The sequence below is a fragment of the Lactuca sativa genome, chromosome 5, assembly GCF_002870075.4.
Source record: "Lactuca sativa cultivar Salinas chromosome 5, Lsat_Salinas_v11, whole genome shotgun sequence".
NCBI classification, from domain to species: Eukaryota; Viridiplantae; Streptophyta; class Magnoliopsida; order Asterales; family Asteraceae; genus Lactuca; species Lactuca sativa.
In genome coordinates this window covers 289,610,774-289,754,952 of record NC_056627.2, presented here as the reverse complement: position 1 = coordinate 289,754,952, position 144,179 = coordinate 289,610,774, and positions in this window count along the sequence as shown.

Sequence of the window (144,179 nt, the reverse complement as noted above, 5' to 3'; positions counted from 1 at the left end):
TCTTATGGTTTTCTTGATAGTCATAACTAGTAGCTATCAATAGAGAAAAAATAGATCCTTTCTAGGTTGCATGTGAACTTAAGGGATTAAGTGTTTTTCCGCCACATGTATTTTTTTTATCACCTAGAAAACCCATCATTACTAACACTTCATGACAATATTAAATCAATATTTACTTTCAAGAGTATAACCGATAGTGGAGGTTTTAGTAAATTAATACTCGGGAAGTGGGGATCTAAACATGCAAAACAAAACTTGATAATAAATTAAGTGTAAATGGTAATACTATTGAAAATAAATAATTTTCCATTGTTTAATCATACACAAATTAAAAAGTTTATTCTTTTTTATAAATGTTTTAGCTAATCAACTAACTACTCAACTTAATATCATTTCTCATCGTATGCTCCTAGCATGCACATTATTTCTTTCCTTGGTCAGTCCCTTTGTGACTGTATCAACTGGGGTTTCCTCTGGTGATACTCATTTCACAATAAGATCTACATCCTCAACTTTTTCTCGAATGTAATGAAACATCCTCTTTATATTCATTGACCTAACATGATCCCTAGGTTCTTTAGTTAGAGCAAATGTACCATCTTTATCACAAAATGTTTCTATTGGATTTTTATTTTTCAAAACAACTCCAAGATCACCAATGAAGTTCTAGTTCCACGTAGCTTTCTTGAATGACTCACTAGCAATAGTATATTTGAGAACCTATACTTGTGCGCCTCCGCTAACAATGTATGTCGGAATCCACAAGAGTTGGGACCTTAACCCGCCCACACTGGATCATAAGCCCTTGACTATTGATGACTAATCTGCCATTCTGGCCCCTGATCTTTTCCTTTTTCCAATTCTCCCCTTGATTCCCCTGGCCTGATCTTCTCTGACCAGATCTGAAAGCGGTGGAACGATGGTAATCCTTAAACATAATCCTCGAATAAGAGCACTACATGCCTTGCGGCTCAAAGTGTCGACGACCACATTGGCCTTCCTTGGATGGTAAAGAATCTCATAGTCATTATCCTTGACCATGTCAAGACACCTACACTACCTCATGTTCAGATTCGACTAATCCATAAGATATCTTAGGATCGTGTGATCCATGTAAATGGTACACCAGAATCCATAGAGACCGTGTCACAAAATCTTTAGGGAAAATACTATAGCCCCCAACTCCAATTCATGAGTCGAATATCTAACCTCATGAAGCTTCAGTTGCCTAGAAGCATATGCGTTGAACCTACCCTACTACATGAGCACCGCCCCCAAACCCATCTTCGAAGTATCACAAAATACCACAAATCCTCAACACCCTTGGTCTAGGAGTAGACCAGAATATCATCAATGAAAACAATAACTGATCAATTGAGCATCAGTCTGCATACCCGATTCATCAAATCGATAAACGATGCAAGTGTATTGGAGAGCCCAAACATCATCACCACAAACTTATAATCTATGGTGGTATATCAACCTCAAATCAATCTTATAAAACCTAGGTGCACCTTGAAGCTAATCAGAATGACCATCAATCCTAGGGAGTGGGTTACGATTCGTCACCCTCAACTTATACAGATCCCGGTAATCTATGAACATCCTATGAGAACCATGTTTCTTTTTCATAAATAAAATCGGTGCTCCCCAAGTTGAACTGCTCGGTCGGATAAACTACTTTCCCGACAGCTCCTAGAGCTGAGAGGAAAACTCCAAACATCACGAGTGATCTGAGGCAATATGAATCTTTTGCCATCACGGGTGCACCAAGGATTAGATAGATCCCAAATTCCACCTGTCTCAGGGGAGGCACACCTGGTAACTCCACTAGAAAAACATCCAGAAAGTCCCTAACTATTGTCACATCCGAAACCAAATTCTTCCCCTTAACACGAATGTCGATCCCATAAATGAGATAACCCGAACATCCGTACTGGATATACTGCCTAGCCTTAGCATCCGAACAAAAATCCAAACCAACCTTGGGACCCTCTCCATAAATGGTTAACTCTCCCCCACTTGGGGTTTGAACTACCACCAACAACTTCTCGGAATCGATCACGACTCCAAACCTGCTCAACCAGTCCATCCCCACGATCATGCATACATCCCTTGTAGGGATGGGAATCAGGTGAATTGGGTAGGGCACCCTAAATATCTTAAAGTACAATCAAGAAAAAATCTTAGAGCATAAACCTTATGTTCGTTGGTGATGAACACTCGCAACGGACACTCCAACATTCCTAGGGTCATATTGAAATCCCTACTGAAAGACTGTGATACAAAAGACCGACTCACACCCATGTCCAAATAGCACAAGACCAGAAAAGGAGATCACTCAGAAGGTACCTATCAGAATCACAAACATAAGCATGCAGAAATTTAACTTGACATAATAATAAATGAATACATACTATTAATGACGTCAGGCGCCACCATGGCCTCCTATACAGTAAGCTGAAACACTCAACCCTTAGCCCTCGTGGTCTCAACCCTCCCCTGATAGCCATCTATGATCCAAAGGGTAGTCGGAGACGGTACCTGGACTGGCCTAGCAGCAAGTAGTGGACAACTAGCCTTCACATGGACATCCTAATCATAGTGGTAATAAATCATGGTGCTCGGTGGCAGACCCTGCTAACGAAACTTGTTTGTATAATGGCCCTCCCTATCATATTTGTAACACCCAATCGCTGATCAGCATGCTACCTTATACACCTTCCTGTACTTGCCACAATTAAGGGCCCTCTAACCTCTTGATTATGAAATGGAGAGATTGAAACGCTTCGTTGCTGACTGAGTCAAAACTAGGGTCTATCTCTTCTCTCTCACCTGGGTGTCAATCTTAATCTCTCTCCTCCATTTGAATCAATGCAACTCAGTGAGGGAGCGATACTCCTGAGTCAACACAAACTCACGAATCTTTGTCTTGAGCTAGGTTAAGCAGCGGGACATCAGAACCTACTGCGAAGTAGCATATTCGTGACTGAAAAGGGCTCACTCCTGGGACAACCTCCCCCTCTCAACCAAAGGGACATCCTCAGTGTGGAACATCTCTGCAAATTGCTCCCAAGTTAATGCGGCCTTCTCCGCAGGAGTGTAAGAACTAGTCACCAGTTTCCACTAATCCTTCGCCCCCAAGCGTAGAAGGTTGAAGGTGAATTTGACCATCTGGTCCTCCGGGCATGAGCATGTGAAGAAATCACTCTTCACGTCATATACACATGACTCATATGGACTCCTAGAAAGTTGTACGCCTTGACATTTTCATGGAAACACATATTCCAACTTCACGGTGCTTGTTTAAGTACATAGACAAACCTTTTAAGCTTACACACTCTATTTAGATACTTTACATGTTTCAAACCTTTAGGCTCTACCATATACACATCCTCTAAAAGTTTCCGGTTAATGTAAGCAGTTTTACCATCCACTTACCATACCTCATAATCACGAACGGCAACGATGGCAAGTAGTATCCTAATAGACTTTATCTTGGCTACTGGTGAGAACGTTTGCTCATAATGAGTTCCTTGAATTTGAGTGAAACCTTTTTCCACCAACCTAGCTTTGAATGTGTGCATATTCCCATCCATGTTGATCTTCTTCTTGAAGATCCATTTGCACCCATCTGTGTTAATACTAGGTGTCGGATCAACCAAATTTCAAACTTGGTTATCCTTCAGGATTGAATTTTATCGTCTATAGCCCTTTTCTACTGGGAAGCTTCAGGGCCTGCCTTTGATTCCTTGTAGTTAGCTAGCTGACCCACATTGATTAGTGTGTTTTCACTAATCGACATGTTTCCATCCATCGTTATATGAAAAACCATAAAACTTAGGAGGAGCACTAACTCCAGTTGATCTTTGAAGAGATAATGATATGTTATTTGATCAAAAACTTGGGAAGTTTTGGATTTTGAGGCCTACATAGGGCGTACTTAAGGTTACGCATCACGTAGCCTGGTTGAAACCCGTATTCTGGAATAAGGCTCTACGCCATGCATAGAGCTGGAGTATGCAGTGCTTACTCAGTCTGATGTTGACCTTTGAATTTTTGACTGTTCACTGTTGACTTTGACAAAGTTTGAATTTAGGTCATTTGGGGTAATTTGAATAGTAGATTGAGACAGGGTCCATCTTTATTGTATTGGTGACCTGTAGAGACAATGTTTGGAGCAATGATCAGTTCAACTATCTTGCAGATTGTGAGGTGAGTTTTTCTCACTGTACTCATGGGTCGAAGGTACCAATGTCGCGCCACTAAGTTATGTATCCTAATATATAGGATGATGATATGCTAGTTATATGTTAGACTGGTAAACTTGTATGATTACTTGTATTCACCGGTGATATGTTAGACTGGTAGATCTGCATGATTACCTGTACTTGCTAGCTATTGTTTATATTCGTATATGTCGACATGATATTGTATTTTGGGTTTGAGACGGTCCTGCTTTGTGCTGAAGACCAAGATACCTAGGCGGTCTAGTTGATATTGCAAACCCAATGGAGCGGTCCAGCTAGTAGTTGAAGGCTCAGTGGCGGTCCAACCTAGTGTTGCAAACCTAGTTGCATGCATTGTAATTTGTTTGTTGTGTGTGGTACTTTGGGGTACTCATTAAACTTTGTCTTACAGTTTGATTTTATGGTTTCAGATATATCAGAGGATAAGGGCAAGATGAAGGCGTAGTTATGCACATCATCCCAGATATTTATTTGACTTATGTTTTTGAGATACTTTGATTTATACTTATGGTTTTGGAACTATGTTTTGTGTGAATTATGGTTTTTGTGATGGTTTAAAAATAAAAATTTTGTCATGAATTTTAGGATAATTTTTGGGATGTTACAATAAAACTTTGTAATTGAATTATAAAAAATGTAATTTTATTAAAAAATAAAAAAAGTTGTTAAAAAATTGTGGCCTTCAATACATTGAAAAATAAGACCGTAAAACTTAACTCGGTTACCTTGTGAATCTTGAATAGATTAATGGTGGCTAGTTATCCTTTTAGGATTTATAAAGAATAAAGAAATGGTAGTGTCTCTCTCTCTCTCTCTCTCTCTCTCTCTATATATATATATATATATATATATATATATATATATATATATATATATATATATATATATATATATATATATATATATATATATAATTTGTAGAAAATGAATATATAAAAAAATGTTTTACAACTTTAAATGCATAAAAACGAATCAGTAAAAAAGTTTTAAAAGAAATTTGTGGAAACAAATTAAATAAACACGAATATGCGAAAACAGAAAAACTATTAAAAAAATATACATAGGACGATATAAGTGCACAAGTTTACAAAAAGTTAGACAAATTAGGAAAAAAAAAAGTTCTAAAAAAATCATGTGTTAGCTTAATTTTACATTAGTCTAAATTTATAGGTAAAAATGTGTAGACGTTAGTTGTAAAAGTCGAATAGTTTGTCTTGTAATGATTCGCATTTTGTATCTATTTTACTAAGTCTATTTTAAATGCGAAGTATAGCATGCGAAGTTTCACTGTATATGACTTAGTATACTTTTTGTAAGTTCCCTATAAATAGGGACTTAGGCTTGAAGTTGAGAGAACAATATCGAAACACAAAAACTCACTTCAACTTTCTCTGTAATCAGTCTTAATAAAACGAGATCTGATTATTATTTACTTTGTGTGTTCTTTATCATTCATGATTCAATTCTATTGTTTCGCATATTAATTCTCGATAACAATTCTCTACAATTGGTATCAGAGCAGGATTCAAATTGCTTGGATCTGATTTTCGTATAAGAATCATTTGCTTTTTGAGTTACAAATTTTACTCAAAATTTTCCGCGCAATTTTGGTTTTGAAAATCACTTTTGATCTTCAGATTTGAATTGATTCTGCATTTGAATTGTTAAGTCGAGTATTTGATTAGCAATTTTTGATCAATTCACTTGACTGATTTCTGAAATTCATCAAATTCTCAAGTTTTCTGAAATTTTTGTTTGTTCATCAATGGCGAACTTCAACATGAACACGATGACTTCTTTCTCTCATTTGCTTGGTTCTTCAACCAAAATTCCGATGTTGATTCCAGAATACTATGATCAGTGGGCTGATAGAATTGAAGATTACTTAAATGGAATTGATGAAGAACTTTGGAATTGTATCGATGGAACAGTTCAAGCTCCTGCAAATGTTCAACAAATTGGTTCATCCACTGGATCTCCTGATGTTGAAGATCAACGAAAACGTCTGAAGGATAATGAAAAGAGATGCATGAGGGAACTAAGAGGTGCTCTTCCTCCTGTGTTTTACAATTACATTCATAGTTGTAAAACAGCAAAAGACATCTGGAATACTCTAAAGGAGAAGTATCAAGGTAGCGAAAAGACGAAGATCAATTCTGTGAAGCAATGTCTGATTGAACTGAAGGAATTCAGACAGAAGGATGCAGAAACTCTCGAAAGTTATTATGATCGTCTGAATGAGCTTGTGTTTCGCTGCAATAGGTACGGTATCACTAGATCTATCATGGAATTCAATTTAACTTTCATTATGGGACTTCGCAAGGAGTGGCGAAGTGTGAGCATGATGATTAAGAATCAACAAAGTTTTGATACAACCAAATTGAATGATCTCTACAATCAACTCAAAACACATGAATCTGAGGTCTCAGAAATGTATGAAGAATCAAAACTAGTTATTGGTGGTCCTTTGGCTCTAGTTTCAAAGGTATCAGAAAATGATGAAAAAGATGGATCAGGTGATGAAGGATTTTTGATGAATTCCGATGATGAAGCTGTGGCATTCTATTCAAACAACAGAGTTAAAAAGTTTTTCAAAAAGCCTTTTAATCTAATTGGGAAGATGAATGATGCGAAGAATGTTACCACAAGGACTGGAGGGGATGAGAGGAAGAAGATGGAGAAAATTGAGGAAAAACCGAAAAATGCGAATGAAGAGAAAAAGTTGAAAGGTGATTCAGGAATCTATTGTCATTATTGCAATGGTGCGAATCACTTCGCAGCTGACTGCATGTTGCGAAAGAGAGAAGAGAAGAAAGAAAAAGTCAAAGATGAGGCATACTATTCTGAGAAGATTGAAGAGTTACGTGCAAAGACAAAAGGAGTGTCATTGGTTGCGAAGGGAGAAACGAATGAAGAAGAGAGTGGAACTTATCAGATCTGGTCTTCAGGATCTGATGATGAAGAAATGAGGCATCCCACACATGGAGCAATGTTCGCAAGCTTTGAGGATTGCGAAGAGAACATTTCAGGGAGATGTTTCGTGTCAAAATCCACTGACAAATCACCCATGACAACCAAGGTACGTACAATTCCTGAATCTTTTAATATTCCTTTATCTGCTTATGATGCTGAAATTGTTTCATTTGATGATATTGTGGCTTATTTTGATTCTGTTATTGTGTCTGCTAGTAATGAAGCTAAGAAATTAAATGTGCAACTTAGTGAGACACGAAGAGAGTTAGAAATAAAGAAGAGCAGAGTTGAAATATTAGAATTGCAAGTCAAAAATATAGACTGTGATAGGAATCATCTTACTAATGATGTTAGGTTATTACTAGCACAGAGAAACATCTATTGTAATTCTGCAAAACGCTTGTATGCAAAATTAACTGCTTTACATCACTCTTCTGATATTAGCAAAGAACAACATAGAAAACTTTTACCTTTTCTTGAGTATGAACGTGAAAAAGTTGATGTTGTTTCTTATGATTGCAAAAGCACAATTGCTCAATTTGACAAAATACCTGATGATAGATATGCATATGGTATTGTCAAAATTGATGAATTTCTGAATGCTGATGAATTGGTTAACATCGTCAATGAAAGTTTGACAAAGAGTGAACAAGTGAAAATCATAAAGAAAACTGAAAATTCAAAGCTTGCCTCACAATTGAATTATGCTGATATTGATGAAAATTCTGATAATGTGAGTGAAATCAGTGAGATAGAAGAGGAAGAAGAGGTTGATTGTTCTCAATTGTCAATCATTAATATCACATCTAAGATCAAAGGTAAATCAAAGTTGATTCAATAGTAGAGGATGAAATTGATAAATCTTTAACTTCGCAACATTATATGTTTGATAATGTGGAAGTTGAAAGCTGGAAATCTGATGACACAGATGTAAATAAAGAAGAAAAGAAAGTTTCAACTGAAACACCTCAAAGGATTGTTGTTGATCAAGTGTTTGAAAATACAAAAGAATTTGATAAAATTTTAAATGATAAAGGCGCACATTATTTGGAAACCAACACTGTGGTATATCCAAATTTTGTATGTACTGATAAAACAATTTTTCCAAATCAAGTTTTTGTCACTACTGGAAATGCTGAGAAAGTTCATCCTGATTTCAATAAAATGATTGAAAAAGATAATCAAAAGTCCACAACTGAAGGTTTTTTCGCAAATCAAAACACAGAAGAAAACAATTTAACGAAAAATACTTATGTGTTTCAAAAACCAAAATCAACACAAAAATGGGTGGTTAAAGGTGAAAAATCAAACAAAGTTTTTGAAAAAGATGAAAAATCAAAGATTGAAGTGAAACTAAATTCTCATGAATTCAAATTGATGGTTGGAAATTTTTCAACAGAAAATAATGTTTCAAAAAGAAAAGCAAGAAAAGCAATATTTTGGCAAGTAGTGTCTAAGGAAAAATCAAGAGATGAAAAAGAGCAAATTTCAAAAACATCAACAAGTTTTTATAAACAAATCAACTCTGTTGACAAGGTTCCATATGTTCGCAAATATGACAACAATCGAAAATTTGAGAATTCGCAAAAATTTGCAAATAATCAAAAGTTTCAAAATGTTGGCAAATTCACGAATACTTCCTCAAGTTTGAAGAACTCAACTCAAGTCAAAAAGAAATTTTCACCAAAACAACCAAATTTTCCAAATCCTTCAATATCAAAACCAAACAAAGTTTCATATACAAAAGGAAAATCTGATGTTAGAACTTTCAATCATTGGTTTGAAGGAAAAGGAAAGAAATATCAAAATGGAAAATTTTCAGAAGAACAGATCAAAAGTGCATTTGATACATACACACATAATTCTGCAACTGAGAGTACATCATCTAATAATTCGCAAGTTCCAGTTCAAAAATGGAAACCAGTTATCAAAAATGCGAATGTTGTGAAGGATAAGATTACAATTAATGGAAATCCAAAATTATTGAATGAGTATATTTCAAAATCTAGAACTGATGATGTTGATATAATTGATTCGGTCACAAACAAAGTGAAAACATGGTTCTTAAATTCCAAAATTTTGTTTCATTCTACTAATGATGGACCCAAAAAGTCTTGGGTTCCTAAATTTTTTCAATAAATGCAGGTGATATGTGACGAGCAATATGATATGAAATGGTACATTGATAGTGGTTGCTCTCGTCACATGACTGGAAGAAAAGAAAATTTGCGAGATTACAGAAGCTTGCAAAATGCTGGAGTTGTCAAATTTGGAAATAATCACAAGTGTCAAGTGAAAGGATATGGGAAAGTCACAAATGGAAACTTCACAGTAAACAGAGTGGCATATGTTGAAGGAATTCAACATAATTTGATAAGTGTATCACAACTTGTTGTGGGTACAGGAAATCAAGTTGTATTCAATGAAGAAGGTAGTATCATTTCAAATGTCAAAACGAATGAAATACTCCTCAAATCCAAAAGATATGGTGATATGTTTACACTGGACATCAAACCGATTGTGGGAAAACCAACTGTGTGTTTATTATCAAAAGCATCAAATGATCTCAGTTGGCTTTGGCATAGAAGATTGTCACACTTGAACTTTCGAAATATAAATAAACTAGTAACTGAAGATTTAGTTCGTGGATTACCTGTACTGAAATTTGATAATGATACTTTTTGTGCAGCTTGCGAACAAGGAAAACAACATCGAAAGGGTCATCCGATTGTGATAGATTCAAAAATAGTAGAGCCATTGGAACTTCTTCACATTGATCTATGTGGACCATCAACTGTTACAACAATAAACAAAAAGCGGTATATTTTAGTTGTTGTAGATGATTTCTCTAGATTTACGTGGGTGTTTTTTCTCAGGTTGAAATCTGAAGTTGCTCAGACGATGATTGATTTTATCAAAAAGATTGAAGTTAGTCTGAAGAAGAATGTGCGAAAAATTAAAAGTGATAATGGTTCTGAGTTTAAAAATCAAACTCTTGAAAGTTTTCTCACAAGCAAAGGAATTTCGCATAATTTTTCATCACCGTATACACCACAACAGAATGGTGTAGTTGAAAGAAGAAATCGATCTCTATGCGAAGCTGCCAGAACAATGTTGACATATGCGAATCTACCTCAATATCTTTGGGCAGAAGCTGTGTCCACAGCATGTTTTACTCAAAATCGATCATTCATTCATCGAAGATTTAATGTTACTCCATATGAAATAATCAATAATCGGAAACCTAATGTAAAATTCTTTCATGTTTTTGGTTGCAGGTGCTTTATCATGAATCTAAAAGATAATTTGTCCAAGTTTCAAGCTAAAGCTGATGAAGGCATCTTTTTAGGATATTCACAGAATTCAGTTGCATACAGAGAGCTAAACAAACGAACAAGAAAAATTGAAGAAACGTTCAATTTAACATTTGATGATTACTATCTTAAACAGATTGATAGTAAATTTGATAATAAACCAATACTTGTAGATTTACATAATCCAATTGATAATTCTGAAATCAATGATTTTGATTATGACTTGATTTTTGGAATTCCTGACAGGGCTATTGATGCAGAAAGAAATGCTCCTGATAATCAAACATCAGAATCTTCAAAACATACTGATGAATCAATGATAACTTGTGAAAGCACATTAGATATTCACAATGAACAAGAACGTCCAGTTGAGGGGGAGCCTTTGCAAAATCAACTAGAACATCAAGTTGAGGGGGAGCCTTCGCAAAATCAACAAGACCATCAAGTTAAGGAGGAGCATTCGAAAAATCAACAAGAATATCAAGATACAGATCATGTTGAGGGGGAGCATGATGAAACAGAGACAATTAATCTTGATCACAATGACGAATTTCATGAAGTTAATGATAATTTTTCTGTTGCAGGATCTGAAAATGAAGATATGTTTGAAGATGCACCATTAGAATTTGATCCAAATTTTCCACCACTCGAGAAATGGACAAGAAATCATCCACAAGAATAGGTAATTGGAAATCTACAAGAAGGTGTGTTGACTAGAGCTCAACTTCGTGCGAAAAATGAGGTACTGAATGCGAACCAAGAACTTTGCATGTTTAATGTTTTTATTTCGAAAATAGAGCCAAAAACTGTCAAGAATGCTATGGAACACTCAGATTGGGTTGTTGCTATGCAATCTGAATTGGCAGAATTTGAAAGAAACAAGGTTTGGAGATTAGTTTCTAAACCATCTGATGTTTCAATTGTTGGTTTAAAATGGATTTTTAAAAACAAAACCGACAAAGATGGCAATATTATTCGAAATAAAGCAAGACTAGTGGTAAAAGGTTATTCGCAACAAGAAGGCATTGACTATGAAGAAACATTTGCACCTGTTGCAAGACTTGAAGCAGTTCGCATATTTTAGCCTATGCAGCTCACAAAGACTTTGATGTTTATCAAATGGATGTTAAATGTGCATTCTTAAATGGAAAACTCGAAGAAACGGTATATGTTGAACAACCACCAGGGTTTGTAAACAGTGAGTATCCTGATCATGTGTATGTACTTGACAAAGCTGTATATGGGTTAAAACAAGCACCAAGGGCCTGGTACGCAACACTTACAAATTTCTTGAAACAATCTAAATTTAAACAAGGATCAGTTGACCCCACATTATTTCGCAAGAAAGTTGGGTGTCATCTAATGCTTGTTCAAATTTATGTTGATGATATTATCTTTGGTTCAACTGATCCAACATTGTCAATTGAATTTGAAAATTTAATGAAAAGTCAGTTTGAAATGAGCATGATGGGAAAAATTAATAATTTTCTTGGTTTAAATATAAGGCAGAACAGAGAAGGAATCTTAATCAATCAAGAAAAATATACGAACAACTTGCTTGAAAAGTTTGGAATGCTAAATAGCACAAAGCTCAGAGTACCTATGGCAGTAGGAACAAGACTAACTCCTTCGTTAGATGCTCCTGCTGTTGATCTAACACTGTATCGTAGCATGATAGGGTCTTTATTGTATTTAACTGCAAGTAGACCTGATATTATGTTTTCGGTTTGTTGTTGTGCTAGATTTCAAGCTAATCCAAGAGAACCTCATTTGACTGCAGTGAAAAATATTTTTCGATATCTCAAGGGAACTGTTTCTTTAGGATTATGGTATCCTGCGAAAACAGGATTCTTCATTCAAGCTTTTTCAGACTCAGATCTAGGAGGATGTACTTTGGACAGAAAAAGTACGACTGGTGGATGTTAGCTTTTGGATGGAAAGTTAGTGAGCTGGCAATCAAAGAAACAGACTTGTGTGGCTATATCAACCGCTGAGGCAGAATACATATCTGCAGCTGCTTGTACTTCGCAAATTATCTGGATTCAGAGTCAACTTCGTGATTATGCAATAAACATGAAAAATATTCCTTTGTATTGTGATTCACAAAGTGCAATTCGCATTTGTCACAATCCAGTACAACATTCAAAGACAAAACACATTGCTCTTCGATATCATTTTATTAAAGATCATGTGGAAGATGGGAATATTGAAATTCATTTTGTCAAAACAACTGAACAACTTGCTGATATTTTTACAAAACCTCTTGATGAAAAATCATTTGTTCGAATTTTTGCAGGTTTAGGGATGATTAATGCGAATTCAATTTTGTCGATACAAGAGTAAAAGCTTTGTTCAGCAGCTAAGACTCGAAATCATTCAGAGTTTACTGTTCATTCAGAATGCTTCGCATGGCTTCGCAACCACAGTTTTTCGCATCTGGCTCATAATCACTAGGGTAAGGTTTACGCATACTGTTTTAGTTATGAAAAATCGAAAATCCAAAAAGATTTTATTTTTTTGAAAAATTAAAAATCCAAAAACATTTTATTTTTTGTTCTTTAAATTTGAAAAATCAAAAATACAAAAAGATTTTATTTGTTTTGTTCTTTTGTTTTTGAAAAAAAATTCCAAAATCACACAAAATATTTGTTTTCTTTGTTCTTTAAACTGTGTGTTGAGAATTTACTACAGGGCTACAATGCGAAGAGGTCATACATTTGTGTTTCTATGGGAAGGTATTAAATTTTTTTTACAAACTAGTTAGGATGTCCCTAGAAGCATGCTGTTGTATGTAGACCTCAAGCCTCGAATGATTCTATGTGTGAAAAATGAAAGCCTTGATGAAATTATCTCATGAACATTTCTACCCAGCAAGGCTTGTATTCGCATAAATCAACAAGAGCTACCTTACTCTTCTCAAATGAGTTAAGAGTTATCTGTTTTGTCCACATCATAACAGAGGTACAATTTTGATTCTTAACCAATCTTTTTAAACCAAAATGTTCTTCAAATCCAAAAAAATTTTGAAAAAGATTTTTCCTTGAGGTCTTTGGTAAAACCAATCAAAACCTAGACAAATCACAACTCTGTGTTTAAGATCTAACATCATGAGTCCGTGATGAAAGTGAAACCCAAAAATCATACACCTTTAAGGAATTGACGGGGAACTTTGTTCCAGATTTTAACGAAACCTTTGTTTCAGTATCAAAAATTTCGAAACTTCAAATCATATTCAATTCGCATGCGTGGTCTTGATCAAATATTTGCAACCAAGAATATTTGTTACCCAACAAGATCCAAAATAAATTTTCTCTTGAATATGATTTCAGTGTAAGTTTCATTCGCAAATTCTTGTCATGATAAATAATTTCACAAGCCAACTTGTCACTGACTACACTGGTCAAACAAGTAATTTCATTTACAATATCTCACCTTATGTTAAGGTTGATATGTAATGAAATTTCAAACCAACCCAAAATGACTTTTAAAAGACGCCCTTCGAAACTTCTTTACAAGTATTCGATTGTAATTCACGGGAAACTACACAAGCTGTTGATTATCTCTCTTGATAATTAACGAAGCAACCTTTGCCTGGGGTTTTACTGCATTCATGTCATATTAACTTTTTGACATCACTACATTCCAAAAATTTCTTGATTCTTATCTTATTTCATTGGCACAATGCACACACGAAATCCTTGAGGTTCTGAGTAAAACCAACTCAGACTGATGATTTCGCAAGTCTGGCATATGACTTCGCTTTAAATCCCAAAAGTGAAAGAGCCTTGCTTCCATGCGAAGGGTTTTACCGGTTCGCATTCTATAACGGTTACTTGACAGGCTGTCTACTAAAAATGGTTGGTATTCTATCCGGTTTTCAAGGAGATGTGACAATTACTTTTTACTGCATAGTGATCTTTTACAGCAATGATCCGAGATTCAAGGTGCCACATCGGATAACATTAAATGCATCCCGCTTTAATTTCAAATCAAAGTTTGAGTAACCTATAAAAGGGGCATGAAGAACACTGTGTACGGTTACGCAAACAAGAATTCTCACAAATCTTCAAAGCTTTCATCTTGATCCTATACTTCAAATTTCTTTCAAACCCTACAATGGCAGTCACAAACTCAAACACTGATGAGGTCCTTTCTCAATCCCTCATGAAGATTCAAAGCACAAACTATCAGGTTGATCCCAATGTCTCCGCTTACCCAGAAGAATTGAAGATGCTCATTGTGGCTTTGAAACGATCACCGTTGTCAACAGCCATGTTCCGATCCTTCCCAGTTCCGATGATCTGGTTATCACGGGCTGCATCCACGACTTCTTACAATCACACGACGGATGTGATTACCTTCAACCTAGTCAACAACAAAAGGGTGAAACTGTCCAAGAACTTGTTCGTGGAGTTCTTGGAGATTCCCAACAACCCACGTTTTGTGAAACCGGTCAACTCTCAGATTATCCACATGTTTAACGAGATGGGCCATCAGCCGGAGTTGGAAAAGATAAGTGATTTCCGGAAGTCGGGATTGCCCTGTATTTGGAATTTTCCTCAGGTGTCTTACAGGAAGATCCGTTGGCCTAGACAGAGGAAGAGTCGAAGTGTATGCCATGGTAATGGGTATCTACTATGACATCAACGTCGACTATGCGACTCAGCTGTGGAAGGAATTCGTAAAAATTCTGGAAAATACGAATTCAGAGAAGGGCATATCCTGTGCCAGGTACTGGAGTCTGATCTTGGAGAAAGTCTACGAAAAAGAAGCAATTCCGGTCGTAGCAGATGTCGAAGTGGCTGAGTTTTCTCTTTACCAATTTCCTAAAGTGGTAGAAGATGATGAAGCTATATTCACCAGGGTAGCTCGCATTCCGGATGCGATGCTTCACAAAGTGTCTCCCACTCACAAAGTGTTGGTGAGGTATTTGCGAAACATAGACACAGCTGATCAGTCGGGTGTCTTACCTGAAGTTGCTTCTCCATCTAAGAAGAAGAAGGGGAGTAAGAAACCTGCGAAGGGTTCATCTTCTCCGATCGTTCAAGAAGAAGAGGTGAAGAAAGATGTTTTACCCTCCAAGTCTGGAGTGTTAAAACAGATTCGCAAGGCGGAGGTGAGTAGTAAGGGGGTTACTATTCGCAGCATTCCTGCACCCGTTTCTCCTGAGAAGAAAAGACAAAGGGCGGAAGACGTTGCGAAGAATATGCAACGAACACTGGGAAAGAGGAGGAAGATGGTGATTCGCAATGAATCATCAGACGAAGAAGTTGTCCTGGAAACTCCACCTGTCACCACAATGGTAACAGTTTCATTACCCATCTCTCAACCTTTGCATATTTCCACCACTATATCTCAAACCCAACCACTCGAAATAGCTCTTACCAAATCAATTACTGAGGAGGTACCTATTTCGGATATGGTTGTCAACATATCTGATACGGGGGCACCTATCCCGAGTGTTGCATCCACACTACCCATCACCACTACTTCATCCATATTCGACCATGCCCTTCAAAACCCATTCACCACCCTATTTCCATCTCAATCACCTGAGAATCCTCCACCTTTGCAACAAATGTCAGATCCAGAAGTCGAAGGAGGTGCTTTTGGTGGTGTCCTTGATGACATTTCGTTTGATTCTGATGAAGAAGAAATTCCTGATCATATGCTGATGACAGGAAAACAGTTCAAAATTCTTAATCAAAAATTGAAGGCCATTATTCAATCGTAAGCCGATTCAGGGAGAATGTCTTCGATTTCAGCAATGGAGGTGGATATAATGCTTAAAGGGGCTGAGAAACGTATTATGGAGAAAGTCGATCAGTCCGACAAAAATAACGAACTCCGGGTGCAAGCTCAAGGGAATAATTTCACGTCTACCCTTAAAGATCTTAAAGCTGCAACCAAAGAAAGACATCTTCTCTTTATCCAAGATGTAAAGAAAGTTCGTGAAGACGTCAACTTCAAAATTCGGGAGTTGAAGTCTGATATTGCGAAGGATCTTCAAGCAGTGAATACAAGACAGGAAGATCTTCACAAGCAGATTGGGGAAATTTTGTCTCAACTCCACAAATTCAACAACCTTCCTGTTGCTGATGATTAAAACGCTGCTACAATGGAGAAGTTTGATCTCCTGATCAAATTGGTCACGGAGCTCAAATCAGCAGTTTCGCAGTCTTCTACTTCGCAAATCCTTACTCCAGAATTCTTGTCTCTAAAGATTAACACTTTAGAACAAGCCATTCAGAAGGCTCTAGCTCCGATATCGAACTTCAGTTCTTTACTTCCGAAGGGTGCTCCACCTGTTTTCACAGGGGCGCAAGGGGGAGAGAAGAGTCGAAGTAAAGAAGCTGATGCGAAAACAGTGGGGAAGGTCATATCGACTCAACTGGTTGCAACTCTTCCAATCCCTACCAAACCGATTTCTTCAACAACAATAACTACAAAAACAATTTCTAAAGGAATTGTTATTGGAGGAAACGAAGGAGGTTCGAGTTCTCAACCTCAGAAGGATGTATCAGGGAAGGGAAAGGGCATCCTTTATGAAAAGTCGAAAGAAGAAATAAAGGCTGATGCTGAAGCTGAACTGGAAAGGATGAGACAGATCCAGAGCATAATGCGACAACATGCAAGTGATCCTCCCTCAATGAACAAAGGCGATCCTACGAAGCTTTACTCTTACGAAACGATAGAGTCTAAAGTAGTAGGAAGGGAGATGTACGAGTTCGAGAAGAAGCCGAAACAAAGTTACGACATTGCGAACTCAGATCACTGTCAGCTGGACTTCCCTATCAACGAAATGCTGTTCATCACAGCACAATACAAGATCAGTGAGAAATTCGATAATCCGGATGACTACACCCACATGAAAATTAGATTTCATGCTGTTCTTGCGAAGAATCCTGACGAAGTCTGGTCCCTGATGAAGATCAAGAAGGTGCTCACGATAAAGAAAGATGTTCTGTTTGAAGACATGCTTCAGAACTTTCGATATTTTGTCATCAGGGCAGACAACAAACAATATGACTTCACTATTGCTGACTTCCCACTGATGAACTGCAATGATCTTATTCAAGTAGCTTTGATTCTGAAGCACATGGAAGAGAACAAACTTAAAGGCTCAGAGACTGATGTTTTCAAAGTCGGGTTCGCACATGTGAAGACTTACATCGACAACTACTTCGATTGTCTTGCACTGACTGATGAGGAGTTGGCGAATGTGCTTGGAAGAGAAGTGAAGGTTCCATGGGAAGATACTTTGACACAATCAGCATTGTCGAAGTATGTTGTTGGTGAGATTTGCCTTAAACCATTCGGCATGGTGTTTTCGTGAAGAGACACTAAGGGCAAACCGAAGAAGTTCTTGTTCAAAGCTTCAGAGATCGAAAGATACAATTCTTCGCAATATACGCACTTCATTGTACGTATGAACAATTGCAAGAAAAACAACGAAGGCGACAAGAAGGACTTGAAGAAGGTGATCTCCTGGTATGGAGAGGTGCGAAGAACGATTCATTCTGCAATTCAAAAGCTGTTAAGTTGAATTGTATCGACTGTTTACAAAGGGGGAGAATGTAGATGTTAGTTGTAAAAGTCGAATAGTTTGTCTTGTAATGATTCGCAGTTTGTATGTATTTTACTAAGTCTATTTTAAATGTGAAGTATAACATGCGAAGTTTCACTGTATATGACTTAGTATACTTTTTGTAAGTTCCCTATAAATAGGGACTTAGGCTTGAAGTTGAGAGAACAATATCGAAACACAAAAACTCACTTCAGCTTTCTCTGTAATCAGTCTTAATAAAACGAGATCTGATTATTATTTACTTTGTGTGTTCTTTATCATTCATGATTCAATTCTATTGTTTCGCATATTAATTCTCGATAACAATTCTCTACAAAATGATTAAAAATATAAAATAGTAAAATTTCATTAACCTCATAAGTTTACTTTCGTTAAGAAATATAATTTTTAATTAATGGTCATAAAAATACTGTTTAAACATTGTAGATAAATTTTGATAGTCAAATATATATAAAAATAATGATAAAAAAAAGTAATTAAATAACAGTTCTGTCAATCTTTTTTTATTAAAACACGGGTAAAGAAGTAAAATGGTCCATGGCTATCTGTGGCGGTCCTTCATTCTGGCTGATTGGCTGTAGGTGTTATTTTTGTTCTTTTTAACACTCATTATTTCATGTGTTGTGGCCTTGTAGGGTTGCCTTCTTTCATGTACTATTTTGCAGCAATAAAAAAAAGACATTTGCCATATAGAATTTTTGTCCCACATTCAAATTTTGCACTTATTCTAAGCAATTATTATACAAACATTATAACATTTTTTTTCATAGATACAGACAAATACAGTTATAAAAGTTCCTGATTTTTTTCATAGTAATTATTCAAGGAAGAAGCTCTTTTTAACGTGGGAACTACAGGTCGTAAATCATGTTCAATGAACGGAAATGGAAAGGTCAAAATTTGAGAGGGTTCGAATGGAGTTGTGATCTCATATTAGAATGTTATGTTATAGCTCTCTTTTTCTTTGTTGCTTTTAAATGTTATGTTGTAAACTTTTTTTTTCTTTGTCTTGTATCACCTAACCCCTAATTAGTTTTATGATTCAATGATATGTGAGCTTCCCTTAAAAAAAGTTCTTCCGTTAACGCTTCAATACGGCCATTTTTGCTCTTACGAGGTTGCTTTGGAGATTAATTAGGAATGATATGATATTCGCGTCAGTCAAATCATGAAAATATGTTATTGATTATAGCATTAGGTGTGAGACCCGTGTATTACACGGGTTGATTAATATCAAGATATAAACGTTAATTATTTTTTAAATTAAAATTTTGAAATAAATATAAATGAAATGTTGAATAAGTAAGAAATTCAATCTATATTAACAAAAAAAGTATTGTCTTATTTTAAATAATTTTTCAAAATCATAAATTTCAAAAAGTTATTTAAATACAACATTATATGTCCTATTGCTAAGTTTACTGTTATTATCTAAAATTAATATAGTTAATCTATTTTTATTTTTAACTATGAACAATACAATATATAACTATTCATTAGTAAACATTAGTTCTCTTAAAGCAACCTCACACATTCGATAGAGATTGTCACATTCCATTATACAAACCACACTTTGATCAATATTTCTTAGTAACATAACTGAAAATTCGACTTTTAATACCAACTTATCAATTGCTAAACATTGGGCAGTACCAGAAGAAAAAGGAGCAAAAAGTTTTTGTCAAAATACCACCACCTCCAACCATATATGGTCTATTCGACTTAGTTTTGGATACAATTTTCATTCCGATTTATTATGATTTGCCGATTTTTAAGGATGTAAACTTATCCCATAATGGAATCCAATTTGCATAGTAATTCGAATTAGAAAAGTAATACCGAATTTGTTAATATCAACAAGTTTTAGAAAACAATTGGTATAAATTATAAGGAAAATATAACAAAAAGAAATAATAAATGTAAAACTTAAAAACAATATTATATAATCCATAGTTTAAACAATTATTTGGAAGGAAATTTTGAATGTTTAATCTTTATTATTTATATTTTCATTTTTTTACACTTTTTAGGATTTAAAGGGACCTATTGATTTAAAGGGACCTTTTGGGTCAATAAGTTTTAATCAATAGAAAAAATAAAATATTATTATTGTAAAAATAAAAATTGCACAACCATTTACAAAAAAAAAAATCAAATATTATTGATGTAAAAAGAAATACTTTTATTGGTTCCAAAGAAAAATAAATTAAGCGAACATAATGTTTTTATTATTAAAGATATGTATGGGTTACAAAACTTGAAGAGGCATGTTAAAAACGTATACAGAATAAAAAAAAATATATTAAATCTACTGTTTATTAGAATGAACAAAAATTAGATTTTTATATATAAGATAACTCTAATTGTAATTTCCTAAATAAAGAAAACCGCCGATTTGAGGGGTGATAATTTGATTCTCAATTAATGCCTATTAATTTTTTTTTTTAAATAAAAAATTCTAAAAAAATGACAAGTGAAAAAAGCTTATGTGTCATTTTTAGGGAGCAAATGAAACAAAAATACAAATTATAAGAAAATAACAAATGATGATAGAATGTGTTTTCATTATTACACAAGATTGTGATGTTTTATAATTTGGATTACAAGTAGATTGAGAATTTAAATTAGTTAGCTATGAAATCCATCTTTAGCTTTAAGTATGGGTTGATTTTTTTGTATTTGTTTCTTTACATCTCGCGTAGTTTTTTTTTTTTTTTTTTTTAATTGGAATTTGTTATTAAAATAATTATTTAAGAAATAAATGGGTTGGCATTTTCATTTTTTATAACTATTAAGAATTTAAATCTTGACAAAGATATAATTTTAGCGTACTCTAGTGTTATTCAATCTTCATAACTACATAGACCATTGGATTTTTTATGATGTATTTTTTTTTAAAGATGTATTTACGATTATAGAAGTATTTTATAGTTACAAACATCTACTACCATGTCACCTTTGTCATCAACATCTGAAGTAGAACATGTGGAAGTTAGATAATAGAGTATTGTTGAAAGTATTGTGTTGTACTTCATTACTGATTTTAAACATGTATAGATTTATTTAACGAAATTTAGATCCTATTACCCGCCTCAAAAGTCGATGAATGGAACATCCTAAAGCTATAAGTTATACAATGTTTGAATAATTGGTAATACGGTTAGAATTCATATCAAACATGTATTGTTTGATATGAATTTCTAGGAATCACTTACTTGAGCTTCAACTAATTGCACGCATCACATCCTTTGCTTATAAAAACATTTAAGAAAATGTTTTTTTATAAAACGAATCTCGCATTCCTCAGTTTGAGTTCGGAGACACCTCGTGCTAGCTTGAATCCCTCAAACCAAAGTTTTGATATCAATTTGTGACATCCCAAATTTCAAACCAATATTTTCATTTATAATTTAAAAGTAAGCATTCCAAATTCAATCTCAAGATAGACAAATAGCCACTTGTGCAAGTTTGATAAACCATAATTAAGATTAGAGTCATAAACATAGTAAAAAAATCAAATGTGCGGAAGTCACTAGAATATATCAGCAGATGCAATGTAATCAATTAGTACCCTTCCCCTTGCTACCAAAACAACTTGAAACATTTTAAACTTAAACCAATAAGCACAAAGTTTGGTGAATTCTCCAAAATACCACATACTTATATGAGTCCTCTGACACCACCATAGTCTTACGCTCACTTTCGTTCTGCAGTACCTAGGGCCGGCCCAAGGGCAGGGCGAGCTGGGCCCTGGCCCAGGGCAACAACATCTCATGGGCATCAAATTGTACAAAATTATTATGGGTATACCTTCGATAATCAACAAAATAGTCCAACAGGTAAGGGAAAAGGGAAAGGCACGAAGGCTAAAACATGAATGAAGCGGCAATTCTCGATCGACAAGAAAAAATCGCACGCCTGCTAAATAAGAATGTTTTATATTTTTGTTTTTGAATTAAGAATAGTTTTAGTTAATGATATTTTTAGGGTCTAAAAGGATTAGAATTTATTTCACTGCCTTTTACTAATTATCAAATTGCTTTGAAGAATAAATTTTGTTTGTGTTAAAAATTGATGCAAGTGTTATATATTGTTTTTAGAAAAAAAAATTCTTATAGGTTCTATGCAAGTAATGAGGCTTTTTAAACCCATTGAACTATACACATTTTTATAAAAAATGCATGAACATTTTCTGATTAAGTTTTCAAGTTATTGCTTATATAAATTTTGGTATTATGGATATAAAGAATATCTTGTTTATGTTTTTATTCCCCAACATTCCAAACTTGGGATGAATTGCAGTTTGAAAGTTATTATGGAGTTAAAGCATTTTTCACTGAATTGAATTAGTACAATGTCATTGTAAGTCCCCCATTAAAAGTTCATTACTATTTTATAACATGTCTGTCATAGATATCGGTGTGGCAGGGAGATCGATGTTGAATCATTGCAAATACATTTTATGTCTTCACTTTTTGATGGGTTATATCATGAAGTAATACTCCAGTAGGTGTTGTTGTGCCATAGTGTGACAACCGTCAATTTCCGGTCAAGTCAAAGTCAAATAAAGTCAACAAGTCAAACCCGTCAACTCAATTAACCCTTGTGTATTAGGGTTTACATCATGTTTACTATTGTACAACACACTATCATTATGCAAACTGTCACTTTGAGTCTTCACATGTTCAGAAAATCTAAACCCTAATCAGTGTAACTGATTGAACAACTCAATAAAACATTAATGCATACCCTTCGGGGGTGTATAACGCTCATAACAAGGAAAAAAGAGATTTACAAACCTTGCGTAGCGAAGCTAAACATCCAAAAAGGTCATAAACGAAGTCTCTCTCAAACCTCTCACGCTATATCTCTCCCAAACTTAAATCTCTCCCAAATCTCTCTACGTACGTGAAATCTCTCCCAAATCTCTCCAAGTATGTGAAATCTCTCCCAAATCTCTCTAAGCATGTGAAATCTCTCCAAGTATGTGAAATCTCTCACAAATCTCTCTAAGTATGTGAAATCTCTCCAAATAAGTGAAATCTCTCCAAATAAGTGAAATCTCTCTATAAATCTCCCTCAATTTTTTAAAATCATTTGGAGCATCCCGACCTTTAACTTAGTCAAAAACCGCTCGAAACGGGAAGTTTCTGCGAAAAACAGCTCTATAGAAGCGAAACCCTCTGATAGGACGGAACCCTATTAGAGCCGAACCTCCCTTAGGACCGAACCTGCTGGGACCAAATCTTCTGGAGAACCGAACTCGCATAGACCGAACCTGAACTACCCTTCGCTTCTAGCCTACTTCGCCTTCGGTCCCTCTTCCATGTTCGCCTACGAGGCTGCTCGGACCGAGCCCTCCTCTCGGTTCTACTGCATGAAGAGAACCTACCTTCGGTTCTAATGGCTAGTTTTCAAAACTGTATTAGATACAAATAGCTCAGGTTTATACCTTTAAGATGACTACTTGCACATACTCACACGATTTTTCTACTATTTATGGTGATTTTTACAAAACTGCCTATCACTGTAGCTACGAATTCGGACCAGTCTGTGAATATGAACATTTTCACAATGGTTAGATACTTCTAAAAATCATAATAAAATTTATGAAAAATCTAGACTCATTTTCTAAACTCTCAGAGTTTACGGATTTAGTTTTTGACTTCGTATGATAGTTCTGTGATTTTTCCAAAACAGTGCAGAAATGTTAGAAACAAGTTAACAACTTATAACTTTCATCACACTTTGTAACATGTTGAGCAAAGTATTAATCTTTGATGATTTCATATTTTACATGTGTTTCCTATTGTGGTATAATTATATAAGAAAATACTCACTGATTTTTAAGAGTCCTCTATCATTACCAATAGTACAAGACAAGGCATGATAAACATAGTTATATTTTTGCTAGGAAAGGGTTCTTTTACATTACAAATGTTTTGGATATACTATAATAGGTATAGTTGATGTTTCGTATACATTACAAACACTTATGATAAACTATAGTATGTATAGTTTATGTTTCATTTACATTTCAAGCTCATTACCAAAGGTTTTCAGTTCATATAAACGGAGTGCGAATACAAAGTATCGGGTTTATACAAAAATGGGTTTCAGTTCAGTTCACGTAAATCTGTTAATGAATAAATTTGTGAGACATTCGTTTCAGGTTACTTCCAAAGTAACGAAATCAAAAGTCCTGTAAATTGTAACTAGAGTCTCTTGTAGGGAGAGTGTGATAGTTGTGTTTAGATCTATATTGGGTCTGACAAACCCACACCTGAGCTGCATGCAACAGCTAGACCGACAGGTCTGGGGTGACAAGAGTCATTTAACTTTGGGACGCCTGAAGAACGTCGTATTACGAGGCCGTCTAATTCATAGTATGGTTATAATAACTCACATGGGGTATTAACAAAACATAAGATTTACGGGTTTTACTTCCTATTAAACGAGTTTATGTCGATTTAAACTTGCATAAATTATTTAAGTATGATAAAATACTTGTACATTTCGGTCTTGACTTTTAATACTACAATGCATTTTATAAGGGAAATATTGGATTTTTCTGGAACAAGCATTACTTTTACAAGGAAAGAAATTCAAACACCGTGTTCAAAACCTTATGAACTCACCAACTTAATTGTTGACACTTTTTCAAAACTACTTGTATTCTCAGGAAATCAGTGAACCAGATAAACAACAGCTTTTGAGGTTGGGACGCTCAGACGTCAAACATTTCATTTTGTCATCATAATGTAATTGATTTTGAAATATGTGAACACATGCTACATTGTAACTTTTTCAATTATATTCATGATGGTTGTATTTACTTTGAACACTATTATACTCGTTGTTATGATACTACACATGAAGTCCGCCATCCCCAGACGTTTCCGCCATCCTTGGTTTGGGGGTGTGACAGATTCGGAAAAGAGTCGGAAGTGGAGTCATAGGTCGACAACTCTCCTTACGTAGCCAGGACTCTCGTGGACCGTTTCGACTACATCGAACCTGTGCCTCGTTAGGCAGCATTGATCGAGGGGTGGAGTCACCATCAGCAACAGCAATCGCCATTTGGAGACCAACGAAGTTGCAATGACCTCAACCATGGGGAACCATTTGACAATGCCCTCCCGGTGATGACCCAGTAGATCACAAATCTCGAGTTAGGGAACTGTGCACTGCTACAGACGCTATCATCTCACAAACTCGAGACTCGGAAAGAGACTGCTATTTTAGAGACCAACTCGTTAAGGACCTTGTCGCCACTCGGGAAAAGGCAAGAGAGCGTCAGGATAGACACTCAACTCTCGTAGAGAGAGTGATCGAGCATGCGTTAGCAGAACTACCGAACGCATCAGCTTCGTTTCAAGCACTACGAGGGGCGTATTGTCGTGAGCATAGTTCATTTTACTCACAAGACCTTGTAGATTAGGTCTATGAGTATGCGCTGGGGCTACTCCCTTCCATGTGTAGGCCCGACTCTGCGAGTTAGTGATTACACTAGTCGAGATATTTAGTTGCGGTCCAAACTTTTCCTTGCAATGATGCGTTGCAGACCTGTATCAGGCTCAAAACCTTTCACTGAAAGCTAAATATGCTAGAATCATACAAATGAAATGGGCATGCGTATTATCTCATTTGGAGCAATACTACTAAGAATTCATAAGTTTATTATATATAGAATCTCAATATGAATTGTTTTCATAACACCATAAAAAATTGGAACTTGATACATTCAGAACTAAGATAAACTTAGTTAGATAACTCCCGACGTATAAATCCTTGTTCAAGACTCATTATCATCTCACCTTTTTAAATCTCATGGTTGAAAGGTGCCTTTTACGTAGGCATATAGGGTGCGATCATACCAGCACTAATGCACCGGATTCCATCAGAACTCCTCAGCTAGGCATATTTGGACAAACATAATCCTAGGATGGGTAAAACTTAACGCCCGTGCAAAACCTACTTCTACCCACTACCATAACTTCATCTCAGGAACGTTGGCAGAAACATCGAGAATAGTTCGGTAAAGTGTGAAATTTATATATGTGTATATAAATGGTAAGGATATAACTAGAGATAATCATCCCCACTCACAACATCGTTTCTCCCCATGCAACAAGGTTGTGCCTTCACAAGAAGGTAACCAGCCAACAAGGAAGGCAGGAATCCTGCAGATAGACTCTGCTACTTTTCAAGCCGCGGTCACGGCAGCCGTGACAGCCGTCATGGCACAACTCAATGCTAACAACGCCAGTAGAGGTGAAGGCGGTGTCGGCAATACTAACCGCAGTAACACTCAAGAACACCAGTGGGTGTCCACCTACGAAGGCGCCTTAGGCCACAAACCTAAGAACAAGAAACGATAATTTTGGGACAAAATGAAGTGCAACCTATCTCAAAAACGCACTAAAAGACAATAATATGTGGTTGCCCCTATAATTACAACAACAGTCAGAACACATGCCTCAACCGCAACCACAACATCTATCACTCAAGCACCGGACAAACAATATATGGGGACACTTCCAAAGTGTAGCAAGTGTAACTACCATCACACAAGAGTTTGTCGGGTTATACACTGTAAAAACTGCAACAGGAAAGGACATACCATCCGCTTCTACAGGACCCCAACCCGGCATATCGCTTCAATCACCAATACCAGTGTAAGTCCACCATGCCACCTATGCGGTGAATTGGGACCCTTCAAGAGGGACTATCCAACTGAGAGGAATGACGGGGGAGTAGGAGGAGTGTGACAAACAAACCAGCAGGAGCAACCAGGAATCTTATTAGTACTTTTGTAGTATTTCCAACAACAAAAACGTTTAAGTACCATATGCTTGTAATGAAATTGGTATGTTTGCTAACATTACCGTCTTTCAAAAAGTAGTTAAAATATTCTCTCGTTCAATCAAATCAAAGACACTCATATATGACCTTAGGATCATTATCGGTGAGTTGTGATGACTTAATGTATACATCATGGTTATTTATAATTAAAATATTACAGACCTAAAATGAATAATTCCGTCCTAATTCCTGTTCCATGTCTAGTAGTAGGGTTAAGGTAGACCCATTCACTCGTCGGTTTCATTGATATCAAATGATATACGACTTATACATACCGATCGATCATAGAATGATCGGTTGGGGATCATGATATAAAGTCTCATCACTAGCTATCAGATCACCCTTACTACCAGTACTAGCTACTGTGGTATGAATCATTTTCAATAACAATAACATTGATCAAAATGGAACACACTGACAAGAATCATAGGATGCACTATCACTCTAACGAATACCTCTTACGAATACGACTTAATACATGTGTCATCGAGAAAATCCAATGTCGTCATTTGATATGGATTGGTTTGGGTCATCACCCTATCAATTGCATATGTTACGAGAAGACCCTCCACCTAACCAGCTGGATATCGAAACCCTTGTCCCTCATAACCCTGAATCTGACTCTGACCCTCGGGTCATTCTTCATTGCGAAACCCTGAAGCACTCTCTGGAGGTGTGTTATACCTTCTGAAACCTTTTAAGAGTATTCCTAGTAAACCCTTTGAGAATATCACTTGTATAATAGATCAAGATCAAGCCTGGAGACGTGGAACGAATGCGGTTAACCTATCACTACTATGGGTATATGCGAGAACTGTATATAACTAAGATTCCATGAACATCAGATGAGTGTTCCTGCCTTATTTTTTGTTCCTCGTCTGGTTGTGGACTTGGGGCAGAGTCACCCATCCAACTGTCTTACCAACCTTAATTACATACAACCTATATGTGCGAGTTAAGGATAGATGGACCAGGTATGAGTCCTACCAGGAGCTTCGGGACAAGGCTGCCAAGAAGTGCGAGTGGATGTTCTACCATTCGAATTAATCTAGTCGCATAAATTGAACCCATATGCTCCCTACCGATCTAATCGACAAACGAGAAATGCGACAGCAGGCCCTATTCAGCGATCCGAGGAGAAATTATTACTTATGACTTAAGACAGCTAAAGACGTACGAGGTTGGCTAGGTCACGAATGACCTTGAACTAGGAGCAGTAGTATTCACCATAGAGATCTAGATGCACTATCTCCACGACACGAAGTGTATAATCTTCACTAATCATAAGAACCTATAAGGCAAGAGCAGCAGGGCATGTTATCCCATGAACCGGAACTGGACACCGAAGTTGATGGAATCAGAAATGACGTCATGAACAAAGCACATGAAAACTCGCTACTCCATTCATCCAGGCTCAGAAAAGAGGTATTTGGACCTTAAAAAGTAACATCACTGGCCGAATAGGAAAGCTGACATCGCTACACATGTGGGCAAGTATCGGACTTGTGTCATGGTCAAGGTAGAACAACAGAAGCCTTCGAGTTTCCTACAACAACCAATGATAACCGAAAGGAAGTGGAAGCGGATAACCATGAAATTCACAACCAACTTACCCAAGTCGAAGGGTGGTCTCGATACCATTTGGGTAATTGTTGATAGGTTGACCAAATCTGCATACTTCCTACCAATCAAAGAAACCGACAGGATGGAGAAATTGACTAGAACGTACATCAAAGAGATTATACGACCGTAGGGTCTGTCAATATCTATCATCTCCGACAGAGATAGTAGACTCATTTCATGATTCTGGTAACCCTTTCAGGGACTAGGCGAGACGGAGTACGACCTACCACCTACAACTGACGAGCAGAGCAAAAGGAATTGTTCAAACCTTGGAAGACATGCCAAGAGCCTATGCAATTGGTTTCGGTAAAAAAGTGGGATACCCACTTACAGCTCCTTGAATTTTCACACAACGACAGCTATTACCCTAACATCAAAGTCGCATCCCTGTTGTGAAGGTCCGTTGGATCGTAAAATGAGGATTCGATTTCACCTAGGAACGTGAGAATCAAGTGAAACAAAGATACCCGCATCTTTCCCCAACTCTCGAAGTCCCGGTTAAAGTGATAATTTTGAGACGAAATTCATTCTAACGGGGGCATGATGTGACAACCGTCAATTTCCGATCAAGTCAAAGTCAAATAAAGTCAACAAGTCAAACCGGTCAACTCAATTAACCCTTGTGTATTAGGGTTTACATCGTGTTTACTATTGTACAACACACTATCATTATGCAAAGTATCACTTTGAGTCTTCACGTGTTCAGAAAATCTAAACCCTAATCAGTGTAACTGATGGAACAACCTAATAAAACATTAATACATAACCTTCAAGGGCGTATAACGCTCATAACTAGGCAACACGGGATTTACAAACCTTGCGTAACGAAGCTAAACATCCAAAAAGGTCAGAAACGAAGTCTCTCTCAAACCTTTCTCTCTCTATCTCTCTCTATCTCAAATCTCTCCTAAATCTCTCTAAGTATGTGAAATCTCTCCAAGTATGTGAAATCTCCCCTAAATCTCTCTAGGTATGTGAAATCCTCCAACTATGTGAAATCTCTCCCAAATCTCTCCACGTATGTGAAATCTCTTCCAAATCTCTCTAAGTATGTGAAATCTCTCCAAGTATGTGAAATCTCTCCCAAATCCCTCTAAGTATGTGAAATCTCTCCAAGTATGTGAAATCTCTCCCAAATCTCTCAAAATCTCCCTCAACTGTTTAAAATCATTTGGGGCATCCCGACCCTTAACTTTGTCAAAAACCACTCGAAACGGGAAGTTTATGCGAAAAATAGCTCTATAGAAGCGAAACCCTTTGATAGGACGGAACCCTCTTAGAGCCGAACCTCCCTTAGGACCGAACCTGCTTGGACCGAAGCTTCTGGAGAACCGAACTCGCATAGACCGAACCCAAACTACCCTTCGCTTCTATCCTACTTCGCCTTTTGTCCCTCTTCCGTGTTCGCCTGCGAGACTGCTCGGACCGAGCCCTCCTCTCGGTTCTAATGCATCAAGCGAACCTACCTTCGGTTCTAATGGCTAGGACCGAACCTCTGACCCTGACTTCACAGACTTCGCCCCTTTTTCCCAGTTTTCGACCCCAACTTCGTTTTAAGCCCGTTTTTCATGATTTTGACGCAGGATTTTCACCCAAACTCGTATTTTGGCATATGAGACCCTATATAATCATATTTTAATCATTTTTGGAGGAAAATCATTTCCTAAGAATAAAATCTAGTGGGTAAGATATTGGTGTTGGAATGTTGACTTTAGCTAGAATATGAGATAAGTTAACACCCATACCCTCATAGGACAACCCCCAGTGACTATTCCTCCCAACCTAGGCAACTATTTATCATTTGGCACCCCTCCTCCAGCTGCATAGCTTCATCAAAAGTTGGAAACTCTCATATATCTTTTCACTTTACTCACTCTCTCTCACAAAAAATCACACACCTTTCTCTCTCTCTCTCTCTCTCTCTCTCTCTCTTTCCCTCTCTAGAACTCGAGATTTCAAGGCTGTTCTTGAGCTTTTCACTTCAGTTTAGGTAAGTAAATTTCATCCTTCACCTTATTATCCCATACGTCTTAACTCAAGTCATGGATTTCTCACACAAATGTCGTCATATTTGTTGCTAGATCTTCAAATCTTCAAGTGTCTCCCAAATCTTCTTGACTTGGAAACCTCTCTTATTCCATATTCATCTCAAGGAATCACTCAAGGTGAGTTCATAGCCCCACATTTTCAGGTTTTCTTCAAGTTTTAGGGGGGATAATACAAGTTAAAACACCAACAACTTAACTAAACTCAAACATCAGCTTTCATCAGGAAAGTTTAGTTCCATTCACAGACTGTTTTGAACATCTTAAACTTTTTAGTTTTCAAAACTGTACTATATACAAATAGATCAGGTTTATACCTTTAAGATGAATACTTTCACATATTCACATGATTTTTCTACTATTTATGGTGATTTTTACAAAACTGCATATCACTGTAGCTACGAATTCGGACCATTCTGTGAATATGAAAACTTTCACACCAGTTAGAGACTTCTAAAAATCATAATAAAATTTATATACAAACTAGACTCATTTTCTAAACTCTCAGAGTTTACAGATTCAGTTTTTGACTTCGTATGATTTTTCTGTGATTTTTCAAAAACAGTGGAGAAATGTTAGAAACAAGTTAACAACTTATAACTTTCATCACACTATGTAACATGTTGAGCAAAGTGTTAATCTTTGATGATTTCATATTTTACATGTGTTTCCTGTTGTGGTATAATTATATAACAAAAAATACTCACTGGTTTGTAAGAGTCCTCTATCATTACCAGTAGTACAAGACAAGACATGATAAACATACTTATATTTTTGCTAGGAAAGGGTTCTTTTACATTACAAACGTTTTGGATAAACTATAATAGTTATAGTTTATGTTTCATATACATTACAAACACGTATGATAAACTATAGTAAGTATAGTTTATGTGTCATTTACATTTCAAGCTTATTACCAAAGGTTTTCAGTTCATATAAACGGAGTGCGAATACAAAGTACCGGATTTATACAAAAATGGGTTTCAGTTCAGTTCATGTAAATCTGTTAATGAATAAATTTTTGAGACATTCGTTTCATGTTACTTCCAAAGTAACGTAATCAAAAGTCCTGTAAATTGTAACCAGAGTCTCTTGTAGGGAGAGTGTGATAGTTGTGTATAGATCTATATTGGGTCTGACAAACTCACACCTGAGCTGCATGCAACAGCTAGACCGGCAGGTCTGGGGTGACAAGTGTCATTTAACTTTGGGACACCTGAAGAACGTCGTATTACGAGGCCGTTTAAGTCATAGTATGGTTATAATAACTCACATGGGGTATTAAGAAAACATAAGATTTACAGGTTTACTTCCTATTAAACGAGTTTATGTCGATTTAAAGTTGCATAAATTATTTATGTATGATTAGATACTTGTACATTTCGGTCTTGACTTTTAAGAATACAATGCATTTTATAAGGGAAATATTGGATTTTTCTGGAACAAGCATTACTTTTACAAGGAAAGAAATTCAAACACCGTGTTCAAAAGCTTATGAACTCACCAACTTAATTGTTGACACTTTTTCAAAACTACTTGTATTCTCAGGAAATCAGTGAACCAGATAAACAACAACCTTTGAGGATAGGACGCTCAGACGTCAAACATTTCATTTTGTCATCATAATGTAATTGATTTTGAAATATGTGAACACATGCTACATTGTAACTTTTCAATTATATTTATGATGGTTGTATTTACTTTGAGCACTATTATACTCGTTGTTATGATACTACACATGAAGTCCGCCACCCCCGGACGTTTCCGCCATCCTTGGTTTGGGGGTGTGACACATAGGTCTTCAAATTAATTATAGTTTCTGTTTGTATTGATAAAACATTGTTAAATTAACTTTTAATAGTTTGGTGTTATTTGTTTCTCTTTGTAAGTTGTTCAGTTGTAGTTTGCTAGTTTCTGGCTAAGCTGTTTTTTGTTTTTTCAATTCCTGTCAATCTAGAAAACAAAAACAAAATGAATATTGTTTTTATAACAAAAAAGTTTTTTATATTGCTATTTCATGAAACTATGTCTTACGTTCATATATTTTGATTCTATTGTGAAAAAATGGGGCATTTTTATTTCTTTTTGCCAAGGGCATGAGAATTCTTTGGGCCGGCCCTGGTAGTTCCATTGCATCCTTCCATACTATAATCTCACCATAGTCTTTCATAAATGTGCTATGGTACCACCATAGTCTTTCATACATGAATTATGGTACCATCATAATCTTTCATGCAAAAGTCACACATACAATCTAGCATACATGGGAACTAGTGTCCTATATAGTATAATGAGAAAACTCACCTGAATCAAAGAGTTGGATCCCAACTACTCGAAGTCCCATAGAATCAGCTACACGAATCGCCTAAACCAATAAGAGGCTAAACCTAAGTTTATATCTCAAAACCTCCAATTTAACCAAAAATCAAACCGGTCAAAAAGTCAACGGTCAACTGGCACTTACGTCGTGGGCAGCTCCTTGGCAGCGTCGCGACCACTAAATGTCGATACAATCATGATTTCTCATTGCAGCCCGCATTGTGACACACATACACCAAGTCATGATATATGTCCAAACAACTTAATCCATTAAGCTCTTAATCCATAATGTTCAGAGCATAAAAGCTCAAATCCGATTCTTCCACAAATTTGTATGGATAAAGTTTCCAAATTTATCTATTTCCCAAGTCCAATCTACTTATATATAAAACCCTAACTCTCTAAATGACCAAAATGACCAAGGATTCATGCATGGCTTGGAATGAGTCCAAGCACAAAAATTTCTCTTACTTATGGGTCCAATTGTAACATCCATAAAAGTCAAGCCAATTTAAAACTTTTTAAATCATTCAAAAACAAATAATTATTACAAATTTGTTTTCAAAATGGTTTCATGTCAAAGTATCCCAGAATCAAATCATAAAAATATAAGGAGGTGCACGATCACGCCTTTGCCTTCCCGCGATCATCAGAAGTACCTGAAACATAATCAACAACTGTAAGGCTGAAGCTTAGTGAGTTCTCCCAAAATATCAACGCCATACAAACCATAAGTGTATCATATAAACAAACAACATGCATAATGAGCCATCAACCTAATTGGACCTCTTTGCAGGGCCATCAGTCTATCTGGACCGCTCTTCGAACCATCGGCATGTCTGGACCGTCTCTCAGGGCCTTCAGCCTATCCGGACCCGCTCGTTGGGCCTTCGGCCTTACTAGTATGCCCTACCGGGCTAGCAGTCTATCCGGTCCGCCCTAGGTATGTTGGCCTTCAGCACAAAGCAGGTCCGCCTCAACCCATAGCCCAAATCAAACAATCATGTGTACATAAATATCATACGCTAGCACATATAATAGTCAAACCGATCTAACATATCACTAATCATAGCATCATCCTATATACCAGGATATTGACCCTAACAAGTCACTAATATAGCATCATCTTATTTACCAGGATACCGACGTAACAGGTCATTAGCATAGCATCATCCTATATACCAGGATACCGACTATATACCAGGATACCGACCTAACAAATCACTAACTTATAAACACGCAATAAACCCAGATAGAAATCCAAAATGGGCCAGCATTGGTGCCTTCGACCCTGTTAGTATAGTGAGAACAACTCACCTCACACTGCTGAAGTCCTGCGGACAAAATCCTAGCTGTTGGATGACAGATTCCCGAATTGTCAGCATCAAAACAACACCCAATTAATGATTGGGTTCCAATACATAACCATAAGTCCATGCTTGGGGTAAAAGACTACTTTACTCCCAACCTAGCTTGATTTAAGCCCAAGGCCCAAACTTATACTCCAAAGGCCCAAAAGTCACCCAATGGACCAAAGCCCAACATATGACCCAATTTTCCAAATTGGGCCCAAACCCCTCACATGATCTTACCTTAAGGCCCAACCATTTATTCTGGTCCAAACACTTGGCATTCCAATGGTCTAATATCTCATAATCATAAAGGCCCAGTTATGGCCCATCTATGACCCAATTTTCCAAATTGGGCCCAAGCTTTTCTAATGGGCTTTATCCTAAAGCCCAATCCAAATATTCTAGTCTATATACTTGTTCTTGGATGGCCGATCAATATCCCAATAGAAGGGCCCAACTCAAGGCCCAAGTAAAAGTAGGGTTTTCACATAAAGTGATGATTAGGGTTAAGTGTTTCTTACTTAACCCATTAAGGACTTAATCTATTAAGTCCATCACTCTAATAGATAAATCATACGGTGTGATCGGGTGTAATTCATAATTCAATTCCAATGACCCAAAACGCAGGTCCCGATAAGTCCAAACCAACAAATCCAAAATTAGGGTTTTCTAAACCCTAATTAGGGTTTCCAACCCAATCGTGTGCCCATTAGTCAAATAGTTAGGTTTTTATGTCAATTAGAGCTTCATTAGCTCAATTAGGGTTAAATAAGTCGGGCACCACCTACTACCACCTCGGGTAGTGGTGGTCAACGGCGGCTCACGACAGCGGCCACCACCTCACGGTGGTGGTTATGATTTTAGGCTAAATATGTCCAAGCATCTAAACTAACAATCCAATCACACAGTGCACACCGCCACCTAACACAACGGCTGGTGGCGGCAGAAGGCAGTAGCCATCACCTCACGGTGGTGGTTATGGGTTTTTCCTTAATTATTTCGGCCAAGATAAAATGGTACAACATACATATAACAAATATCCAAAAATAAACACACACAATAAAATACACACGCATATCCACTCTTGTGGCGGCAGGTGGTGGTAGTGGGTGGCAGCCAGCACCTCACGACGGTGGTGGTTTTTCTCGTGAAATCTGTCCAAGATAGCCACACCCACGACACACACTAACAATAGAACGTACACACACATCTCCTGATCATAAAATGAACCAAGCCACCCACCTGGTGGTGTACGGCGGCGACAGCGACACGGAATGGCGGGCACAACGACGTTTACGGCGGCAGCGAGTCACAATGAAAATAGCGGTGAACGGCGTACTCCTTAGCAGTCATTGCATGATACAAGCGAACAGAAGAAGAATAAGATAATGAGAGAGGGGTAGCAACGGACGTTCGCAGTTTCGTCAGCGGTCTTCAGTGGCTCCATCCTGGTGGTCCTCGTTGTCACCGGCATCAGGAGCTTCAGCGGTGGTTTGCGACTTCGACAGCAGGGGGTAGCGGCGCCAGAGATCATAGGAATGAGGGTGGCAGCTGGTGTGAAGGGAGGTATAAGGTGGCGGCTGCAAACGCTACTTGGGTTAGCGTTACCGGGGAGGGGGGGGGGGGTTGATGACTATATACCCGACTCACATAAATTCATCCCATAATGACGCAAATGGTCTCTCCTTCTCTTTTTTCTTTCAACTTAAGTCCAAATGTTACCAAATGGCCCCTCCTTTACAAAACCTTTTCAACTTAGGTCCAGAATTTACTCTTTAACCCCTTCTTCCATAAATCCTTTCATATTAAGTCCAAATGATAACAAACACCCCCTACCTTCTGAAAATCTTTACAAAATAAATCCCAAGATTACACTTTAACCACCCAAGATTCAAATCTTGTCATTTGGCTCCTCGAAACCAACAGCCCGCTAATTATTATTTGATTTTGGCTACAATAATATAAAATAATAATGAAAATTACATCTCGTGGTTCTGGGTTTGTTATTTAATTATTCTATTGTAAACGAAATGTTACACCAGAGAACAACCCTAATTGGTTCTAGGATTGTGGAGTCACTCCAACTCCAACAATCATGAGGGCTAGGGTTAAGATGAGGGGACGTTTTTAGAGAAGGATGTTGCTAAAAACGGCAAGCGCTAGGGATTATAGCGTTTAAATAGGGTCTAAAACACGTGGATTAGGGTTTATGTTCGCAACCGCACTGCATTGGGACTAGGATTCTTAACCGTATTTTTTTATTCTTTTATTCTTAAATTACATGGCCACGTCGCGACCCGATGAACTCCTCAAAAAAAAACTAAGACTTCACTCAATCTAGGCCTGACAATCGTGTCGTGTTCGGGTTGGCGTGTCGCGGGTTGGCGGGTCAAATTATGCCAACCCAAACACGACCCATTTAAATATACAGGTCACGGGTTGGCGGGTTTGGAACATAAACCCATATATGACCCACCAACCCATTTATTTATACGGGTTCACAAGTTGGCAGATTCGTGGGTCAGATTTGGGTTCGTGGGTCTAAATTTTAGATATTTAAGTCTTAAACATCCAAATGAAAATTAAAAACATTTATAGAAACATGTTACAGACTTAGCCTTATAGGCTACAACTTATGACCTTAGACCGTCCACCACGAGTAATAATGCCAAAGCAATCAAATGGTCTATGAATAAATGGTATATATTACATAATACTTATTAAATATTAATACTTGATACATAAATACATTTAAAAATATAATAATTTTTTTTTATTAAGAATATAAACAGGTTGGTGGGTCAACCCGTTTATTTTTTGAGAAACCCATATATGACCCGTTTAATAAACGGGTTGGCGGGTTGACGGGTTAGCGGGTTGGCGGGTTGAAAAACTCAACCCAAACCCATTTATTTCGTGTCGTGTCGCGGGTCGTGTCGAGAATTGTCAGCCCTAACTCAATCCACAAACATACCTGGAAAACATGTGTTATACAGTTCCATCTCTATAAGAGGTTGCAAACTAGTTTCTCTGTCACGAAGTGCTTGGATGGTCTCACAAATTTTTTTTGATACCAAAACGAATGAATTAGTTCATGTTTTATTTGAATAATATTATGGTTTTAAGTTTTAACACGTTTATATACTATCTGTAGAAGGTGGTTGGTGAGAAAATAAAGACTATATAATGTATCTTACTCCAAAATGTCATATTTTAAATATCTTTATTTTCATTATGTTCTGACAATCCAAAACGAATTTCATTAGTATGAAATGAACCATTTTGGAGTTCATGGTCATTCTTAGCAAAATCGGTTTAAAGTTGGTTATTTCTAAATAAAACTTCATTTTAATGGTCATTTTTGTAAAGATTTCTTGATTATTTAAGTGGTAACTTAATAAAATAGGTTGTCAAATGGTCCGGTGAATTTAGTTAATTAAGTTCTTTTTCCTAACGTTTTTTTTTATAAACAGTTGATAGTAATCGTAAAGAAAGTGATTATTAGATGGTAAAGTGAAACTAGTACTCACCCTCGTGTTGTCATGCTTGGCTGAAATAATAAGAATTTGACAAACACTCAACACTCAACAACATATAAATTGGTTGTTTGATCTTCACACATAATGAACACATCCTTCATTATTATGTAATACACCTAAATATCGGAAATTGCATAGACATTTTTAAACATAAATCCAGATTGTAGTAGGTGCAACATGTCTTATTATAGTTTTTTAAATGACAAATTTTATTAGGTAAAAATAGTGCCACGTTAAAAAAGCTACATAAAGAAACAAATAGAAGGAGTACAACACCATTTGTACCGATGGAGACTAACATATTTGACTCTATGTTTCTCTAGAACGACATAATTATAATACTCTAACAAGATGCTAGGGAAAAAGAGACAATTACTAAGAAACTAGACGAATTCTTATGTGTTGTGGACGATAAAAAATATTGTTAAAATATTGAAAAATATATGCTGTTTAAAATATCATGTTATTGACATTAACTTTGAAATAATATTTTTTATATTAAGTTTATATATAATCTCAACTATTTTAAGAAATATTACTCAATATCCTGATGTTTGCACATAAATAAAATTAAATATAATTCTCAATTTATTGTTATTTCTAACAATTGTTATGATCGATTAATTTAATATCATTTTTAAAAATTGTTATTGATCGATTAATTTAATGTTATTTTAAAAATAACATTTATAATTTATAATTAGATGTTATTATTGTTTATAATTATTGATCATTAACTTTAATACCATTTGATATTATTAACTTATTGTTCTACATTTACAATATATAAACCTTTTTAACCATTTTAAAAAATAATATTTGAATAATTTTTTGAAGTATATTTAATATTTTGATTTATATTTGATTTAACATAATATTGAAATTAACAAATAAAAAATTATCGTTAAAATACTGAAAAATAAATGTTTATTAAAGTAGTTATGTTTTTTTACCTTAACTTTGACATGATATTTGACTTATACTCGTTGTTTGCACATAAATAGAATTAAATATAATTCTCAATTAAATATTATTTCTGACAACTGTTATGATCGGTTAATTTAAATTTTTATTTATGTAACAATCTTTTAATTTCGGTTATTATATTTGTTTAAGATACAATTAATTTTAAAGGTAGCATTATATAATTTAAAATTTGATGTTATTATTGTTTATAATTATTATTCATTAATTTTAAAACCATTTAATGTTATTAACTTGTCGTTTTACATTTATAACATTTAAACATTTTTAACTATTTAAAAAAAATAGTATTTGAATAATTTTTTTAAGTTTATTTAATATTTTGATTTATATTTTGGATTTAACATAATATTTAAATTAACATAATATGATATGATATGATATGATATAATATGATGATGGCGTATTAATGTAACCAATTAACTCGATCAATTTTTCATAGAGAAATCTTTAGAAAAATCTTAATATTTTGGTCTAGTTTATGAAAAAAAAATCATCAATTTTGTAAACAAAAAATTCCCGATTACCAGATAAAAGATTCAAATCAACCATCTTTTTACCGGTAAACTATTTTATATCCGATTACCTTCAGAAAAGTCTCATTATTTTGGCCCAGCTTATGAAAAAACCTCATTTTTTTTAATTCAATTGTTTTACTCTTTCACTAAAAATCATAAATTTTTTTACTTCAAATTATCATTAGGAAGAAACGTCATTAAGCTCCATAAAACTATCAAAGTCCTCAATAACCAATTGTTTGCTACAAAACGATGAAGTTAGAATCATTTTGAAGTCATCATCATCCATATAATCCATTTCTCATACAAATTTATGTTACAAGTATATTAAGATATTCAAATTTGTTTCGAACACCTTATTACAATCTATCTAAAAGTAGGTTAAATGAATAACAATTGCTATGTTCATATAAGAAATCATTGACTTATGACAAACCAATCAATACAATAGTAGGTTATATGATGCTTTATAGATTTTAGAAAAGAGCATGAGTTTTATCCTTAAATCTTAAGCCTATATGAACATTCATCTGTGGATCAATTACTTCACATGTCAATAAATTTAAATTGTGGAGCTCCAAAACACCAAGACCATAAGAAACACAATATTTATTCTTCTATAGGGTTATTTTTATGATAAATTTTGGTTTGACACAATGTTTATTCTAGAAATCATTGACTTATGACAAACCAATCAATACAATAGTAGGTTATGTGATGCTTTATAGATTCTAGAAAAGAGCATGAGTTTTATCATTAAATCTTAAGCCTATATGAACATTCATATGTGGATCAATTACTTCACATGTCAATAAATTTAAATTGTGGAGCTCCAAAACACTAAGACCGTAAGAAACACAATGTTTATTATTCTATAGGGTTATTTCTATGATAAATTTTGGTTTGACACATGAATGATGATTTTATACTATATTTGTAACGTCCTAAATTTTTTGTTATATACCAGTATATAACATTATGATTTTATTCTTAAATCTTAAGCCTATATGAACATTCATCCGTGGGTCAATTACTTCACATGTCAATAAATTTAAATTGTGGAGCTCCAAAACACCAAGACCGTAAGAAACACAATGTTTATTTTTCTATGGGGTTATTTTTATGATAAATTTTGGTTTGTCACCGCCGCCAAGACCAGTATATAACATTATGATTTTATACTATATTTGTAACGCCCCAAAATTTCCTTTTTAAAAGACATAATAAAACAATCAAACTATTTTTCATAAAAACTAAAGTGTAAAACTATTTCATCGCCACAAAACAACGAAACTATAAAAAAATGTTAGTCGAGATTCGTGTGCAATACAATCAAGGTTGGTCCTTCTCTTTGTCAGAAGAACAACCTGGAATACATTTAACTTGAGAGTAAGAATAAATCTTAGTGAGTTCCTCAAAATATCATATATAACATCACATATACAATTCATACATACAAAAGGCTCATAGTTAACACCTCGGTGGGATTATAGGCACCATGCCTGAAAAACCTCTATTTATACACATAAATTAAAGGTCAAATTAGTAACCGACAAAGATTAAATGTAGACATTAATCATAATAGTAATTCAGTAAATAATATGGATTTTTAGTTACAAGGAGCAAGAATATTTGTAGAAATTTCCATGCACTTTTCTTTTCTTTCTCTCACCATTAAACTTTTTTATTTACTTCTTCTAACACTTCTACTTTAAGAATTAATTTCTCATTCATATTATTCCGTGCTGGACATGTTAAAAAATGGGGAAAACCCATTTTTATAATTTAATTAACAACAATTTTCCAACAACCCTAAAATTTAGCTTCAATATATAGGGCCCAATGCTCAAGATCTAGGGTTGTATGCCAAACCACCACCGCATCGTAACTCTCCCCCTAACCGTGTCATGGTTTTTAAAGACGTGGCTATGACAATCGGTAAAATTAGGTCATCATTCACTATTTTAAGCCCCCATGTACACACTGTGTAATAGACCTAATCTATTATATTCCACATTATTTAATGCAATCGAAGATATGACACTTAGAAATGCATATAAAATAAATCTCAATTTTTTGATGGATATACATCATAGACAAACAAACACTATTTGCTATACATAAGTAATGATTTAATACATTGAAACAAGAATTATGTATTAATTATTTTTATGTACAAATGACCTAAGTAAAACATGAAAAAACGATTCCATGGATATAAAGAACGACCAAAATGGAGATCGAAAGCTAAAGGTATGACCATTTTAAGAAACCAAATCAATAATACAACTTATTTGTTTGTAAACAAACTCTAAATCGATTCGTAGGGAGAACTACGCATTTTGTTAAGTGTTTTTTAGCATGTTTTTGGAATTAGACCATAGTCTAATATTTTTTGAAAGTTTTGTATCACGAAGTTGATGGATTTTGATACAAAATATAAGTTCGTTTTTCACAAAAACCGGTAATGGAAGTCTTTAAAAATAAGAAGTTTATTTTTTAGTTCATAATAAAACCAAACCATCTAGGATACATTTATAGAGGTTAGAATGATATTAAACAAACATATGATGTTTTAGAGATAACATTTGAAGCCTTTAAACCCATTTAATTTTGGGGTGTTGATAAAGATAGAAAAATTAATGAGAATGATTTTCTCTACAAGTATCCAACATCAAGATTAAGGCACTTGGAATGCTAGTTCCTTCTTGTATAAAGTACTTATTAAGCCTTTAAGTGCTTAACTAAAATAAGCACTTAAAGAGAAGAACTTTAAGCCACCAAAAGACTTGAATAATCTTCAAAAGAAAGCTCCAAGCCCTTTCATGCCCATGGTTTTTAGAGAGAAAACGAGAAGAAGAAGAAGTGCTAGTTTCTCATGCATGAAGCACTCTTTATATACTACATGCAAGGTAAGGGCTTTACATTAAAATAATCTAAAGTATTTATACCCTTTAGAAGCATGGGAGACAAAGCATGGAGGTTGAAAAGCAACCTCCATCTTTGTTTAATATTTTTGGCCATACCTTTAATTATAAGAAATATTCTTCAATTTTTATAAACACAAAGTTTATAAAATATAAACTTTGTCTTTAGTTAAAGAAAAAAGAATCCAACTAGTCCATAAAGTTGTGCATGACTTATTAATTCATACCATATGAAATAATAACTAGTTATACTCTTTTATAATTATTATTTTCACAAAACAATAAGTATTCCCTAATAAAATACAAGAATTGATATTATTTATTAATAATAATATTAATAATAAATATACAAAATGTGCCAACTTGATAAAGGTGTGGCCCTATAGGATCATATATTATTAGCAATATCACTCGATAATGATTCTTGGGCATATAGATCCAACAATCTCCCACTTGCACAAGATTCATTATAGACTGACATAGACATTAGTTGACGTCTAGCAACGGGCTACTGCCCTTAACAACATATGAAAGGTTCCATCTCATCAATAGCCAATTCTAGGAGCTATAAGCTACTATTTTTACTAAGGGTATGGTATCAATTATTCCTTCGTCTCAGATATCATGTCGAACATGAAATATGGATTGCCATCAATCTCATTTAGTGTTCAACTCTTAGTAAGGCCTTAGATGTCTAACTCTTAACAAATAAGAGGAACAAATACCATATCGATTACATACGCCCATCAATGTAGCTCATGTCATACCTAACGATGACCCTTATGACTGCCTTTTATAGAACAACGTTAAACCATGTCAAAACACAACAATTCTTACAATTCAAATCCCAAATATGTATCTTAGGTATAAGAATACAAAGATACAACCGTGATCAAAACATCACTCTTGACTACGATCCATAAAGTGATTTTGATACGGGTCAAGTCCAATACTTATTCTCCTAATCAAGTACCTATGAAGTTGGCAGCGACTCTAGCTATTCTCATATCCATGAGAATCCACCAATCCAATCATATTAGTCTTACCTCATAGATGCTCCCAAACCTATGAACGACTATGGACCTTTTGAGTAACCTAGTTATTCAAGGATTTAAACATGCTAATATAGAACACAACAATTATTCAATGAAAGAGTCGTATCCAATATATCAGCTCATTACAATATATGTTGCTTGTACTGTTCTAATATCCAAATACTAAATTTCAATTAATACAACTAGTTATATCAACAAGTTCCTATGGCAGTAGCTTGACTTTCATGCTTTAGCTAATGAATGGTATTTGTTAAGTGTACTTCACAAACTTGATTTATATAAACTTTGTAGATACAAACATTTCCAGTTACATATATATATATATATATATATATATATATATATATATATATATATATATAACTCATATATAGAGAAAACTATTGAGAATGTATGCTTAAATATGACTTAGACACCAATATTTGCATAACGGGATTACTCATAGTCATAATGAACTATTCATTAAGCATCTTTGTATGTGGTTCTCCAAACCACAATTTACTCTAACTCCGATGTGTAACTATAATTAAAATCTACATAGAACCACTATCCATGAAACTTTCTCTTCATTCATAATGAGGAAACGCCCGATTGTGATTGAGAGTCATCACAATGACTTGTTCTGATATTATACTGGTATCATTCGACATGCTCTAAGCATACGACTATTTAGCCTTTATGCATAATGATGACATATATGATTAATCCAATTGCAACAACATATGGAATACAATTATATAATCTATTTCAAAACACTATACTAGGATTTTGCTCAAACTCATTTCATGAGGTATTTGACAAGATGACTCTCTTAGAGTCCTTTATCTTACGCTCTTTAAGATCCTTGATAATTAATGCAATTATACTTAATCATTTAAGTTGCCATGATTTATCTATATTTCCATTAATTAGTCTATCAACTACATATAAGGCTAGGAATGTTACTGCGCTCCCACTAGCATTGTAGAAAACACAAGATGCATCTTGATTTATAATTAAATCACACTATGTAATTATCTTATAAGAGAGAATATTCTTACTTTGAGATGTTAGCTTAAATCTAAAAAGATTTTCATTCATGTATGTTTTCTCCTTTGAAAACTCACATACTCTTTATACTCGCAATATATCAAGCAAGATTAATCAAGGCCATACTTCATAATCATACATGAATGCATCTCTATGTGTTTTATTTGTTTCCGATCAACTATTGAGCAGATTTAACAACAGTTGAAAAACTTTCTAGTTCCAAACTATGATGCATTTAGCTTACGGTTCTTTAGCTCTTAAAGTTCCATATTGCTCCCACTTCGAAAAAGATCTTTCTAATCACTTGTCTTAGGGAATGAAAATTAGTGGAATTAGCAAAAACTTCATCTAAACAATCATTTAGGATAATCTACATAAATGCAGTTTAGTTGATGTTATAATGGTTAAGCTTATTATCTAACATAAGCTTTACAACTCTATACATTTTAGATACGGATAAACCCTTACATCCTTATTCTAATGAAACTACTTGTTTGGTGGGAAATATATATATATATATATATATATATATATATATATATATATATATATATATATATATATATATATATATATATATAATATTTGTTGCAGTGAGCATAATTCCAAAAAAATTATATAGTAAATAGCTCTTTAAATAAACATCATATAATAGACTGAAAGGTCTATTTTTATCCTCTTCAAAAAATTATACCATCGACATTCAACAGTGGCCTGGTGACCCTATCCCACTATAGAATACGGAGGCTACCTTAAACATCAAAAGATAGATCCAAGTGACCATGCGATAATGTGCCACAAGAACCATACTAATGACGAGTGGCTGTTTTTGTCGGAATGAGTTTTGAATTGATTCCACAACTCATAAGATGTTCCAAGAAGACTTGGTTTACAAAACTTATTTTCTTTATCACAACGAAATGTTAATGATGATCTCATTAAGTTGTATTTCAATCTTCACTATGAAACAATTTGAGTAAATCAAAAGTTTTAACCATAATGAATAAAAGTCGTCAGCGAAATTGAATAAAAATCTATGACCAAATCTATGCATGGATTGAAAAAGATTACATACATCACTTATGTATAACTCTTTGTCAAGTCTTTTGTTCTTTAAATACTAATAGATAAAGTCACTTGTGAATCATCTTTCCATATAAATAGGATTCACATTTATCAAATGAATCAAGCTCATTTGCCTTCAAAAATTCTATCATTTTGAAGTTTGTATATGTGTTTCATATTTATATAGTCATGAAGATTAAGACATAGATAAGTTTGAATCAAATATCATTTGATTATATAGGTGTTATCTTTAGAACTATTAATTTAATGAAATCTTATAGATTTACTTCATAATTGACATTATGAGAAAAAATTTCTCTAGCACATAATACATTGTTTCAGACATGAATGTGAACGTTCATTTAACGATAAGTAAATCTAGATTTTTTCATAAATCACAACTATTACATCTCCCTATAAGAATAGGTACAAAACATCTATTTTTTAAATAAAGACTATAACATCACTCATTTGTAATCAGTTTATTATTTCTTCCAATCATCAACACATAATATCAATTATTAGAGGAGCAATTCCTCTTTTAGTGTCTAGTTTCTTCAACGATAGAAACAACACTAATCATTTGGTCCTTTCTTGATTTTTGGGTTTATGTTACATATCCCTTAACTGTAAGCCTATTTGAGTACACAATCTTTTTAGACTTATCCTTTTATTCAATGTTTGAACAGGTTTGAAGCACATTTTACTGTTTTGATTGAATATCTGCTTTACTTGATGTGACGTCGGATATGTTTCATTATTACCCAAGACTTTCTGCAAGTCAAGGTTAATTACTCCAACATGACGTGAGACACATCAACATCATCTCAATAATACTTCCATCAAAGTATCATGATCAGACTGTCTGGCTTGCAGAGGTTGTTCAGGTATGGGATCTTTCAGTATATATAATTTTTATTTATCCTTAAGGAAGAACCTCAATGTATTATACCAGTTATAGAAATTATAACCATCAAAAGTTACTGTCTATTGAAACTCAACAAGAGAGAGGTTTTGTAGGGCGTAAGAGTATTAATAGTTATTAATAGAATTTAACAAGGTTTCATTTAGTATTTTCAATATTTAGGCTTTAAAAGTTAATACCTTTTATTGTTTCTTAAAACATTAATTTATTAAAGTATAGGATCCAAGTAATGAAACAAGTAAATGGTTAGATGACATTTATCTCATAAACTTAATCAAACTCGGTAGGTAGTGATTACCAATTGCATACAATATGTAACTCCTAGATTATGGGATCATAAACAACTATTGCTTAACTTGGCATGTTTATCCCATCTATGCCTCAGACCTTTCATGCTTAGGTGACCTTTATCACTCAAGATTCCAATCAAGTCATCCTACTTGAAACAACTTGTAGTATTGTAACTAACCAGTGACAAGGTGACCCCCGAACATCAGAATCCAATCCTAATGACCAGGTGACCCTGTGACACTAAGTCCATACAAATGATAACTTGTGTTCTTTAAAAGGACGACAATGACTTGTATTTTTAGAAAAGGTTTTATATATGTTTTACAATTGTAGTTTATAAAAAACGTGGTCTCATAAATATTACATCCATCCAACAATTCATGTACCCTTTTGTAAAATTCATATAACTTGTTATGAGGTTCTTTAGGTGCCAAATGAAACTTCATTTTATTTGCCATTAGCCGCCATCAATTATTAACTAAAATCTAGTATTTTAAAGTGATGCAAACTCTAGAAATCAAATGGTCAAAACGATACAGGTGATAAAGAACAAGAACAAAAAGTCTCAATAACTTTTATTCTTGAAAACAAAAAAAAAATTCATCCTCAAATTTCAGGAAAAAAACAAACTCATAGGGCAAATAGAATTACCCTAGAAAAAAAATTAGCAAAAATACCGCTAGAGATTTCGATTAGAGGATATACTCCAAAAATAGAGATAATCTTCAATAGAAATCTTTATTATTTAAATAAGAAAGAAATAAACTTAAAAGGAAATAAAATCAGCCAAAATAAGGTTGTGATTGGATGCCCCTGCATCATCCTCCTCTCCTTTGAAGAAACTCGCCTCCGAGTTTGCCACTTCTTCCAAACCTCCTTCAAATGGCGATAAATCTGCAACATTGAAAGTGGCTGAAACATTATAATGACCCGGGAGATCAATTTTATATGCATTATCATTAATCTTCTTAAGAACCCGAAAAGGACCATCAGCACGAGGCTTCAACTTCCCAAAACAACCCATTGGAAAACGCTCTTTTCTCAGATGAATCCATACCAGATCACCCTGATTTTAAATGACTTGCTTCTGATGCTTGTTGGCGCGGCTATGGTATCCAGCATTATTTTTAAGGATCTGATCTCGAATTGTTTGATGCAGCTTCTTAATCTGTTGAGACTGGTTTTCCCCCTCCACACTAACATGCTCAACTAGAGGAAAAGGTGTTAAGTCAAGTGGCGTGAGCGGATTTCTCCAATAAACTATCATGAACAGACTCAACCCAGTCGTGCGACTGGCAGAACGGTGATAAGCAAATTCTGCTTGAGCAAGGATGAGGTCCCACTGCTTAGGGTTGTCCCCAATAAGGCTTCGCAACAGATTTTCGAGACTCCTGTTTCTTACTTCCGTCTGACCATCCATTTGGGGGTGGTAAGAACTACTTAATTGTAACCTTGAACCCAAGCTCTTCCAAAGTGTGCGCCAGAAATGACTAACAAACTTCACGGCACGATCTGATGTTATAGTTTTTGGAACACCATGGAGCTTGACAATTTCAGAAAAATATAACCTTGCAATTTGACTAGCATCGTAGGTCTTGACACATGGCACAAAATGAGCCATTTTAGAGAAGCGGTCAACAACAACCATAACTGAATCTTTCTGCCTTTGAGTTCGAGGTAGACCCAAGACAAAGTCTAAACTAACATCCTCCCAAGGTGCAACGGGAACGGTTAATGGAGTGTATAGACCTGCATTGGTGTGCTGAGTTTTGGCCACATGACAAATGCGACAACGTGCGATCACGCGGGTAACATCTCGCTCCAATTTTGGCCAGTAAAAACGATCATGGATTAAGTACAAAGTCTTGTCCCTTCCAAAATGACCCGCAAGACCTCCAACATGACTTTCCAAAATAATTGAGTCCCTTAAGGAACTCACGGGCACGCACAAATGAGCACCTTTGAAGAGATAACCATCATGTTTTGAAAAATCTCGAAGGGAGTTGTTCTGACAGTTATTCCAGATTGTTTTGAAGTCAGGACGTCCTGGTACAACTCTCGAAAGGTGTCAAAACCTCAGACCAGAATTTTCATCTCAGAAGTGAGCACATGTCGTTGACTAAATGCATCAGCCACGGTATTTGACGACCCCGCTTTGTGTCTTATGACGAAGGAATAAGATTGCAAAAATTCGACCCATTTAGCTTGACGAGGGTTGAGTTTTTGCTGCCCCTGAATGTATTTGAGTGCTTCATGATCAGGATATAGAATGAACTTACTGGCTAACAAGTAATGACGCCAATATTCCAAACTCCAAACAATGGCATAAAACTCTTTGTCGTATGTAGAGTACTTGTGACGTGTTTCGTTGAATTTTTCGCTAAAAATGCAATGGGTTTTTTGTTCTGGCTTAGCACTCCCCCAATTCCGAGACCCGAGGTGTCACATTCAACCTGAAATATTTCATTAAAGTTAGGAAAAACCAAAACAGGGACTTTAGTGACTTTGCGTTTTAACTCCTCAAAAGCATTCTCAACCTCTTTTGTCCAAAAAAACTTTCCCCCTTTCATGCATTCTGTCATGAGGGCAATGATACTACTAGAATTCCGTATGAAGCGCCGATAATATGAGGCCAACCCATGGAAACTACGAACGTCATGAATCGTAGTGGGTGTAGGCCAGCTCGTAATGGCTTCAACCTTCGATTCGTCCATCCTTATGCCATCTCCTGAAACTAAATAACCAAGAAAACTAACTTTGATAGTAAGGAAGTGACACTTCTTTTCGTTAGCATACAACTTCTGCTCCCGCAAGACCGTAAAAACCTGCCGAAGGTGCGCTACATGTTGCTCCACATTATTGCTGAAAACCAATATATCGTCGAAGTAAACAACAACGAAGCGGCCGATAAATGGTTTGAAAACATGGTTCATCAGGCGCATGAATGTGCTCGGTGCGTTGGACAAACCGAATGGCATTACCAGCCACTCATATAACCCGTCACGTGTCTTGACAGCGGTCTTCCATTCATCACCGGGTCGCATACAAATCTGGTGGTACTCGCTGCGTAAGTCAATCTTGGAAAAAATTGTTTAGCCATGCAACTGGTCGATCAAGTCATCAAATCGAGGAATTGGGAACCAGTATTTGACTGTTATTTTGTTGACAGCTTGACTATCGATGCACATGCTAAAAGTTCCTCCTTGTTTCGAAACTAACAAGGCGGGAACGGCATACAGACTCATACTCTCCCGTATTAGCCCATTTTCAAGTAACTTGTTGAATTGTCGATGTAACTCTTCAAATTCTTTAGGGTTCATGCGATAGGTGGGCTTATTTGGAATGGTGGGGCCTGGTAAGAAATCAATATAGTGTTGGATTTCCCTCATTAGTGGTAGACCAGATGGGATATCACTTGGAAAAACACCCTGAAACTCCTCGATTAAGGGTTGGATCAGTTTGGGGACGGGTGGGGATTGTTTGTTTTCATCTTTTACCACTAGAGCATACATGAGGGTTTGAGGAGTAAGCTTCGTTAACCCCCTAATTTCAGCCTTTGATAAAAATAAACTGCCAATGGGGTTATGTCTTGTGTCGAGGGGTGCTAAGACTATATTTACTCCATATTTCTTGAAACTATAAGTGTTTAAAAACCCATCATGTTTGGTCCTCCGATCATATTCCCAAGGTCTTCCCAGTAGGATGTGACACGCATCCATGGGAATTACCTCACACCAGACCTCATCAATATACTTTTTTCCAATCAAAAAATTAACCAAACAGCGCTTACTTACTTTGACGACATTTCCCTTCTTCAGCCATGTCAGTTGATACGGTTCTGGGTGATTTAACACCTCGAGGTCGAGCTTCTCTACCACTGTTGTTGCCACCATATTGTCACAACTACCTCCATCGATTATGACACTGCAAATTTTCCCTTTCATTGCACATTTGGTGTGAAAAATGTTATTTCGCAACCACGAGTTATCATCAACTGTTTTTGACACATCTACACTTAAAACACGTTGGGCAATCAGGAGTTCACCATGATCAACATATACCACTTCGGTTTCGTCCCCATCACTCTCCTTTTCATCTTCAGTCTCATAAACATGAGCTGATTCTTCCACCAGGGTAACTAACTGCTTGTTCAGGCATTCTCTAGCGATGTGTCCCACACCCTGACACTTGAAGCATCGAAGAACATGGGGGCCTGGTGCGTTGTTGATAGTACTTGTTGGGGTGTCGACTTTAGGTTTGGGTGTTTTGTTGGTGTGCGTCGGTGGGGTCGGGAAGAGGTTATAAACCTGCTGCCTCCTGGTTTGCCTAGGTTCTTTAATAGTTTTTCCGCTTTGAAAGATAAGCGACATACATCCGCATACGTCCAATACTGTTGTAGACGAACGATGTCTGCAATTTCAGGTTTAAGAGGACCCAAAAATCAAGCGATAACCTGTTCTTCCTCTTCCTCAACAGCACAACGCATTCTGAGACGATAAAACTCTACGATAAAATCTTCAACGGAGGAACCCTTTTGGCCAACATTATGATAATCTAAAAAGGCTTCTTGTCGGTGATTGATTGGAAGGAACTTACCTTGTAGCAACTTCTTCATCTTTGACCAAGTCTTGACCTTTGTCTTCCCGTCCCTCTGGCGTCGTTTTTTCTCGTGTTCCCACCAAAGCGAAGCAGACTTTCAAAACTTTATGGCCACAAGCTTCACTTTAATTGTGTCACACCCCCAAACCAGAACGGCGGAAATGTTCGAGGGCGGATGACTTCATGTAGTATTGAAACAATTGAATACATAGTAAAGAAAGCAACACAACCATCATATATATATATATATATATATATATATATATATATATATATATATATATATATATATATATATATATATAATTTAAAAGTTACATTGTTGTAAGATACTTGTTTCAAAAACAAATTACAATATGATGACAAAATGAGTTTAAAACTGACACCTTAGCATCACTTCTCCAAAAGCTGAAGTTTACCTGAATTACTGAATCCCTGAGAAATACAAGTAGATTTGACAGAGTAGATCAGCATTTAAGCTTGTGAGTTCATAAGTATTTAATGTCCATGTTTGTATAAATTTGAATGAAATTGTTTGTAGATGTTTAAAAACTCCTAGAAAATCCCATGTTTCCTACTAGTATAAAAGTAGTCTTCTAAAAGACCTGACTATTTTGGATGTTGTTTCTAAAATTTCAATACTTTTCCATAAGTGTATGGTAATTTAAAAGTTCGAAATACGATAATGCAATGGTGTTTTTCATGTCTAGAATAATAGAGTTATGTATGTATAAAATCGCTAAAGCATTTGATAACCCTGTAAATCGTCTTGTTTTTAATACTCCATGTGAGTTCCACAACCATGCTATTGACCCAGACAGCCTGTAACAACGCTCTTCAGGTGTTGGAGTGTTATGACGTTTGTCACCCCAGACCTGCCGGTCTAACTGTAGCTAACAGATTAGGTATGGGATTGTCAATCCCGTATAGATCTATACACTAGTATCACGCTCTCCCTACAAGAGATTATGGTATACAATACATGACCTTAACCGCATACTCGAAAGTACGTGAAGCTGAACGTCTCACAGAACTTAGTATCAAATAGATTTATGTATGAAAAGTTCATTTGTTCTTGTATAAGAAAGTATTTCTTTGATATAGTACTTATAGTATGTAAAACCTCTTGAATATCTAGTAAACTATACCTATTATAGTTTTTCTCAAATGTATAATTCTTTGTATGATAACCCTAGTGCAATATCAGCTTGGTACGTAAGTATAACATTTATAATAACCCTATTGAACATTTATTTACCAAAATATAAATGAAGTGTTTGATATTTGTATAACAACATGTTTATATTCTTAAAGGGCAAGATGTTATTCGATAGGTGTTGCATGCGAACATTTTCATATGATAGTTAAGAATCACATATGATTTGTTATATAAAGATAAGTGTAGTAAAAGCTTATTGTTTTCCACATGAGAGCACTGTGTGTTTACTTGTATTTCCCCCCTTTAAAAGCGTATAAAAGCATTTATAAAGTGTTTGAAAATGTAATTGTACGGGTATGAACTCACTTGATTGATAGAAGAAGGTGAAACGATAACTAAGCAGAACTTCGACTAGGGATAGTTTAATTTTTCGGGATTCTCGGGAATCTCGGGTGTCTCAGGAGTGAAAAAACCTTCCTTCGAAACTTGGGTATGAAGACCGGGCTTCGGGGGGTTTAAACGCAGAGCTTCGGCGCGAGAGAGAGAGAGAGAGAATAAATGAGTAACGGAGCTCAACACCTTCGGCTGCTATTTATAGCCCCAAATTGGGCACCACGTCGTGGCGAGGGATTCTATCCTCTACCATTGACGAGACGTTTGCTGACACACCTGGCACCCATCAGTCACAGTACCACGTCGTGGTACATCTCACCACGTCGTGGTAGGCCTGACAGCCTCAGATTTCGGGTCTCGAACTTGTAAAATGCATAACTTTCACGTACGAGCTCCAATTTCGACGTTCTTTATATGCACGCGACAGTGAGAATATAATCTACAACTCTCATTTAGACTTCGTCGGCTAATTTTGAATTAGATTATTATTATTTATTTTTAACAGGCCGGGACACGAAAAGTCCGTTAAAAATGGTGGTTGTCGAGGCCAACAAAAATAATAACCCTAAATAATACACACTAAAATAGTGTATAGTGGTAAAGGGATCGTATCCACGGAGATTGGTCAAATTTTATAACTTTATGAGAAATCTCTTTGTAAAAATACTTGTAAAATAACAATAAAAATAAAATGGGGGGTTTTGGTGTTTTGAAATACTTGAAACAAACTAGGATTAACTATGATTTAAATAGACAATTTCAACAAAAAGAAGGGTTTGATGTAAAATCAATAAGGGAGAGATGGTTGACTTAAAGTTTCCTCACTTTGACTTTTGATGAACATATCATTAGAATCCAATGGTGCAATACTTTGATTTAAATCCTTAATTTGGCTATAGTAATCCAAGAAGCTTGAGATTACCTAGACTTTTCTTAGTTGTTAAAATGGTTAGAAAAGCTCATAACAATTTTCTTAGTTAAAGTCACAATTTCCATTAAGCATGTAATTAGTGAAAGTCAACTAGCATTAAGAACCAAAAAGTCACCAAATCCAAGAGGGGTCAAATGCTTTCACCACCATGTTGGAGGAAATGTTTTCATGATTGTGTGAAGCAAAAACAACACAAAAATCATTTATTTCTTGCTAATTTGAGGATCCTTTACTTAATCAAGAAATTAGCCAACTAATCACCACAAACACATTTAAACTCATGTACTAAAACATACAAGTAGTGATAAGATGTTAAAACACAAAACATTTCCATAAAGATTTAAGAACATGTTCATGGATTCTTCAACATTCAACAAAAGTTCAAAGGATTCAACAAAAGTCAACCAAGATTAGTTTAGCCAAGCATGGCTAAACTCAAAGAAACAAAGTTAGAGAAGATTGTACCAAACATTAAGCAAGAATCAAGAGGTAAAAAGATGATGTTCTTGAGGTGTTCTTGGCCTTCAAAAATCTTCAAAACTTCAGAGAGAATCTCCAAAAATTGGATGTCCAAGAGTATTCAAAAGATGGGCACCAACCTTCCCCATATAGCTTAAAACATGAATTCCCGGAAATGCCCCTGCAAGGCCTTGCGCGATCCGCGTGCTGCTGCGCGGGTGGGTTGCGCGGGTGGTGCCTGACTAGGGCTTCTTTAAGTTTTTAGGCCTCTAAAACACACCCCACTAGCCCAGATCGAATCCAATCACCTCCTAGCCCATTTTCTTCAAGTTTTACTTTATTTTAAGCCCAAATTGGCCTCTCCAAATCCTTCAAACTCTCCCGGTTAATAATCTACGCACGCTTGAATAAACTCCTGCATCTTGCATATTTAAAGTTTATTTCTCTCCAAGCCTTCAAATAATCATCAAGCTCGCTCTATACATCATCTCCACAATCACCAAGCCTAACATCCTTTTTGTCTACCAAATCCCATCGCTTCCCATACGTCTCGAACACTCCCGCTCTGCTAGACCCGAAAACCTGCAATCATGCTCACAAGATTCGAAAGTACCCGAAATAGTCATAAAATAACAAAAAGGAAAATATGCATGGAAATTATCTAAATTATGAATGAAAAATGATAAAATAAACTATAAAAAGAAGTAAACAAAACAAACTATCAAATCACCCCAAGCTTAAACCTTACTTGTCCTCAAGTAAGACAAGAGTAAAATGAACTCGGGATGAACTATCCTAAGGAAAGTAAAAAGAATGGATAGAACCGCGGAACCTGATCACCATTATTCAACATGGTCAGAATTGATCTTGCTATTACCTCACAAATTTTTCATCCGATAACAATGGAACCATAAACCACAGCCGGGACAACTCCTTTAGGTGAGTAAGGAGGGATGGTCAGTCGTAGCCCCAATGGAACATGCATACAATGAAGAACATCTGTAGTAGGGAGAAAGCAAATAGATGGACTCGTATAGAGCTCTTCTTTTTAAGTGTACACTCTAATCATGAAAGTTGCGTGATCTCACGTTTGTCGGCCACTCTCAAGTGTGATTTGGTTTATCGCTTGGGCACCGTTGTAGGAATCAGTTCACTTGGTGTTGGCCCAAACCTTTCGTAGTATGCGACTCGACAGTCTCCCTAACATCACCAATTTGCGAAAAACAACTCGATCTATATACAATAAAACATACCTAAATAAATGAATATCAAACGCCGGGTGACCAAAATGTTGGAAAATTTAGTTCAATAATTGAACTGGTCACCCTTCTCAGATTTCTGCAGCTGGGAATTTGCCTGCTTTTTTTTTCTTTTTTTTTCCATACTTGAAGGTAATGTAATAACAACCCTTTAACTCAAAATTTGGTTCCTAAAGTGTGTAAGTGGAACCGAAAGGGTAGTAATATAATCCAAATGATCTAAGCGAGAAAATGACCATGTGTGGAGCATAAAGATATAATGTAAGATCCTCTTCAAACTTGTGATTTTTTTTTCCAAAATAATGAAAATGTCCACATGCGGACTAAAAGACTTCTCTAAAATCCTAAGAATATTGCAAAAGATATGGTGATGTAAAGAGACCGGATATGGATTCTATTCTGGGACAAGCACTAGTGCTTCATCCTAACGGTTCAAACATGATCAAGTGTGATCCTCTCGGCGGTAGTGACCGCAAGGCTAAGACATCCATTGCTATAGTATATCCTACAGTCGTTAGTATTGTATGCATAATTCTTCATGAAAACTACCTGACCATGATCACTTACCCCTTTAAGCTTCCAGCATCTGATCCCAAGTATGAAATCCCAAACTGCAAGTAGTGGTCTCGGTTCGATGGGTGAGATAGCAACAAGATCCTGGACCAATAATGATACAATAACTATGAACCTATTCCATGGCATCCAAGGAGGTGAGAATAAACAGACAACAAAAATGCATGAATGCTAATGCCCTAAGCTAAATGTTATGCAAAAATATAAAAGAAGAAAAGAAGAAAATAAAATCTTTTTGGATTTTAAAAAAAATGAATGAAAATTAGCTTAAAACTAAAATGTTATGCAACCTAATTAAAAATGCATGAAAAAATAAAAGGAAAATGGAATGCCCCACCCCAAGCTTAAGAACAAGCATTGTCCTCAATGCTTAAGGTAAGGGAAAAAATGACCTAAATCGGAGGATTGGATGACGGGAGATGTCTGTGGCGGTGGTTTCGTGAAATTACGACCGGTAGAACTCCGACAATCTTGATTTTTTCGACGAGGTGGGTATTGGAAGGTTATGCTCTTGAGAGGAATGGAGTGGGAGGTCAAGATGGTTAACTGAAAAAGAAGGGAAGCTGTTCATTTTAATCTATGGGTCAACAAGGGTCAATTTCGGTCAATGTTGGTCAAGAAAAGTCAAAAGGTCAACTCATTAAAACCTTTGGTCAACACCTGGTCAAATAATAGCCAAAAATAGCCTAAATTGCCCAGCACAGTGCGCGGGTCGCGCAGAGTAGTACGCGGGTCGCGCAGACCTTGCAGTTAAGTCTTGGGCCAATGTCGCTTCATCACACCTAGCTGCACAACCCACCCGCGCAACAGCACGTGGGTCGCGCAACCCGCTGATCCTGATCTTCATTTTCGCTTCATTTTTCTTCGTTTTTCATCCGTTCTTGCTTTGGAAGGCCCCAAACACCTAGAAACTCTTGATTTCTTCAAAAACAACTCTTTTGAATCCCAAAAGCATCTTCAAAACTCATTTATTCAAATTAAAAACACAAAAACACAATGCTTTCCAAAAATGCCATTCTTTAACGTCTTTGGCGAGACGCCTCCAAACTTCACTTTAACACTTTGGGGCGTCCAAATGGACAACATCTTGGACATTTGAATTAAAAACTTCATTGAATGGCTTCAATCGATGTCCATTAACCTTGTAAATTTTCCCCGTGTCGACATTTTTTAATTTCCACACCTCCATTAGGACTCTTTTCTTGTATTTGACTTTCTTTTTATGGGAGAACCATACCGGACTCAAACCTTTGATAATAGCAATCATCCAACCATATTCTTTCTTGTACTTGTTCAGTAAGGTGAACAACTCTTCCTTCTTTGACATGGTGGTTAAGTAGGTGACCTCTTGGACGTCTTCTTTCTCGCGATAGGTATCCTTTTAAGGGTCCGACAGATTTATCGTTTCTGGATCTTGTGGTTGTTCTACCACTAGAGTTAGTTTCTCATTGGTAGTGGGTGGCTCAATCTCTCTTTCGTTAATCCCTATTACTTCCTTTACAATTTCATTGACAACATTCTCAATTTCTTCTTCCTCTTTGACAACTTCTTCCACTTCTACTTCTTCTTCCTCTTCTTCATATAACACTCTTGGGCCATCAAAAGTTCTCTCATATTTCAAAGGAATGAAACATGAGTTATGACATGGGCTCTCTTCAGATGGTAATTTGTATTGAGCTTCCACTATACTCAATGATTGAGCAATTTGTGTTATTTGTTGCTCTAAGCTTTTGAGGCTAGCTTGAGTTGTTTCCTGGATAATTTGGGTAGAAGTGGCAATGCTTTTCACAATGTCCTCTAAGGACTTGCTTGGCATTTCAGTTTGTTGAGGAGGGTAAGGATAGGGTTCTTGGAACAGTGGAGTTGATGGGTATTGGTTATTTCCCCATGTTTGGTATGAGTTTTGGTAATGGTTACTCCCCAAAACTTGGTTGTTGTCCCACGATTGATCATGTTGAGGCTGATCATAACTCCATTGATTTGACCGGTAGTAGCTTCCCTTATCTTGCACTTCTTCCCATTCTCCTTGTAAATATGGACACATATTGGAATGATGTCCATTTTGGGTGCAAAAATCGCATAGAAAAGGCATGGGTTGCACACTTTGGTCACTTTCAATCATCATAACTAATTGAGCTAGCTCAGAAAGTTTGTCTTTAATGCAAGGAGTGTTCATTTCTGAACCATACTTTTTTTTTTCAATTTTTGAGTATTAAACTAGTGTACATGCACAATGAGATCAAGGCATAGAGAAACAAATTGACTAAATATAAACCAATCCCTGGCAACGATGCCAAAAATTTGGTGGTTGTCGAGGCCAACAAAAATAATAACCCTAAATAATACAGACTAAAATAGTGTATAGTGGTAAAGGGATCGTATCCACGGAGATTGGTCAAATTTTATAACTCTTTGAGAAATCTCTTTGTAAAAATACTTGTAAAATAACAATAAAAATAAAATGGGGGGTTTTGCTGTTTTGAAATACTTGAAACAAACTAGAATTAACTATGATTTAAATAGACAATTTCAAAAAAAAGAAGGGTTTGATGTAAAATCAATAAGGGATAGATGGTTGACTTAAAGTTTCCTCACTTTGACTTTTGATGAACATATCATTAGAATCCAATGGTGCAATACTTTGATTTAAATCCTTCATTTGGCTATAGTAATCCAAGAAGCTTGAGATTACCTAGACTTTTCTTAGTTGTTAAAATGGTTAGAGAAGCTCATAACAATTTCCTTCGTTAAAGTCACAATTTCCATTAAGCATGTAATTAGTGAAAGTCAACTAGCATTAAGAACCAAAAAGTCACCAAATCCTAGAGGGGTCAAATGCTTTCACCACCATGTTGGAGGAAATATTTTCATGATTGTGTGAAGCAAATACAACACAAAAATCATTTATTGCTTGTTAATTTGAGGATCCTTTACTTAATCAAGAAATTAGCCAACTAATCACCACAAACACATTTAAACTCATGAACTAAAACATACAAGTAGTGATAAGATGTTAAAACACAAAACATTTCCATAAAGATTTAAGAACATGTTCATGGATTCTTTAACATTCAACAAAAGTTCAAAGGATTCAACAAAAGTCAACCAAGATTAGTTTAGCCAAGCATGGCTAAACTCAAGGAAACAAAGTTAGAGAAGATTGTACCAAACATTAAGCAAGAATCAAGAGGTAAAAAGATGATGTTCTTGAGGTGTTCTTGGCCTTCAAAAATCTTCAAAACTGCAGAGAGAATCTTCAAAAATCGGATGTCCAAGAGTATTCAAAAGATAAGCACCAATCTTCCCCATATAGCTTAAAACATGAATTCCCGGAAATGCCCCTGCAGGGCCTTGCGCGACCCGCGTGCTGCTGCGCGGGTGGGTTGCACGGGTGGTGCCTGACAAGGGCTTCTTTGAGTTTTTGGGCCTCCAAAACATACCCCACTAGCCCAGATCGAATCCAATCACCTCCTAGCCCATTTTCTTCAAGTTTTACTTTATTTTAAGCCCAATTTGGCCTCTCCGAATCCTTCAAACTCTCCCGGTTAATAATCTACGCACGCTTGAATAAACTCCCGCATCTTGCAAATTTAAAGTTTATTTCTCTCCAAGCCTTAAAATAATCATCAAGCTCGCTCTACGCATCATCTCCACAATCACCAAGCCTAACATCCTTTTTGTCTACCAAATCCCATCGCTTCCCATACGTCCCAAACACTCCCGCTCTGCTAGACCTGAAAACCTGCAATCATGCTCACAAGATTCGAAAGTACCCGAAATAGTCATAAAATAACAAAATGCTAAAATAAACTATAAAAAGAAGTAAACAAAACAAACTATCAAAAAATCCATAACTTCTTCATGTGATGTTCGTTCTCGTCAGACTTTATACCGTTGTGCTACTATTGTTGACATCTGCGGTTCTCATTTAGGTTGTATCGGGTAATTATCTCTCGATCTGTATTTCGAGTATTTTAGTTGTCTGCTGCTATATCCGAAACTTGGAAAAATCATAACTTCCTCATACGAAGACAGATTTGGACGTTCTTTTTATGTATGTTCTCGGTTTAATGATATCTATGACTTTTATTTAGATACTTAAGGTTAAAAAGTATTTTATTAAAACTTCGTGTTTTACGTTTAATCGTATTGACAGTTTTGCTGTGAATCTTAGGTTGGTCATAACTTCTTTGTTATAACTCAGATTTTAGTGTTCTTTATATTTCTGAAAACCTTGACCTGATAACTATCGTTTTAGGCAACCCAATAGAGACTTTTGAACATTTTATTTTTTGACGATAATTTCGTTATATCAAAAGATATTACAATTCTTGACTTTTTAGGTCATTACATTGATTCGAAATATCGGGTTGTCACAAATTGGGACAGGGACATATTTGAGATCAAAAACTCGCTCCACTGTGTTCACCTAATTAATAAAATCGTCTGGGTGGGTCTTACCGTTAAAATCAGGAATCTCTATCTTCATTCCCAGGTTACGCAAAGGGTCTTCATTGTTTTGTCTCTGGCCATGTCTTTGGTATGTTTCAAAGGCATTACGTCGAGGGGCACCGAAGGGGTTCTCTTCTTCGTCTTCAAAGTTGAGTTCCGAACTGGCCTCCTCTGAACTTCTCTCCTCCTGTCGCAGCTCTAACTCCATTATACATTGTTGCAATCTTTCAATTTTGATATCACGTGGGTCAGGTTACTCACCGCCGTTTCCTCCATCGGCGTTTCTACGAGGGTTACGTCTGCCACGTCTGACCATTTGAAAGACAACCTGTGCACTCTGATACCAAAATGATGCAAACTCTAGCAATCAAATGGTCAAAACGATATAGGTGATAAAGAACGAGAACAAAAGGTCTCAATAACTTTTAATCTTGAAAACAAAAAAATTCCGTCCTCAAATTCCAGGAAAAAAACTAACTTATAGGGCAAATAGAATTACCCTAGAAAAAACAGGAAATTAGCAAAAATACTCTTAGAGATTTCGATTAGAGGATATACTCCAAAAATAGAGATAATCTTCTAAAGAAATCTTTATTATTTAAATAAGAATGAAATAAACTTAAAAGGAAATAAAATCAGCACAAAATAAGGCTGTGATCGGATGCCCCTGCATCATAAAGTTTAGTCATAGATCGGTTTTAAGAACCGATAATAGTCTTAATAAAATTACATTTTATATTTAAGAATTGGAGTTTTGGATGAGTTATAAAATCACTATTTTAAATCTATTTTTTAACAATCAAAATTTTATGACTTCATGAATTTGTAAAATAAACTCATTTTAATTTATAAACTCAACTTTATGCATTTTATGATAAAAGTCATATTTTGATAAATTAAAACTTCAATGATGATACTTATGTTTTAAATTTCATTTGGCATGCATAAAACATAATATCAACATGTTGCATTATGTTTAAAACACCAATATCATATATTAAGTTTCAACGTAAAAAATAATTTCTAGTTTTATCATTTTCCGTTATAACGCTATAAACCGATTTTTAGTCTTTTTAATAAAAACTTCTTATTTATTATAAAGACATGAAATTTGTATAAAGTTTAAACATCTTTTAAACCATTTCAAATATTTTAAGGTTGCGTATCTATAAGTTTTACAATAAAACTATTTTCAACAAAAAAAAAAGAGTTTTAACTGGTAAACCGGTAATCGGTAACCGGTAAAACGTTCTTATAAATATCCATTTATAAACATCGTATGCTATCTTTTAAATATTTTTACTTGAACTCTCAGTGATATTATCTTATGAAAAAATGTTATTTAACATATAAAAGCCATTTCATACATAAAACCATGGTTGTAAAAATCGGTCTAGGCGGCCGATTAATCGGCGCCTAGACGCTTGGCAGCCCCCAACCGCCTACGAATAAGTATGTGAGGGTTGGCTAGGAACTTTTGGTCACCATCGGTCAAATTCGGACCAAATCGGACATAATCGGCCAACTCGGACTTCAAATCGGTCCAAATCACTCTAGCCACACTAAAGAACTTGTTGGCCCAATGGAGCCAACTAGCCAAAAGCTCAGCTGATTTTATTTTTAAAAGAGATAGATGCCCCTTTTATAAGGTATTTATGCCTTCTTTTATTTTCCCTCCATCGATGTGGGATATGTGCAATACATTTTTTTGTGTAAACTTCCCCTACTACACCTACTTAGTCGATTATCACCAATTGCCAGCCACCATCACTGGTTCAACTTCACAACAGAGAAATCAATGTCACCACCTTCATCCGCCATCACCACTGTATACCATCCTCACCATAGTCCTACCGAACCACCTCAGAACAACTGAAAGGTCATTTCCTGAACATTTCCACAGGAGCAGCCTCCTTACAACCATACGAACCAAGAAATAAGAAGAAAAAGGAATAAGGAGGTTGGGTTGTTCTCTTTATTTCAGTAGGAAGACGGGAAAGCCATAGACATGATCCTTGTTGTTGCAGGTTTCCTTGTTGAAGACGCTGAATAGTGGCAGTAGGTTGTAAGCTCGGATGAATTAGGTTGCGCAGGTAGAGGGCTCTACGAAGGGAAAGGTAGAGACAACCTCTTCTTTTCGTGGGTAACCAAAAACCAAGGAATCTAATTTCTTTCCTTTTGTTTCCTTTAATCGACAACTTCATAAAACAATGAGATGAAATATCCTTCCTTATTTGTTCTTTCTTCATCTCTTTCTGGTTCGAGGTTTCAATTTTTTGTCTCAGTTGTAACAGGTAGGGCAGAAGTGGTGGTGATATTGGTTGGAATGAAAACGAAAAAAAAAGCATGAAAGACGCACACAACCTGTTTGATGAAAATCCTTAAAGAGTTTATTGTTGTTCTTGGCTTAAGAATAGGGGTTGTTTGAACCATACTTTTTGCTAGAGTTTATTGAACATGGATGTTGATAGGAGAATTGTGTTGGGTTATTTGTTTAACGAAAAATTTCTTACCAGATTGAATCCTGTTGACTGATTATCAACATTCTAACTCGTGATTGTGTTTAACCATCAAGTTTAGTTCTTCTTTTGTTTTCAATTTTAATATGTCTTGCTAGTATCACCATTTAATGTTATATTCTTAGTATATTTATTAATTTTTTAATAATTTGTTTAATATTTAATGGTCCCCGATTAATCCTCCGATTAATCTCCGCCTAGCCGATTAATCACTTGACCCCAGTCCACTGCCGAGCCTACGTCGAGCGTTTTCTGCAACCTTGCATAAAACACAACATACATTTAACATGAAATAAACATTACAAGCATGCATTCTAATGTATATAACCCAAGCCATGTCTAGTAATAATTTTAGTGAGTTATCACAAGAATTATTAAGTATTTCCTAAAGGACTTAAGGGACACTTCAAAAGGTCTTCAAGCTCCCACTTGCCAAGTCAACTCTTTCTTGCAAAAGGACTTCAAATCTTCATGTTGTGAAAGTTGCAACATTTAAACCATTAAAACTATAATTAATCCCAAAACCAAAAGTAGAAGCTTATGGTTTGGATTATGGTCTTAAATGGTTAAGTCATCTTCAAGGAGGTCATTTCTTCATCTTGTTACATTTAAAAATAAATACAACTAGTCGAACTAATTTATTACAACAAATCAACAAATGAAAAAAAAATACTTGTTTATCTATTCCATCTTATGAATAAATAAAAATCAACCAAACACAACACAAAGGTCCAAATGGCTTGTTCATACACAATAACATATCAAATATTATAACAAACAACTCTTTGTTTTTTCTTAAACAACTTTTATATAACCAAAATGTATGAAAAATGGTTATATATAAATAAATAAAAAGACAATTTTAACCTAGAAGTTGCCAAAGAAGACAAATGTGGATTTTTCTTAAGCAAAAGAAATCCATGCTTGTTTTCCAAAAACCAAATATTATCAAACATAAAAAATCATTCTAACATATAAAAGATGGCCCTGATAACACTGATGGGTTTTGATACAAATATAAGTTTGTTTTTCACAAAAACCGGCAACGTTTTTAAAAATTAACAAGTTTATTTTTTAGTTCATAACAAAACCAAACCATCTAGGATCCATTTGTAGAGGTTAGAATGATATTAAAACAAACATATAATGTTTTAGAGATAACCTTTGAAGCCTTTGAACCCACTTGGTTTTGGGGTGTTGATGAAGATAGAAAAATCAAAGAGAATGATTTTCTCTACAAGTGTCCACCATCAAGATTATGGCACCTGGAATGCTAGTTCCTTCTTGTATAAAGTACTTCTTAAGCCATTAAGTGCTTAACTAAAATAAGCACTAAAAGAGAATAACTTTAAGCCACCAAAAGACTTGAATAATCTTCAAAAGAATGAGAGCTCCAAGCCCTTTCATGCCCACGGTTTTAAGAGAGAAAAAGAGAAGAAGAAGAAGAAGAAGAAGAAGAAGAAGAAGCGCTAGTTTCTCATGCATAAGGCACTCTTTATATACTTCACGCAAAGTAAGAGCTTTATATTAAAATACTCTAAAGTATTTATAGCCTTTAGAAGCATGGGAGACATGCATGGAGGTTGAAAAGCAACCTCCATCTTTGTTTAATATTTTTGGCCATACCTTTAATTATAAGAAAGATTCTTTAAGTTTTATAAACTCAAAGTTTATAAAATATAAACTTTGTCTTTAGGTAAAAGAAAAAAGAATCAAACTAGTCCAAAAGGCTGTGCATGACTTATTAATTCATACCATATGAAATAATAACTAGTTATACTCTTTTATAATTATTATTTTCACAAAACAGTAATTATTTCCTAATTAAATACAAGAATTGATATTATTTATTAATAATCATATTAATAATAAATATAAAAAATGTGCCAACTTGATAAATGAGTGACCTTATAGGATCATATATTATTAGCAATATCACTCGATAATGATTCTTGGGCATATAAATACAACAGAAGTTATAACACTTTTACGAAAATTGCCACATTACAACAATATGAAGAATACTGAATAACAACTTCAAACACATTTTTGACATATTTCTATCTTTCGTTAGGAAATTCGATTTACATATTCAGAACCTCCATTTTGGGACATTGAACTAGTGTTTTTGGAAATTTTGAGAAAAGTCATTTGTCTTTGGTTTTCGTTGGATTTATGCATGTGGGTCGAGGTTCGCCAAGTGTCACATTTTAGGTGTGGGCACTTGCCGTGTTGTTGTGTCGCCAATTCTCACAAATGTGATGGACGACATTTCACATTTTTTCCTACAAATATGAGGCAAAATCAGCCTCTTTCATTGCACCACCCTCTATCCCTCTAGGTCTCTCTCTTTCTCTCCACTAAAACCATCATCGACCATCAGGCCTCCAACATGCACCACCACCACCAGAGCTCTTCCACCCCCCACCCCCCACCCCCTAATGATCTGACTATAACTCCATTACCTTTTCTACCTGCAACCACCGTCCCTCTAGCAAAAAAAAAACACCCCAACAACCTCAAAACTGTTGGATTGGGTGTCTAAGCTCATAACTATAATTATTATATACTTAAATTGATAGTAGCAGAGTCCCTTTAGGTTGCCCTCAAGACTAGCAACTAGATGAGATGATTTTGAAGAAAGATGTTGATTTATTATCGGAATAATAAATTGAAATAAATGATTTATTAATATATTATGAGAATAATATATTAATATATTAATTAGAAAAAGTAATATTTAATCAGAAATTAATTAAAATTAATTTTGGGATTAAAAGAATTAATTAAAAGTACAGGGAGTGAAGTGCAATAATTCTATAGCCGAGCACGAGGAAATCTAGAACCCTTCCATGAAGGCATGACCGGTTTCTTGGAGCTTAAGGAGTTCTAGAATGGTCTTTGGTGGTGTTGGGTCTAAAATATGGTTTATACTTTACTTTTCTAGGCAATTTTAGTTTTCGGTCTAGGATCGAAAACAACCTTGGGTTTACGGTTGGGTGGCGTTTACAGTCCATCTGGCGTTTATGGTTGTAAACCTGCTTATGGTTGCAAACGTGTTTACGATTGTAAACGTTTTTACGGCTACAGTTCCCTATAATTAGTGTCAGTAGATGGTAGATGGAAGTAGGAGTTTACGGTCAAGTGTGTATGTAAATCAAGGAGTTCTAGAGAGAGAAACTAGAGATAAGAAGAGTGTGTGTGTGTGTGTGGATCTTATGTGTATGGAACATCATTTGTATTATTGAATACACCATAGATTCATCAAGTTCTTCTTATTCTTCTACTTCATTCTATATTGCATCATCCACTTGATTGGGATTCCGCACCATTAAGTGGATCGTATTGACACGTCAAGGGATTTTGGGGACTTATAGTTGGTATCAGAGCTTGGATTGTATCAATCTCTTTGGCAAGATTTGTAGTGTTTTTGCACTTTTTCTTGAAGGAATATATGTTTTTGGATAGTTTTTGACAAAATATTGGGGTTTTGTTCTTCGTATTTTTCATAAAAATGGCTTTTTGATCGAGTTTTGGAGCCAAAAAGGTGAAAATTTGCGTTTTTGGTCGTAAACAGCGAAATTTGGCAGCCATTTCACATTCAACATGTTTTTCCGAAGTGTTTACAGCCTAATACCCGTTTCCAGCCGATAACGAGGTTTGTGGTCAGGAGGAGCGTGTCCAAGTTTGCCGTCCGAAGCGTTTACAGCCGAAGCGTTTACAGTCGTGATACGTTTTCAGCTTCGGACATTGCGCACGTGTTCGGCCAGCAATTCTATCACGTGTTCGGTCCAGTCCTCGTAGGTTAGCAGCCCCCGCTTGCATCAACAACATTGGTGCGAGAATTCTCGGCAGCAGCGAATATTCAAAAATTTCGGGGTGGAGCAAGATTCGAACTCGGGTCTCTCCCACACTCCCTCCACCGTCTTACCAATTGGTCAAGGATGTCACACGGTTAACATCTTCCAAATGTAATTCAGATAGCTTAGTGTTTTTGGTCCAGTTTTGCAATTTTGACATTTTTGGCCTGAAATTCAATTTTTAAAATTTTAAAATTTCATTTTCAACCCAAACCTTTGACTTTTAATTTTTGACTATCATTATTGACTTTTGACCCTGAAAAAAATTGACTTTGACTTCCAAACTTGATCTTTGACTTTAAACTTTGACTTTCTCGTTTAACATTCAAATTTTCACTTTTAGCTTTTCGGTTTGACTTTTCAAGTTTGACTTTTTAATTTTGACTTTTAAGGTTGACTTTTGAGGTTTATAGTCAAAGGTCATTTTTGGTAAACAATGAGCTCCGCAAACATCCTGGTCAATGAAGTTTCATGCTCCCAATCTTGTGAAACTACGATTAAGTTTCTTTGTGAACAAATCAATTTATTAAAAAGAGAAAATGAGGACCATAAGTACGAAGGCTATACTCTTAGGAAAGGTCAAACACCCTGAAAAGAATAATTAGAAGCCAAAACCAAGGACTTCAGAAAACTTCAAGAAGAATATAGCAACAAATGTGCAAATTATAGATACGTTAGGGAACAGCTTGCCAACTTGACTACCGAACTTGATGCATTGAAAGCTAAATATAAAGATGTTGAATTCAACTTTAAGAAATTTGATATGTCAAGTGAGGTAGTTGCATCCATGATAGAAAAACAATTAACATTTAAATATAATCAAACCAAGGGTCTAGGGTATCACAGTGTACCACCTTTCTTCAATGACAACTATAACCCACCCCTTGAGACCAATGAGGAAAAATTCCTGCTCAGTTTGGCCCACTCCGTGAACAAGCTTCGGTTAATACTAAACAATCTAGGCCAACTGAGAATATTAAGGTGAACATTTTTAATGAATATACTTCTTGTGCAGGTAAAGTAGCGGAAGATGAGAACAAGAAGAACACTATTGAACAAACCAATGTCTCCTTGAACTCTGAATTTTTTGCTTCTAACTCGGTTACTTCTGATCAATCTGCTATTGGTAAATACAGGCCACCAATTCAAGCTAAACAGAGTGCTCGTTGCATGTGTGCATGCGGGAACAATAAGAAATAAGGCAAGGTCACACAAGCAGAAACAACTCCTACATGAAGAAAAAGGCATGTTTTCACTATGGAATGCATGGACACATTGCCAGAAATTGTCCAAATCGTGGATATGTTCCCTACTATGCACAAGGGTGGCAGAACGCACAAAGAGGGAGATTTTCAAAAAGAAACCCTTTGAGGTCACAATCATGCAATGGTGACTGGAACGCAAACAAGGCCAAGAATCAAACTCCCATGAGCAAGAAGGGAATGTCTGCCAAGAATTCCAATTCAAGAGATGCTCCAGTGAAACCAATACCGGTTAGGTCAAATTCATCTCGGTGATCGGCTTCGAGTTCAAAAGCAAGTACCGAGCCACCCATCCGATTGAACAAGAAATGGGTTAAACCCAACTACAGATAGGTACCAAAGGTTCAACTTCCCAAATCATCAAATGATTCTAATATTTCTTCATCTTATGTTTGTGATAAAAGGATATGTCATGGGAAAGAGTACCTTGCAAAGATGACAAAGGTCAACCCAGTTTCAAAATGGACTGGGTTCAGAAGACCAATTAATCTTGCACTCTGTGCTGGAGCAGCTATGGAGGCATATCATCAGACTTTGTGTAGGGTTTCAAAGTACTCCATGGATGATGGCAATGAGCCCCCTTGATGAAGTGTAGGTTAAAAGCCCAATACTTGTTTTTTCCTTATAAATAGCCATGTATTATTCATAATTAGAGTTAAGAGTGAGGAAAAATGTAGCCGCCACGTTGTGAGGTTTCTTATGTAGTGTTAGATTCTTCAAGTCATAATCTTGATCCTTTTTTGAGACTCCTTCTTCTTCACAAACTTAAGATAAGTTATTTGATTACCAACATGGACCAATGGGTCATGTTCTAATGACCTCTCTTCATATGATGCGGCGCTTAGACTCAAGTCTTTTATATTGAAATTTCAGAACAGACTATACCTTCCTTCATGTTCTAATGTGATATAATCACATTCTAGCATATAACACTTCTAAATACAATACTAACTAAACCTAGGATTCGCTTTTGACCAAAAGTCTTAAGTTATGATTTGAATGTATATTCTTTTTGGATACGATGGTGTATTTATAAGAGTTTACACACTCTTTATTTGATTAATGTTAGATTGGAGTATTTTATTTAATCCTATGTTTGTGTAATTTTAAACTACAAGGATTGGCCAGTTAGAAAAAATCGAAGGGCATGACCATTTTGGCATATAGCTATTCTCAAATCCAGCAACCCTATCGACAAGTTTTTCTAGTCTAGACACCTCACCAAGAGTAGTTTATCCATACAATTATTATTATTAATAATTTTATTAGGTTTTACTAATTCAGAGTTTTTATACCCTAGGACACAGTCGTATTTCCAAAGGAATTACTAGTTCACTATAATCTGAGCCTTTGATACCAATATGTCGCACCCTGCCCAGTCGTTGGCGGAAACACCGGGCAGTATGGCGTAGAGATAATTGGATCTCAGCAACAGGAACAATCAAACACAAAGGTATATTTTAAATATTTATTTATTATTGATTTTTTAAGGATTACATTGTTTTAGGGATATACACAAACTCCTAAAATAACTATACTAGACTACACAACTTCCTTGCAAATTTCCTTAATACTTGGGGGACACTCTTCCACACTCATCTTCTTAAGAATACATGTATTTTGAAAGTCAACATAATATTGGTGAGTGCATGAGTTTTATTTTGAATTTTCTTTTAAGAATACTTTTCTTTTTGTGAAAACATTTCTTATTTATTTATCTAGCCTTCTATCTTTTTAAGCTATCCTTTAAAATCTTAAATTACTATATTTTCAAGATATCTAACGATCCTAATGTATGTTAATTAGGATTATCTTTTGTTTACCCTAATTTACTATCTTTTCAAGATACATAACAATCCTAACGTAGCTTAATGACCATACCAGGCGTCCCTGATGACAATCTAAGCTCTAAGACAATTTTTAATGTATTAACTTGATCCCCTATAATGGAAGCAATGACTGTAAATGTACCCCTAATCATGACGCTTCATCGGATGTCGGATAGTAACTTATATGGAAGGTATCCTGTCAAGATTGTAGCTAGGAATCACAGGTGGGGTTGTCGTGACCCCGTACAGATCTATACATAACTTCCTAGCTCTCGCAATATTAATGATTATAGGTATTTGGGATATGCCGAATTTAATAAAGACTTTTGGATGAATAACGAACTCACTAACACATTACCAATAGGTTTTTATCTTTTATCTTTATCATGACAACCCCTATATATATATATATATATATATATATATATATATATATATATATATATATATATATATATCATCAAATGATTTATATATTTAGGTATTTGGGATATGCCGAATTTAATAAAGACTTTTGGATGAATAACGAACTCACTAACACATTACCAATAGATACAAATCGTAGCTAAAATATAGGCATAGTATCTACAGCTATATTATCCTAAGACATCTAGCTTATTATAAAATGACTTCATATTTGTAAAATAAATATTTTTATAAAACCATTTGTTAAGCATGTATGCCCCCCCCCCCCCCCCCCCAAAAAAAAAAAAAACATTTTAAAAAAGTAAAATAGGGGTCGTGAACTCACTCTAGGGTTTGAAACCGCTGATGTAGTGTAGAGAAGAGCTCGAAAATCCGGGTCCTACTCTAAGAGGCAACACACGAACCAGAGAGATAGATAGTAGTGTTTTGAAAGTGTGTTGGATTAAATGGCACATCCCTCTATTTGTAATCAAGTTTTGGGGGGGGGGGGGGGGGTGTGCGTCGCGCATTTTCTATGCACGACATGAATTTGAACATCATGTCTCCATAGGAAGTTGTCACGTGTCCCCACCCAACTCGGCCACGTCTCTCGCAATCTGATCGAATCCAGTGTCACATTTCACGGCGCACGGCGGTGCGCACTTGACGCGCAAGTAAAGATTTTTCAAAAATCATTACTTCCTCGTGTGTGCTCTAATCTAGACCCTCTCTATATCTATGTGGTGATCTCAATAGGTACTACAACTTTCCTTTTAGTTGTTTTGGCCGGTTTTGACTTTCATTTTCGAGCCTAATAAGGTTAAGAATTAATGATTTTATAAAAATCATAACTTACTCATATGAATCCTATTTTTGATTTTTGACAAACTTTTTCCTAAATTTTATATCTCGAGGAGCAGTGGTGAGTCTAGAATAGAAAACTATGTGGTTCCCTAACCGAGTTCAATCTTGTCGACTCAAGAGAAAATTAGGTTCAATCGGGTCGGTTCAACCAGAAAATAACTAGTTTAACATATATTAAAATACATGTTGAAAGGACCAAGCCCAAATCGGTCTTTGTTTTTTAAAAAATTAACTAAAACAAACTTATACTTGAAGTAAATCAGTCAAAACATGTCTAAACAAGTTTCTTGTGTGGTAATGTGAAAGAGAAAACATTTCTTTATAAAGGAAACACGTTCACCAGTTTGTCCTTGGAGTCGATGTGGGACTTTTTCATGGCACTGAATTTGATATTTCTTATTTCGTGTATAATTTATATTTTTTGTTTCTTTTTTTACCAAACACATTTAGGTAGGTCATACAAAATATTTAAGGTAGCTCCTAAATATATTTTATAGATAACTTATTGTAAATGAAACTAAATTTAGGTGGGTCAAGTGACCCACCTTGGCACACTATAGCCTCGTCACTATCGAGGAGTACTATGAAACTCCTTTTTGGATTTTTAGTCAAAACACAACCAATCTCTATGTACCGTTTCGATGTAATTAATTTTAACTATGCGATTGATTTCTATTTCTTTTGAAATCCATAACTCTCTCCTTCGGAGTCAGATTTTTACGAATCTTATATCCTTGAGATTACGTTAACGAGTTGTATACAAGTTTGTTAACCGAATCGGAAAACATCACAACTTTTTGATTGCTAATTTTTAGAGCCTAATGGGTGATTTTTAGCAAATGAATGTAACAACATATCTAATTTTTATTATCTTAAAAATCGAATATTATAATGATTCTATTACATTTATTTTCCTATTATTTCCTAATGGTTACTTGTGACGGAATTTCTCAGGTTTGTCAAAGAAGGTTTGCGAAGTTCAACATCGATCGAACGGCTTCAACAAGAATTCGGTTTCTTCTTTCAACAACACCATTTTGCTGAGGAGTGTATAGAGCAGAGAAATTGTGTTCAATGCCTTTGTTAGTAAGGAACTTCTTAATTGTGGCATTTTTAAATTCTGAGCGTATTCTTCGAACAGGATGTTTCACTAGAACTTTAATTCCGTTTATGAAATTTATGAGTTCATAGGTGGTTTCTGACTTTAGCCTTAGGATGAAAACACAAGTAAACCTAGTGTAGTTATCAACAATAACAAGAATGTACTTTTTTGTGATGTAGACTTTCTACAGCAAATAGTCCATAAAGATGAATATGAAGAAGTTCAAGTGGTTCCGAAATCGACTTTTCAATTATTAAGGAGAGGCATACCTCGGACCATTTCTCTAGACACCAAATCATTCATGTATCGGAAGTTAAAATGTGCAAGCCTCCGATGTCATAGCCAACTAACGACGATAACGACTTTTGATAGAAGACAAAGTTGATGATGTTTTTAATACGATCAGAATTGATGAGACATTCTTTTTGGTCTTCCGTCATAACGTAGTTATGCTTCTTACAGAGTTCAACCCTCCGATCTGCACCAGTAAGTTGAGCCACACTAATCAGATTATAATTGAGATCAGATATATGGCAATATTTGACACATAAAAATTGTCGTTGGTCAGGTTTCCATAACCTCAAATTTGAGAGTTTGTATTATTTCCATAAATGACGTAACCAACATTTGGAGAATGTTTCAGATCACACATAAAATATTTTTTCACAGTCGTGTGCATGGAATAAGCACTATCAATATACCATATTGTGTCTTGTTTCGAAGCACAAAAATCCTGCAAAATTAGTGAGTTTTGGAGTTTTTAGGCTCTAAGTAAGATTTAGGGACTTTAGCAAGGGTTTGGACTTGGTTTGAGATTTCTAAATAGTTGGTATCTCAGAATGCTTTTTCCAAGATTCTTTTAGAAAGATGCCAAATATCATAGTCCGTTCATTTATCCAAAAGTCATATTCAACCATTGGTTTTTGGGCACTACTTTCTTCAGAAGAAAATTTGTCTGAGATATTGCTAGAAGAACTGTGTTTAGAGGTGTTTCATTTGATTTTTTAGACTCTTTCACTTTCCATTAAAAATTTTGTTTTGAACCTTTAAAAGGTTTCTGAACATTAATGTTCTGAACACCTTTTTCTTTGTTTATTGTATTTGTAGGCACATTTGATTTTGGAAATTGTTATGATTTAAAATTTTTGGCAACCAAGGTAAAAATAAAAACAGATGAGGATGTTTTCTGAGGAGTGTCGGTTTTCTTGGACAAGGTCTCAATAGTAACATTCTTCACATTTGTGACAGATGCATTGTTAATTTCGAAGCTAACATGAACAGATGGTCTCTTAAGAATATTAATAGGCATGAAGGTGTTATGATTCCTAGTAGCTGGATTGATTGTTCCATACATTTCCTTTTCAGTTTTTTCAAAGAAACTAGAGCATTGCCTAGACCTGGTTTCTTTTTCAGAGCTTTCCTAGATTCGTTTTTTGGATGAACGATGTCCTTCTTATTTGACCAAGGTTTCTTTTAGGAGTCAAATGATGACGTGGAAGTTTTTCCAGCTAATGGATTGTTAAAAAGAAGCTTAATTGACACTAGAGTCGATTTTGAGACAACATTAGAATTGGAGGCATATGAATCAGACGAGGAGTCGTTATCAGTCTTAAGTTCCACATCACTATCAAGGGAAATAAAAAAGGAGTTAAATGGGTTAGAGTAACGTCCATTTGTCTCAGCAATGATTTCCTTGATAACACAATTGTTCAAAGGACCAGAGTTTGGAGCAAAAACTCCAATATTGCTTGTGTTATGTAAGGATTTCGATAACTGATTCAGGTCCAGGGATATCAGAAACAGAAATTGCTTGGAATCAAGAAATTTAATAGTGATTGGCTTGAAATCAAGAATCAGAGGTTGATATTTTTCCGAGATCTCATGAAGGGACAACAATGGTGAGACATGGGTATCCGAATAAGTCTATTTTGGAATATCTCCCATAGACGTTAGGTTTTGAAGTTCCTTCAAGGGATGAGCAACTGGCTTTGGAAACTCGCTTCCAAGGCCAGGTGCTTTGGACGAGGGATGACGAAAATTGTGATTCATTCTTTTATTATCTTATAGAACAACAATTGAATTATGCAAAGCATTAATTTTTGCGTTAAGACGTTTATTATAAGTAAACAAGATGTTTCTTTCACTAAGATTAATTTCACATTTGTCATTCAAAGAAATAAATTCATCCTGAGCCATTACAAGTTCACTCTCTAATAATTCAATCTTAAGCTTGCAGTCTTCAAAACATAGTCAAAGCCTAGTCAATTCACTATCCAACTTCTCACTAACTTCTATGGCAAATTTATAAGCTTTAAAGATAACTGTCATATCTTATTGAATTGGAGTTAGATAAGGTTCACAAACAGATAAATCAAAATTATTATCAGTAATCATAGATTTTATCTGTTGGATGAAGCTTCATCCAGGTGGATCATTTATAGCCATGGAGCAAAAGTTTGGCTCAACATCATCATCATCGGCTTCCGAACCCGAAGACCAGTGACCTTTTTTTACACTCAATTGATAGTTTATCCATAACACACAACTTCCATGTATACTTTTCATCACCATCATCCCCAGATGACCAATACCCATCAATATCTCTTGAAACCATAGTGACAAATGCCTTTTCACTTTCTGCAAGTTCTTGTGCTCGACGAGTATAATAGGCAGAATCTTTCACTTTTGGTTTTTGAGGAATTTCAACCAAACAGTCCTTAGCCTAGTGGTTTTCGAGACCATAATTGTGACATTTAATCTTAGGTTTGACTAAGTTTCGAATATCCTAAGGTTGCAAAGAAAGAGTTGAAATGTTGGGTCGGTATGTAGGTGGATTTTCTGTGGGTTTAGGTTAGGGTTGAGGATTAATTTAATAAGGAGCTTGAAATCAGTTTTTAGGAGGTTTTTGATTGCGATTCCATGGGCGTACATACTTCATGGATAGGAGTGCAAACTCAAGTTGAAAACAAAATTCGAAATCAGCAGAATCTAGATCAAGGTTTTATTCAAATGGATAGTTCAAAACTTGAGAGTTTGGTGCAATAGGTGGTGTAGATTAAACATGTGGAATAGGAGGGGTAACTCCAAAATGAACATAAACGTATGGGTTCGAAATCAGTAGATTGACTGAACTGACTAAAGTGAGAGGACCTCCTAAAAGCTCTCTCAACATTTGAGCAACGTTGGATTCATGACCTTGTAGTTCATCAAACAAATGATAAAGCTTCAGTTTCTTCAAAGATCCATTACTCTGAAGCCATGAATTGGAATTTCCCCCTCCTTTACGTTGGTTGTTGATGAACTTGAGGTTGTTATCAAGTAGAGTTCAGACTACTTCATGTGCCGTCATGTTGTTCACCACGATCCTATACCAATTTCATGCAAAGGCTATAGATTCACAAGGAGTTGTAGTGAAGGTTTCAAAGTCATTTACAATGGATTTCAAATGCTTATCCTTCAATTTCTATGAACCATCAAACATATCTTGTAGTGTATCCCAAATTTCTTTAGAAAATTTGCACAACTTAATGTGCTTAAAGAGAGATAGGGGTACACCAAAAACCATTTCAGAGAAGGCGATTTGTTATGCATAAAGCTTCTTGATGTCTGTTGTAGTCAGTGGTTCTTGTCGAGTCTCCTCTTGACCCCTAAGAGTGGAAACTAAATATCTAACCACTTATCTTACTGGAACATGAGGACCTTCTTTCATTGATCTCCATATTTCTTCACTTTTTTTCTTAAACAAGTTTAAATCTCTACATTCTAAATTTCCAGTGATCATACTCTTCCACAACTAGCATTGAGGCACGCATAGCGCAACCCACACTACTTGTTATTTGCATTGAGTACGTTTGTTCAGATTGATTAGAAGCAGCCATTGAAGTTAAGATATTAAAGTTGAAGTGGTATATATAAAAACTTTTATCTTGAACACAAATGATTGAGATATCAAGGTAATCTTCAACCAAGTATAATGTGTTCTGATGGATTCAAAGGAAACCCACTTCAACTCTTATACCAATTAAGAATGATAAACTGAGTGCGCAAACAAGGTTTGAAAACTCAAACCTTAAATTAACTTCGGCTCTGATACCAATTGAGAATGCTAAACTGGTAAACCGGTCTTATCTCAGAATTAAGAGAATCAACAAAGTACTTAAAAGTATAAAAAGATCAAGTATGACTATTGTAAATCTATTCAAGAACAACAAGATTGAGTAAATATTTCTTGATTGATTTGATAAAGTTGTATGTTCCACACTATATTTAATACAAAGGTGACTACTCCTCAAATAGCCAAGGAGTAACTAAAAGGAAAACTGAAAAAGTAAGTGTTGACTATTAGACATCTGAAGATCAGTTGACTGACACAACCGCTTCTGTTGATCTTGTTCCACGTACTATACTATCAAACAACAGGAACAAAAAATTAGTACTTAGAACAATAAGTGCACATTACAGACTAAGAACCATTTTATCTCTAAAATGCAACTTTGACTTGTATTCTACTTCATATTAGTTTGCATTTCAGAACTCATCATTTCAGACCATCTTCACTTCGGATTCCATGAGGGTTACTTTTCTTGTTCTATCAAAATCTGAAGCGAATATTAGATATTTATGACATGTTTACTAAAATTTTTGAGAATTTACAACTTGTTTTCCTTTGTATCCTGGAACTGTGATCTTCCTTGAGTCTATTACCATCTCCAAGAGTTTTTGTCTTTTAACTATCATATCTAAGTTCAATTGTTCATTGATCTAACCATAATTAAACATAAGTAATCACTCTACATCTAGTTATGGTTTGTCCCACATACACAAATTTAGCTAAGGAATTTAACCTAAAACCTTGCATTGTACTCTCGTTGAGGGTTCAAGCTTTCTGTATATTCGGATTGTATATGCATGTGCTCTCATCGCGGGACTGATTTTATATATAACTCTTTTTCTTCTGCTTTTTGTGTTTATGTGTATCATTTATTATTATTTGTTACGTTAGGTCTAGCTGATAAGGCTCTGGTTAGCCAAGATAGTCGGAGGGTGGGACCATTTTGGCATATAGCTGGTCTTAAATCCAGCAACCCAAGTGACATAGCCTTCCCTAGACCATTCCTGTAAGTAGTCCTTCATTAGTATAGTTAACAATACCTATTACTTGTAGGTTTATAGAAATAAACCTAAGTATAGAGGCGCAGGTCTTAAGAAAGAACCTAATCATAGAGCATTGTAGGTTTATAGGGTTAAACCTATTTGTATGATGTTGTAGGCTTGGAATACCTAGGCCTATGAGGGTAAGCCCTAGACAAAAAGTGTGCTCTCCTAGGAAAGTACAAAATAACTATAGTCGTTAGTTATGATACCAAATTATTACACGTCGACCGTCAGCGGAAACATCAGGGATGCGGCGTAAAACATTAGATCACAATTAACAACACATATTGAATAATACAAGGTTTTACAATAAAGTTACATCCTTTCATAACTCTAGTACTAAGAATTACATCATTGACTATCCAAAAGGTGACCATTACTACAACAAGTTTAGCTAAAATGTAAGATATCATTACATAAATATGCCTAACATATTAGCCAAACATTCAAAACAAAGAAATGTACTATTCCGTGACACACACACAATGTGTCTTCCATCTCCTAAGTTCTTGAAGATACATATGTTTGAAAATAATATGTCAACAATAATGTTGGTGAGCTTTACAGGTTTTGACTCTCTATGTTTTTTAAATCGAAAGTGTGTTTAGACTAATGAATTATAAAAGTAAAATGCAAGATTTTTTATCCTTCTAAACATATACAAGTAAAAGAGATTTTTTTGTGATTCTAACTCTGTGTATTTTTATAATCAAAAGGGTGTTTAGACTAATGAATTATAAAATGTAAAGTGCAACATGTTCTACGTTTGTAAACCCATACAAGTAAAAGAGATTTGTTTATCGCTCTGACTTCATGTCTTTTTATAATCAAAAGTGTGTTTAGACTAATGAATTATAAAAGTGCCAAGTACATTAGGTTTTACACTTGTAATCCCTTACAAGTAAAAGAGATTTTTTTATTTACATAACTTATAAAGTTATAATTCGATGGAAAGTCATGCAGGGTTAAAGATTTATCTGTTCAATTAAATCAATAATTGACACTTAACCATTTGATTAAGTCGTTCTCATTTTATTCCTGCACATTCTAGGATGAATTTTCCGAGGTTTTATAATGAGCCATAACTGAGCTACAAACGAGAAAGCCTTTGAAGAGCATAGTGAATAGATGTACCTAAATCATCACTAACACTTCATCAACGTTGTGAAAGTATGAAGATAATAAATAGTTACGCCCGTTTTGACTCGTCAGACGGCGGTTATAGAGAGCAAACATAGGTAGGGCTGTCAATCTGTATAGATCTATACCAATAAACTAATAAGTTCAATGCTCCTTGCAGATTAATGGTTATAGCACATAGGGCTTTTATTATGTTTTCATGTTCTTTGTGGATGAAGAGTATCAATCTCATATAACTGAGTGTCGTAATTATGAGATCTAAAATTGTGTGTGTCTGTGTGAATAAGTCCCTAAACTTTAATGAAAAGATTGTTTGACTAATTCGTTCAAGTTGTTCAAGAATGCAAATCAAACTTCAAAAAGTGAAGTTGGAGGGTTACCTATACTTGGTTTTTAAGTCCATAAACTTTAATGATGAGTTAATTTGACTAATTTATTCAAGTTGTTTAAGAACGTAAATCAAACTTTAAAAGCATAAGTTGTAAAGTTTCTTATAAACGTTTTCTAATGAAATTCATACAATGTAACGATTGCGTTTCGACTAAAATCTAGATTTCATACAATGTGAAATTAACCACTAAATACTTATTTTGAAACACAAATATGGACATAAAGTAGTTATTAATCACAGTCATAATAAATTCACTTTCGCCATATTTTATTCCTAACGAAGTTAAATCACCTTATTTCATGAAATGGCGTCTTTGATATATATATATATATATATATATATATATATATATATATATATATATATATATATATATATATATATATATATATATATATATATATATATATATATATATATATATATATATATATATATATATATATATATATATATATATATATATAACGCGTGTGTTTCCGGGCTCGTCATTAATATTGATATAGTAGTTTAGGTTAACCTTTGTAACCCGTTTTGAAATAATAAAAGTGTATTATTTGAGTATTATGCATTATGTGCTTAATTGTGTGTCTTAATTTAATTAAGAATAAAAATAAGCGTCAAAATGAAACGTTTGGTAAAGCCGATATCTATGGATAATGTTGTAGTGGTTGAAACGAGGTTTCCGAATATATAAAGAATGCCGAAATCCGAGTTATAACGAAGAAGTTATGACCTGTCGATGTTTCGCGACAGAACCGCCAACGCTGAATGACGTAAAAAGTGAAATTTATGTTAGTGTGATATTTAGCCTTAATGATCTAAACAAATGTTGTAGAGTTCCTTAAACCGAGAGCGTGCATGAAAAGAACGCCCAAATCTGACTTCGTATGAGGAAGTTATGATTTTTCGAAATTTCGACTTAGCGGTATGCAGCCCGAATACTCGAAATAGAGATCGAGTGATATTTAGCCAAAAATTTCTAAATGAGAATTGAAGATCTCATTGATAGTTGTCCAACAATAGAAAGACAGACGAAAACGGAGTTCAGATGAAGGAGTTATGAATTTCGAACAGATTTTTCCTATCCCGGCCTACTAAAAATAATATATAAGTAATATACTTATAATATATTAAAAATAAAGTCAAAATTATCCAATGGTGTCTAAACGAGAGTTGTAGAGCATAATCTCACCTTCGTGTCAATATAAAGAATGTCAAAAACGGAGTTCGTATGCGAAAGTTATGAATTTCTAAAGTTCGGGGCGCGAAACCCCAAAACTGTCAGATACCATGACGTGACAAGCAGTTCCACGACGTGGCCAGTCTTCTGACACCTCTGGGAGTCCCCCAGATGCAACTTGCGATGACGCATGCAGTGACGACCAATCCCACGACGTGGAAAAAGGTGCCACGATGTGGCAAGGGCTAGTTTTGCCCTATAAATAGATTTGAAGGGTCAGCCGAGTTTGGTGCTCATTCTCTCATCTCTCACCTGTATTGCATCGATTTACATGCAAAGAAGTACCCCCGAAGCCCCAGTATCAATCCCGAGCCCCGAAGCAAGTCCCGAACCCCGAAGATCCCGAGAAGTGCAATTCCTGAGCCGAAGCCCTACTCACGAGAAGCCCGATTTTTTTGTGAAGATCTTCCAGATCTACTGAAGAATACTACTTTTACAAGTCGTAGTGCTGTCCGATCATCTTCTGATCAAGTGAGTGTGTAGTTACTTTCTTCTAACGCATAACTATGAAGTATTTTATACGATATACGTGTTATGTGTATATTTTGTTGTTATATGTGTGAATGTATATTTACTTTCTTCTATCTCATAGATATGATTTATTCTCTATGAAATACGTGTTATGTGTATGTGTCTCATCTGTTGATTGGAATATGTATTGAATGAGAATGCTATACAGGTTTTAAACTATGTATAAAAATATATATTTTTATCTACTAATATGTTGGGTAGAACATGGGTAGATAGTTGATGTGTGACAAACAGATGAGAGGCCTCGATGTTGTTGTTGTTGATCTAGTTATTCAGTGGAGTATGGATAACGACCACAGACTCTTTCTAGACAGTCCTGTGGAACGCTAGCAGGTTCATAACCTGTAGGTGTTGTGAACGATGTGTTCACCGGTGTACTCTATCCCCCTCATGGTTGCCTTTAGGATATCTATTGTTGAGGAAACCCCTTAGCAGTAATGTCTGTCCCGATGAAAATCCTAGATTAGGTCCCTTGAGATAGATGTTGTTTTAAGGACATAAAGTGAGGATAACGGGAATGGGTAATCGGGTTATTGTTGGTTGGTGAAATTAAATATAATTATTTATTGTGGGTTGAAAACCCAATATGCTCACCAGGCTCCCAAGCCTGACCCACTTAGTTTATTCGTATTACAGGTAGTGGCACGAGGGCATAAGATGGTTGAATCATCAAGTTGTTTTGTTTACAAGTCTGTATATGTATATATTTGTTGAATGACTTGTAATGTTATCGTTTATGCTTTATGGTCTGTATCGGAACATGACATCCCGAGTTTTGATTATATAATGAAAATGCATCTGTTGATGAAATGCTTTGATAAATATTATTTTATCATATTTTGTTTTGGGAACAAATTCCGCAACTCTTTTAAATCAAAAGGATTTACTCTGAAATTATTTTAAAAAGCATAAATGAAATCGGTCTTTTCTGGCCGTGATTTTGGGGATGTCACAATATATATATATATATATATATATATATATATATATATATATATATATATATATATATATATACTGTATAAGAATGATATATTTGCATATATATACAAAATTTTGATCATGTTTTTATCTTATAATTTGTTTCACTAGAATTTTTTGATATGAACTTTACCCAAATAACTTTTAACATGATTACTAGAGTTTTAATATTTCGCTTATGTGTATATACTTAAAATGTACACAATGAAACTTGTAGTGACCTAGTTGTATAGACACCACTTAAAATAAACACATAAAAGCAAAAAAAAAATTATAAAACATAATATAGGTATGTATCTTCCCTCAAAAATCAATATAACATAAAAATAGGGCTATAAAGAGTCACCCTAGATGTATGATTTCGTTTTAGACTCGAAGATCCGGGCTAAAATCGTGATTTCCCTATTTTGATCTTGAAGTTTTTGAACCAAATAGGAACCCGAGGTTGTGTATCTTTACTTGAAAAGCTTAGAAAACCACTCTTTACAGTTACAACCACCGAGACTATTTTGATCTTTTAAAACCAACAAGTGGGAATGTTGTTTTGGATCTAGTTCTACAAACTTGAGGTGGTGGAGTGGGGTTGAGGTGGTTGGGCAATAAGTGATCAAGGGAGGGGCACCACTGGTGCTGAGCTTACTTGAAGAAAAGAAACATGATGGTTACAGCAAGGTTGTCGTCGACTGCTTTGGCAACGAGGGATGCTCCGACAGCTCTTGGTTGTCCTTCTTATGTTTGGAAGAAAACATGAGAGGGGAAGGGACAAGGTTAATCAGATACTTCAAGGTGTGTTTGGCTATGATGTCAACATGAATCAATGAGAGGATGAAGAGGTTGTTGCCTCTTGGTTTTCACCAGAAAACACCCACCTCTGGTGGTGTCTTGGTAGAAAACGAAGAGTAAAAGAGATATGGAAGGAGGGTTTGAGTGAAGTTGATTTGTTTGAAGAAAGAATGAAATAATTCTTCTAATGCGGTTGTGATTTATGCTCCATTATGAGTAGACTATTATTGAGAATTGCAAGCAATGCAAGTGTACTTGGAAGAGAATTGTCAGAGAAAGATACAATGAGAGAGAAGAGATAGACACATGTGAGAGAAAAGGCAGTTTAGTGCATTTAGTGTTCAACAAAAAAACTGGTCATTTAAGTCAGCCATGCAAGCCTTAGGGTATAAAAAGTGTGATGTCACACTTGTGACATCCAATGTTTCACATAGTAACTTCTCTCTATTTGTGTGCCAACTTCCCGATACTTAATAATTTTTCTTAAGATGGAGAATAATAGTATCGTGTATGAGGATTTCGAAAACACAGATGGATCTTCAATCCAATATGTAGAACTCTTAGAAAATACATTTAAAGTTTTGTGTCTAATTCGTCGCAATTCGACAATATTCACAAATTTGATAAATTCACGGGTTAAATATATTTCGAATATGAAATCAAATATTAGACTTATGTCTGAGCTCAAAATTGTTCTCAGGATTACCATATGAGATGTGCAATTACCTCAACAGATCGATTCGATTTTCGTGTTACTAAGAAAACTAGTATTATATTGACTTGGTTTTGTAAATTTGACGTAACTTTTGCATATGAGCTCTGTGTTTTACGTTCTTTATATCCACGAAATCATGAGAGTATAATCTATCCAATTTGATAATAAATTGGTCCTAAGTATACTTGATGGGGAAAAATTATTTTCAGCACAACAAGTAGTATCATTTTTTATTTTTTATTTGATCCATAGTAATAGATTGTAGCATTCACTTGGGATGAAATAGGAGTGCTGGCTAAAATAGGACGTATTACATGTTTATGGTTATGTATGGTATATGGTATTTTGAGAAAACTCACTAAGCTTTGTGCTTGCAGTTTAATCTATAAATGTTTTAGGTACTTCCAGCAGCAAGGGAAAAGAGCCAACTTGATTGCATTGCATCCACCGACGATTTCCACACGACGATATTTTGGGATCTACTCTTATAAGTTTTATGAAAACAATATACTCATGTTTTGGATTACTTGACTTGTGACGTTTGTGGGATGGTTTTATTACTTAAAAATGAAAAAAAAAATACTTGGTATTTTTGGGATCTTCATTTCACCACAATGGGTCTAGAAGACCCAAAAACACGACCTTCGAACTTGGATTTGTCCACACTCCAACAAAGTACCATTGAAGGGTGTAACATCTAGAATTCCAGGTATACTTAATTCAAGTTTTATAGTGGATGAATTTTGTGCCTCATGACGTGACATCTAGTCCATCACGTCATGGAAACCGTCTGAGGAAAAAAACCCTAATTTGTATGGGCTTTAGGCCTTATATAAGGAAAGAGTGAGTGAGGGTTTTCTCACCCCTAGCCTCCAACACCTTCCTTTCTAATCCTAATCAATTATATCCTCCGTTGTCGAGTCTTTGAAAAATTTTGTGTTGTTCTTGGTATCTTCAAAGAGAAGTAGGCTCATTTGGTGCATTGGTTCATCTAGCCATCCTCATCATCATCAACAAGCACATTTTCTAGACTTTTTTAAGTGTTCAAGATCCAAACTTTAGGTTGCATGCTCTTAGATCTTGGTTTCTTGTCCCTTATTCTTCATGTTTGCGAATTTAAAGGAAGGTATTCCATGATGTTGGCAACTTTATGGATCCTTGAGGTCCTTTTTGTGTCTTATGTTCCAGATCTATGGTTCCTTAGGGTATTTTGTCTCATACCCAAGTTTAACCTCTATTCTTCCTTGATTTGGATCTAATTTGGAAGGGACATGCATATCCAAAAAGCATTGGATTTTATGGTGGTTTAGGAGTAAGAATCCCTTTTGGAAGTTGTGAACCTGAAACTTTAAGGATTTAGTGCTTAATGGTTGACTTCATGCCTTAAGTTGCCATTAAGAACCTAGGTTTTGAGATCTTGATTTATTGGGACGTCTTAATGGATAAAGTTGGAAACTTTATCCATCAAGACCTTGGGAAGAATCATATCTGAGCTTTGAAGCTCATGTAATGGATGGAAAATGGCTTAATCCATTAACTTGTTGAGACTCAATTCTCATGAAGTGACATCTTGGCTGTCATGATACGGTGATTGGGGGGAAACTAACCGTTTTGTCTTTCTCCTATAACAACATGGCCAATAAGAGGCTATGACGTAGTGACTCGCTGAAGTTGACTTTGATCGTTGACTTTTTTTGACTTGATTGATTTTTGGTCAATTTGCTAGTTTTAGAAGGTGGACCAAGGGTTCACCTTGTATGCCTTTTTAGGTGGTGTTTAGCACAGGTTTTCATCTGTGATAGTTGGTAGTTGTTGACCTTATCGACACTCACTATAATATGTAGGATGATAGTTGTCTTTATGATACTTGCATGGAAGACCCTGAGTGTAGCATGTAGAATTTGTATGAAAGACCATGGGGTAGCACATGACACTTGTATATAAGACCATAGGAGTAACCCATGGAAATGAGAGGAAAGACCATGGGGGTAGCCCATGACACTTGTATGTAAGACCATGGGTGTAGCCCATGGCAATGTATGTATGATATATGATATTTGTAGGAATTCACTAAGCTTTGTGCTTACGGTTTTATGTGGGTTCAACAATTTTAAGTACTTCTAGTTCCAAAGGGAAAGACCCAACTTGACTTCACAACATTATCCCTGATTATTTTTCGCATTGATGATTGTTATTTTACTTTAATGATTATGATACATTTTACTATTATAGATTCTGGAACAAATATTATATGAATTTGGTGATTTTTAAAATTATAAATTTATTCTTATTTTTAGGATGTTACAAGTTGGTATTAAAGCCTTGCTTTGAGGGATTCAAGCACATTCTCAGGTGTGTCTGAACTCAAACTGAGGAATTGATTATCTTTTTTAAAGAAAAACATTTTTGGTATAGAAAGGGTGCATTGAGTGCAATCATTCGAGCTCAAGTAAGTGATTCCCAAAATACCCATACATAAGTATTATGATTAGTATGTTATTATGTGAGTTAAATGGTAGATTATGTATAAGGATACCTTTAAGAATTGTGTGATAGAATTGCCTAATTTATGTGATGCCTTGTAGGCTAGGAAGATTGGATGATACGTACTACTTGGGGATCTATATTCACAAAGTTAATTACTCAGCGTACGTTTAAAAATTGTATAAGATTTGGATCACATAGCTCTAGAATGCTTGATTTAGCCTTAATTTATGTTCCTTGTATGGTTGTAGGGTTAGCATGGAGTCATTTATTCGACAGTGTTTTTGATCCCGTATGGTGTATAATTTTCATGCATAAGACAACCAGCAATGTTGGTAGAAGTTCCTAGTATCGCAATAGCAAGTGAAGCGAGGATTCCTAGGAAAGCCTAGGGATTGCTATGGTATGATATGTATGTTGTTTAGCATAGGGCTTATGTAGGTTGTCATGGTTAAGTGATTTAGAGGATTCAGGATGATTCTTGAGGAAAGTATGAGTAAGTATCGATGGTAGCATTGGGCCTGTACTACTGAAAGCACAAGATTCATATTTGAATCAAGGAAAATCATGGAGATCATAAGGATATTGTAGTGTGATAGTTTTCTCAGGCATATTCTGATTGTTTATATGTTTATATTTCAGTATGGTGGTGAGCACTTAAGGAGAAGGTTATTATTCATGTTATGGACCTGGCTCTTGTGTCGAACCGATTGATGAGAGGATACACGAGTTCATCACATCTGAGATCACTCGTTGTATTTTGGATTCTACTCCTGTGAAGTTTGGTACCATTAAGGAGGTGATTATGGAGCTATTAGACGATCGGTTGGGGGCCTTTCGTGCCCATATCATAGTTGGATAACTAGAGGCACAAACTCTTTCTTTTCAGTAGTTCAAGGCTTATGGAGCTGTTAGAATTTAAAGAAAGATATTGGTTCTATTTTGATAATAAATACATGATTCAAATTGTAGAAAGCTTATGAACACAGAAAAGTAAATAAGATCATTGCTACATTAAAGAGTGTTTTGAGAACATTACGCTACAACACATAGGTAAGTATTCTCTCAAAAAGACTACTCTTTCTACTAACAAACATTCCTTTATATAGGCATAAAGGAAGTCGGAAAGGAATACTTTTGCTAAAACTCTAGGACTACGAACACAAGCTAAATAACAAGACCTAATAGACTCACTAACGAAATAAGGACTTTATTACACAAAAAGGACCAACATATGGAAATATGTCCACATAAAAACTTTACATAGCACAATTATTACGAATCCTAACAATCTGCCCCTTTGTGTGAATATGCCATATTGTATTCATTTCTTCTCATCGAAAACCTTTGGGATTGTCCTAACCAAGATCATACGAACCATTATCCACCAACACAACATATTAGAAACACATTTCACATTGTTCGTCTTGTAAGCTTTAAATTGTGAAAGAACATGTGAAAGTGTAGAAGTTGGGTACAAATGTTTATCTCACAAAAACATCATGCAGTTTCACATTTCTTCATTTTCTGAGGTTTTGAAAACAACTGCACAAGGTTATTTCTGAATGAACCCAACGTTAAGATTTTCAATATTGTTAGGTTGATCCATAGGGTTCAGAATAGGCTTTCTGGTCAGAACATTTCCAAACTCAATATCCATCTTGGAAACTTCTTGTATATACCCTATGATCATTTTTCTTAAGATGTGAAAAATTGGCTCGTACTTCACATGATCATGAGAAACAATTCCAAGAATAATACTCCAATCATATGGATTCATGATAGGCAAATATGCAAGAGTAAAATCAAAGAGCTCAAGCTTCACTCCTTTATATCCTTTGAAATGAACATTTATGAAACCTTCCACATTAAAAGGCTTTCCCACTTTCACACCGACAATCATCTTTAAACTCCAAGTCTAATATTAAGGCTTAGATTGCTTCGCATAGAAATTGAAAAGTGTCTTAGATATTGCTAGATTGCTCATTGGTACATCAACTGGTTTATCAAGACTTCTGAACATAAAAGCTTTGGGCATCATTGGAAAGTCTAGTTGACATTCTTGACTATTTTCAACTGATAATGAACTAATAGTTTCCAACCAGAAAAATTCAACTTTCTAAATCGCTTCTTTATCCATTCTACAAGTAACCCATTTCGGAAACAAAGCCTTTTTCAATACATCAATCTCTTTAGTCTTCTTTTTCTCTAAATCTTTCCGATCAAGCTCTTCTTTAATAGCCTTCAAATCATCTAACACCTTATCCCTTGAAGCATGTGCTTTCTTTTCTTCTTTAGTTAAAGATGGATTCAAATCTACTTCAGAAATCATAGATATTTTTCCTTTTCCTGATCCAAAAGCTACATTAACCTTCTGATCAGTAAACGATTTCTCCTTGAAGTCTTTTAAATTCTCTTCCAAACATTTTTTTTTCAAGGTGACCTTTAGCTGCATTAGCCTTTTCCATATTTCTAGTGTGATAAGGATTTCTAATAACAACTTTCAGAATTTGAACTTTATTATCGATAGGAATTTCAATATTCTCATATTCTCTTTTAGTGTTTAAATTCTCAAACTCCTTCTCGGTTTTAGGCTCTTTCTCAGCTCCCTCTCCCACATGTTGCGAAGTAGCCATGTTACTTGTAACACTTGCAAGTTGATTGGGTTTAGTAAGAATCAGATTAAGTTTAGCATCCATAATATTTTTTTAATTTGAGGAATTGTAGAACTGAATGTCACATCCATGAGTTGCGAAATATAATCAACATATGGTGCATCTTTGTCTTCAACAATCTTTAACAAATGTTGATTTATTGCCAAATTGCAACTCTTCACCAAAAGAAGTTCATCACTTATCTGAGCATTCAAACTATTAGTTGCATCCAATTTTTCTTTAATAAGTTTCTTCTTTTGTGTCATTTTTGCGTGACCACCCATTAATTTGTTTTCACCTTGAAGAAGATTGTTCAAGGTAAGAACAGAATTTGACACCGAAGTGTGATGATCAACATTATCCTTTTGAAGATGAAACCGAAGATTAGACAGAGATTCTTTTTCCAAAGCAAGAAATTCACGAAATCCCTTTAGTTTATTCTCAACAGAAACATACCTAGCCTCAGACGTTTCTTGAAAACTATTAAGACTAGTATTCATATTCTCATAAACCCCTTTCACCTTATCAATAACAGATTCAATCTTCTTGTCTATTACCTTGACCAAGTTTTTCTAATCCTCTCTCTCTCTCTCTCTCTCATACATGCGAGTGGAAAAAATGTATCGATTCTTTTTCACTTTTACATTCCCGCTCAAGAAATCCACGATCTCGATTCTTTTTCACTTTTACAAATAATGTCTCTCTTCTCATGCGGTTTTCTATTTAATCACTTATGTGTGTATTTTATATGTGTATGTATTATATGTCCCATGGTTTCTTCCTGTATCATCACAAATCGTAGGATCCCATGAAAGTTCACCCACAACCTCCAAATCAATGTTATTAAGATACAAAAATAAAACTTGTAAATTAATACTATGAATCTTGATTTTGAAATTTTAAAACCTCTAATTAGTTCACACAAAACCCCAAATCAAAATAGGTAAAGTGGAAAACAATGAAGACGGAGGAGGCGATGTGTTCCTGCCATGGTTTCTGGTGTAATTTAGTTTCAGATTTGATCTACTATCTAGGTTGATCGGAATAATGGAACGTTATGCCGGTGAGAAAAATGAAAATTGAGGTGGCTGTGAGGGGTAGCAACAAAGGTGGTGTGAGGAATGAGGTGATAAATTATACTAACTCCGTCCCAATTTGAGAGTCTATTTTTGACTTTTGAAGTCTTTTATCTTCAATTTTGACCTTAAATATTTTTGTTTTTTATAGATAATACTTGATGCAAAATATATGAATGGATTGTATTTTAAATGTTTTTTCATTGTTATAAGTTTTATCAAGTAATATATAACAAAAATAAAAATATTTAAGGTCAAAGTTGAAGAAAAAAGACTTCAAAAGTCAAAAGTGGACTATCAATTTGGGACGGAGGGAGTATATTATAGGGAAAAGAAGAGATTCTTTACAATCTTTTGTTTCTAAAACCCATATTTGCAGCAAACTGAATAACCAAACCATAGATTGCTCTACAGGGTATGAAGAGGATGGACATTATGGAGGAGTAGTTCATCGGAGGTGGGATTGCATCGACAGTGAGGGTGCAAAGGTTCTTATCAGTGAGAAACCTCACATTCATCTTTGCACTGATGGTGAGGGTGTGGAGGGGTTTATCTGTGAAAGAACAACACGTCGCCCACAACGATTTCTCTATACCTTTCGGAAACCCGGATGAAGATGGATGGAGAGGATAATAAGGATGAGGAATGAGCATCGATAAAAGAGGGAGAGGGAGAGAGAGAGAGAGAGAGAGAGAGAGAGATAAAGAGAGAGAAAGAAGGAGGGAGGGGATTGAGATGGATGTAAATTCTTTTTTAATAATATTAAAATAAGAAAGTAATTAAATTTTTTATTTAAGGGGTATATTTGTCATTTTAGGTTGGGTGTTGACAAAAGTCCACAAAAATTCAAATTTATGAGGGACTAAATCCACAAAACGTTTTCTATTTTAGATCATTGGTGCAAGTTGTAAATTTATTGGAATCCATGTGCAAATTTGCAATTTAGTCTTATGAATTTAGATGGTTACCCAAAATTACAAAAATGGTCCTTGTGGTTTACCAAAAATTACAAATTCAGTCCATGTTTAATTTTTTTATACAAATGGTCCTTGTGGTTAGCAAAACTTGCAAAGTTTGCTATATTTAATAACACCATTAGTAAAATGCCGTTAGGGCATTTTCATCTTTTAAAATATAAAAGGACTGAATTCGTAACATTTGATAAACCACAGGGATCATTTTTGAAATTTGTTTGAAAAAATGAATTAATTTGTTGAAGGAAGGGGAAATGCCTAAAGGCTCGAACTGGCGACCTCCGCCCTTGTATTACAACATAAGGCTTAACCAATTGAGTTGATTACTCACTTGATTATAACTTCCTAAGACTAATTTATATAATAACGAAAATGTTAATACTTACATAATAAATAAATTACAAAAAACATTTTTTTACATAACTTTTTTTTAAATAAAACAAAATGTATTTTAGTCGTATTACAAAAAAAAACTATTTACAAACAATTTGTATGTATTTATTTTAAATAAAATATATTTTTTTATTTCTTTAAAAAACACGTTTTCGTATAAAAAATACGTTTTTGTAAAATATTTTTTTTATGTCTTTGAAATAATAGTAATTAACAATACTCATGACATAAAAATGTATAAATTCTTTTGGGTCGTTAGTTCTAAAATCGTTTTTTCGGTTATATATATTAGAAACAACTTAACAACGATTTGTTATATATCTAAAAAATTTATATGGTTTTTTTTATGTCAAGAGTACTATTAATTATGGTTATTTCAAAAAGATATATAAATATTTATTTTCATCTTCATTTTAACCGTACGATTTAGAATTTGCAATTAAGATGAAATACGTATTTCAACCATACGAAAACGTAAAAAACCTATTCGGTTATATGCATTTAAAAAAACCTATTCAGTTATACGTATTTCATCTTAATTGCAAGTTATAAATCGTATGGTTGAAATGAAGATAAAAAAAATACTGATATATCTTTTTGAAATAACGATAATTAATAGTATTCTTCACATAAAAAAACCGTATAAATTGTTTAGATACATAACAAAATCATTGTTAAGTTGTTTTTAATACATATAACAAAAAAAACGGTTTTAGAACTACCAATCGAAAAAAACGGTGGTAATTATTATTATTTCAAAGACATACAAAATATATTTTACAAAAACATATTTTTTATACGAAAACCTATTTTTTAAAGAAATAAAAAAATATATTTACGTAAAATAAAGACATAAAAATACATACAAATTGTTTGTAAAAAACTATTTTTTTTTGTAATACAACTAAAATACATTTTGTTTTATTTAAAAAAATTATGTAAAAAAATGTTTTTTGTAATTTATTTACTATTAAGTATTAGCGTTTTCGTTATTTTATATATATATATATATATATATATATATATATATATATATATATATATATATATATATATATATATATATATATATTTGTTTTTGGAAGTTATAAGCAAGTGAGCAATCAACTTAATTGGTTAAGGCTTTTGTTGTAATAAGGTCGGTGGAGGTCGTGAGTTAGAGTCTTCCCCCTTTTTTCAGCAAATTATTTCACTTTTTCAAACAAATTAACGAATTCAATTTTTTTTATATTTGAAAAAACGAAAATGTTCTTACAGATTCACTCCCTAACGGCGTTTTACTAACGGTGGTAGTAAAAATAGCTAACTTTGCAAGTTTTGCAAACCACAATGACCATTTGCATAAAAAAAAAATTAGTAGAGATTGACTTTGTGACTTTTGATAAACCATAGGGACCATTTTTGTAATTTTTTCTATAGAAAATCAAACTAAAATATTTCATGAAAAGTCTGCTGTTTTAGTTTTTTTTTATTTAATTATTTTGCAAAGCGTTCTTGTATATTGTAATTTCTTGTAAAGAGATAAAAGATAAATCTTGAAAAGGGCATATGCAACGCTAAAAAACACAAGTTATTATGTATCTTTGTTATCATTGATTCAGACACTTTTTCTTTCCCCTCCAATCCTTCCTAACAAAAGCAGGTGGTCAAGTTAAGTGAACCCCACATGATCAATGGTTTGCACCATAAGGACTCAGAAAAGTCTGCACGCCATTTAGTTGGGTCGTAGTCTATTTGTTTGTGTCACTTGATTATTTTTGGTGCTTCATTTTTAACCTAGTCAATTATATATATATATATATATATATATATATATATATATATATATACACACACACACACACACACACACACACACACACACACTAGTCATTTATCCGTACCAAACGATGAGTGCAAATAATTTCTTTTCAGAAATTAGTTTCTAGAGCCGATTATTTATTTTGCAGTTGGTGGCGGAGGTGGTGACGGTGGAAATGGTGATGGTTTTGGTGGTGCCGAGGATGGTGGAGATGGTGGTGGTAGATGTGGCAGAGGTGATGGTGGGGGTGGTGGCAGTATAGGATATGGTGGTGGTGTCAGTGGGTGGCGGAGATGGTGGTGAAGGGGTGACGATAGCAATGGTGATTGCTAAATATTAAAATAAGAGTTTTTATGAACCGGTGAAAATTAGATTCATTTTTGAAAATATTTTTCAGGTGTTAATTAGTTTCCTTTCTTTGAATAATTTCATTTTGACATTTCATTTGTCGTATTTTTCTCTAGTTTGTTCGTTTGTCATATTTTTCTCTAGTTTGTTCCTTGACAACAATATTTTCTTTTTTTAAAAAGCCAAATATCATTTTATATTTAGTTTATGTAACAATAAACTTATATATTACAATGGCGACATTCCTTCATCATAACTTGTTCAAATATAGGATTAATTTTAAGTTGCTTTGGGCTTTATGGCAACTTTAAATCTCATAATAGTTAAGTTGTTTTGAGGTTTTATGAACTTTAATCTCTAATAATTAAATTATTTTATGATCAACTCTATTAGAACAAAAGTTTAATGCTATAGGTATATTTTTAAACTTTATGAAAAAACAATTATTTTTAACATGATAACTAATTCAAATTATCTCATCACTTTTAAACATGAATTGCCCACAATGATATCTGAAAATAACAAAATAAGTTGTTCTAAAACATTAAAAAAATAATCTCTTTCATTTACGAATTGACATGAATAAAGTCATTCTTTCACAAAGATGAAGAAAGCAAGGAAAGTCTCAGAGCATGCACTAAGATTTTGTTGGATGTTTTTTCCCTTTTATCATGCTCTTATTTTCCTTCGACTTCTTTCTGTCCCTGAACAAAAAAAAAAGTTATCACAATGATCCTATCACCAAGATTTTATTTGATTCATACTTTTATTTTATTTATAACAACATTTTATAATTGAATAGTTTTTTTAAGAACAATGTTGTAATAGAAAGTCTGCATGGAAACAATCAAGAAAATTGAAGAGAAAATCATTAAATAAGAAATTTTTAAGAGGGGTAACAATACCGACTATGCAATCTATGTGTTCAATGAAATCCAGAATAAGATGCAAAAACTGATACATCATAAAATAAAATGATTGAAATAAAAAAAATCATAAAAAAGATTGTAAAACATTCGCACAATCAACTTCAAATAAGCATCAAAACGACATTTACCAAAGATGCAGTCGAAGATGGATGGTGCCTTATAATCAACTTCATGCTCTTTACCACCATTATAATCTACAAACATATCAGAGTAAGTCTATCCATATTAATTGCCTATATAGTCAGATTTACATAAGATGAAACATGCTCACATGGTACATGCGAACCACCGATCATACAATTCCAAGAATCTCAAATTTGAATCAAACAACAAAATAGAGTTACTACAACTATAAGACCGGAAGGATTCAAACCAGAAACTCCAAAGAAGAAAGTATGAAACATTATACGTCTAATCATGAAATTATAAGCAATATAAAAATGCTAACGTAAAGGGAACTATATAGCAAATTAGCAAGATAAACATGGCACCTGAAGCTTGAGAATCCTCTATTTTCAACCGTGCAAGAGAAACAATAAATGTTAACAAACTAACACAAACATGAAAAGACTATCCTTATAATTTGAACAGTAAACAAAAATATATTAAACAATGTTAACAAACTAACACAAACATGAAAAGAAAGAAAATTTAAGATCTCGACCACATCTTGTTAAAAAAATTACAATAACCATGGATAATTCAAAAAACGAAATTAAACATAATGAAATATGAAATTAAAGATAATCACAAAATACCCGAATTAAACCTCTTTGTTTCAAGCATTGAAATCGTCTAGCTCTAGGAGTTTAGTGGCTTCCTTCGGCTAAATTTGTTTCCCGCGCACAAAATTCAACTCCAGCATCATATTATTGCGCTAAATAAATTCTAAAGTAGCTATTTTTTTCCTTTGTAAGGCAATTGATGTCTAAGATAGAGACCATAAACAGAAACATAAATCAAAAACTTAAATTAATTTGTAAATTATACCATTAACCTAATTTATGTAATGTAGCATCAATATTCAGTAAAGGTTTTTCTGATTACCCAAGTTTATTAATGGCTAAACATGGAAAACCACAAAAAATTTCAAATAAATTTCTTATGATTTTTTCACACTTCAGTACAACTCCAAGAAATTTTATACAATTAAGAACCATGATTATAATTTAGATAAAGAGAAAAAGAAACCGACATGATCCTCAGAAGAGGGCTTCTTCTCTAACCACTACTTTCATGGCCTGGACATCTTTTACCAATGACATAGTTTGCATATAGCTGTAAACATAAAATACAAGGGTAAAAATGTCATTCATTTATACAATATGCAGTTATTGGATTTTGAAGGGATATATTATAAATGAGAGAAAAAGAATCTTGACCTGATTGGAGACAAATACTTCCTAAAATTGCCTTGGTGTATATTCACCACATCAGACCAAAACAAATAATAATTTTATTTTTCATTAATCAATAAAATATGTAAGTATTACTTAATTAAACATGTATGTCTTAACCATCAAGCCTTAAATATGTGTACCTACTCTAGTTCATGTATCCCTACATCAATCATTGTAACAAATGACATTTAATTAATGTGAAACTAGAAAAGATATGTATGGATCTTATGAAATACTTTCTTCATACATGTTTCTGCCATAGTCTATGTTTATAAAACCTGCAATAAGAGGATAAAAAGGCCAATTAGGATATTTGATGGTTATTTATGAAAAATCATGGTTTGATTAGTATCTGACCTTCATGGTCATGTGTCATGACTCAATTGATGTAAGAACTAAATCAAGAACCAATATTGGATTAAAAACTTGGGAACTCAATTTCTACTTCGAGATAAATCTTCCCATATAGGGATATGGATTGGGAACAATATGGAGAAGCTCCAAATCCTGAAACCAAATACCCGAATCAAAAAAACGTAGTATAATAAGAACCACCAGAATTTGAAACACGCAAAAATCAAAAAACATCAAAACCCATAACTCAATAGATCCGGATAAATTAGGTTAGACCTCTAATCAAAAATCCTTTTAATTCAAACTTGAATTAAATTGTGGTTTGTCATTTTAACAAACACCTTAATTGCTTACCAAAAAAAGTGCATCATTTTCCTATTTTCAAATCGAGACTCATAATTCACTGGACAAACATCGTCAATTGAGATGGTGAGTTCATATCTTACAAGGAGTTGGAAAAATAAAGGCTAAGGATAAGAAATAAACACCAGTTCAAATAATCAAATACATACAGACATGAAAATATGATAAAATCAAAAATCAAAAGAGAAAAGACACATTAAAAGTGATGATGGAAGGCAGTGTGCGATGGTGGTGACAACATTATGTGAGAGTGAAATAGATATGGGAATGAGAAAATAAAAACATAAGCTTAATCCATATAGATTTAGGGCTCGATTGTTACAATAGACCAATTTCTTCCATATTCATCAAATCAGAGCAACCCTGATGTGTTTGTCGCTTAGCCTGGTGGTAAGGGTTCGATGATTGATGCTTACCTAAGCCTCACGGCTGCACTGTCGTTTGTATGATCCAACCAATCTACGATCGAGACTGACAAATCAATGGGATAAAGAGGAGTATAGTTTGAGATTGAGAGAAAGAATACGATAGAGGTGGTGAGGGAAGCAGGTGATAGAAGGCGGCAGGCAGTCAACAGTGAATGAGAGAATGGGAGGGTTATATAACTTGTGAAGAAGATGAACAGACTTACAGCATCATCGGGCGAAAGAAAGAATGATATAGTGGAGAGGTTGTTGGGTGGGATAAGGAATGAGGGCCTAGTCAAAAGCCATTGAGTAGGTATTGAGGTCATATATAAGTGAAGGCGCCTAAGACAGATTTTAGGCGAGATCAGAGGATAAGAGCTGTAAATAAAGTTTGACTTATTCAACTGTTGACCGATAACATTGACTAACTTTGCAATGCTTAAACTTGTTGTATATAATGCTTTAAGGGATATACCTCTTAAAATTCAGCATTTGAGGCTAAATGCTTATTAAGGTGTGTGTGTGTATATATATATATATATATATATATATATATATATATATATATACACACACAAACACACAGAGAGAGAGAGACTTAGGTTATTGTATTCTAACTAATTATTGTGTGGATGTAGGAATAATTGTGAGTCAATTATTTTATTTATTTTAAGAAAGTGAATAATACATATTATTAAATTAAAGATAATTGAAGAATGCCATATAATTTCACTATAAGGGTATTTTAGTCCATTAAGATAAATTTAAAAAGGGAAATTTCCATATGTTTGGTGATAATTAATTCTCTTGATTTAAAATTATGATTTTTTAATTATTTCAATTTTAATTCTACCCGATTTTATTCTAACAGATTGATATTCTGTTAGAATGATATTTTATAAGAATGTCAGGATACACATTTCTAATAGAATACATATTTTGATTAAACAAACTTCTTAAAGAAAGACACCATTGTTGAACCGTTAGTTGAAAAATAACAAGATCCTTGTATATTCACCAACATCAGAAATTTGATTCATACATATTCTTATAGAATAATAGCCTTATACATTTTAATACAATTATACACATTCTGACAAAAAGTCATAAAAATGAAATAAATTCTTAAAAAATATAGCATGTTTAAACATACAATTCGTGAACAAATGCCATTGATCTTCTTCAATGGTCCATAGTCGATTGATTCCAACCATTCTTATGAGAATGACATTTTGTGAGACTAACACCAGACGAGAATTACATTATGTAAGAATACCATTCTGTGTGAACACATTTATCCTCCTTATCTAATATACAAAAACTTGTAGTCCCTGCTTTTGCTTTCTCTCCTTCACCAGTTCCAACCTCTAGATCATTTTATGATAATCAAAAAGAAATATCAAACTAATAATCCAACTTAAAATTAAAGTTCAATGAAAATTCCAAGTAGTCTTACTTGATATCAATAAAAATATATGACCTTAAAAAAAGTATTTGGAAGAGATGAAAAATTTCATTATGGTTTTCAGGAAATTACCAATTGCATGTGATAATGATGTCAAAACATCGTTTACTGAGGCAAATGGACCAAATGTCACCATCGGAAAAAGAGATGGGGAAATAAGCTTTGTTGTTGATTCTTTACGCAGATCAATCTGATAAATATATTCAAAAAAGATAATGGCTAAATACAAAATCATTCACAAAATGGAAAAAATGACATAAGTTATAGGAGTTTTGAGCACCTCATAGTGTTTTGTTGTATCATCAAGGAATCCTAATGCCTCTCCATTAGGAAGAATGGCTAGAACCCATGGATATGATTGGTATAAGGATGTAGTTCCACTCCCATACCCCCATGCATCTGTATTCCAAGTAAAAACCTATGTTTATTGCATTTGTTCTGATACTCTTAATATTTGTTATGAGAGAAAAAAGTAGATAAAAAATTTGAAACCAACCCTCTTTCCTTTTCTTTCAAGTTGTCCACTAACTTCACATGCTCCATAAAATGAGGTTCCTACAGGAAGCTAATTACCATATTCATGTGCATTAGTGAGATGTAATTAATCATAGCAACAATCTTTCAAAGTATATGGTATTTCAAGAAGATAAAACTGACCTCAAAAGAGACAATTTTTTGACGTGAAACATGTTTGGAAGTTGGGATGTAGGATGGGATTTTATGATTACTCATAATGGGTGTGTCACTGCCTTTCTAATTAACAAAAGAACGACTGGGAAATGCTTCGTTTCTAGCATCACCATAAGAATCAAACCTGAAAACACCTTTGTAAGGTCCTAAAATGGATCTTTACCAATGATCAAGCAATCACACAATCAAATAGAATAAGAATCATAGTAGAAATAGAATTGAACTAAGCTTGCACATGCTTATATTACTTAAAACGTCTGGTACAACTTGTTCTCTATAGCCGTAAACTCTTTGGCATCAACAACGAACAATGACCTAAATAACCCCTATATATAGTGGACTTGGGCCGGAAACTGGGTTTACGGCCATAAACTAGTTTACGGCCGTAAACTCACTAATGGGCCGTAAACACACAATCAACCTACCAAAAAATGATAAAGACTCAAAAGAACTTATTACAATGAAAGCCTAGACCAAAGCACTAACTAGACCCTTCAATCTCCCCCTTGGTTTGGTGCTAGCTTGAGCTCGGTCTTTGTCGATCACTATTACATCTGACTTCCCCATTGCTCCATTCCACATCCTCTTGTTGATGATATCAATAACCATAGCCGTATATTCTTTGGTAGATGGCTCAAAGATGTCTTCTGCAACTTTAATATGATGATGACTCAGCTGATGTATATCCCATTTTCCAAACTGCAGCATGTCTCTTTTGTCATATAAGCGGATACATCCCTTTTCAAGTTTGATGGCAGCAGATGTAGTGGTTTCATCAAACACCCAGTACAACATAGACCATAGAGATCCATGTGGATGATCCTGAAGGTTAGGAATCTGCTTCATTTGATTGGTAGTTGGCCACATCACAGTTCAAAGAGATTGATTGGTTTTAGGATCAATTACATTTGGGTAGACCTTAATAATTGAATCTGCAGTTTTCATTGAAGGAAAACCCTTGAGTACTTGATCCTCCAATAAATGCTTGAACTGTGTAGCCATGGGATTTTGAGAAGGATTGGCAAAAGGGGCCTTTGACAACTCTGAAAGATCAACCCTGGTCCAAGAGTTGAAATCATGAGCATCTTTATATAATTCAGTGTTGCCACTCTTCCGTTTCACGATCCACATGCTTAGAGTATCGTGAAATTCCCATGAAATGATCCTTGACCTATCACCATATATATCTTTAAAATGATTCTCTTCAAGATCTGTAAAGGTGATGGTGGACTGATCCGCAGGAGCATTCTTATCTGAGCTCCTTTTAAACAAATATTGACCTTTATCAGTAGATTTAGCCAGTTTGGCACGTTTTAAGGCCACAACACTTGGATCTTGAGCTGGCTCTTCTTCAAATCTATCAACAACACGTGATGTTTGAGCAGATGTCACAATGGGGTGAGCTTGGATGTGCAGATTGATCCTTAACTCATCAGCGGATGTCTTGAACTTGTCACCAAGTTCCTCTTATAACTTTTTCTTCAAATCAAAGTAACTTGAAGTGAGGAGATTAAAGTGCTCATGTAGGTTAGAAATCTTCTTGGTCTTCAAAGCTTTATCCTCTTCAAGATCAGAAACTTGAATCTTCAGCTTTACATTCTCGCTCAAAAGATCATTAACTTGGATATTGAGCTCTATGTTCTTTTGATCAAGTACATTTACTTTCTTCTAAAGCTCATCAATGACTCAATCATCTTCTCTTGAATGACCTTCTCTAAAAGAAATTCCTTTAGCTCTAGGAGAAGGTATTGAAGTTTGTTCCTGAGCTAGATGCATGGCGAGCCATATAGAGGCATCATCAAGATCTGGCTTCGGAGGAGAAAATCTTGCTTGAGCAGAAGAGCCACCAACCTCAAAGGTGGTGCTAGGACCTTCACTAAATGGTTCTAATGAGACAATGGCAGGGGTAGTTGTTGGTGTAGTTGGCAGACCTTGAGATAAATCAGAATCCAGAAGTCCATGTCTAGGATCACTTCTTCTTCTCTTTGAAGGAGGTTGTAAGGTCTGGATTGTTGCATCATCACTCTGAAGTGGTTCAGTGGTAGGTAAAACAACATCAAGGGGAGGAATCCTTGACACTGTCACAATAGGAGTTTTCTTATCAACCACTTGTTCGGTAATAAGGGGCGTTGACTAAAGAATGCCATCGGAGTCCCGTATCTCCGTTGTTGGATGAGCAACATCATTGATATTGTCAAGTAGCATGTTGAGATTGACATTTGACAAAAAGACTTCATTACTTCCAAAGTTTGTCAGAATTTCATCCTTATCAAATCCTGTAAGATCAAGGTCATCATACAGATCTGTCTCACTCACACTCTTAGAAGACCCTTCATTATAGTCACTTTGAACTTAGACTGATTGCAGATCATGCTCCTCAGCTACAAAAACATTTGGAGAAACTGTCTCTTCTCTTTCTTGGTATGACACATTGATCACATCCTCTTCTGATATCACTTTTTCTAAGGAAGTAGGCTCATAGGATACTTTTTCAAAGGATCCATGAGACTCGGATGCCTCATTTGGCTCAGCAAATCTTCCTAACTTTACAAGCGGATACAGACCTTGGAAGACGACCTTTCCCTTGCGATTTTGCTTGATGAGCCCAATAGGCAAATACAGTTATTAGACTTATCCAAGTGGGAGTCTGTTGGATAAGGTGTCTAAGTCCATAACTTATTTGGTATATACTTGACCCGACCCGGCATGGTACATTTGGGTTGCACTTCACCCGAACTATTTATGGATAATTTTATGAGAGTTATACACATATGTTTATTAATATATTATAAGTTATAATATATTAATATGAAGTCATGTTATTTAATTAGTCTTAGTCTTAAATTAATTATGAATTAATTTAGAGATTAAAAGGAAGACTAATTAGATTGTGGGCTATTGGTTTTATATAGTGTGGGCTAATACTCATTTGTTAATGGGCTAGGCTTGTATGGAAGTCCATGGATGATCCATGGAGCTTTTAACCCATGGATCTTTGGAAAAGGAAAGTTCATGGGTTATTAGGGTTTCACCCTAACCATGCACACTATATAAGCATGCTTATGTTGCATGAAATGGCAACTAGTGAACTAGTGTGTGTGCTTGTGAGTGGCCAAAAATACAAGTGGTATACTCTCTCAAATATTTCCAAGAGTTTGTGGTGATTTTTGATTCCATTTGAGGCATTCACACTATTGGTGCTTGGCCCTCAAACTCCTCAAGAATCAAACTCATCAAAAAGGTATGTGATCTCTTCTAACTCTTTTATGTTTAAAAGTACCCCATGCCATGTTAGATAGGTTATGAACCTTGGAAAATTATCATTTTGCATGTATTTAGACAAAAATAGATCCAAGGTTTATTAGGGTTGGATGCACACTTAGGAAGTGTTAGATTGCTCAAAACCCAACAGTGGTATCAGAGCCTAGGCTTGCTTGTTTGATACTTGATGCAAAATAGAGTAAAAAGTTGAAATTGTTGCTGTCTGGCTGATGGACTCGCCGAGTCCATGGGGGACTCGCCGAGTACAAGGAAAAATTCATCCTACTCGCCAAGTAGGTTCGTGCACTCGGCGAGTAGAATGATCAAAATGCAGAATTTCGACTTTTGCTGCTGGAAATGGACTAGAAACATTACCCTAAATTGTTTTGGTGTTTTAAAACTTGTTTTAGTTGGTGTAATGGTTGTTCTAATCCATTTACAATAGCATATATCAAAATTCCATGATTTTTATGTGTTCATATAATTCTTGAAATTTTGATGATCATGTTCATGTTCTTATGAATTTAGAAGATGATAGGAATTATTTGCTGAATTGTTTGGAATTAATTCTTGATCATTTATGTGTTTTAATGGAGTCCATAATTTGTCCTCAAGTTATGGATATCCAAAGGTCACTTCTCTTTAACACACACATTTAAACACATAAGTTACATGAAAATAAAGAGTCTTCATTTTTATGAACCTTTAATTCATAAGTTATGAAATGAAAAGTTTTGGATAGTTACAAAACTTGCCCTCAAGTTTTGGAATTTGTAAAGTTTCACACACTTTAATAAACTTTAATTCCAACCCTTAGAGTTTTAATAGTTAAAAGTCAACCCTTATACTATTTATAACATTAATGGTTAATTATTATATATATGCATAAGAATAAGTCGTTCTACCGTTAGTAGGCCTCATTCACGAAGCCAGTCTATAAGGTGGGTATAAGGTTGTTACCTATAAAGTGGCAACTTAATGGGTGTCCACTCTCACCCACCGCTTGCTTGACTGGTGGAGGGTCATTAGCCGAACGGGTAGGACAATGACATTAAATCCTCATTAAAAGTATAAGGATTATTATAAAGTAACTAAACCTCTTTAATTCCCAATCTTAGTTATTTTAGGAAAAATGTGAACATGGTGCTAGTCCATGGAATTCACACTTTGTACCTTACTAAGTCGTTGGTGGAGCGTGTGTGGTTAACCGGCACACTAACTTGGACTAGTAAGGATCACGAAGGGTGACTTAATGTTTGTCATAGATCAATGGAGCGTGTGTGGTTAACCGGCACATTGATTAGGTGATAATATTAAGGGTACTAAGTGAATTAGCATGGTTATTCACACCTTGTTTTGTGATCCTCGGCATCCCAGTCACAAAACTTGAAGGGCACAATCGAGATTGAAACATGCCATTGAAAAGTTCAATGAATCTCAAAAGAATCTAGGAATTTCAAATCCAATTAAAACCTAATAATTCATTTTGTTTTTCATGGTGGAAATTGGTGAATCGTCATTCACCTACCTTTCAAATATATTATTACTTAGATTACGGCATCCCTCTTCTAAGTATAATATATTGTGATTGGGTCCTAGTCTTAATATTACATTTGGTGTCTTATTAAGGATTCTATATATCTAATCTAAACTTGCTTTCTTCTTTTAGATGTCTTCCAACACTAATGCTTCAGGCTCTAACCCAACTGGTTCTTTCTCTCTCATGAATCTTTGTGGGAGGGTCATCTTTGATGGTTCCAACTTCATGGATTGGATTAGGAACATCAGGATGGTTACTCGTTATGAGGACAAGGAATATGTCCTCGATAAGGAGTTAAAAGAGCTTGATGAGTCTACTGCTACTCCTGAGGAGATCGCTGAATTCAGTACACATGAGAGAGATGCTACTAAGGTGGCATGTATCATGATGACCACGATGACAGCCGAGCTCCAAAAGTCATATGAAGATTTCTACCCTTTTGAGATGCACCAAGACCTGATGGAAAGGTACCATCAGAGTGCTCGTCAGGAGCGGTATGAAATAATCTCCTCCATAATAACTACCCGCATGAAGGACGGTGATTCCGTCACGGCTCACATGCAAAAGATGCAAAGGTATGTGGACCGTTTGCTGAAGCTGAATGTGAACATCCCTGAGGAGTTGGCAATTGACATCATTTTGCACTCCTTACCTTCTTGTTATGACCAATTTCGTATGACATATCATATGAACAAGGAGGAAGTTACCCTCAGCAAGCTTCAAGGACTCTTGAAGACCGTTGAAACCGGTCTTAAGGGCAAGGCGGTTGTTACCTCTACTACTCCTACTCCAACATCTACCCTTGTTTTGGCTATCGGGCAAGGCAAAAGGAAAAAGAGTAAGCACCCTTCGAAGGGTACCAAGGGAAAGTCTCTTGAAGGCTCCTCATCGAAGACCAAGAGCGGTTCTGTCACTCCTTCTGCCATTCCCAAGGATGCTGATTGCTATTATTGCCTGGACAAGGGGCACTGGAAGCCAAACTGCCCTAAGTACTTGCAGGATCTAAAGGATGGGAAAGTGAAACCCACCCATGCAGGTATTTACACTATATTGTCTAATTACTCAACATATTCTAACTCTTGGGTGCTTGATACAGGATTTGGTATTCACATATGTTCTGATTTGCAGGGCCTAAGAAGAAGTGAGGATGTGGAGCACGGGAAGATAAACTTGATCATGGGGAATAGGAAGGCTTCACCTGTTTCCAAGATTGGAGTTTATACTTTGTTGCTTAATAATGGGTTAAAATTAGATTTGAATAAATGTGTGTACTCGTCTGAAATGGCGAGGAATATTATTTCTTTTCATGCTTTGTACAAACAAGGTTTTACCTTTTCGTTTGATAATGAATGTGGTGGTATTAATGCTTTCTTTAAAAATGTGTTTTATTTTAAAGCATTACCTTGTGATGGTGTGTATGAAACTGTGTTGATTGTAGACAACTTAGGAAATAATGTGTTGTATATTGATTCTTCTACTAGCCTAGATAAAGCATCATTGTGGCATTGTCGTCTTGGACATGTAAACAAGAAACGCATAGGCCAACTCCAAAATAGTGGAGTCTTGGAGTCATTCGACCTTAAATCGGATGATAGTTGTGAATCTTGTCTACTTGGAAAGATGAAAAAATCACCCTTCACTGGAACTTGTGAAAGGGGTGAGGGTTTGTTGGACCTAATACATACTGATGTATGTGGGCCATTCAAAACCGCCACAAGGGATGCTAATCGATATTATGTGACTTTTATTGATGATTTTAGTAGATATGGGTATGTCTACTTAATCAAACATAAGTCAGAAACCTTTGAAAGGTTTAAGGAATTCAAACAGCAAGTAGAAAATCAATTGGGCAGGAACATTAAGATGCTTCGATCGATCGAGGTGGTGAGTATCTTAGTACCGAGTTCCTTGACTATCTTAAGGAGTGTGGGATTATCTCACAATTGACTCCTCCCAGGACACCACAGCTGAATGGTGTAGCTGAGAGGCGTAATCGAATCTTGTTGGACATGGTTCGCTCTATGATGAGTCGAGCTTCGCTACCAATCTCTTTTTGGGGGTATGCCTTGGAGACTGCCGCCCATATCCTTAATTTAGTCCCTACAAAGAAGGTTACCAAAACACCTCATGAGATGTGGACTGGGAAGGTTCCCAATTTAGACCACATCAAGATTTGGGGTTGCGAGGCTTTCGTGAGGCGTGAGACTCATGATAAGCTCGAACCCCGAAGTGAAAGGTGTATTTTCATCGGCTACCCACAGAAATCCTTCGGTTACCTCTTCTATAGACCAAGTGAGAATGTGGTCTTTGTAGCAAGAAGAGGGGTCTTTCGTGAGAGAGAATTTATAAGCCAAGGAGACAGTGGGAGGCAAATTGATCTTGAAGAAATTCAAGAAGCAATTGGTGAAGGAACCTCAGACACTAGCAATCAACCTGAGGAGGAAACTCCTGTTGAGCAAGCTGACATGTCTGTACCTCCGAGGCGCTCCACACGGGTTAGGAACACATCTTCGTTTTATTATGGTTTTCATATTACTACGGAAGGTGATACGTTTATCAGTGATAGTACACTGGTAAATTTGGATGAACCTAGCAGTGTTAAGGAAGCCATGGCAAGCCCGAAGTCTGCTAAATGGAAGGAGGCTATGGACAGCGAGATACAGTCCATGTATGACAATCAAGTTTGGAACTTGGTTGACAATGTACCAGGCCGTAAAACAGTCGAGTGCAAATGGATCTTCAAGAAGAAGACCGACATGGAAGGTAAAGTGCATACTTATAAGGCTCGACTGGTTGCGAAGGGTTTTACTCAGACTCAAGGTATTGATTATGATGAAACCTTCTCGCCGGTAGCAAAGATTAAGTCGATTAGGGTTATGCTAGCCATTGCTGCATTTCATGATTATGAAATATGGCAAATGGATGTCAAAACCGCTTTTCTTAATGGAAAGTTGGCTGAGGATGTATACATGAATCAGCCAGAGGGTTTTGTCAGTGCAGAGCACCCTAATAGAGTATGCAAGCTTGAGAAATCCATTTATGGATTAAAACAAGCCTCTCGTAGCTGGAATCTTTGTTTCGATGAGAAGGTCAAAGAGTTTGGCTTCTCGAGAAGTGAAGATGAGTCTTGCGTGTATGTCAGAGCTAGTGGGAGTATAGTTAGCTTCTTGGTACTGTATGTGGATGACATACTACTTATAGGAAATGACATCCCAACCTTGCAGGAGGTTAAGTCCTGGCTTGGGAAGTGCTTTGCTATGAAGGACCTAGGGGAGGCTGCCTATATCCTAGGGATAAGGATATTAAGAGAAAGGAGTAAAAGACTAATTGGACTTAGTCAGAGTACCTACTTGGATAAGGTGTTGAAAAGGTTCAACATGGAGAATTCCAAGAAAGGAGATTTACCGATCCAAAGCAATGCCAAACTGAGTAAGACTCAGAGTCCGAGTACAGAGGCAGAGATAGCTGAGATGAGCCAATTACCGTATGCTTCCTCTGTTGGCTCGATCATGTATGCTATGACTTGTACCCGCCCTGATGTGGCCTTTGCTTTGAGCATGGTCAGCAGGTATCAGGGGAACCCTGGCAAGGCTCATTGGACCGCGGTAAAGAACATTCTCAAGTACCTGCGGAGGACTAAGGATTGGATCCTTACCCTTGGTGGGAGTGATGACTTGAGAGTATTAGGGTATAGTGATGCTAGTTTTCAGACTGATAGGGATAATTTCCGCTCTCAGTCGGGCTGGGTCTTTACCTTAAATGGAGGGGCAATTTCTTGGAAGAGTTCCAAGCAGGAGACAGTGGCTGATTCGACTTGTGAATCAGAGTATATAGCAGCGAGTGAAGCAGCGAAGGAGGCGATATGGCTGAAGAACTTCATCGAAGACCTTAGATTTGTGCCAGCTATTAAAGAACCTATGGAGATTTTCTATGACAGCAATAGTGCGGTTGCCTTTGCCAAGGAACCAAGAGATCATGGCAGATCCCGACACATTGACAGAAAATATCACTTCATAAGACACAAGATTGAAGAAGGACTCCTCGTGGCAAAGAGGATATCGTCGGATGAGAATCCTGCAGATCCCCTTACGAAGGGACTGACGAGGGTTAAGCATTTTCAGCATGCAAGGCGCATCGGGCTGAGGGACGATATTAGTTTTACAGATTAGATAGTTTTCCTGAAACTTGTAAAATGTAATCGACGTTTGATGATGAATAAAATTTTTGATTTATTTATGAGTAAAGTGTTACTGTCATTGTCAATTATTTACTATTAGTTTTGCATGTTTTGACTTCCAGAATAATTAATTTATTCAAACCTCCACAATCGGTCATACGTCGGAAGTAGGTATGAATCAAGATTATCATGAACTGGGTTTGTAGATGTCTAAAGGTGTTTAGACATGGCAATGGTTGCTGCAACGTTCATGAGTACTCATAAGTTATGAGTATTGGTATAAACCCATGCTCACTTGTGTCACTTCATGGAATTTATCTCGAGTGATCGTGAGACGATAATATCATATAAGTCTTCAAACCTATAGATATGAGTTGTTACCTATGAGTTGGTTGTGCATTGATTGCACGTAAACACATCAGTAACTTGATGTTATAAAACGTGCCTTTGTGTACAATTCAACAAGTAGTAGAACAAGCATATGAGTCGAAGTTTATATGTTCCTTCTAGAAATAGAAGCGATATCTAGGCCCCTCGATGATTTTGTGTTGACCCATGTACCGGGCCCGGTCAGAACTAAACTGATGTGTTCAGTAAAGTTCTTTGTCAAACAAATCAGAAATCGAGAAACAACTGCCAGACGATAAGCAAGACATAGTTCCATATGTTCGTCCGGCTGATATCATGAGAACAGAGGATTGTATGATCACTTGTCTTAAAATGACGCTTCATAGTTCAACAGAGTTTTCGAGAGCTACGATTGCTGGTTGGTTCCTGAAGTTATATAGGCAAATACAGTTATTAGACTTATCCAAGTCGGAGTCTGTTGGATAAGGTGTCTAAGTCCATAACTTATTTGGTATATACTTGACCCGACCCGGCATGGTCCATTTGGGTTGCACTTCACCCGAACTATTTATAGATAATTTTATGAGAGTTATACACATATGTTTATTAATATATTATAAGTTATAATATATTAATATGAAGTCATGTTATTTAATTAGTCTTAGTCTTAAATTAATTATGAATTAATTTAGAGATTAAAAGGAAGACTAATTAGATTGTGGGCTATTGGTTTTATATAGTGTGGGCTAATACTCATTTGTTAATGGGCTAGGCTTGTATGGAAGTCCATGGATGATCCATGGAGCTTTTAACCCATGGATCCTTGGAAAAGGAAAGGTCATGGGTTATTAGGGTTTCACCCTAACCATGCACACTATATAAGCATGCTTATGTTGCATGAAATGGCAACTAGTGAACTAGTGTGTGTGCTTGTGTGTGGCCGAAAATACAAGTGTGTATACTCTCTCAAAGTTTTCCAAGAGTTTGTGGTGATTTGTGATTCCATTTGAGGCATTCAAACTATTGGTGCTTGGCCCTCAAACTCCTCAAGAATCAAACTCATCAAAAAGGTATGTAATCTCTTCTAACTCTTTTATGTTTAAAAGTACCCCATGCCATGTTAGATAGGTTATGAACCTTGGAAAATTATCATTTTGCATGTATTTAGACAAACATAGATCCAAGGTTTATTAGGGTTGCATGCACACTTAGGAAGTGTTAGATTGCTCAAAACCCAACAAGGACTTCATGTCAAGGGTATCTCCCTCCTTGACCATCTCAGGAAATTGTCTGTTGACGAATAATTGAATGAACCTAGGATACATCAAGAAGGTATCACGGGTTATAGCATTGATGTTCACCATGAACTCATCCAGGATAAATCTTGAGAAGTTGAATTTTATTCCTGCAACAAGTGAGGTGACGGCTCCAGTATTCCTTAGTGAAATCCCGTCAGCCCTAGACCTTCTTCCAGAGATGCAGCTCACAGATACATGAGCTAAAAATCTCCAATAAGGCGGCATAAGCTTCTTCACAGTGGGAGGAGAGTCGCCTTCGTACCCCATCTTCTTGAGAATCTTCTGGGCGTCTTCAATCCCGATCTCAGTAGGAAAACCAGGTTGATCATTAATCAACAACGTTTCTCTGATGAACTGCTCAGTGATAACAACCTTGCATCCCTTAACAATTGCATCCATAGTGACTGCTCCATCGTCATCTCTTTTCATCTTAGCAGTATGCCAGAATTCCCTTATGATGTTTTGATAGACCAAAATACTCATGGTGAAAGCAGAGGCTAGGCAGCATTCTCTCAGACCATGAATCATCGACCTGAATTCTCCATGTGCAACGGGGGGATCTGCAATTACAATGGCCAAGTTGTGCATGTCTGCGAATTTTAAATTTGCCATTTGATCTGCACTAAAACGAACAAAGTGAGAAAACAAATATATTAAAGCAATTAAATTTTCATGGTTCTTTTATTTAATCACATTAATTTGGCCCAAAAATAATTTTGACTAAACTGAGTTTACGGTCAATTTTGGGTTTACGGCCGTAAACTCATGGCCACAAACGGAGTTTACGGCCGTAAACTCCTGGCCGTAAGCTTGGGCCGTAAACGCCGACAGTTCCTATTTTGTTCGATTTTAGCCCAAAATCCATCGATTTGATGAATGAAACACATTTCTACGGTCGTTTTTGGTGTACCTTTGAGATGGATTGAACAATTTTGCAAAATGAGAATAAATTTTTTTTCGAGAGGAGAGAGGATTCAGAGAGTTTGCGGACGAAAAGAGTAAGGAATGGGAAGATGAGGAGTTTCCGGCTGTAAACTCCCTTAAATACCTTTGAAAACTTTACCAGTCTTCCACACAGTACAAGGCACAGTCCAAATTCCAAATATTTTTTTTTATTAAAAATATAATCTTTTGAGGATTTTAAAAATAAAGTTAAAAATTAAAATTAAGATTACAAAATTAACATAGACAAAAATAAAAATAAAATTTAAAAATTAAAATAAAATAAAATAATGTCCAAAATTTAAAATTTAAAATTTTGATAATTACAAAATAATATTAAATTTGAAATAAAAACAAAATTAAAATAAAATTAAAATAAAATTGTAGAGAATTGTTATCGTGAATTAAGAAAAGAAACAATAGATTTGAATGATGAAAGATGATGAACACATGGAGTAAATATTAATCAGATCTCGTTTTATTAAGACTGAATACAAAGTAAGCTGAAGAGAGATATTATGTTTCGATATCGTGTGTCTACTTCAAGCCTAAGTCCCTATTTATAGGGAGCATACAAAAAATATACTAAGTCTATACATTGACATTTCGCATGCTACACTTCACATATAAAATTGACTTAGTAAAATAACATACAAAATGCGAATCATTACAATAGACACTATTCGACTTTTACAACATACATCTACATTCTCCCCCTTTGTAAACAGTCGATACAATTCAACTTAAGAGATTTTGAATTGCAGAGTGAATTGTTCTTCGCACTTCTCCATACCAGGAGATCACCTTCTTCAAGTCCTTCTTATCTCCTTCGTTATTTTTCTTGCAATTGTTCATACGTACAATGAAGTGCGTATATTGTGAAGAATTGTATCTTTCAATCTCTGAAGCTTTGAACAAGAACGTCTTCGGTTTGCCTTTAGTGTCTCTTCCCGAAAACACCATGCCAAATGGTTTAAGGCATATCTCACCCACAACATACTTCGACAGAGCTGATTGTGTCAAACTATCTTCCCATGGAACTTTCACTTCTCTTCCTAGCACATTTGCTAACTCTTCATCAGTAAGTGCCAGACAATCGAAATAGTTGTCAATATAAGTCTTCACATGTGCGAATCCGACTTTAAACACATCTGTTTCCGAGCCTTTGAGTTTGTTTTCTTCCATGTGCTTCAGAATAAGAGCTACTTGAATAAGATCGTTGCAATTCATCAATGGAAAATCAACAACAGTGAAGTCATATTGTTTGTTGTCAGCCCTGATGACAAAATATCGAAAATTTTGAAGCATGTATTCAAACAGAACATCCTTCTTTATTGTAAGCACCTTCTTGATCTTCATCAGGGACCAAACTTCATCAGGATTCTTCCCAAGAACAGCATGAAATCTGATTTTCATGTGAGTATAATCATCTGGATTATCAAATTTCTCACTGATCTTGTATTGAGCCGTAATGAACAACATTTCATTAATTGGGAAGTCCAACTAACAGTGATCTGAGTTCACAATATCATAGCTTCTCTTAGGCTTCTTCTCGAACTCATACATCTCCCTTCCTACAACTTTAGACTCTATAGTTTCGTAAGAGTAAAGTTTCGCAAGATCACCTTTGTTCATGGAGGGAGGATCACTTGCTCTTTGTCTCATGATGCTCTGAACTTGTCTCATTCTTTCTAATTCAGCCTCAGCATCAGCTTTTATCTCCTCCTTCGACTTTTCATACAAGATGCCTTTTACTTTTCCTGTTACATCTTTTTGAGGTTGAGAGCTAGAACCTCCTTCGTTTCCTCCAATAACAATTCCCTTGGAAATTGTTTTTGTGGTTATTGTTGTTGAAGAAATCGGTTTAGTAGGAATTGGAAGAGTTGCAACCAGTTGAGTCGAAATGAATTTTCCCACTGTTTTGGCCTCATCTTCTTTGCTTCGACTTTTCTCTCCCCCTTGCGCCCCTGTGAAAACAGGTGGAGCACCCTTCGGAAGTAAAGAAGTAAAGTTTGTAAGCGGAGCAAGAGCCTTTTGAATAGCTTGTTCTAAAGTGTTAATCTTTAGAGACAAGAATTCAGTTGTAAGGATTTGCGAAGATGATGAATGCGAAACTGCTGATTTGAGCTCAGTGACCAATTTGATCAAGTGATCAAACTTCTCCATTGTAGCAGCTTTCTGATCTTCAACAACAGGAATATTGTTGAGTTTGTGGAGTTGAGACGAAATTTCCACAATTTGCTTTTGAAGATCTTCTTGTCTCGTATGCACATCTTGAAGATCCTTCGCAAGTTCAGACTTCAATTCCTGAATTTTGAAGTTAACATCCTCACGAACTTTCTTGACGTCTTGTACAAAAAGAATGTGTCGTTCTTTTGTAGCAGCTTTAAGGTCTTGAACTGCAGACATAAAATTGTTCCCTTGTGCTTTCACTCTGAGCTCATTGTTTTTATTGGACTGATCTACTTTCTCCATGATTCTTTTCTCAGCCCCTTTAATCATTACATCCACCTCCATTGCTGAGATCGAAGACATTCTCCCGGAATCGGCTTGCGATTGGATAATAGCCTTCAACTTTTGATTCAGTATTTTAAACTGTTTTCCTGTCATCAGCATATGATCAGGAATGTCTTCTTCGTCTGAATCAAAAGAAATATCATCTAGAACTCCTCCAAAAGCACCTCCTTCGACTTCAGGATCAGACATTTGTTGTGAAGGTGGAGGATTCTTAGGTGATTGGGATGGAAAAAGGGTGGTGAATGGGTTTTGAAGGGCATGATCAAAGATGGATGAAGTGGTGGATAATATGGTAATAGGTAAGGATGTTTGAATTGTGGATGCAACACTCGGGATAGGTGCCCCCGTATCAGATACGTTGACAACCATATCCGAAATAGGTACCTCCTCAGTAACTGACTTGGTAAGAACTATTTCGAGTGGTTGGGTTTGTGAAATAGTAGTGGAAATTTGTGAAGTTTGAGAGATTGGTAAAGAAACAGTTACCATTGTTGTGACAGGTGGAGTTTCTGGGACAACTTCTTCGTCTGATGATTCATTGCGAATCACCATCTTCCTCCTCTTGCCCAGCGTGCGTTGCATGTTTTTCGCAACATCTTCTGCACGTTGACGTTTCTTTCCAGGAGACACTGGGGCAGGAATACTGCGAATAGTAACTCCTTTACTACTCACTTCTGCTTTGCGAATTTGTTTTAAAACCCCAGATTTAGAAGGTAAAACTTCCTTCTTCGATACTTCATCTGGCACAGTTGGTGAAGGTGAACCCTTCGCAGTTTTCTTGCTCACCTTCTTCTTCTTCGACGGAGTAGCAACGTCAGGTAATACACCTGTCTGATTAGTTGTATCGATGTTTCGCAAATACCTCACCAACACTTTGTGAGTGGGAAAAACTTTGCGAAGCATCGCATCCGGAATGCGAGCCACACGCGTAAAGATTGCTTCATCATCTTCAACCACTTTTGGAAATTGATAAAGCAAAAATTCAGCAACTTCGACATCCGTCATGATTGGAATTGCTTCTTTCTCGTATACTTTCTCCAGGATCAAACTCCAGTATCTGGCACAAGATATCCCCTTCTCCGAATTCGTATTTTCTAGACTTTTCACAAATTCCTTCCACAGCTGTGTTGCGTAGTCGACATTTATGTCATAGTAGATACCCATTACCATGGCATACACTTCGACTCTTCCTCTATCCAAGCCGACTGATCTTCCGGTAAGGCATCGTAGGAAAATGCCAAAAAGAAAATTCCAGATGCATGGCAATCCCGACTTCCTGAAGTCACTAATCTTCTCCAACTCCGGTTGGTGTCCCATGTCATTGAACATGTGGATGATCTGGGAGTTTACAGGTTTAACAAAGGGTGGGTTGTTTGGAATTTGCAAGAACTCTACGAACAAATTCTTGGACAGTTTGACCCTTTTGTTGTTGATAAGATTGAAAGTAATCACATCCTCCGGGTGATTGTAGGAAGCCATGGATGCAGCACGAGATAACCACACCATCGGAACTGGGAATGATCGGAACATGGCAGTTGATAACGGTGATCGTTTCAAAGCCACAATTAGCATCTTCAAGTCTTCTGGATACGCGGAAACGTTGGGATCAACTTGGTAATTTGTGCTTTGAATCTTCATAAGTGATTGAGAAAGGACCTCATCAGTGTTGGAATTTGTGGCTGCCATTGTTAGGGTTTGAAAGAAACTTGAATTTTGGATCAAGATGAAAGCTTTGAAGGTTTGTGAGAATGCTTGTTTGCGTAACCGTACACAGTGTTCTTGATCCCCCTTTTATAGGTTACTCAAGAGTGATTCGAAATTAAAGCGGGATACATTTAATGTAATCCGATGTGGCACCTTGAATCTCGGATCATTACTGTAAAAGATTACTATGCAGCAAAAAGTAACTGTCACATCTCCTCGAAAACCGGATAGAATACCAACCATTTTGAGTATACAGCCTGTCAAGTATCCGTTATAGAATCCGAACCAGTAAAACCCTTCGCATAGAAGCAAGGCTCTTTCACTTTTGGGATTTAAAGTGAAGTCATATGCCAGACTTGCGAAATCATCAGTCTGAGTTGGTTTTACTCAGAACCTCAAGGATTTCGTGTGTGCATTGTGCCAATGAAATAAGATAAGAATCAAGAAATTTTGGAATGTTGTGATGTCAAAAGTTTAATTTGACATGAATGCAGAAAAACCCCAGGCAAAGGTTGATTTGTTAATCATCAAGAGAGACAATCAACAGCTTGTGTAGTTTCCCGTGAATTACAATCGAATACTTGTAAAGAAGTATCAAAGGGCTTCTTTTAAAAGGCATTTTGGGTTGGTTTAAAATTTCATTACATATCAGCCTTAACATAAGGTGAGAAATTGTAAATGAAATTACTTGTTTGACCAGTGTAGTCAGTGACAAGTTGGCTTGTGAAATATTTATCATAACAAGAATTTGCGAATGAGACTGACACTGAAATCATATTCAAAAGAAAATTTGTTTTGGATCTTGTTGGGTAACAAACATTCTTGGTTGTAAATATTTGATCAAGACCACGCATGCGAATTGAATATGATTTGAAGTTTCGAAATTTGTGATACTGAAACAAAAGTTTCGTAAAAATCTGGAACAAAGTTCCCCGTCAATTCCTTAAAGGTGTATGATTTTTGGGTTTGACTTTCATCACGGACTCATGATGTTAGATCTTAAACACAGAGTTGTGATTTGTCTAGGTTTTGATTGGTTTTACCAAAGACCTCAAGGACAAATCTTTTTCAAAAAAAAATTTGGAGTGTAAGAACTGTTTGGTTTAAAAAGATTGATTAAGAATCGAAATGTACCTCTGTTAGTATTTGGACAAAACAGAAAACTCTTAACTCATTTGAGAAGAGTAAGGTAGCTCTTGTTGATTTATGCGAATACAAGCCTTGTTGGGTAGAAATGTTCATGAGATACTTTCATCAAGGCTTTCATTTCTCACACATAGAATCATTCGAGGCTTGAGGTCTACATACAACAACATGCTTCTAGGGACATCCTAACTAGTTTATAAAAGAAATTTAATACCTTCCCATAGAAACACAAATGTATGACCTCTTTCGCATTGTAGCCCTATATATTCTCAACACACATTTTAAAAAAAACAAAGAAAAACAAAAATATTTTTGTGATTTTGGAATTTTTCAAAAATGAAAGAACAAAACAAATAAAATCTTTTTGTATTTTTGATTTTTCAAAATTAAAGAACAAAAATAAAATCTTTTTGGATTTTTAATTTTTCAAAAATAAAGAACAAAAAATAAAATCTTTTTGGATTTTCGATTATTCAGAACTAAAACATTATGCGTAAACCTTACCATAGTGATTATGAGCCAGATGCGAAAAGATATGGTTGCGAAGCCATGCGAAGCCTCTGAATGAACAGTAACCTCTGAATGATTTTGACTCTTAGCGGTTGAACAAAACCTTTATTCTTGTGTTGACGAAAGGGAATTCGCATTAATCATCCCCAAACCTGCTAAAATTCGAACAAATGATTTTTCATCAAGAGGTTTTGTAAAAATATCAGCAAGTTGTTCAGTTGTTTTGACAAAATGAATTTCAATATTCCCATCTTCCACATGATTTTTAATAAAGTGATATCGAAGAGCAATGTGTTTTGTCTTTGAATGTTGCACTGGATTGTGACAAATGCGAATTGCACTTTGCGAATCACAATACAAAGGAATCTTTTTCATGTTTATTGCATAATCACGAAGTTGACTCTGAATCCAAATAATTTGCGAAGTACAAGCAGCCGCAGATATGTATTCTGCCTCAACGGTTGATATAGCCACACAAGTCTGTTTCTTTGATTGCCAGCTCACTAACTTTCCATCCAATAGTTGACATCCACCAGTCGTACTTTTTCTGTCCAAAGTACATCCTCCTAGATCGGAGTCTAAAAAAGCTTGAATGAAGAATCCTGTTTTCGCAGGATACCAAAGTCCTAAAGAAACAGTTCCCTTGAGATAGCGAAAAATATTTTACACTGCAGTCAAATGAGGCTCTCTCGGATTAGCTTGATATCTAGCACAACAACAAACCGAAAACATAATATCAGGTCTACTTGCAGTTAAGTACAATAAAGATCCTATCATGCTACGATACAGTGTTAGATCAACAGCAGGAGCATCTAACGAAGGAGTGAGTCTTGTTCCTACTGCCATAGGTACTATGAGCTTTGTGCTATTTAGCATTCCAAACTTTTCAAGCAAGTTCTTCGTATATTTTTCTTGATTGATTAAGATTCCTTCTCTATTCTGTCTTATATTTAAACCAAGAAAATTATTAATTTTTCCCATCATGCTCATTTCAAACTGACTTTTCATTAAATTTTCAAATTCAATTGACAATGCTGGATCAGTTGAATCAAAGATAATATCATCAACATAAATTTGAACAAGCATTAGATGACACCCAACTTTCTTGCGAAATAATGTGGGGTCAACTGATCCTTGTTTAAATTTAGATTGTTTCAAGAAATTTGTAAGTGTTGCGTACCAGGCCCTTGGTGCTTGTTTTAACCCATATACAGCTTTGTCAAGGACATACACATGATCAGGATACTCACTGTTTACAAATCCTGGTGGTTGTTCAACATACACTGTTTCTTCGAGTTTTCCATTTAAGAATGCACATTTAACATCCATTTGATAAACATCAAAGTCTTTGTGAGCTGCATAGGCTAAAAATATGCGAACTGCTTCAAGTCTTGCAACAGGTGCAAATGTTTCTTCATAGTCAATGCCTTCTTGTTGCGAATAACCTTTTACCACTAGTCTTGCTTTATTTTGAATAATATTGCCATCTTTGTCGGTTTTGTTTTTAGAAATCCATTTTAATCCAACAATTGAAACATCATAAGGTTTAGAAACTAATCTCCAAACCTTGTTTCCTTCAAATTCAGCCAATTCAGATTGCATAGCAACAACCCAATCTGAGTGTTCCATAGCATTCTTGACTATTTTTGGCTCTATTTTCGAAATAAAAACATTAAACATACAAAGTTCTTGATTTGCATTCAGTACCTCATTTTTCGCACGAATTTGAGCTCTAGTCAAGACACCTTCTTGTAGATTACCAATTACCCGTTCTTTTGGATGATTTCGTGTCCATTTCTCGAGTGGTGGAAAATTTGGATCAAATTCTAATGGTGCATCTTCATACATATCTTCATTTTCAGATCCTGCAACAGAAAAGTTATCATTAACTTCATGAAATTCTTCATTATTATCAAGATTAATTGTCTCTGTTTCATCATGCTCCCCCTCAACATGATCTGCATCTTGATATTCTTGTTGATTTTACGAAGGCTCCCCCTCAACTTGATATTCTTGTTGATTTTACGAAGGCTCCCCCTCAACTTGATATTCTTGTTCCCTATGAACATCTGGTGTACTTTCACAAGTTATCGTTGATTCATCAGTATGTTTTGATGATTCTGATGTTTGATTATCAGGAGCTTTAGTTTCTGCATCAATGGCCCTGTCAGGAATTCCAAAAATTAAGTCATAATCAAAATCATTGATTTCAGAATTATCAATTGAAGTATTTGAATCTACAAGTATTGGTTTATTATCAAATTTACTGTCAATTTGTTTAAGATAGTAATCATCAAATGTTAAATTGAAAGTTTCTTCAATTTTTCTTGTTCTTTTGTTTAGCACTCTGTATGCAACTGAATTCTGTGAATATCCTAAAAAGATGCCTTCATCAGCTTTAGCTTGAAATTTGGACAAATTATCTTTTAGATTCATGATAAAGCACCTGCAACCAAAAACATGAAAGAATTTTACATTAGGTTTCCGATTATTGATTATTTCATATGGAGTAACATTAAATCTTCGATGAATGAATGATCGATTCTGAGTAAAACATGTTGTGGACACAGCTTCTGCCCAAAGATATTGAGCTAGATTCGCATATGTCAACATGGTTTTGGCAGCTTCGCATAGAGATCGATTTCTTCTTTCAACTACACCATTCTGTTGTGGTGTATATGGTGATGAAAAATTATGCGAAATGCCTTTGCTTGTGAGAAAACTGTCAAGAGTTTGATTTTTAAACTCAGAACCATTATCACTTTTAATTTTTCGCACATTCTTCTTCAGACTAACTTCAATCTTTTTGATAAAATCAATCATCGTCTGAGCAACTTCAGATTTCAACTTGAGAAAAAACACCCACGTAAATCTAGAGAAATCATCTACAACAACTAGAATATACCGCTTTTTGTTTATTGTTGCAACAGTTGATGGTCCACATAGATCAATGTGAAGAAGTTCCAATGGATCTACTATTTTTGAATCTATCACAATCGGATGACCCTTTCGATGTTGTTTTCCTTGTTCGCAAGCTGCCCACAAAGAATCATTGTCAAATTTTAATACTGGTAACCCTCGAACTAAATCTTCTGTTACAAGTTTATTTATATTTCGAAAGTTCAAGTGTGACAATCTTCTATGCCAAAGCCAACTAAGATCATTGGATGCTTTTGATAGTAAACACACAGCTGGTTTTCCCACAATCGGTTTGATGTCCAGTGTAAACATATCACCATATCTTTTGGATTTGAGGAGTATTTCATTCGTCTTGACATTTGAAATGATACTACCTTCTTCATTGAATACAACTTGATTTCCAGTACCCACAACAAGTTGTGATACACTTATCAAATTATGTTGAAGTCCTTCAACATAGGCCACTCTGTTTATTGTGAAGTTTCCATTTGTGACTTTCCCATATCCTTTCACTTGACACTTGTGATTATTTCCAAATTTGACAACTCCAGCATTTTTCAAGCTTCTGTAATCTCGCAAATTTTCTTTTCTTCCAGTCATGTGACGAGAGCAACCACTATCAATGTACCATTTCATGTGATATTGCTCGTCACATATCACCTGCATTTATTGAAAAAATTTAGGAACCCAAGACTTTTTGGGTCCATCATTAGTAGAATGAAACAAATTTTTGGAATTTAAAAACCATGTTTTCACTTTGTTTGTAACTGAATCAATTATATCAACATCATCAGTTCTAGATTTTGAAATATAATCATTCAATAATTTTGGATTTCCATTAATTGTAATCTTATCCTTCACAACATTCGCATTTTTGATAACTGGTTTCCATTTTTGAAATGGAACTTGCGAATTATGAGATGATGCACTCTCAATTGAAGAATTATTTGTATACTTATCAAATGCACTTTTGATTTGTTCTTCTGAAAATTTTCCACTTTGATATTTCTTTCCTTTTCCTTCAAACCAATGATTGATCGTTCTAACATCAGATTTTCCTTTTGTATATGAAACTTTGGTTGGTTTTGATATTGAAGGATTTGGAAAATTTGGTTGTTTTGGTGAAAATTTCATTTTGACTTGAGTTGAGTTCTTCAAACTTGATGAAGTATTCGTGAATTTGCCAACATTTTGAAACTTTTTATTATTTGCAAATTTTTGCGAATTCTCAAATTTTCGATTGTTGTCATATTTGCGAACATATGGAACCTTGTCAACAGAGTTTATTTGTTTATGAAAACTTGATGATGTTTTTGAAATTTGTTCTTTTTCATCTCTTGATTTTTCATTAGACACAACTTGCCAGAATATTGCTTTTCTTGCTTTTCTTTTTGAAACATTATTTTCTGTTGAAAAATTTCCAACCATCAATTTGAATTCATGAGAGTTTAGTTTCACTTCAACCTTTGGTTTTTCATCTTTTTCAAAAACTTTGTTTAATTTTTCACCTTTAACCACCCATTTTTGTGCTGATTTTTGTTTTTGAAACACATAAGGATTTTTGGTTAAATTGTTTTCTTTTGTGTTTTGATTTGCGAAAAAACCTTCAATCGTGGACTTTTGATTATCTTTTTCAATCATTTTATTAAACTCAGGAAGAACTTTCTCAACATTTCCAGTATTGACAAAAACTTGATTTGGAAAAATGGTTTTATCAGTACATACAAAATTTGGATATACCACAGTGTTGGTTTCCAAATAATGTGCGCCTTTATCATTTAAAATTTTATCAAATTCTTTTGTATTTTCAAACACTTGATCGACTACTACCCTTTGATGTGTTTCACTTGAAACTTTCTTTTCTTCTTTATTTACATCTGTGTCATCAGATTTCCAGCTTTCAACTTCCACATTATCAAACATACAATGTTGCGAAGTTGAAGGTTTATCAATTTCATCCTCTACTATTGAATCAACTATTATTTCTTTACCTTTGATCTTAGATGTGATATTAATGATTGACAATTGAGAACAATCAACCTCTTCTTCCTCTTCTATTTCACTGATTTCACTTACATTATCAGAACTTTCATCAATATCAGCATAATTCAACTGTGAGGCAAGAGTTGAATTTTCAGTTTTCTTTATGATTTTCACTTGTTCACTCTTTGTCAAACTTTCATTAACAATGTTAACCAACTCATCAGCATTCAGAAATTCATCAATTTTGACAATACCATATGCATATCTATCATCAGGTATTTTGTCAAATTGAGCAATTGTGCTTTCGAAATCATAAGAAACAACATCAACTTTTTCACGTTCATACTCAAGAAAAGGTAAAAGTTTCCTATGTTGTTCTTTGCTAATATCAGAAGAGTGATGTAAAGCTGTTAATTTTGCATACAAACGTTTTGCAGAATTACAATATATGTTTCTCTGTGCTAGTAATAACCTAACATCGTTAGTAAGATTATTCCTATCATAGTCTATATTTTTGACTTGCAATTCCAATTTTTCAACTCTGCTCTTCTTTATTTCTAAATCTCTTCGTGTCTCACTAAGTTGCATATTTAATTTCTTAGCTTCATTACTAGCAGACACAATAACAGAATCAAAATAAGCCACAGTATCATCAAATGAAACAATTTCAGCATCATAAGCAGATAAAGGAATATTAAAAGATTCAAGAATTGCATGTACCTTGGTTGTCATGGGTGACTTGTCAGTGGATTTAGACACAAAACATCTCCCTGAAATGTTTTCTTCGCATTCCTCAAAACTTGCGAACATTGCTCCATGTGTGGGATGCCTCATTTCTTCATCATCAGATCCTGAAGACCAGATCTGATAAGTTCCACTCTCTTCTTTAGTAGTTTCTCCCTTCGCAACCAATGACACTCCTTTGGTCTTAGCACGTAACTCTTCAATCTTCTCAGAGTAGTATGCTTCATCTTTGACTTTTTCTTTCTTCTCTTCTCTCTTTCGCAACATGCAGTCAGCTGCGATATGATTCGCACCATTGCAATAATGACAATAGATTCCTGAATCACCTTTCAACTTTTTCTCTTTATTCGCATTTTTCGGTTTTTCCTCAATTTTCTCCATCTTCTTCCTCTCATCCCCTCCAGTCCTTGTGGTAACATTCTTCGCATCATTCATCTTCCCAATTGTATTAAAAGGCTTTTTGAAAAACTTTTTAACTCTGTTGTTTGAATAGAATGCCACAGCTTCATCATCGGAATTCATCAAAAATCCTTCATCACCTGATCCATCTTTTTCATCATTTTCTGATACCTTTGAAACTAGAGCCAAAGGACCACCAATAACTAGTTTTGATTCTTCATACATTTCTAAGACCTCAGATTCATGTGTTTTGAGTTGATTGTAGAGATCATTCAATTTGGTTGTATCAAAACTTTGTTGATTCTTAATCATCATGCTCACACTTCGCCACTCCTTGCGAAGTCCCATAATGAAAGTTAAATTGAATTCCATGATAGATCTAGTGATACCGTACCTATTGCAGCGAAACACAAGCTCATTCAGACGATCATAATAACTTTCGAGAGTTTCTGCATCCTTCTGTCTGAATTCCTTCAGTTCAATCAGACATTGCTTCACAGAATTGATCTTCGTCTTTTCGCTACCTTGATACTTCTCCTTTAGAGTATTCCAGATGTCTTTTGCTGTTTTACAACTATGAATGTAATTGTAAACCACAGGAGGAAGAGCACCTCTTAGTTCCCTCATGCATCTCTTTTCATTATCCTTCAGACGTTTTCGTTGATCTTCAACATCAGGAGATCCAGTGGATGAACCAATTTGTTGAACATTTGCAGGAGCTTGAACTGTTCCATCGATACAATTCCAAAGTTCTTCATCAATTCCATTTAAGTAAGCTTCAATTCTATCAGCCCACTAATCATAGTATTCTGGAATCAACATCGGAATTTTGGTTGAAGAACCAAGCAAATGAGAGAAAGAAGTCATCGTGTTCATGTTGAAGTTCGCCATTGATGAACTTAGAAAAATATCTGAAAACTTGAGAACTTGATGAATTTCAGAATTCGATCAAACGAATTGATCAATAATCACTAATCGATTACTCGACTTAACAATTCAAATACAGAATCAATTCAAATCTGAAGATCAAAAGTGATTTTCAAAACCAAAATTGCACGGAAAATTTTGAGTAAATTTTGTAACTCAAAAAGAAAATGATTCTTATACGAAAATCAGATCTAAGCAGTTTGAATCCCGCTCTGATACCAATTGTAGAGAATTGTTATCGAGAATTAAGAAAAGAAACAATAGATTTGAATGATGAAAGATGATGAACACATGGAGTAAATATTAATCAGATCTCGTTTTATTAAGACTGATTACAAAGTAAGCTGAAGAGAGATATTGTGTTTCGATATCGTGTGTCTACTTCAAGCCTAAGTCCCTATTTATAGGGAGCATACAAAAAATATACTAAGTCTATACATTGACATTTCGCATGCTACACTTCGCATATAAAATTGACTTATTAAAATAACATACAAAATGCGAATCATTACAATAGACACTATTAGACTTTTACAACATACAAAATTAAAATAAAATAGACTAAACTTATCTGAACAAACACTGAATATAATTTTGTGACGTAGGGATCAAAGTTGTTAGATAGTCTTAGTCTACTTGTCGGTACCTTTACCTTCATGTCTATGTCTGGTCGATCACTGATATTGTGTTCCGCTTAAACACGAAAAATTATGATAAGATTTGGACAAGCTAATAAGGACAAGACATTTTTGATTCTATATTCTTAGATAAAATTTCTAGGGACCAATTAGTTGACGAAAACCAGAGATATTGCTGTCCACCTAAATTGAGCAACGAGATCTATAGACAATTTGTAAGTGTTCAATTCTAATTGTACTAGAACATGTGTCCCGCTTCCTAATATGCTCCAGTAATCAAGAACTTCCGGAATACTCCTTACACCGGGTGAGCAGACAATTATTAAGAGAGAAGATTGATTTAGAATGCATATGCTAAACACCCAGGTTGTATCTCTTCCAATCACGCAGAGGATGAAACATATGACCAACTGAAGTTTTAGAGGGATTGAGAAAAAGAATGATGCATATATCGTGTACCAGGTCGGATTGTAAGTCACGCAAAGGAGACAGTATATGGCTAACAGATAGAAAGAATTGCATAGCGAGAAGATGCAGAGAGATAGAGTAGCATATGTTACAGTCCAAGTCGGATTTCTCGATCACGCAGAGGAGGCAACATATGACTAACAGACAGAAAGAAAGAAAATAACCTTCTACAGAGCTAATTTATCGGAATTCCCCAGTCGCTCCATTAATACCGGAATTAAGGACAGAATCCGCACATCGAGGAAAAGTTAATCCATAGTTCTAGATACAGGTTCTTTTAATGTGACCAGTAGATTCCCATGTATATCTCCCTGCTCAACCTATCCGAGTGTCGTATTGTCAGGCTAAATGGATCTAGCTAGTTCAAGATTCGTCAAGTCCTTGAATTCCTTAAGTTCAATTCTTCCTAGTCAAATTGATTTAAGAATTTTCGGTTCCTACCAACGCATCAAACACAGAGTGTAGACAATTTAATTTTGGTACGTTACGTAGATTCAGATTGCCTGTTATTACTTGATAATATCACTTCCCAACACTTCACCTACAAACAAAATCAGCAACATATTTTTGATTTTCTGAATTTTTTAATGTTTTTTTTTTAATTTTTTTGTTTGGTTTTTGATTATTTCTCCCCCTAAATTTGTGCATGGGTGAGAATGAAATCACTAAAATTCGCAAATTTAAACAAAAAATCTAACCTAAAAGAAAAAAAAATAAAATGTGGAAATAAAAGATAAAACTAAAAATAAATAATAAATAATGATAATAAAAATAATAAAAATAAAAGGTCAATCCTCAAAACGAATCATTTTCAAAAATCCCACAAGCGCATCGAATCGAGCTTCGTTAAAAGGCTTGGTGAACATATCCGCCACATTATTAGTAATGGGAACCTGTTCCAGCTGGATGAGCGATCATTCATAACAATCTCTGATGAAATGGATTTTGATGTCAATGTGCTTGGTTTTGGAATGTTGGACAAGATTTTTAGCAATTTGAATTGCAACCTCATTATCGTAGTAAATGGGTGTTTCTAGATAATTCAAACCATAATCCAACAGCTGATGTTGGATCCAAATAACTTGAGAGCAACAGGCAGAGGCAGCAACATATTCCACTTCGGCCGTTGAGGTTGAGACGGTATGTTGTTTCTTGCACTGCTATGACACCAGCCTATCTCCAAGGAATTGACACCCTCCTGATGTAGATTTCTTGTCAAGCTCACAACCTCCATAATTACTGTCAGCAAAAACATATAAATCAAATTCTGAATTTTTCGGATACCAAAGACCCAATTTTGGGTTGCCTTTGATATACCGGAAAATTCATTTGACCGCAATAAGATGTGAAAATTTATGATTTGCCTGATAACGTGTGCATTGACAAACTGGAAACATTATGTCTGGACGACTTCTAGTAAGATACATCAACGATCCGATCATCGATCTGTAGTGTGTCTGATCTATGGATTTGCCATCAGTATCTGGATTCAGCAGGGGTCATTCGACCATCGGCATCGATGCAGGTTTTACGTCTTGAAACCCGAACTTCTCAAGAATATCCTACACATACTTAGCTTGATGGAGCAGGATTTCGATTGCATTTTGTTTGACCTGAAGTCCCAGAAACATGGTCATTTCTCCCAACGAACTCATCTCAAACCGCTTTTTCATAATGCCTTCAAACTCTTTGCATAGCTGTGGACTGGTAGACCCAAAGATAATGTCGTCAACATAGATCTGGACCAGAATCTGATCATTACCAACATGCTTGATGAACAAAGTTTGATCGATAGTGCCACAAGAGTATCCATGCTCGAGCAAATGCTTTGTGAGAGTCGCATACCACGCTCGAGGAGCTTGATGCAACCCATACAACGCCTTGTCCAACTTGTAGACATGATTAGGAAACTTCGAGTTAACGAACCTAGTGGGCTGATCAACATAAATTTCTTCCTTCACCTTGCCATACAAGAAGGCAGTCTTGATATCCATTTGGTAAACTGTGAAATTCATGTAGGAGGCATAAGCAAGGAAGATACGAATAGTCTCTAAGCGAGCTACTAGAGCATAAACCTCAGTGTAGTCAAGACCCTCGATTTGTCTAAACCTGCGAACCACCAATCTAGCTTTATTTCGCACTATAACCCCTGAATCATCCTGCTTGTTTTGATAGACCCAGCGTGTGTCAAGAGACTTTTTTTCCTATGGTAACTCAACCAATGTCCAAACCCCGAGCTTTTCAAACTCATTCAGCTCTTCATGCATAGCATCTACCCAGCTGGGCTCATTCAGTGCCATTTCAATGTTCTTAGGCTCTATCTGAGAGATAAAGCAAGAATAGAGACATACATTAAGATCTCCACTATGACTTCTAGTTTTAACTCCATCGCCCAGCTGACCAATGACGTTTTCGATCGGATGATCGCGTTGAATTCTTGAGGGTATCTAATGGCTGATATCATTGGGTGAAAAGGGAGATTGTGAATGTTGAAAACTCCATCATTTGCTGATTGTTCAACATTAGATGAATCTTCTACAAACTAATTAGCCATTTCTTCAGGAAAGAGTAGTTCCATAAAAGTTGAAGTGACAACAGAAGTATCTCTAGACATGAACTCTCTTTCAACAGGGGTAAAAGGTGTAACATCAGCATCAGGGGTATCATTTTGAGCTGAAGATTTTGGACTATCAAGTGGAACATATGGCTCCCCCTCAGGTGCAGCAGATGACTCCCCCTCAGATGGTGAAGAGGATACCGTTGGAGGTTTGTACACAACTTCTTCGTTTTCTTCTTCAGACACAATCTTTGAACCAGAGGAAGACCCATATGAGCTATCCAAAGACACGTTTATGGACTTGAAAAGAGATGTGTAATCAAATAACCAATCCGGACCCACTCGAGCATTCGTTTCATTTTTCTCCAGCCAACGCACATCATAGGATTCCACAATTTGCTTCGTCTTCTTGTTGTAGACCCTATATGCGGTGCGTGCAGCATACCCTACGAAATAACAATCAACGACTTTGGCATTAAACTTTGGGTTGTACTCCAAGTGAAGAAGGATGCAAGGGCAGCCAAATACACGGAAATGACTGACTGAAGGCTCATGACCATATAGAATCCCATACATCGTCTTCATCTGAGATTTGTTAATCAACACACGATTCTGAACATAGCAAGTAGTATTAATCGCCTCAGCCTAAAAGAAGACGGGTAACTTGGAGTCACACAGCATCGTCCTTGCAATGTCTTTCAAAGTTCTATTTCTCCTTTCAGCAACACCATTTTGTTGAGGTGTGTGAGCAGATCTGTATTAACGCATGATCCTCTTTTCTGTGCAAAAATGATCAAGAACAGAGTTCTTGAATTCTGTTCCATTGTCCGTGCGAAGTGCCTTCACCCGGTGGTTGGTTTGGTTCTCAATCAACACAATGAATTTCTTTATCAGATCCGCAACCCCAGCCTTGTTGGATAAGAAGAAAACCCACGTAAAACGAGAGAAATCAATCACAACCAGACCATACGAATTTATGTTGATGCTGAGGATGTTGACTGGACCAAATAAATCCATATGCAGCAATTGGAGCACCTGACAGATTGAGTTAACCTGTTTTGGCAGGTGTGGTTTTCTATGATGTTTTCCTTGTGCACATGACACACACTTTTCAAAAGTTATAAAATCTCTAATAGGTAAACCACAGACCATCTCATTCTTCACAAGTCGATTCAAATTTTTAGCGTTAGCATGACCGAGTCCTCGGTGCCAAAACATTGCATCTTGTTCTAAGACCTTTGAAGAGAGGCAAGTAACTTGTTCGGGAAGGTTGCTATTCATATCAATAATGTAAGCATTTCCATCCCTCTTACATTTGACAAGATTCCATTCTTCCGGGATGACAATGCTTGGCTTGAGAATCATGCATTCGTTGTCAGTGAAATGTGTAGAATAACCTTTGTCGCATATCTGAGACACACTCAACAGACTATGCTTTAACTCGAGAGCAAAGTTGACATTCTTGAAACTTAACACTCCATTTGTAACAGTTCCCCTCTGAGTGATCTTGCCACCTTCTCCGCCCGCAATGGAAATGTACCCCCCATTAAAAGATTGAATGTTGCTCAGTTGGGAGATGGCTCCTGTCATATGTCGGGAACAGCCGTTGTCGACGTACCAAGGTCTGACGACATTCCTCCGCAACGGTCCCTGAAAATTGAGTGGGTTTAATTAGATTTGGGAACCCAGGTCATTACTTTCCCGGGTTGGCCCTTCACTTACTCAGATTTATCGTTATTTACAACCTTTTCAGAGGATGCTGATGATTAATAGGAAGTTATTTTGTCCATCCATTGATAGTTGGGTTTCTTAACAGTGACTGGTGATTTAGAAATAGGTTTCCTATCCGTTTTCATTGAGCACCTGGGTTTTCTACCAGAAGTGGCTGAAGACCCAGAACTACTCCATGAGGAAACCGTTCTTGGCGGAGCCTTGTTCGGTTTTGGCAAACAATTTGTGACTTTGTTATGAAAAACCCTTTTATTCTTTTGAAAAACTGCCCTTTTTCTACTTCGATCATCCTTTCGATCATCATTTTGAGAATGAGTTCTTGAGGACTTTCTAATTAAAGACCTTCCTCTAGATTCGTTCTCTCCTCTTGGTGACATATAATGTACAAAGATTCTATTTGGACAATTCCTAGCTATATGACCACCAATACCACAATTAAAAAAAATATGTTTGTTATTATTTAAATTTGTACAGTTTTTCTCATATTTGTTTTCTTTACTGATACCCTTACTTTTCCCATAAGAACATGAACAAAAAGCAGGTTGTGAGATAAGTGAGGGTGCATCAGATGATGTAACCTGTGGAGTTGGTATGTTTTCATTTGAAGCATCACAGACAGTAGGATTATCAAACAACTCATCAAACACTTCAAAAAAATTTAATTCAGCAGAAACAGATACAGAAGTATCACAAAAAACATTATCCTTTTTAACATCAAAAACAAAAAAAATCTTTATTGGAAACTAAAACTTCAGGTTCAGACTCAATTTTGTTATCAGAAACAGATCCTTCAACTTCGTGCTTTGACTGATCTAAGGATTGATCTGCAGGGGAAGTAGAAATATTAGTACTTTCAACATTAATAAATCCTCTCGAAACAAAACCAGATGTCTTGCCATAAACAATGAATGGTTCATTAGCAATCTCCTCCTTGGACAAAGGTTGAAACTGATATGTGTGATTAAAGAGAGGCGGCACTTTATTATATCCTAGACCTTTATGCTGATTATTTTTGAATTGTAAACAATTATCTATCATATTTACAACTAGTTCACTTGACACATCAAATTTCTTAAAATCAAAATCTGCAAATTCAAATTTGGTTTTTAATGTATCAATCTCAGTAAGTAACTCAACATTCTGTCTCTTGATATATTCATAGTTTTCGCATTTATTACTGTAGTCTTCCTGAAGTTTTCTAAATTCTTTTAACTTTGTCTCTAATTGGGCTTGTAAGGGTCTTTGTCCTTTTTCTAAGTGTATAGCCCTCATATCTAAGGTCCTCTACTTCTCTACGTAGTGAATCTATTTCGTCACGAAGAATTTTAACGTAATCAATATAAGCTTGAGAACAAGAAGGCAAACTTACCTCATTTTTCTTCGGCTCGGAAGTAGAAGATACCATCAGTGCAAACTACAGCTCCATCATCTTTTCTTCAGCTGCAACACTCTCCACGGAAGCTTCATCCTTAACTTGGGCCAGGTGAGCATTTTTAGGTCTTGAAATGTTCAAGGCTTGAATCTGATCCTCCCAGTTGAAAGACTGAGCAACCGTAGCCATTTCACTATTGACCTGAGCACCTCCCTTGTTGTTTCCCACCGCAACCGTAGTCCTTTTGTTGTTCAACCTTCTATCCGGCTTTGGGCACTCACGAGCAAAATGATCCGGCTCATGACAATTAAAGCACCGCAGCTTCCCCTTGTTAAACCCCAAATTTTTATCAGTGTTCATCCCCCAGTTATTCTTCCCAGTCTTCTTAGCAAACTGCTTCGCCCTAAACACTGCCATGGCAATTTGCCATGTAATATCCATTTCTTCCACATCTTCTGGATGAATCTGATCCAGATCAGTAAATGACAATTGTGGTGGACGATCTCCAGCTACGAGAGCATTGTAGTAGTTAACAAGTCCTGTGGCGAGAGCAAGATTTTCATCACTTTCTTTAGAATTTGAGGAAGAAACCACATTTGAGGAAGGAGCAATTTGTGGAGCAACAGATGATTAGTTCTGAGAAAAGGCATGGATGATGTAGCAGGAATTGAAGTGGAAAAGGGCTTAGTCTAAGCTTGTTGAGCAGCAAAAGGTTGACCCGGAGAGGAAAAGGTGAGAGATGAAAAAGCATTTTTAGAGGAAATCCCAAGATATGCAGTTGAATACGAATTCACATGGTTAATCTCTCTCTATTTATCATCAATATCACAAGCCTTGATGATCGCCATTATTTCAGCAAGAGTAAGGCGATTTAGATCCTTGGTCTTCTTAATGACAACTACATTCATGTCCCATGACTTTGGAAGAGCATTCAATAGCTTTTTATTTATTTTAGACTTGGTCAAGAAGATCCCAACTATACTCATCTCACTGGTGAGAGTTGTGAATCGCTGCAACTGTGCCTCCAGGGTTTCTCCAGGAATGTAGTTGAACATGTTAAACCTTTGACACAGCATATCCTGGCGGCTTTCCTTCATGTCTTCATTACCTTCATATACCTCAATAAGGGCTTCCAGCAAAGCCTTAGCTGAAGTATACTCTCTGAAACCGTGAGCTATATTAGGAGATAAAGCCATGGTCAGAGTGGCCAAAGCCCTTTCCTATTCTTCCACTTTCTCAAAGTCTTAATCTGTATAGTTTTCTACTGCTTTATCAACTATCTATCCTGCAACGGTGGTGGTAATTCTGACAGGAAACTTGATGATGCTTCTCCAGATCTTGAAGTCCTTCATTTTAATGTACTTTTCAATCCGGTATTTCCATTAAGGAAAACCATCTGCAGACAACAGTCATGGAATGCGTGTAGTTGTGCCCATTATAGAATCCAGCTCATGATGATGTGTTTGGCTTTTAAAATCCATTGATTATTAAAATTTTAAAGCAAAAATTTAAAACAGAACTTATCAAAATTGAGTTTCCGGTCAACACTTGAGTTTACGGTTAGAGTAGGGTTTACGACCGTAAACTCAATTTACGGTCGAGAGTTTACGGTCTGGATGTTTACGTCCGTAAACTCAGTTTACGGTCGAGAGTTTACGGTTTTTGAGGCTTAGATTACGGTTATTGAATATGCTTGATTTATAGTCCAAGAACAATGTTTACGGTCAAAGAATGCTCTTGAGTTTGCGGCCGTAAACAGAGTTTGTTGTCGTCATCTCTTGGCAGTAAGCTCCCAAAAGTTCACGAAAACACGTTTTTGGATTAGATTCGATTCCCTTTAGCAGTAAAATACTAATTCCAATCTCAAACGGTGAGGAATACGGCCAAAAACTAGATTGCAAGATGCTTTCACACTGGTTTTGCTCTGATACCAATTGTAAGGTCCTAAAACGGATCTTTACCAATGATCAAGCAATCGCACAATCAAATAGAATAAGAATCAGAGTAGAAACAAAATTGAAACAAGCTTGCACACGCTTATATTACTTAAAACATCTGGTACAACTCACTAATGGGCCGTAAACACACAATCAACCCACCAGAACATGATAAAGACTCAAAAGAACTTATTACAATGAAAGCCTAGACCAAACCACTAACTAGACCCTTCAACCTTCTTCTAGAACTAGTTCAATACCATGGCACTACCAGTCGCAGATGTCTCTGCACTCTTTCCCATCTTAGACTCTGCTAAGATTCTGTTTATTGTAGTACTCTTATTGTTATTTCTGCAAAAAAAAAAAAAAACTAGGTTTTCAGTTTGATCTTATGTTATAATCAACTCAGTCTTCAATCTCGATCTTTGACTTCGTAATCTCACTATTCGAAATCATCTACAGATCCAAATCAATTACGAGTCAATTTCAACTACGGAAAGTTTCATCAAAGAGATCAACTAGATGTAACATTGATAATTTGAAAAAAGAAAAGTACCAGGAACCCATTTTCGATTTGGCTTTGACGCTCCCTTGCCGATAAAACGAAAAGATAAACCCTAACATGCTCTTTGACTTTCGAATTGATATGAGTATCTTGGTCTCTAGTCGGATTCTTGTCTTCCTCGTTCGTCATTTTCTACTTCTTTTGTTTTGATCGAAGAGGGTAATTGTGGTATCATCGGCAACGGTGGCTATGAGGAAGGAAGTGGGTAGTCATGGTGGTCGTATGCGATGAAGATGATGGTGGTGGTTATCGGCGATGAAGATGATGGTAGTGCTCAGCAACTGGTGGTCGTATGGTAAATTTACTGGGTCGATGTTTCTATACGATGGAATCGGTGGAACGAGGGGTTTTGAAAGTGACGACTGATAAATTAGGTAAATTACCATAACATAGGGAATATTTTTGGAATTTATTTATCAAATTACTTAATTACCTTTATTTATTTATTTAATGATTTAATTTATTTTTAAAATTTGATTGGCCCACAATTATTCCTACATCCATACACTACTTAGTTAGAATACTTGAACCTATCTCTCTCTCTCTCTCTCTCTCTCTATATATATATATATATATATATATATATATATATATATATATATATATATATATATATATATATATATATATATATATATATATATATATATATATATATATATATATATATATATATATATATATATATATATATATATATATATATATATATATATATATATATAGGGAATGATTATTTGGAAAACAAAAAAACACTAAAAATCATAAAAATGCATAAAAAAATACTAAGAGATCACAAAACTTATTTTTGAAAAAATCGCAGCTTTTTATACAAAATCGGTGAAAAAAATTTTGAAAATTTTTTTTTCCAAAAAAAAAATTGATTTTTTATTTTTTTTTCAGTGAATTTTAACAAAAACCTGCGATTTTATACAAAAAAGATTCAAATTTTTTTTTTGATCTCTAAGTATTTTTTTATGCATTTTTATGATGTTTAGGGTTTTTTTTTGTTTTCCATAGAACCTAAAGAACTCTCATTAATTAGTAAATATTTACATGATACTCTTATAAAACATATATATATATATATATATATATATATATATATATATATATATATATATATATATATATATATATATATATATATATATATATATAGAGAGAGAGAGAGAGAGAGAGAGAGAGAGAGAAAGAGAGAGAGAGAGAGACTCTGAGTGGTTCAAATGAGAACCATAAAAGATTAAGAACCTTAAGAACCCTCATTAATTAGTAAATATTTACATGATACTCTTATAAAACATGTTAAAATTCCTTAATTTTTTGTCCTTTTAGTACGAAAAGGACAAAAACTGTAATTTTTACAGTCTAATATTTTCATTCATATATACTCTTATATTTTAACACAAAACTAATATAAAATACAACTTTATACAGTCCATTTACAATTTAGTGCAAAAACTTCACAACTTAATACAAACTATTTTACAATAATTCACTAATTAAAAGAAGTCAAAAACACTAACTCTACCACCACCACCACCACAAGCTGCCACCAAACACCTGTAGTAACATCGCAACTATCATTTCTTCCAAATCAGATCTGTAAATAAATTTATGCATTAACAGCTTAAATACTACAGTGACACTTTAATAAATCCTACTAATTCACTCATCTTTAATTTAATGCAAAATAATTATAAAAGCCAATATAGTCTTCCATATTTATACAACATAGAAAATAAATATATTCACAAACAAATTAAAACAAACATTCATACATAAATCAGTCATATTTTAATACATAATTCATTAAAAATCCACAGCTTAATAAAATCAATTCACATTTTAGTACACAAAATTCATAGCTTAATATAAAAAATTAACAGTTTAATGCACAAATTTATACATTCACAACCATGTTCTCAACTTAAAACTTACATATATACTCTTAGATCTATAGGCTATTGCTTCTTTCAAAGTTTATTTACAATAATCTTCACAACTTAAATTTTAAATTCTTTATTCAAAATTAGATTAAATGAGATATGTATATAATGTTACTTTTATCTCATATTTTAGAAGGCTACAAGGAATTACTAAAATTCATAACTTAAGACAATCATTTCACAGCTTAATATATTCAATTCATAGTTTAACACAATTAATTCACAACTTAATACAATAATATACTTCACAATCATATTATCAAGTTAAACCTTGCATTTCAAGACTTTAATTCACAATTTAATAAATTAGTTTAGGTCTCTCATATTTACAACTTAAAAACATAATCGATTTTGTTGAAACATTTCATCAAATATCTTATGTGCACCAAACAAATTCACAATTTAATAGAACATTTTAGGACTCTCATTCACATTTTAAAAAATAGTTTAGGACTCTCTTTCAAAGTATTCACTTCATAAAACCATAAATTTCACTCATTCACAGCTAAAACCAACTTTAACATAACTAAACAATATTTGAAACATTAAAAATCATAATTCACAACTTAAAAAAATCAAATTATTCAATAAAACATTAACATAATAACACATATTCTAATTTTTAATTCACAGTATAACAACCATAAAACATAAACTATAAATATCAATTTGATGCAGATGTTATAACAAATAAGAAAAAAAACATGTATCCACAACTTAACAACAGAAAAACTATGATTAACAAAAATAAAAAATAAATGAGAGATTAAAACATTAAATTCACAACTTAACAGAAGGAAAAAAAAATAAAAAATCGACATACCTGATGTGTTTCATTGGAGGTTAGAGAGAAAGATATGGAGGAGGTGACAGTGTTGGAGCGTATCTAAGGTAGTGGAACTATCATCGGCCACCGGTACCACTATTATAGCTTCAAATATATGCATGGAATAGCACAACATAAACCAGATATAGAAAAATCGAACCATATACACGATATCTGACAGGATTTGAACATGATGTCGACAGAATGAGGTTGTGGTGGTAGCGATGGTGGAAACGAAGTTGACAGTGATGACAGTGGTATCAGCTCTGAACAACTCGCACCGGAACTGAGATGTTTTGCGTTTTAGAGAGGTAAAGTGAAGGTGAAGCAACTTTGTGACTCCAGATCTTAGACCAAGTGGCGATCGAAGGTGGATATGGAAGTATGTTCATCAAATGTTGTCATATATGTGTTTCTTTTGGCGGAAACAGTGATGGACGAAGGTGGTGGATATTGCCACTCGTCGAAGCTCATAAATCTGGAGGAGAAAATGGTAGATCTGAAGACGAAAATGGTAGATTTGATGATGAAAGTCATAGATTTGAATACAAAAATCATAGATCTGAAGACGAAAGTCGTAGATCTGAATATGAAAATTGTAGACCTGAAGACTAAACGCGTAGATATGAAGCTGAAAATTGTAGATCTAAAGCTGAAATTGTAGATCTGGAGCCAACCGGAGCTTGTAGATCTGATGGTGGTGGTTCGTTAGTGGTCAGAGGTGGCGATAGTAGGCCGGCGATAGGAGGCGGCGACAGCAGGGGGTGGTGGTTGGTGGTAATGTTTATGTGTTCTTCAACTTTGAGATGAGAGAGAAGATAGAGTGTGTGCAGTGTGTAAATCTGATATAATAAAAGATGAAGGTGAGCTTTTGTGTTATAGCTTATTAAAAATGGTTCTTAAGTGGTTCTTAATCTTTGGGGGTTCTCATTTGATCTTTTCTCACACACACACACACACACACTCTCTCTCTCTCTCTCTATATATATATATATATATATATATATATATATATATATATATATATAGAACATTAGATAAAAAGGAAAATTTTAATACAAAACTAAGAACTTTTTTATATACATATTCTTTAAACAAAAAAAATGAATCATTAGATAAGGAATATATATATATATATATATATATATATATATATATATATATATATATATATATATATATATATATATATATATATATATATATATATTCAAGATCAGATAAAAAAGAAAAATTTAATACAAAATTAAGAAATTTTTTATATAGATATTTTTTAAACAAAAAAAACGAATCATTAGATTCTTCAAAAGTAAGATGCTTTACAAGAAAAAATTCTCAAAAAAACACATGCATGATTCATTTTTAAATAAATCAAGAACAAATGAACTTTTTTGACAATTTTAATGAATATCAATAAAATCATTTTAAAAATGAATTATCGATATATTTTTCGGGATCTTTTTTTTTGAATCGTGTTATTTTTTATTATCTAGTAATTCATTTGTTTTGTTCACCAAAAAAATATGCAGAAAAAAATAATTTGTTAGCTTCCTATCAAAAAATTTCTTACCGAATCTCTCTCTCTCTCTCTCTTTATATATATATATATATATATATATATATATATATATATATATATATATATATATATAGAGGTAGGTTCAAATGTTTCTCACATCTATTGTGTGCTAGAATGCACCAATAGGAATTTAGGATTAATTATATGTATATTAACTGTTATCCAGACTTATAACTCATTTTTATGAAAACTAATTAAATTCGTTATTAATGTCAACAATAATATTTTTTCAGAATAAATTCATATCTAGAAGATTGAGAGTGTATTCCAGCAGAATGAGAGTGTATTTTATTATATTTTAAGTAAGTGAGTCCTGAAACAAAATACAAATTCATATATAAAAACCTAGATGCGAATTCATTCTGAAAGAATGTTATTACTGACATTAATGACAGATTTAATTAGTTTCCATAAAAAGAGAATTATAATTATGGATATCATTTAATATACATATAATTATGGTAATCATTTAATATCTATATTTATTTAATTAAATAATTATTTAATTTACTAAATTTCTATTGGTGCATTCTAGCATACAATAAATGTAATAAACAAAATAACCTAACCCTATATATATATATATATATATATATATATATATATATATATATATATATATATATATATATATATATATATATATATATATATATATATATATATATATATATATATATGGAGGTTTAAAATATAACTAAATTATACTGCCTGACCACCTAACCAATTTATAACCCTTGATTTATTCTATCATCTGAACGGATTAAAAAGATGCACAATTTTATTGTGCATCTTTGCCCACAGTATCAAATCCGAATAAGGGCATAATGAGAATCACAATATCATATGCATACACTATCAATACCATAATCATCTATCTCGTCGTCCTCCTCTGCTACTACATCATCGCTCAACGTCTACCACCACCAAATCCTACATTGGTCCCTCTTATGACTATCCCTTCCTTCTCTTCCTCCTCTCGGATTCCTATTTTTGGCCAGTCCAGGTTGTTGCATGATCCATTTTTGATGCTTCTCTACATCAAAGACATCACAACCGAACACCACCACCGATTACTCCTCACTAAGTCCCCATCTTCCACTACTGGTGTATAAATGAGTACCTAATTGGCTCAACAATTCCATGTGGTCTGCTCCAACCACCAACACTACTTCACCCTCTAATCGCAATTACAATCCCAATCATCATCGTCTCAATCACCTTCGCACATCGATACTTACTGTTCCAAACCTCCCTCAACCACTTTCTTAAATTCTTCTACGAATGAACAACATGAATCATTTTCGTCTCCTGGTGTAACTAGATCCGAATCCCCTTCTAAATTAGTTCCAGATCCGGTTCCAAGGACGGAAGTTAAGGATCCGATGACCAGTAGCAACAGTAGTGGTAATGACATTAGTTCTACTTTTGAAGATGATTCTCAACAGGTGAAACTATCAAGAGAGGTTAGAAATTGCTTAAATTTGTTCATCCTTGTTGATTCAAGAAGATACAAAAGGTTAATTGGGTGTTATGTAATCTAAATGTGATCATATTGAAATTAAGAAGGAACAAGAGTAACCTGTAATGATAAGAAACCAATATGGTCCTTGATTTGTTAATTTGGTTGATATGTTTTACTTTTATTTAATGTGGCTTTCAAGGATGATCCACTACTAGAAAACAACCCTTTAATGACGCGCAAACAATGACACTCATTGATAGAGGACGCGCATTTGTGCGTGCCCTAAAAAATAATGTCAGTTTTGCAAAATTTGAAGGATAGAGGACACGCATTTGTGCGTGCCCTAAAATTAGAGTCAGAAAAGAAAAAAAAAAGAAAATGCGGAGGGCGCCTTTCATAAAATGTGTGTCGTCTAAGTGTGTCGCTTTATAACATTTTAATGAAACAAGCGTTTTTAAGGCGGGATTCACCCGCCTGTTGAATCCCAAAAATTATACCTCCCGTCTCTTCCAATTAGCAAGAAAAAGCCCTAGGCCTTCGTCTTCATAGCCGCATCGCACCACCACCTAACCTCCGATCTCACACCGCCAAGTGTCTCTGACCATTCTTTCCTGTAGCACTACACCGATAACAAAACCCCCATCACTATTTTAGGTCACCATTCACCAACAGCTTCACTATTCTGAGGCTTTAAAATCAATTGTTCATTTGACCATAAAGTAAAAATTGAATTGCATGTTCATTCGACCCAAAGTTATTGATACGGCCAATGACGCCTCCGCCTCCGGTCTCTAGTCGACAACACCGATGAAGCCTCCTCCTACGGCCGCTTCCGTCTCCCCCTTCTTTCATGTTGTTTACAGGTATGATCAAGGTTCTAAAAAGCTCGCCATGGCTCCGCCATGGCATGCCACGACTCCAAGGCTTGCACCTGCTGCCAAGCTTTGCAAAAATGCCGCCTTAACTCATATATGTGTATAAAGATGAATAATAGCTGAAAATACATATAAAAATATTAATTATATAGAAAATTGCCGCCTTAAGTCACGCCTTACAAACGTTGTGACTCGCCAAGGCTCGGAAAAGCCTGAGGCTTGACATTGCCGCCAAGTCACGCCTTACGTTATTTAGAACCTTGGGTATGATCCATCAGCCATGAGACCATAAAGCCTTGTTCTCATCTTCTAGATCCGAAAACCCCCTTCTCTTTTCCATAACGTAATTAACTCTTTTCATTTCCTTCTTCAACCATGAAAGAATCGACAGAAAGCTAGGGTTCCATCAAAATCGGCGGCAGCTATTAAAAACACCAAACCACCAAAAAAGCAATTGAAGTTTTAGTGTTGTGTAAAATATATCGGTAACAAAATTATGCTCAAGATAAACAGATGAAGGACCTCTTGAGAGCCATGAAAGAGCTACTCAATGATATGCCTCAATCTATTGAGAAGATGATACAACGATCCCAGTAATCTTAAGGAAAGCAACAACAATGGGAGGTTAAATCGGAGCTGTGCCATTGGTCTACTACAAACGTCGATGTCTCCTCTGGTGATCAACCCTAACAGTATACTCTATTCCTCACTAAACCAAGGGCATTGGCAGATCTAAGAGAGACAAATACAAAGTTCTCTAATCAGATTGATAAAGACATACTTTAGAATGTGTGCCTGTTTGGAATATGTGTTCAGGAGTTTGGATAAGAGTGTGGGGGCCCAAATCAACGTTGTGTGTATATCTCCTATCTTGATTCTGTAAAGTACTTTAGACTTGAGAGAAAGAGTGTGAGTGGTGAATATCTTAGGACCTTTGTTTATCATGAAATATTGGTACTTCAACTTCCTTCACTTCTATTTTCTTTACTTTATGAACAATTGTGTTGGTATGTTGATGAACTTGATTAAAAGTATCTCTTTTTTTTTTGCCTATGTTATGATCATCATCAGATTGGATACCTTGAGTATTGCAAGATATGGGGCTTCGCCACCTATTATATATGGGCATGTCCTCTTATAAAAGGAGAAGATTAAATTTTTTACTGCCATCTAGAGACTCAGAGAACACCAAAGCAGGATAAGCTACGACAGTGGTACTTCTCTCTGTCTCTGCACATAAGGTGTTTGGTAAAATGCCTCAAAGAGTATATTTTTCTGATTACAAGTTTTTTTATGTTTAGGTACAAGTCAATGCTAAAGAAAGGGTTGGAAGATGGTGTTGTTATGGACTACACAAATTTATACAATGAGTTTTTTGTTGCTAGTGGAGAGGGGAATACAAAGATAACTGCAGCTCATTTGCCCTTTTTGATAGTGATTATTGGTCAGGGGCAGCTGAAAATATAGCTAGTAAACTTGAAGTGGAAGAAACTAATGATGGTGGATTACAAAGTAAGTTTCCTAACAAGAGAATCTTGAAAGCCATGGGACAGGATAAACTTAATGTTGCAGTCAAGGATGTGTTAGTGATGCAAAAGTTAATCTTTTTGCTTGCTGTATATGTTGGTTCATTTAGACTAATATTCTTCTTTCTTGATTTTACTTGTAGTTGGGCCAAACTATTCTACCTGTGAAAGAAAACTTATGATTGTCCATTTACAACATGTTTGCACTCAGTGCCATGAAGTGATATTATCTAGAAGCACATGGTTTTGCAGCCACTGCAAAAAGATTCAACTATGTTCAAGGTAAATGAGCTCTTTTTTTTCATCTCTTTCTCTTAAATAAAAACATACGTGTTTACTGATGATTATAGTGTGCTTCACAGCAGATGTTTTAATGCTGAGAAGAATCTTTCTAGGAGTGAAATGCACACATGCCATTTTGGTGAAAAGAATCTACTCTTTGAGGTGAGAAACTCCATAAAAACACCTTAAAATTCTTCATTTTTCTTTTTTCTTTTTTCTTGTTAGTGTTGATGTAGTTGAGTTTACAGGTTATAGTGAAGAATGTGACTGTTGATACCAAAGATAAAGATGATGTGTTTGTGAACAGTTTCTTTGAGACTCGTGATGCCTTCTTAAACAAATTCCAGAAATCCCATTTTCAGTTTGATACATTATCCCATGCCAAATATTCGTCTATGATGATCTTGTATCATCTAATCCACAAGTTGCCTCCTATTAAACCAACCTGCACTACTTGCAACAAAGATGTATGGCCAGTATCTGAAGCCAAGGATTCACCAAACTGGCAAAAAGTCTTGGGAGAAGAACTTGCAAAACATTTGAAAACTTGTGGATTTAAGTCTAATCTTAGAGGTCAGTATCTTCTTCACTATAACTTTTAAATTCATTGTGGTATATATTCTCTTGCTCTACATTCAGATGGTTCTTCAGCAATTATCTTTCATTTTCTTCTTCAATATTTGTCTTTCATTTTTTTCATCAAAAAATGAACCTCTCCTCCTTATATTATATTTATATTTATGTTAGTGCTGGGAAGCATGAAATTCAACATATTGCCCCTGAAGATGAGAAAAGAACATCCCACAGATAAAGGCATGTCTTGGCTGGTCAAGACACAATATATATCTCCTCTTAGCACTGACGCCACAAGACTGGTTGGTTTTAAGTTATAACTTATAACATTTATATTCTCTCAAAATTGTTTTCAAATATTTTTTTCTTTGCAGTCTTTTACTGAACAACAAGCAAAAGAACTACGGGAAAGACGTGGTAACACCTTATAAGACAGCTATAATAGTAGGTATATAATTTTCAATTTTCCATTTCTAATCTTATATCTGTATATAAATATGTATTGTATATTTGTATTTTCATCTGCTCCTGATTTTTTTTTTTGCAGGAAATGGAAAATTAAGGACATTAAGGCTTCATTTGAGGCTTGTAAGTCCCATCCTGTTCATGCAAGCAACAAAAAACTACACCCGGTTGAGATTTTGTCATTCTTTCCCGATTTCAAATGGTACAATCAATAAATTTATTTCTTCATATTTACCCTTTTACCCTTTTAAACTGATATAATTTTGATTTTTTTTAAAACTTTCCATATGAATCTGTTAAGAGAGTAAAAAGTTTAAGCGACTAAAGAAAGCATCAATAAATTTATTTCTTCATATTTACCTGTTTACCCTTTTAAACTGATATAATTTTGATTTTCTTAAAAACTTTCCATATCAATATGTCAGGAGAGTAAAAACTTTAAGCAACTAAAGAAAGCAAGTTCTGATGCTGATGAAGGGCAATCAGGATTTTCTTGACTTTCTTAAAACACATTTTAGTAATCATTATCGTGTATAATCATGATTAACATTTTGCCCATAACTTTGATTAAAATTTGAGATTAGTTTTATCAAATCGATATCAAATCCTTTTCCTTGACCTGAAAATCAAATAATATAAAAAAAAATAGAAAATATGTTGTGTTTTGTTTGATTATTGAATAATTAGTTACCATCACAGTCAATACAGTTGAGCAAAATTTCACCAGCTCCCAATTGTTCAACAACTTTGGCAAGCTCATATGCTCCAATTGGACGACCCTCTCTTCCACCATTCACCTGTTAATTTACATTTACATAATAAACAAAAAAAATCATTTTTTTGGTAAAAGTAATGAGTTAATGTAGCACCAAACACTTACAGGAAGCTCATGATATATTTGGTGATGTGGATGAGCTGTTGAGGCGACGCAAGTTGGGACTAGAACGAATTAGTAGATATGATGATAGTGGTGAAGGGAAGGAAAGGAGGCTTGAAGATGAATTTGAACCCACCATTCTTTCCAATAAGTACAAAACTGAAAAAGATGAGTACATTTGGGAGATAGATATTCCAGAAAGAATACAGGTTAGAATATTCATATTTACATACTATGTATTAATTGTTTTTCAACTTTTGTCTTTGTAGATATCTGAGGAAAGCACTGATTTCTTTTATAATAGTGGGTGGACGGGAGATCTACGCAAAGTAGTCAAACATATTCGCTTAAGATCCTCGGGTGTTCCTTTTTTCACTGTTGGAAAAAGTCTTGGAGCAAATATGATGGTATTAATCTCTAAGATCCTCCAAACTATATTGAATTTGTCAACTATGATGAGAATTTGGAGATTATAACTATTAAACCAAATTCACACACTTCATATGAGATTAATTAACCAATCCATGAACATGTTAAATTAGTTGACTAGTATTAAGTAATCCTAATTTAAGGTAAAATATCTAGGTGCAGATGGTGATAACATTCTTATAGATGGGGAGCACTTTGTTGTCCTTGGGACCTCCTGGTTGGTATTTCATAAACATCAAAATTCATTATAAAAAAGGTTTTTAGATTTGATAACTCACTCTGATATATCCCTTTAATGGCAGTTCTGTGACAATCCACTTGATTGTAAGCATTTATTTTGTTATTTTCTATTTAGTACTCTCAACTTTTTCAAAATTAAAGAATAAAAAATGATTGATCACTATATATTATGCAGATAGTCCTTTTAGTGGGGGAAAAACTTCAAGTGATTATCACCAAGATGTGGTTGGGGATTCAAGAAAGAGCAGAAGTAGTGAAGGGACCATTGGTTGAGCCTACTAGTTTGGAGAATGATCAAATAAACCTTCGTTTATTTTCATATTATAGCATCTTACATTTATTTCTTTCTATTAGAACATTTTATTTCTCTTTCTCTCTCCTTGTTTAACGTCATCTTATTTGGTTTCAATGTACATGTATCTAAATGATGTCAACATCAATATAACAGTGTCTAATGCTAATATGTGTATTCAAGCTTATGCAAGCTGGAATAATCTCAGCCAAGTTCATGAACCCTCTAGTGTTAGGGTAATTTTCTAGTTCCCTTGGTGCATATCAAATTGTTCAGGTCATTCTTTTTGTATTCATGGATTAGTTAGTGATTCTTTCTCTCATGTGGTATTGAGGTGGCTAAATTGACTGCAAGTCATGGCAATTTTCATTCCCCCACCACCTGCTGCCACCTACTTGGCCTTTCATCCTCAAGACAACAATATCATTGCTATAGGAATGGATGATTCCACCATTCAAATTTACAATGTTAGAGTTGATGATGACCTTGAATTTCTCTTCCTCTTTCTCTCTTT